Genomic DNA, 144,179 nt, shown 5'->3' on the forward strand with positions numbered 1-144,179 from the left:
CTTATGTCATTATATGTTAACCGGTTATGAGTTACCTATTATTATTAGCAATAGTAGTTAAAGTAATACTAAAAAAAAATTAAGGACCACCAATGGAAGCTGATTTTAAAATAGATAGTTAATGGCTTTATGAGACAAAAGAAGCACAGATTATTTGATGAGCTTGCTAGGGTTTTAATAAGGATTAATGTCGCAAACACATCGGCTCCCTAACAAAACTGCACACATATAATTTGTCGGCTTTAACTCTCATGACAGCGTTTAAGGGATCCTGTGTAGATAATGGCGGTCTGCGGCAGTCTGCTTCTAATCTGTTGTAATGGTTGGGTCTGCTGGGCTAATTAGATAAATGACCACCTGCTCTTTCTGTCATCTATGACATCTGGCTGAACAAAAGAAAATAATTAGCCACATGCCTAATAAACAGCTATGGCCCCGAACAGTTACATCGCGGATGCATGTTTTACCTGTCTGGGATTGGAGTTTCGTGGCTTGGCGTGCTTTACTGCGCTTTTGCCAAGCTTAGACACGGATTAAAGTCTTTGAATTTATTGTTGGATCGCTAGCCATGAGGCACATGATTATTTTTGGATTTCTGTCCATGTTGACTAGAGATCCTGTCCGGCAACAAAATACGCTTTTGCTGTAGTGTCTTTTTCAAGTGAAGATCCTTCTTCCTTCCTTTTAAATGGAGGATATTCTCTCTTTCAAAAGCCAAACATCACCTAAAGATGTAATTTATTCACACGTGGTAGCTACGTTTTCTCCCTGACAAAAGCAAAGACATAATTTGATTCGCCAGACCTCAGCAGGCCCCCTTTGGTGGCAGGTGTCGGGGCCCGGTTTCTCCGTTTTTTTTGCGGCTCCGGATGCTGAACTTCCTGGACGGTCAGGTTATTGATTGGCCTATTGATTTTCAAACACGGCGTCATTGTAGAAAGTGGAAATCCAATTAAAAGTTGAACTTAAAACAGCTAATCCAATCAAGACGATGAAATGTATCGATTTCAACCTCAAAATCAATAAGATGTGCGCTAGCTCTCATGCGGGGGACTCCGTTTAGATGCCTGAAAGAATGAAACACGCACCCTCAGTGAAAGAAAGCACCGAAGTATTTATTTTAAAGCTGAACGAATTCTCTGGGTAACATTTAAGTTCTGCAAACAGATTTGTTTTGTTTTGATCCTGGAGATCAAAACAAGAGAGAACAGCTTAACTTCACCGGTGCAGCTCAGAAGGTTTATTATTGAAATGAAGATGGGTACATTGGAGATGTATCTGTGTGTACGGTTGCATGTGAGTGTGGTTATCTAAAAACAGAATAACAATAAAGGTGCATATTAATAGCTATGCAAACATTGGTTACACGTTGATGAACTACAAAAGAACAGATGCATTTTGGGTAATGTAGTGCTGGACAAACGGACGGACTTTTAACAGAGCAATTATGTCTGCAGAGAGGACCATCAGGACGGACCTTCCCACCATCATCAGGCCCAGGGTCGGGTAAAGGGCAGCTCCCACCTCTGCAGACCTCACGCTTCCTGGACACAAAGCTCAGGGCTACATGCTAGAGTGTAAATACCTAGAGTTTGTAGATTAAAGCAGAAAATTTTAATTAAATATTAAAATACCACACTGGAAAAAGAAACTATTCAAATCAATCACAAAACCCCAACATTGATAGAAAACGTGCGTCCTCAGTGAGGGCCTCTGAACTCCTGACCACAGCTTCATGCCTATAGCCAAGAAATGTTTTTTTTTTTATTATTATTTGGATTCGGCCTTCTTGCCATTCCGTTTCAGCCATTTTTTTTCATTACATATGCTAAGTTACTTTTTCCAAGTCCACCCCCGGTCGCTGTGGGGAAATCCAGCCGCCACCGAACGGCCTGGCAGAGGAGGAGTGGAATGTAGCAGGAGAGAAAAAGTCTTTTCAGATGGCCTTCAGACAACATTTGCATGGACACGCAAAGCTGCCTAATTCATGAGTAAAAAAAAACACAGCTGGTCCTGACATAGACCCCCCCCCCCCCACACACACATACACACAGTCTGAACAAACTGTTCTACAGATTACTTCGTTTCTGCAAGTTCTTTGTTAATGCCGGAAGTTTCTGCTGATATTTCATCACAGAAGACTTTTAATACAACTGTCTCAAAATGGAAAAATTTGTTCATCCTTGTTCTGATGCAGTCTGAGGAGCATTACAGGAACCAAGGCTCTGCATGTGATCAGGTTCATGTCACAACCCTTGCAGAGGCATTCATACTGTTACAGATTTTCATCTTTTATTGTGTTACGCCCAAAGCTTGATCTTATTTTCTTGGAAGGGAAGTGAGAGATAATATCTGAATATATATATATTATTTATATTCAGCTCCCTTTACTCTGATATCCTACAGTAGTCACCTACTAAACAGAATCCAACGACGTGTAAATTAACCTCAGTATAAATCCAGTTCTAGTATGAAGTGGTCAGAGGTTTGTCAGACATTAGTGAACAAACATTATGGTGAAGACCAAGGGTCATAGAAGAAGAGTCAGGGAGAGAGTTGTTGATGAGGGTACTAATCAACATTCAAAGCTTTGAACATCTCATAGAGCTCTTTTCAATCCATCATCTGGTGACAAAAAAGCACAACTTTAAACCTACCAGGAGACGGTCGTTCCATATAAACCAGCGGTGTCCAAACTCTACGGCTATTGGGCCCAAATTCTAAATAACATAACTAAAAACACTAACCCCGCCCAACAAAATAAGATCATTTTAAGAAAAGATATTAAACTGTATTCAGCCTATTTTATTAAATGAATTCCAATCACGTTTTAATGCACCAAAGTCTGCATTTGAGTAAAAGTTGCCCTATTTACTGTGAAATTAAAGCAAATGTAAAATGTGTGCTTATTAAAAGACGAATGTTGTGAGTTATACCAAATATTCAATCAAACATTCAATTGTAAGATTTTTATCTTGTCTTTAATAAATTTACCCTAATTGAAAATAAAAAGTTTCCAAATGCAAAAAGCCACCAGTGCTGGCCTCAAATGGCCGCCGGACCACACTTTGGCTAAACCGACAGGCTGGGCAAGCAGGTAGCCCTGGAGGAGCTGCAGAAGTCCACACCTGAGGTGGGAGAATCTGTCGAAAACAGTTAATCCCGCCCTGTAAAAATCTGGACCTGGTGGCACGGTGGCGAGCAGAAAGCATCGTTGAAAGAATTGCATCAGACGCCGTGTGCAGTTTTCACTATATATAAAGAAAAGGTGTTGGTTAAACACCTAGAGAACCCCAAGACCTATGCCAGAGTGCTTTTGTTGACCGTTAGCTCAGATTGTGACTCTCTCCAACGCCATGTCCTCTTGACTAAATCAAAGGAAATGAGTGCTAACCCATGCATTATCAGATTTGTTCCCTCATTCCTCACCATTCAGAGTCAGTTCGCCTATCATGTCCCCTGTATATACCAATGACTGCATCTCTAATACACCCAACAATTACAGAAGAGTCCGTGTCCTGCAACAGTATGAGCAAATCACCATGCTAGAGAGCCAGTTCGGACATTTGATCTCAAATTTTGCAGACATTTGAGTTTGAGACCACTGATTTGGACTTGCAACATTCAGCCAGAGCTACAATGAAATATGTCAAATCATATTGTTGCGTTAAAACGGCCCAGTCAAAAGTCCAAATATACAGCAAGTGCGACCGAAAATCTGAAATAGTTTTAACCTCACTTTAGCTTTTTTTTACACCTGTCTTCCAAGGCTTCAGACATTATTGTGAGCATTTAAACTTCAAATGGCCGGGCAAAAAAAAAAAGGCTGGAAGGAAAACGACTTGCAAGACCTCTTTAAAAGAATGAACTTTTGTCTTCTGCAATGATTGTATTTTTCCTCACTCGTGCTCTTTGCACAGCAACTGTAACGGAGGGAGAAATAAGGGAGAAGGGGGAGGAAGATTGTGTGTGTGTGTGGGGGTGCGGGTGGGGGGTGGGGTTGTTGTTGAAGGTTACAGGGTCAGGATGCTTGTAATTACCACAGTCAGGTTCATGTCACTGGGGTCAATCTGTTGCTGATCCCTTTTTTTTTTTTATTTCCCATGATGCAGCAGGGTGAAGGACTGGCCTACATGTGGCCCAGCATGCCTCCACCGATGCCCCTTTGATTAGCTGTGTTGTCTCCCACCGGGGGCAAGGAGCGTGCACAGCGATGGCTGGGAAACTGACAGAGAGGTCCATCAAATGGCAGCTTTGTTATGACATATCAGCCAGGACGTGGTGGATGGTGAGTCCAGTTACACTATCTAACAAGCCATGTTTATTTTTGCTCTTATAAGATACCGGCGTGATATATGTGCACCTGACGAGTTTTGCTGTGGCACTCATGGGGAGTCTGTTTTCACGCTTGGCTCAACCAGGCTGGAGCTACATGATTCAATTTAAATCTGGCTTCAGAAATCTGAAGATTGTGAAGTGTTGGACGCAACAAAGAAAAGTGTTTTTTTTTTTTTAAAAACCGAGAGGAATTACTGAAGGACAAACTCAGCCTGCTTTTAGTTTGAGAGCTTTCCTCAAGTGCACCTCTCTTTTCAGCCTCAGCTGTGTTAATTTAAAGCTGGACAAAGAGCCCTTGTCCTGCCCTCGCCTTTCCCAGGCTGAAGAGGCAACGCAAGCTGACATTTCTCTCTGAATATTTATTTACTCGTCTGACTACAGGCGAGCTTTTATCACGCCTCATCTTCAGGGTCTAAGGATTCTTCCCTCTGGATGCTCGGAGGAACTCGGCGACATTCCCGTTTCTGCACGGGTTGTGCTGTCGGTGCGGTTATCTTTAGCCCGACGATGTCCTGTGCTTTTGCTCTGTTGCAGTGAGAGATTCACAACGTTTCCTGAGGCTTTGTGGCTTGCATAGTTTAGTTCACATTTTAAATTATGTTTTGAAACGCTTAGTGGTTCCAAAATGTGGAGTCAAGAGTCTAGATGAGGTTAGACATCAGTAATTGTGGGCTTTAGGCGTGATTTTCAGACATCAGACTAAAATAAGTGATAAGGAATGAATGCATTCACTATTTTAAGAATAAAAAACAACTTTATACAACCATCAAACCCCTGTTTAACTCAATAATTTCACTAATACTAAAGTACTACTAAACAATTAGCAGTACTAAACCAATAGTTGGGATCATGAGTCTCTCCCACTGTTGTTCTGTGGGTTGGAAGCAGAAAGGTTTGACGATCTCTGCCTTGAAGCACTTGCAGCGACAGCGTCTTGCAAAATTATTGAAGTTTCTGGTGTTCTGCCTCTTTAGCGTGCAAGACATGGAGAAATGACTGAATTCAAAATTAATTTGTTCCAACAGGCACCTTGTATCTTGAAAATGTGTATTTTCTGTAAATACAATGGAAATTAAAATAATTTGTTCCAGACCCCACCCTTAAAATCAGTCATTTTCAACATTATCGTTTTTAATAATATTGATATAACAATAAATATATAGTCAATGAAAAGTGTTTTTCTGCGAGACAAACCTCGTACACAAACATTTCGGTTTGATGCATGCCTGGGTTTTATAGACATACTTCAGTCAAGAATTATATAGTATATTTCTATTTTTTTGGACTTCGGTCAACAGTAAACATAGTTTTTTTTTTCAGTTTCAAAAATTTACTTTATTTTATCATGTCCTTTAACTTTTTTTAAAAGCATAAAGCACAGAACGAATAAAGTGTCATAAACTGGCAAAGCCAAATGCCTGAATAGATAGATTATACAACGTTAAAACCACTTCACAATGGTCATTGTTGATGTTTTAACATTCTTATTAACACTGTGTCCATATCTGAGGGGAAAAAAACAGACCTGGATGCAGCAGTTGTTGCATTCATCAACAAGGAGTCCCCTGACTTGCATTTTATAAGCTGTAAGTAAGGAGTTTGGGTTGATTGGATGCTGCAGGTAGACGTTAGGACATTTGCTGGGTTTTCTATCGCATCGGTAATGTTTACTTTCAGCTTGAAGTTGTTTCAGGTGAGTAATTCAGCTCAGCGGAAAGGACCTACGGGCCAGAACCATTGCTGACACATGGTTCTGGTTCAGTCCACGTTTTCTTTTCTCATTGTAGCTGCATGAGAAACATTACTATCTCCAAAACAGCAGAGTTTAGTGATAACTGGCAGTCCTCTCTGTTTTGTTTGGTGTCACTTGTTAAAGTTGCCTTCCAGAACGTTCTGCACATAAACATCCTGCATGAATTTAGGTAGAAAACAAGGCTGTGTCTACTCAACCGACTGGACTGCATGAACACATGTGCCGTTACAGCTGTAGGTTGACATGAGGGAGATAATAAAGAGTCTTTGTTTGTGTTGGTAAGGACAAACTGTTTCCAATATTACTTAAAGGGACAGTGAGTAACTAATTTGACTTATAATTAGGAAAAAAATCTACTATTGCTTTTATAAATACATATTCTGGCAAAGTCTAATAACATCACATGAAAAAATTAAAACGTTCTCCTAACTTAGAATTAGTAGTAGTTTATGAATACATAAGTGTCGGTGCACCCACTGGCAGGCGCCATGTTGCGTCGCTATTTCTGATTTCAGTAGCTGAAAGGGGACAAACTTGTCAGCCATATGCGTTTTCCCTAGCTATCTTGTATATGAGAACCTGATGTTGGTGGAGGAGGACGATAAAGGAGGAAATACAACGGATGCGTCCCAGTGCATAAGTGCAGCAAAGCAGCACACGACCGTCCTACACTTAGGTTAGCTTTTCATTTTAATCAGTCAATAAATGTACACTAGACGCATGATATGTATGTATGTACTCTACGTGTTGCCTAAATTAGACTGTTTAGACGTGTATACGCTCCTGTTTGGCAGGGATTCAAAGAGAAAACAACATCCCGTGTCAAAGTTCCCTTCTGAAAAAATCCCAAAAGTCAAATCTCAGATCGACCATGAAGTGGTAGAAGCCACCTTGTTGACGCTTCTAATTGATGGGATTCACTCATTTTTGTTTGCTTTCCTCTCGCAACTGTTCGTCATCTAGAGGAAAGAAGGCCAAGGCCCGGCTTCTACTTGGTGCTCTTTCCATGTGGTGATAGTTCTTTTCAGAGCAGAAACCCGCAGGTGTGGAGCGTACATTCGAATCGTCTGGTGTTAATTTACGCTTTTAAAAACACGTCCGTCAGCCGAGCTGCTTACGTTACGTACCCGGTGTATTTCTTCCTTAAACAAGCAAAGACGGCCGTAGACTATTCTATTTGCCATTTTCTGTTGAAATTGAGGACCATCTATACTGTTTGCCCAGCGAGAGGGAAGAGAAAGTAACCAAGAAAAGAAAAAGAAGTAATAACCAGGAGAAGATGAGAGGCTATATTGGCGCAGCTATTATTACTAGGTGGAGATAATTCATGAGGGAGCACGGAGTCTAAACTTATGCAGTCGTTGCAGGGTTTCTGCTGGACAGCAGGTAAGTTGATTCAGTGAACAGCAAAGTTTATTTTTGGTGTTATGTTAGAAACAGGACAGTGTAGTCCAGCACTCACTCTGTCCTCCTGGTAGAGATGGCTTGTTTGTTCGTTTCCCTCTCCCTTTCACGGAGTATGTGAGAGGGAGGCGGAGGGGTATCAGCCGGTCAGTTCACTGTCTGTAGTGCAGCAGCGAGTCCTGGTCTCTTTACTCGTATTTATAGTCGCTTTTTTAGAGTCCAAATAAGTGACTGGATGTTCAGACTTTGGAAAAAACAAGCCGCAACGATTTCATACAATGACCGTAGCTATTAGCTATTAGCGGTAGCTAATACAACCAGGACATGTTGACATTGTTACATTTATGATACTCCGCGGATTCCGTAGTAGTTATTACGCTATAAACAGCGAGGTTGTTTGTAATTCATTTAACGCACCAACAGATGTTACACCAATGAGAAAATCTTACACACTATGGCTTTAAGAAAAGTGTGTTCTGCATCCTCGAGGCCCAAAAGACGAACACAATGACAAAAGGTTTTTGTCATCACTGGCATTCCGCACAACTGCCTAGAAGTGCATTTAACATGATCAATATAAATATATGACCTAAGAGTTCATTTTGTTCCTGTTTTCAAATCAAATGCACCAAAAAGTTAATTTTCTACAATTCTTAGAGCATATTTAGAGCATGTAAAACTGTGACACTTTGAAAGATGAAGCCCCGTTCCTGAAAGGGGAACCAAAACTAGACAATATCCTAAAAACTTTTATTTGCAGTTTTTTTTAAAAGATCCACCATCTCTCTGTGCAACTTTAATTAGTTTGTAGGTTTTTCAGCAATTGTGATTTTCAGATATGTTTTGAGTTGCAGTTTTAATTTAAATTTAATCCGTGTCAAACAAAATTGAGGCAAACATGATTGTGTGCGAGAAAATGGGTTAGCATCTAGAGCTCGAGTGTCAAACACGTATTTTAGTTTTGGCCCTGCAGTGGTCCAAAGTTAAAAAGTTGCACAAAGTTAATCACCAGCCTTGTTTTTATGAAACAGCAATTACAGTTAAGGAAGTATTTCCTTTTCTTCAGATATTATGATAAAGTTTTCCATGTGAAAGCTATGAGACACATGTGAAGGCAAATAAAAGATCATTAAAAATGTTAAAATCTTGTGCATCCTTCCCTTTTTTAAGTCTTCTACGTTGAATTTCAATGGTAACCTTTTTTTCACATGCCAACAACTATAATAATAGTTTCCTCCAATGAAAATCCAACCATTTCAAGTTCATTCCTTGGAGTAGCAAGACAAAGTCCAGCTGGTCCAAGCAAGATACCTGGAAAAACTTCAACCTAATGTTGTCAATGAATGTCATCAGAAAAGAGGGATTGTGGTTCCTGATTGTGATGCCAATGCACCAGCAGAGCATTCTGGGATTTGTGGTATTGTTGGTGCACTATCTATCAGCAAGCCAGCTCTAGTAGATATTCAGCCTGCAAATTTGGTCAGATTGGACAGATTTGGCCCACGGACCAGAGCTTATATCTACTATGATCTATATAGTAAGATCTGACAACTCTGCTCTTGTGTTAACGATGGGGAAAAAGAGAAAACAGAGTGAAGACTAATGCTTTATTTATCCTCTTAAGACCTGAGAATTTTTGTCAAAACACTGGCTTTTTGATTCCATGAAAATGTTTCTCTTCAAACATATTGTTTTTCTTTCTCCTGACAGATCTGTAAATAAGGTCAGACATATACATTTACAGCCTTTTTCAGATGTCTATAAGCCTATGTTTGAACAAAACCTTTTGGGGCTTAAGAGGATAATGCATGATAACAATAAGAAATGTAGGTTTATATGTTTTTCATTGTTTGATGTATTTCACAAAGATGGTACGGTTTTATGCAACAAGTTGTTTTTAGTAGTCTGCTGGAGTTGAGCCCCATGCTGGACCCAAAAAACATCAAAGTTTTTAAGCAGAGGCTACAAATTGTATTATATTAAAAGAAAAACAGGCTTCATGTTTAACAGAGATTACTTTTGTTGAACCTGTTATTTTTATAGCAAGAAATAATAAAGCTGCTTTGTTGGTAATTTAATGTGCACAGTTTGTCACCAAAACTGCCTCTTTATACTGGTATCAGACTAAGGTGTTCAAATGTACCAGAATGCAAAGAGAAACCTTGTAATGTGGTTTGTAGCCACATGGTGGCGATAAATCCTTGCTCTGCACAATAACCCTTTCAGCTCAGTCTAGGGGCAGGGGGAATATAAAGTCACCGGAGTTATATGAAAACATTATTACGCATTTTTCGCCTTGATAAAACGATTATGAGATCATTTAAAGTTAAAGCATTGCAAAAACTTCAAAAGTGCTTAAACTCTCCTTGATGTCATACTCCAAAGATAGACGAGTCCATGATAGGCATGGATATAGATCAGAACCGGTCCAAATGGGCTGCTTAAACAAGAACAAACCTGCAAGAAAGGTCCAGACTGAGTTCTTGAACCAGTAGGCTTACTACCACCGTGACAAAAGAACCGGGCCAGGTAATGATCCCACAGGGGCCGCGCTGACATTTTTAGCTACTGTAAACAGTGTGTTGATGTAACAACACTGAATGTGTCCTGACACTTTCATTTAAGACATGTGAATTTGCTTTTTTTTTTTTTTTTTTTTTTTTTGCCTCTTATTGATATATTAAATAGCTAATAAGGGTATCAAGACAAAAGTTTACTATTAACATTCGCGACAGCTGCTTTTTGTTTCTTTTTCATTTTCATTTTAACACAATCTTCAGCAAAAAAAAAAGAAGAAGAGAAAAGGGTACATTTTGTTTCAGAATGACTAGAGACAAGTAGAATTAAAAAAAATCCTCTAGTCTGTATAGCATTGGCTCTTTGTAGGGATAATAATATTTCTTGTGACGTCCACCAGCATCAGGCGTTGACTCGGCTGCCCAGCAGCGGCTCTGTCAAACAGCAAACAGCCCGTCAGACGAGCGGAAGTGTGGGGCCCAGGGTACACGGGGTCCCGGGGCCACACGGCTGCTGGCCAATGAGCAGCAAGAATGTAAACGCTATTACGAAACGACGGAGGCTGAGTGAAGCTGCTTTAGACACAGATAGGAGGCCGACAGGAAGCAGAGCTTTCAAAAATAAGAGCTTGAGACTCACCTAACCCAACCCACCAGATGAACACGTTCATACTTTGTGAGAAAGGGGATTCGTTTTTCTAAAATTAATTGTTTCGCTGAGTTCAAAATGTTAATAAAGAGCTATAAAAATGCAAAACCCACAATTCTACCTTCATCTTGCTCACTTAATGTTAACAAAATACAGGCTAATGTTCCACATGTGACTTTACCACTTCATAAAACGAGTATTAGCCTAGAATAAGATGAGAAAATAATTCCTTTAATGTCCCAAAATGGGAAAATTCGGGTGTGACAGTGGCTAACACGCATACAATTATTAGTGATTCAGAAAGGGGGAAAAAAAGGAAGAATACAATAAAAGCAAACTTTCTAATCTAACGCTAGCTCTTGAGAAAAAAACACCAAGAGTAGAACATAAGGGTAAATATCAGACTAAATATTGACCAAAGGGAAAACAAAGTTCTTTGGTAGTGGAAGAAAAATAAATCCAGCCTATTTACCTAACACACGACAATAGAATATGCAACATTTCCACACATACAATTCAACAACGTATAAGTTTATGCAAAGTGCTCTATGTATCATAGTCCAGCAGCATTACCTTTGCATCTGGGTACAATGTAAACAATTAACGGCTGAGTCAGAGCCTCTGCAACGATATGCATGATGTAAACGGTTGTCTTTGCATCTTAGAACAGTGTCAACAGTTAGTTGTTGAGTCATGACCTGTGCAACAATTTGTATGCTTTAAACAGATGTTATGTTTGTTGGGAGGGGCTAAGATTATAAAGTCTAACAGCATCCGGGAGGAATGACGGACGGAATCGCTCCTTTAGTCTGTCACTAAAGGAGCTCTGCAACAGCTACATGCATGGGGTGGGAGACATAGTCCATCACTGAGGTGATTTTCCTTACAGTCCTTTTGTCCCACACCACCTGCACTGGGTCCAACAGGCATCCCAGGACAGAGCTGGCCCTCCTGATGAGCTTATCCAGCTGTTTCCTCTCAGCTACAGATAAACTGCTGCTCCATCAGACCACAGAAGATGGCTGATGCCACCTTCTGAGAATGAGCTTCGTGTGTAGTCACTATCCTACGTGCACCTTGTACGTGCAAGCATGTTATTGCCCTGACACATACAAAATTATTGTTGAACAGAGACAAAAATGTAATTAACTTATTCATCTAATTTGTTTTTACTCTATGTATAAGAACAAATTACACATATTTTTTGTGTTATTTTTACTTGTAGGTTACACAAAGACTCGCTATAAAAGAGATTTCCACATACTTAGAAACTGAAATGTTCATTTGAAACTGTATAGTGAAAGTCACCAGAATTATTAAATAAATACAGACAATTGTTCCGTATTGGGAGGCTCTGTACCACAGTTTTTCTTTAAACATGTTTTTACTGCTCAGACAGTTAAACACAAAATGTGAAGACTATATATATATATATATATATATATATATATATATATATATATATATATATATATATATATATCCATCCATCCATCCATTTTCCAAACCGCTTATCCCTCATGGGGTCGCGGGGTTGCTGGTGCCTATCTCCAGCGTTTATATATATATATATATAGCTGTTATCCAGTTTACATTGTACCCATATGCTAAGTCCTCACATTATAAATTGACACGTTAATTAAATTTAGTAACTTGGTTCACTAAGTGACGCACATAATATAAGTTTTTTCAGCTTTTATTTCTGATGATTTTCCACTTACAGTTAATGAAAAAAATTACACTTAATATTACAATATTACATTAACGATGAGAAACAAACATTTTTAATACAGAAAGGTGGGCTTGGCTATAAATAGTGCCTAACACCTGGTTACGGGTAACCTGACAACAGCCAGCTGTATGTCTCGCTTCGCCTAGCTCCACTCACATACATCTGGGACATCGCCCATTAAAAGTGATTTACCCAACCAAATTTATGGTCTGGCCAATCAGGACGCAGGGCGGGTGTTTCCTGGATGTGACGTAGCGGAGAAGCGACCGTGAGATTCCAACAACAATGGCGGCTCGCATCGAGGAAGCAAGCGTTAGCATTGATGCTGCTATTTCTTCTGTGTTGTCCAATCTATCTGATATTGTTTCATTAAAAGAACATCAGAGAACGGCTCTGAAGGCTTTTGTTGGTGGAAACGATGTTTTCGCCCTTCTCCCGACCGGATTTGGCAAGCGGTTAGCCGCTAACGAGTGGTTAGCGCTAACCGTTAGCGGTTAGCGCGAACCATATTAGGAGGCCTTTAGTCCTCAACGCGGTCGGCCCGGGATCGACTCCGACCCGCGGCGCTTTGCCGCCTGTCTTCCCCCCTCTTCCTGTCAGCTCACTGTCAATAAAACGCGTGCCACTAGAGCCGCAAACACATTATTATTATTATTATTATTATTTTTTCCTGCGTCGCTATCATCAGCGTCACGGGTTAGCTTCGGTGTGAGTGGTTGAAATAGCACGTCGATAAATATGACAGACAAGTGGCTTATCCAATCATATGCAAGAATTTTTGATAAGGCCCAGCCTTCAGTAAAGGCAATTCCTATGGCGGTGTCCCAGATGTATGTGAGTGGAGCTAGGCGGAGCGAGACATGCATCTGGCTGTTGTCAGGTTAGGTTACGGGCTCTTGTTTAAAAAAGTTACTTTAAATCTGACTAACAAACATCATAGGAAACACATATTCTAATTTATTCATTCATGCACAGATAGACGCCCCAGGGCTGGACCATGTAGAAAAAAATCGATAGATTAGAAATCATAACGATTGATGTTGATAATTATCAAAAAAATAAAAACATAGATTTTAAGTGCAGCCCTGGCTATTTTATGCTGTTGCTTAACGACCTATTTTAATCTAAATTCAAACTCAACTCTTTATTCTACCAACTTTTTACCAAAACTGCAAGTTTTTAAAAAAGAAATACGTGCTTTCTGAACTCTTTGAAGGGGGCGGAGCTTGGTTCCTGGGTCTGCGTTGTGATTGGTTGGGAGGATGTAACGACTGTAATATTAACCTACATGGCTAGAATGTAAAAGGAAGGAAAACTGTTATTCTGTTGAACTTTTTATCTACCTTTTTTTTTCCTATCATCGATATACGTCTATCAATCGACATATATTGTTACTGAATTATCGTCCAGCCCTAAAACGCCCCCAGGCCGGGGTTCGAACCCGTGACATTCTTGCTGCAAGGCAACAGCACTCCCAAGCCTATTTTATCTTCCTCCTCTTATTGTGATTTCTTTAAAACCGAGCTTTTATTTAGAAAAGCTAGCGCCGACGTCTTCCGGTTGAGCAGCCGTGAGACTTGACGGCTGACGGGGCTGAGAGGCGGAGGGGCGGCAGTCGGCCAGGCAGACAGTGAAAGTGAAGGCGGAGACCAGCCCAGAGCCGAAAAACTCAGCCTCCTCTGGATCGCGTTCAACTCCCCCCCCCCCTCCCTCCTTCTCCCCCCCAGAACCCCCGAACACTGAGACCTGGAGAGGAAGGGAAACAGGACAAAAAAAAAAAAAAACAACAACAACAACAAAAAAACACAGGGGGAGAGAGAGAGAGAAAAGGCGAGGTGCTCCTAACTTCTTTTCACCTCCATCTGCCAAGAATTGTCTTCCGGTGTTGACTTTTTTAATTTTTTTTTAATTTTTAAAAATTTTTTGGTGTTGTTGCGAGCACCACAAGAGAGGAGGGAAAAAAAAAGGGTCTCCAAACAAAGTTGAGCGTGAGAAATGTGAAGCTACCGGCTTGTGCGTTTTCCAGCCCCGGCTCCAGGACTCCCCTCATTTTATCCATGCAGTACAGTGCAATGGTACGTGCAACCCTGGCTTATATATTATTCTGTTATTCTTTTAAATGTCATGATGGTGCTCTGTGTTTCTGCATCGGTCGTCTGTTCTTCGTGTGGCTCTGCGTTGCCCCTTCCTGCTGCCCTGTGGCGGTGGAAGCTGCAGAAAGTTGGCGCAGCGGACAGCCCTCCTTCGCTCCCCCGCGTTACAGCAACTTTGTGCGGGCTGCTGACAGCTCCGCGGGAGCCGCGCAGACACGTGTGCCGCCGCCGAGAAACGACGTTTTACACGGACATGTCCTTTCTGGTGCAAGATGCGACGTCATGCATGCATGCAAACAAAAACAAAGCTCGATTTTATTGATTTTTATTGAGAGCAGGGGCGTCTTTCCAAGGGGGGGCGCATGGGGCAGTTCTCAGCCCCCATATTGCAGATCGTGTTTGTAAGCTTTTTAAACCAGGAAGTTAAGAAAGGAGATATGGATAATACAAAATCCATGCATGTGTTTTATTAGAAACCAATGTTAATAATAACAATAACACAAAGCAGGTGGTTGGTGCTTATTTTAAAAGACAAAATGTTACATTTGAACGCTAGATTTACTAACATCAGTTTAAAAATGATAAGGCGTAGGGGGGAAAAAAAATGGCACTTCATTCTGCGGCGACTGCAGGAGGCGCTGTCTCCTCTCTGAAATGGCTTTCTTTTTTTAAAGCGCAAAACCAAAATGAACAAGAAATGTTTCCCAGATCTATATGTTTGATGAGTTTTGCTGTGGTTAAAAGATTACTTTAAAGCCCCATATCAAATATCTACTATACTACTATACAAGCTGTGGGCTGGTTAGGAGGTGGGAGTATGGAAGAATGGGCCAGATTGTCATTGTTGATTTTATGTTGTTTTTTTTTTATTATATGACATAGTGAAAGAGAATGGATAAAATGGTTGCTTTTTTATTTTCTATTTTAAAATGTCATTATTTTTTTTTTGCTGGTTTGTTACTGGTTTCTGCCAAGAAACTCCTAATATTGCAGTGCGCGCAGCATGCAGGTCATTTGCTTGCAGGTCCATTTGGGTACAAATGATACTTCCAATAAATTATGCATTCTGCTGCAGGGGCTTTATTGAATGTGTCCCCTAATTAGGATCACAAAAAAAAAAAAAAAAAAAAAAAAAGCGAGTTAATGTCAACAGGGCTCGTCGTGAAAAGTTGGCTTCAACTTGACAATTATGTAAACTGGAAAAGGAGGTTGGAGACGGGCTTTCATTCCCCCCCATCCTCCTCCTATGTGTGGCCGAAGCTCCGGTCCGAAGTCCCCGAAGCTCATAAAATAATTCAGCCGAAGTGAGGGCAGTAAATGAATTGTGTACCGAAGGAGAAGGGGGGGGGGGGGGACTGAAGGAGGAGGAGAGGGAGGAGGAGGAGGGGTGTGACTGCGTAATTACGCGAGAGAGAGAGAGCGAGAGCGAGCGAGCGAGCGAGAGAGAGAGAGAGAGAGGAGGGGGGTTGGAGAAAAGAGGAGAGAGGGAAAAAGTTGGATCTGATTTGCTGAAATCGCGCAGGACCGACTGAAGGTGGAAGCGGCCGGTTTCACATGAGCTCCGGCTGGAAGCTTTCTGCAGGGGGTGACTCTCCCCAGCACTCTGCGCCCTCAGAAGCGCCGCGAAGCTCCGCGTAAAGACGCACGGAGGAACAGAGAGAGAGAGAGCGAGAGAGAGAGAGCGAGAGAGAGCGAGAGAGAGAGCGTCCTAGCAGCGGAGGACGCGCTGCTCCAAGTTGCTCCTTCTTTTATTTTTTAATATTTTTTTCTTTCTCCGTGCCGGCTCCTGCAAATATATAGCATAAAAAAATACATTTTTTTTTTTATCGGCGGTGGCGACAATCTTTGGATCAAAACTATTCATGGATATTCTTGGATAATTTCCTTTCGGATTGCGGCTCCGCGCGCTCTCACACACACACTCTTCTCGCATGGTGCGCACCGATCGGTCCAGGACGATGGAGTGATCGGAGGATTAAGTCCACCTACAATCACCTTTTTTTTTTCTTCTTCTTCCTCTCTCTCTGTGTGCGCTCAGTCGTCTCGACATGTATTCCCCGATTTGTCTAACTCAGGTACTCGTGTCTGTTTCTCCTCTTCCTATTTTCTATTTTTTGCAAGTAGTTGGGGGGGGTGAGTTTGGCACATGTAGGCATGGCACAGGGTCCTGCGTGCGCGCCCAGAATCTTGCAATGTTGCAAACTCTTTATTGAGTTTATTTAATTTTTTTTTGAAATGCCTGAACATAAAGGAATCCGTGTTGCTAAAAATAACAGTAACTTACTCTAGGGCTTATGTTTTTTTAATTTATATTGGAAAATGAACGTGGAATCAGTGTGCAGCAGGGCGCCAAATCAAACAGTTGTAATTTATTGACTTACTTTGCGTAAAGTGCAGGATAAACGGTAAATTACGTTGCTGCTCTGCTGTGCAAACCTGATGCAACCTGATCTAAGGTCAAATAAACGACAGAATATCCAAGTTACTTAGTTTTCCCTGCTCTTTTAATATCACTGTAAATTAAATTATGGGAACCCACAATCAGAATGCATAATAAAAAGCCACCACAGGGCCCAGAATACAATGCTTTTACTGTAAAAGGTTCCCAAAACTCTCCACAGTGGCATGTCACAGAGCCACTGTGAGAAGAGTCAAATTGGCGTTTAAACAACAACAGTTGCTTTACGGGTGGATGAGTGCACTGTAAATAGTTTATCCTTAAAGTAACCCGGCTGAGGCAAACTGTCGTAAATTCTGCAGAAAAAAAAAAACCTTAAAGGTGCAGCAGGGCACCGGTGCCAGCCAAGCAGGAAAATCCAGCGGCAGGTTGCAGGCTTAAGTAAACTGCGGTTAGTTGGGTAGTATCACTGGAGCTCAGCCGCATTTAGGAATCTGCACGTGATTTTTTTTATTTTTTTCCTGAGCTGGCCTCACAGGGCAGAGCAGGAGAACTGTCAAAAGCAGCATAAAAAATAATGCACATTTTGTATTTTTAAATCACAAATATTAGCATTAGATCTGATATTTCTGTAATTGTCAGCCGTATTTCTTTGAAATTATATTTTTTTTACATTTGAGAACCCGTACCCCTTCGGCGTAATCTCTGTGTGAAGATGATTTTCAAGATAGCTGCTGATAATCCTCCTCACTGGCTTACCTTCAATACAGTGATTTGCTTCCTTTATTTTATTTTTTTACTTTTCTCCCACTTTCCAGCTTTAACCAGAGCTGCGTTTATTATAAATACATACATTCACCCTCCCTGTTCTGCAAAACCAAAAAAAAAACCCAAAAAGTATTTTTTATTTCAATTAAAAGCGGCCACCTCGGCTGCTGTCGGAGGAAGATAAAGCTACTTTCTCTTCAGGAAGATCAGGAGCGCCGATAGCGTTGATTCAGCGCTTGGACAGGGGTAGCTGCAGACTGTTTTGGCTGACTCAGTCCGACTGTTTATATTTTACTTGGCATAAGTTAGTGATTGACTGAGATGTGGTTTAGTTTGTGCTTAAGAGGATTGCGCTTTTATGGCCCCGGCTGAAGTGCGAGCCGCTCGGGCCCTGGCCAACTCATTTATCTTTACAGCTTTAGGCTTCGTTAGCCGGCTTTAAAGCAAATAATAGTCACTGTTATTGGAATATTTTGAGCGTTTTTCTTTTTGTCTCCTTTTAACAGAAAGGGGATTTATTTGTAAAGTCGGCCGCTTCCGAGCACGTTCAGCGGGGGATTCCAAAGTTTACTTTAGCCCTCCTAATTGGAGGTGACGTGAAAAACGAGCCCTGATCATTATTTCGTAGACACCTCCAAAACGGGGGAAAAGCTAAACATTTGGAGGAGCGGCGCGACACCCCGTCTTTTAAAAAGCAGCGAACCTGCAGGGGGTTCCAGTCTAGGAGCGGCTCCGTTCGCTCGGGCAAGGCGAGGGATTCGGTGGTGAGATCTGGACGCCGAGGCAAAAGTTTGACTGCGCAGAGATGTGGCTTCCAGCGGCATGCCGGCACACACACACTCTCACTCAGTGACACACACACACTACTGCACGCTAAGAGAGTGGTTTTCTGCGGTTTCCCCATCGCTCCCGCTTTGCCTGACTGCCTTCAAAAAGAACAATGTGTGGTTTGACTCCTCAAAAGCCTGCTTAAACAAGAGGAGGAGGAGGAGGAGTAGTAGGGGCGGGGGGTGGTGGTGGTGGTGGTGGTGGTGGGGGTGCTTACGCTTATTAAATTTGACATTTTAATGACCTGAAAGCTAAGATAATTCGACGTTTCCGTTTTCTCACCTGGAGGAGCTGCGCGATCCCGACGAGAAAGGACGGAAAAGGGAAATGAGTTAATGGAAATGGTGGCAGGATTACCAAATAAGTGTTACCGCGTTTAACAGGACAAGAAAAAAAAAAAAAAGTCAAAGGGTTATCGAATCATGAAACTGTGGATTTATTTATTTTTTTGGTTTTGCTTTGAAAAAAGAAGCTAAAAAAAAAAAAAACTTTCCAACTATATTTATATATTTAACTCTGTATGTTTTTTTTCCCCAATTAAATGTACAAAAGTGTGCTTAGTGCAGCGGGAAAAACCAAATTCACACTGGACATTTTATTATTATTATTATTGTTTCTAATTTCAGAATAACACAATGCTGCAAACGTCTAAAAATGTTTGCTAAAATCCAACCTTCCAAATAAATCCAATGAGCCTCGGCATGGATTTCTGCTCCTCACTCGGACCAAAAAACAAACTTTATCCAGACGTGACAGTTTTGGTCACCCCCCCCATCACCGTCTATGACGGGGGGGGAATCTCCTTAACGTCTGACTCTGCGGCTCCATCCTGCTCAGACGCTTATGCCGTGGTCTTAGCGGCCGCTGGATAAGTTCACTCTGGAGAACGGGGAGAGTTGGAAGAGAGCAAAGCAGCCGAGAACAGAAAACACAAACTCTGGCATAAATTTAGGAGATTTTGATTCTGTCAGACAGGAAGGAAACGAGGGGAACACAAAAATTAAAATAAATAAGGCGTTATGTGACGAATTAACTCTCTTATTCCTTACGTTGTTCTTATATTAACTCCTCTTTTCTCCTTTTAATGGGGTGATTAACCCCCCCCCCCCACCCACCCCTCTCCCTCTCTCTTACCCTCTCTCCCTCCAGGATGAATTTCATCCCTTCATCGAGGCGCTTCTCCCGCACGTCCGGGCCATCGCCTACACCTGGTTCAACCTGCAGGCCCGCAAGCGCAAGTACTTCAAGAAGCACGAGAAGCGGATGTCCAAGGACGAGGAGCGCGCCGTGAAGGACGAGCTCCTGAGCGAGAAGCCCGAGGTCAAGCAGAAGTGGGCCTCCAGGCTGCTGGCCAAGCTGCGCAAGGACATCCGGCAGGAGTACCGGGAGGACTTCGTCCTCAGCGTGACGGGCAAGAAGCCGCCGTGCTGCGTGCTGTCCAACCCGGACCAGAAGGGCAAGATCCGCCGGATCGACTGCCTGCGGCAGGCCGACAAAGTCTGGCGCCTGGACCTGGTGATGGTCATCCTCTTCAAGGGCATCCCTCTGGAAAGTACGGACGGCGAGCGCCTCGTCAAGTCCCCGCATTGCACCAACCCAGCACTTTGTGTCCAGCCGCACCACATAACAGTGTCGGTCAAGGAGCTGGACTTGTTTCTAGCGTACTATGTCCAGGACCAAGGTATGTGCAAGCTCACACTGTGTGTGTGTGTGTGTGTGTGTGTGTGTGTGTGTGTGTGTGTGTGTGTGTGTGTGTGTGTGTGTGTGTGAGACGGTTTGGCGAGATCAGGGGTCACATGTGTTGGTTTCTGGCAGCATCACACACGTCTGGGCTGCAGTCGCGGCTGCGTGTGCCAGACAAATAAACATCGGCGACGTGAGCAGCAGAACCGCTTAAACACATTTTTGTGTTTTTTTTTTTTTTTTTTTTTTTCTTTTCTGCTTCTTACCTTTTAAGCACGGCTCATTACTGAGCGAGAACTAAATGGGTTTTCAATGTGAAACATGTCTGACCTCGCCTGCGCTGTGCTGCTGCTGCTGTAGCCGCGGCTCATGTGCCGTCATCGCTGGGGTGTGTGTGTGTGTGTGTGTGTGTGTGTGTGTGTGTGTGTGTGTGTGTGTGTGAGAGAGAGACCGGTTAAACGCTGACGTTTATGTAAAGTTGTTCCACCGGTGCAGGAACCCACAGGTGTATTATTTTCTGATATTCTGGGTCAATATTCTTTAATTCTAAAAAAAAAAAAAAAAAATGGATAGTAGGTTTAATAGAAAACGTTCAAACTGCCAAAATCCCGATTTTTATGTTTTTTCTTTAAAAAAACCCTTTTGTTTAAATGTATTTTAATGTGTATATTTGCGGCAGTGTAAACCTGGAACTGCATGAATCCTGATTTAGTTTTTCCTTAAAAAAAAACGATTTTTTAAATTATGTATTTCTCATCTGTATATTTGTTTTTGTAAAAAAAACAGGATTTGGCACAGCATGATTTCTCTATTTTTATTTTATTTTTTGGACCGATTCCCTCGTAAAATCCTGATCGGTTTGTCGGCGGCTTAAATCAGTTCAGCTCAGTTCGGTTTCACCTAAAAAAGAAACGAGTCGATCGAATCCAGTCACACAGACAGATTAAAAGTCATTTACATGGATTTAAATTTCGTCCTGGTTATCAAACGAAGAAGACAGGTTCATTTAGCGCTAAATGCTAAATAAAATATATTTTTTACCACCATTCATTAAATATCTTAAAATAAAGTCCCAACATTTCTCCTCTTTGAAGCATCTACAGCGCTGTGTGCTCTAATGCACACTTCTGGGTTTAAAAAAAAAAATCAGTCTGAGGTCAGGGATGTAGATGATCTTGTAATTTCTTTATTTTTCTGTCCGGACTGAATCCAAAGCAGAAGACTGGAGGTCAGCGTTGGCCGGGGAAAAAAAAGCCCCGTTATTCCATCGCAATTATTTTTAAATTGTCCTGAGTGTCCCGAACGTGGCCGTATTTTTGCTGACGTGGAAACGGTTTATAATATTCGTTAATATCAATCAGCCAGAAATCGGATTTTCCACGATTTTCTCTGTTAGGTCAAATGCTGAGAAAAAAAACAAACAAAAAAACACTATTTGCAACTCATTAAAATGCATTAAAGCTTAGATTCTCCTCCACTTTCAGTCTGTAAATGCATCAACCCACAGATGCAGATTTTATTTATTTTTTTAGTGCACATAAAATCAAATGAAGAGCTGGCATTTAAATGGGAATAATCCTGCTAACTCCCATCGTTTTTCATGAATTTAAATCAAACATCCTCTGTTAAGGAAACTGCAGAAGATTTCATGATCTCCTTCGTTGTCGGACAGAAAAAGTCGGATCAGCGCTTCTCCGTTTTCCAAACACGCCCTGCTTTTTTTAGACGTGCGCTGAACTGCAAACTTGTCGCGTTTTCTTCATTCCTTGAAACCTTTTTGACATGTTGCATGTCGTGCTGGAAGATTTAAATCAAGTTGGCTCGTTAAAGCTTAAGTTTATTAAGTCATTTTCCTAAAAGAAAAAAGAAAATAAAGCATTTTAGTCCAATACACCGACAATCTATAGAGGTTTTCTTTTTCTCCTTGGTTTTTGACAAAAAAAGTCACATTTTGTTTTCTAATATTTACCGGGATTTTGCATCTCTGCACGCCATCTGAGACAAAAAAAAATAAAAAAAGTCTCCCTAATCTGCTAAGACCTCACCGGTGTCCCTCTCCTAAAGTGGACTTTCTCTGCTGACAGCGCAGGAATGCCTCGCCTCCCGGGTCGCTCCAACCATCAAATCCCCTCTCGCTGACTCTGGCGCTGCAGCGTGGAAACGCTCTGCCACCGAGGGGAGCAACGGCGGCTCTAGCTAGCTCATTACCATCGAACCCTCGGCGCCATTTTGTGTTTTGCTAAGTGCCAGGGAAAGCAGAAGGCACAGCACGGAGACAACAATGGTTGCCACTGGCACCGGGGGCTGGCATCAGACCCTCCTTTTGTGTCCTTTGTCGGATGCCACCGCTCCTCTTGTTCTGCATCTGCTGCGTTTTCAGCCGCCCGGTGCCAACAGTTAAAACAACGCCGCTCTTCTGGTCTTTTAAACATCATTTTTTGTTGTTGTTTGTTTTTGTTTTTTTTTTGCAAGAAGATCGAAATTTCAAGGATCGGATTTACAAAAACAGACTCGTAGAGATTTATAAAAATGTATTTTCCCCCTTTCCTTCAAGTCGCCAAGCGGCGCCCGAAGCCCAGACGGTGCGGCCATGTTGTGGAACGGCAAGGCGCGCCGCCGCCATTTTGTTCCACACGGTGCCAGGCGGGGAGGCAGGGCGGTTCGCCGCCCGGCGGTTGTTAGAGGTTCGGAGGTTGGCATCAAACCCCTCTTTTGTCTGCGTGCAGCGTGCCTTTGATTCGTTGGTTGGCATCCGCAATGCGGTGGGCACGACGGAAAGTTGTTGTCCCCCCCCCCTCACCCCTCCACCCGCCTCCGATGGTGGCAGAATGGATGCCGCTGCCGCCTTTTGTTCAGCTGCAACTGCACGAAACAAACAAACATACAATCGAACACAAAGAAACCAGCAGATCGGGGCTGCGGCTGAAAGGGAATCCGCCGTTCAGCCTGTGCTTTTTAATATATTGTTCTTTTGGCGCCCCTGCTCTGCTGAGCTGCGTAATCGAGTGGCAGAAATGATTTAGCTGCCCTTTTTTTAATTTTTAAAGCATCCCGTGTTTTGAAAAACTCCAAAAAAAAAAATAAAAAAGAGAGAATATACATTCGGGGAGCGGGGGCTTGTTGTTAATCCCCGTGGGTTTGTGCCTGAGAAAAGGTCGGCAGGTTGGCAAGCGAGAGTCCCCGGGTGAATTTTGAGAGGGCGCTCACACAAAAAAAAAAATAAAAAAAAAATCGCCAACCCCCCCACCCTACCCTTGTTGTGGGGCGCAGACGCGTTTAGCCAGGCACGGCTGCAGCAGCGCCCATGTGCATGCCCAGATGAATGCCCGCTGGGAAGTAGGCTGAGGGCCTGGAATGAGGGGAGGAGGGGGGGTCGGGATCCGTGGCATCCATTGTGCCAACTGGCTGTTCAGACCGACTCCTAGCTTCTCACACACTCGCTCTGCGGAGGCCCTCCGTTGCTCCGTTTTATCTGGTTGAACTACAAGTGCGATCCTTTTTCTCCTTTCTTTCGATCGTCTCCCCTCCACACCTGCGCTGGTGTTTTGCATATCCAGTTTGACAGCCTGATGGAATAGTTGCAACAAGGCATGCAGATACTGATCGTGTCGGGACACGTTTGAGAGAGAGAGAGCGAGGGGGGGGGGGGGTTCCTGTAAGCTTCGCTTTGTGTTTTCTTCTTTTTTTTTCTGTTCAGCGCACTGCAAAAACGGATCTAAAAATAAGTAAAATGTTCTTAAAGTGAGTGTATTTGTCCTTGATTTGAGCAGGTAAATAAGATCATCTGCCAATGGAATAAGTATTTTGACCCCTAAAATAAGATAATTAGACATCCTGCACTTGAAACAAGATGATTGTTGCTATTTTAAGTGCAAAACTCTCATTCCATTGGCAAATCATCTTATTTACCTGCTCAAATCAGGGACAAATACACTAATTTTAAGAACATTTTACTTATTTTAAGTTCCGTTTTTGCAGTGCGACTGTACGTCTGCAGGACGGGGACGGCGTTCTCTGCCCCCCCCTAAGCCTCGTGGTTTTGGCATTCAGGTGTATTAGAAATCTTCAGGAGGGGATCATGACAGCGGAACGATCCGATACGGAGGCGAGTCCGGATTTGGGAGCCTCAGTCTGGGATTTCTGAACCCAGATCGTGGATTAAAGCAGAATCTGCATCAAATCTAGATCCCAAAGTGAAAATAACCAAAGCGAGTTAAATACTTTCAAGCGGAGCTCAGAGAAGTTGGATCAATAAATTAAAAAACACTCTTAACGGGGTGGACTGGGCCCATTTCCTCCTTCGGAATAAAAAAAATAATGAGTTTTGTAGAAATCCTGCATAAAGGACGTGTTGCAGTCTACCGACTTTTGGTGTTATGGAGCAGGAAGCCCAATATTTTCACTGGCTATCTGAGAATAAAGCAGACGGCGTGTCTGTGCCGGTGCGTAGATGACATGCAACCATAATCCTGGAAATAAAATAAATCCTCTAACAAGCCCTAAAGGTAAAGCTCTACAGTTTTTAGATATGAATGAATATTAATCACGGTAGCCATAACTCTTAAAGTCGGGACGCCTGGAGAGGTCGGGGTCACGCTGCGTTCCCATTACTCCACTGCTGAAAGTTAACACGGCCATAAAACAGCATTACCTTGACTTTGTAACTTCTCCCCTCCCCCCCCTCTCTCTCTTTTCACGCCGTCACGAGAGTTTTAGGAAATGGATAGATTACCTCTGAATGCGAGCTGACGTGTGAATGGAGACCCTGTTTTTACGATCTCCAGACTTAACCTATGACCCCCGCCGGGTCAGGGACTTCTGCAGGGGGGGGGGGGGGGTGTGGCGGCGCGTCCTCTGAAGTGTAATTGAGCAAAACAGATCGGCGAGGACGGCGGGTCTCAGGGCACGTGGAGGAGGAAGGCGTTTTTTTTTTTTTTTTTTGTTTTGTTGTCTGGCGATCCTCTCGTTGACCTCCTCAATCAGGGTCAAACCGCAGCGGTCGGAGGATCACTCACGGTCTTTTGGCTCCGCTCACTCCCCTCCCCTCCCCTCCCTCCCTCTCCTGCCTCCTCTTGTGGTCTGGCTGGTGGTCCCTTGGTTCACTGGCCTAAGTGAGGGGGAGTAATAGGCAGCGCTGGCCTCCTCCCACACACCCTCACCTCCCGCCCTGCCCTCATCCCTCAGGCCGGGTGGCGATCCTCGCCGGCCGGCCGGCCGTCGCCGTTTGCATCTTGTTTTCCGCCCGGCTGCCTCGGAAGCTCGCGCTCAGACGCTCGGTGCCGAGGTCCGACCTTCCGGGTCACGGTGGAGGTCTGTGACTAAGCACAACATCTAAACCCTCCCTCCCCGCTTCCCCCCCTCTTATCCTGCGCAGCCATCAGAAATCACCTCCCCTGCGCGGCACGCTGCCCGGCCAAATGACTATTTCTCGCTCGCTCTGCTTCTTTTTCCAAGTTTTCTTTCTTTCTTTTTTCTTTCTCTCTCCCTGGCTTCCCCTCAAGTCTGAGTCTGCGACCCATGACAGCTGTCCTAGACCCGGGCGTTTGGCCAGAGAAACGGTGGCTGAGATCACGCCAGAAGCGTGTTGTGAGGACCGGGGGCCAAACTCAAGTTAATTTTTAAATTCGTTTGGTGAGATTAGCTATTTTTTTTTTTTTTAAAGGAGCCAAACAGACTTTTACACTTGGAAATGAATTTTAATATCGTAAAAAAAAATAAAAAAAGAACAAAACAAAGACTTTAAAATACAAATCCAAGGGAAAAGCCGCACAGGAAAAGGTCTTGGCGGTGAACTGCGCAACCTTTTCCTTCAGCTTTCCTCCGGTCTTCCTTATTAGTATGCAACGGAGCCCGCGGTGTCTCACTACGTCTCTCTCTCAGAGCCATAACCTATCGAACACTTTCTCTCAATCTAATCCACTTAGAACTCCCTCCCAGCTTCACCGCTTGCCTTATTGATTTCCGCTTCCCACTAAATGTCTTCCCGATCCTTTTTCCCCGGGAGCTATTTATGTTTTGCAATGCACTCTTTCTTTGCTCGGCTTCTAATGCCTCTACCTTCATCTCCTATCTGGGATCTCTGCTCGGCTTCTCACTTCCCCTCTCCTCTCCCTCTCCCCTCTCTCCCTCTCTCCAAACGCAGACCTGGGTGCAGAGCGGCCAGGTTGCCCGGCTCAGTATGAAGCTTGTGTTATTAGCAGCGGGGCTTTGCTCGAGCAAATACCTCAAGGCTTAAACAGGCCGTGTTACCTCCTTAGCCCTCTTTTGTGTTCCCCGTGTACATAAATTTCCATGGAAACAAGGCAGCCTGGAGCAGAGGCCACGGAGAAATGTGGATGCTTTGCCTTTTTTTTTTTTTTTTTCTTTCCCTGGCTAAATTTACAACTCCCTCTCCTGCTTGGCTGCACTGTGTTTAATGTGCCTGGGTCACAGTTTGCTCTGTTGCATCCAAAAATGGGACAAGGACTTTTTTTTTTTTTGGCAATGCAGGCTAAGTATTTTGTTGGAAAGCCCTTTTTGCGTGTAATTCAGGAAGAGGCTGAGTTTTTCTGCGCTCGCGGCCGCTCTTGTTGAAAGGCTGCAGCTCTTGTCATTAGTCCGCGGTTAAGACCTCAGCCTCCCAACACTTTCCCAGGGTTTTCGCGAGGACCCCAAATGCATTTCAAATCCCCCTGAGGCCACTTGACTGGAGGACCAGCACCTCCCACTCCACCCCCCCCCCCACCCCCCCTACACCGGATAAATTTCCCACCCCCACCCCCCTGTCTGCCAGTCCTCCCCAAATGAAGACAAATGGGTACATTCACCCCCCCCCTATCCCAGTCGCCACACCGTACCTCACTGTCCCTCCTCACAAAGCAGACCCTCTCCCCTCTGCCGGAGCTTCTCCATCCAGACACTGCCTTCTCTTCTTCTCCATCAGAGGCGCGTAACTGCTTGGAAAAACTTGGTGTTGTCCCATCTGCCTGCAAGGCTGATCAAGTAAGACAGCAGGATCCGCGGTGAAAGGAGGGATAAGGAGAGGGACACAAAAGTGTCAGATAGAGAACTTGTAAGAGGACCGGGGGGGTGGGAGGTGTTTTTTTTTTGTTTTTTTTTCCTTCCAAGTTGGTCAGGAGAAAAGGGCCCTCGAGTATCAGAATGAGACTTTCATGCAAAAGCCAGTTCCCTGTAGCCGGGACGGAGGCTGCCCGAACGACTAATGAAGGGGAGGAAGAATGGGGAAGGGGTGGTAGGTGAGGTGTTATGGGGGAACTTTTGAGCAGGAACAGACAATCGCTTTGGTTTCCCGGGAGACACTGACTTCTCCGCCGCATCGCCCCCCCGCATGCGCACCCTTCTTTGCGCCATCAAAGCCCCTTTTCAGCCCAGACAGGGCCGATCCGAGGCTCAGAGTGATGGGTGTCTCCTCCTTTGTCCCACGGTACAGTACGCCCCATTGCTGCGGCGGCCCGACTAGACCTGGGCGAGACAGAGGAAGAAAGGCCCGTCGTCGCACTGCTGTGCAGAGTGTACTTTTGGCTGAGCTCGTTGTTGTTGTTGTTTGGCCTTTTAGCGAGGGGGGGTTGTTGGTTTGAATCCCCCAGAGGGTTTCTTTCTAAAGTCGATGCAGCAGGTCATTGAGGGGATGTGGCGTTTTTAAGGTTTTGGGAACGGCCTGCTTGGGGCTGATTAATCAGCGACCCCATTGAGTTGTCAAAAGAGTTACGCTCCTCCCTCACATATGCCAGGTGGACTTCTGGAGATAGTGGCCAAATTTTTGGAAAACAACTGTTACAGCGGAAGATCTTTGGGTTATTCTGGAGGGGTTTGTTATTTATGGCGGCGCCCTTATACGTCCAAACCTGGAGGAGTCTGGGCATCTTTAGTTGTGCACTGCAAAAACTAAACTAAAAATAAGTCACATTTTCTTGAAATTAGTGTATTTGTCCTTGATTTGAGCGGGTAAATAAGATGGTTTGCCAATGGAATGAAATATTTTGCACTTAAAATAGGAACAACTCATCTCTAGCATCTTATTTCAGGTGCAGTATATCTAATTATCTCAGTTTAGGGGTCAAAATACTCACTCCATTGGCAGATAATCTTATTTAGCTGCTCAAATCAAGGATAAATGCACTAATTTCAAGACAATTTGACTTATTTTTAGCTCCGTTTTTTGCAGTGTGCCCCCTAATCTGTGGTCATTGAAACTAGAGCTACGACCATCATCCATCTATCCATCTTTAATCCTTGCAGGGTCATTGAGCCGATATCTCCAGCCGGTGCGTGTCCATGAAAGGGCAACACAGAGACACGTGAAATGTTTTGGACCGTAGGGGCAAATGACTTTAAACCTTTGTTATGGTGCTAAAGTGACCAAAGTTCTCTCTACCTTAGGCAAAGAGGAATGCAGAGTTGCTGGCTATAAAAAAGGGGCTTCTACGTTTTCCTCTGTCTAGGTATAAAAACCAATACTGGTGTTTGCATTTGTTTGCAGATGTATTAGTCCCATAACATCATACAGTCCTAATGCCAGCCCATTTCGTAACCCTGTCAACCATTACCCTGCTTTTATTGATTTGGTTCAGTTGTCCTACTGTAGTTTTTGTTGATTTTTAAACTTTTTGTCCATCTTCAGCAAAATGCACGCCGTAGAAAAGACGACTTTGACTTCTTTTAACATTAAGACGTCACCTAATGTCTGATTGTGGTTGAGAAGGTCTTGTGTGTTGAGTTAATATTTGAATCAAGCCCTGTTTTTAATGTTTTTATTTTTTATTTGGACACATAGGTCCAGTGTGGATACATTTTGCAGGAACGGCTCTGTACCTGCAAAAAGTGCAAAGAAACTACATGAAAATCCTTCACATCGCAGAACAGATGTTACAGATTTTCTACTAAACAAAAGTAAGAAAAAAGTAAAAAAAAAGCACACCCTCCCCTAATGAATCTTGTTGGAAACATTTTCCACAAAACATATTGAGGATTTAATATCGGTGTCGGAGATAAAAAGATTCACAACCAACAACAGCAGTAAAACTGTAAAAAGAGCGAATTTACGGCAAACTACCGTTAAGCTTTCCTTCCACAGCAGTCTCCATTCATCCACTGGACGTGAGTGAATTTTGAGATTTACACACCCAAACTTTTAATCTATGTTTAGGTTTATTTTTTTATTGTTTAAAAAGGTCAGTTCATTTCTGTGTGGACTTTGGACAGAGGCTCTAACTAAGCCCATAATTTCCACTTGAGAAAGAGAGGAGTTTGTTACCGCGTCGTCTTTTGGAAACCTGTGTAACTTTGCTTCTGATTTACTGAAACCCCCTCCGATCCCCCCCCCCCCCCCCCCCTCCTTCTCCACTTCTTTGCTCTGGCTGCTTGAAACTCTGATGATACCTCCTCTTACGTTACATGCAAAAAAACGCACAAGTTAAGGCACGCCGTTGCTTACATACGCCCCTTAATCTTCTGCGTGCGGAAACAAATCGACTTCAAAAAAAAAAAAAAATTTGATTATTACACACTAGCGGCTTAAAACGTGGCGTTTAGAGTCTGTTAGCGGCGGCTCTTTAGTGCGCTGACATCTGTGAGGGGAAAAAAACACTAAAAGCGAGAGTCTTTTTGAAACGCTCGTTCCAGATTTACCATGTGTAGATTGTAATTAGGCCTCCAACATGTGTGCGTACCTACAACCGACAATTATGCTGCGGATTTGTACCAAAAAACAACTCTACCCTCTTATAATGAGTTGTCAGGCTAAAACAGTCTGGTCCGCGTGCGTAAAACACGGATTCCCAGCTAATTTCAGGCTCGTTGTGATGTAAGTGCAGATATTCACCCCTAACTGCGGCGCTGGAACCCGTCCTGACCCCTCAGATGAAGAATGCACAACCTCATCATTTCCCTCCATGGGATCCCAGCCCGGCGTTTCCGAGGAACATCTTCATCTGCTTAAAACAGGCCTGTTCTGCAAACGTTTTAGACTCTCAAAAGACGTTTTTTTTTTTTCCTCCTCCCCTCCCTCGTGTTTTTCTTCCTTTCGTAAAAAAAAACCTCTGGCTGTAACTCGGGGTTTGCCATATGTGTCTTGTTAAAAGCAGTTATGACAAATGGCAGCAGCTGTACAAACTAATCTCTCTGTAGCTTTCACACATGGCGCCCAATTAACAATGGGCCACTGTGGCCCTAATCCACGGTGCAGCCATCCTCTGGTCCGTCTTGCCGAGCCCGACCGCCCCTGGAGACTCTTCCCTCTGCTCTCCGGACCAGCCAGCCTCCCTCTTTTACTACGCTCAGAGGGGAGCTGGTGGCGGACTGGCCCCGGGCCTCTCGAGATGCGGTAGCCATGTTGTTTGTTTCCATCCTGGGAATTCTGGTTGCTGACGCTCTAGAGTCTGGGTTTTAAATGTCACTTTGGGGCTCCTGAGGATTAAGTTGCCTCCCTGCGAAAACACACTGGAGCTCAAGGCTTTAGGTTTGGCACTTTCGAGCGCTTCGACTCCGACATGCGAAGCGATTCGGGGTTGTTTAGGATCGCGGCGCATGCAGGTAGATGGATTTGATAGATTTATGGAAGTAAGTCGGGGCGATTGTTGCTTCGATTGTGCCGGAGTTGACAGCTCAGCCACATTGCTGGGGCAAAATATCAGATCACAACCGCAAAATTTAATAATATTAATAATAATAATTGATACTTTATTCATCTCAAAATGGAGAAATGTGTTTTATGTGAGAGACAAAGACAAAGTGATAAATAATTTTAAAGTGGAGGAAAAAAGGATGGTTTTTATTTTTATTTTATTTTATTTACAAACAAAGGCCTAAAAATATGTATCTTATCCACTATATTCTGACTTCAATGAACATACAGCCAGAGCTACAGCGGAGTGATTTAGGTCAAAGGATGTTACAAAGTCTTAGGCAATACCTGGAAATTGATGCTGACAAACACTATTTACTCAACCCCACCGAGCTTGAGGTGCTTTGCAAAGCAAAATTAGATTATAATAGAAATACGCTTGATTTTAGTGGGGAAATTCAGGTGTACCAGCGGCAAAATGAAAGGCGAATGGAGAGTTTAGATACACACAAAGGTAAAAAAATATATCTAAAAAACAAAAACAACAAGTGAATGGAAGCAAAACGTGGTTGAAACGTGACAAAATATGTAAAGGATCAAAAGGTATGATTACCTTTTGTGAAGCACTGTAGCTCAGTATGTCTGCTGCTCGCTGAACAAACTCTGCTCGACGAGGACAAGTTTCATTTCATGAAACCTGCGTCTCCTTCTGAGAGCATGCCAGCTGTGCATTACGTGACTCCGCCGAAGCAACTTCTGTTCAGAGTTAGATTACAGTTAATAATTCAAGCTATGATGGGGATCAACATGAGTGGGAACCGTTGTTTCTGAATGTTCTTCATCCCCGCTTCAAAACAAAGCCACGAAAAGGACGGGAGGGGGCGGGGGGGTTGAGAGTAGAAAGTCGCGGCGCTGAAAGGTTGACGGCCATCAGGCAAACATCGGAGGACGCTGCCAAAAATCCGTGACATGAATGAAACAAATGGATGGAGGAAAATGAAAATGGTCGGGGTGTGAGCTCTGGCAGCCAGAAGGAAACTAGTGCCAACTGTTATGAATGAGAAAACTGCTGCTGAGCTCGTGTAAAAGAAAGAAAACTCTCTTTTTTTTTTTTTTTTTTTTCTTTCAAAATCCACGATCTAAGAATAATCAAGAGCAGAACAGGCCTTCAGGGTGGTGGTTGGAGAAAGCCACAAGACATTCGACTCAACTCATGCCGCTAAGGCAGAAGACAACAGAAGGAGCAAATAGGGATTCCTTGTTGTATTTATCCGTAAAAAGTGGGACGCATCAATGATGAAAGAGCTGAAAGTGGCATTTCTCTACACCCATTAATTTCGCTAAATAAATGTAATTACAGCAATCTCCACATTTATCAGCACCACTGGCAAAAATGCATAAAAAGTTGTAAAATGAAACAATCCTTTGTTGCAGTTGCATGTCACTTAAACAATTAATGAAAAATCCAACGTTTAATTTAGGGACATTTATTTAGTAGAGTTGTGGGATGGGTTTGATGACAAAACATCACTAAAATCCCTTTAAAAACAGGTGGCAGAGGTATTGTTTTGATTTATACTTATTTTTTAAGTTGATTGGGATGTCTATAAACTTCACGGCATCCTGTTTTCGCCGGGATGTACAAATCTATTCAGCACTGTTGAAAATAGGAAGAATAGGCAAACGTATCATCCAATTGGTTCTGGAAATGGCTACTCACCTAAACCTACCTTATGAAGGTTTATCTTACCAACACACACTGTATGGCTGGTAAGGAAGGTAAAAAAAAAAAAGCAAAGTGGCAGAAGATGTTTCCTGTTAGATAATGTAATAGACTTATACATCTTTACCAGAAGTAGCCGCCTGTTTACTGACATTATCTAGCCACATATCCAAAATCTAATTTTTTCTTTTAAACTCAATGGATCTACGAATTTTAGAATGCAATTCTGGGAGGAAACGACATTGCAGCCAACAAAGTTAGCATGTGCACATGCTAACTTTGTGTTAGCATGTGCACATAAAGGTGCACTACTCTCCTAGACTCTAGAGGGCAGTGTTGCACCCCTACACCAAGCGTACTGCACCCAACAACACATAGAAGTAGAAAACACTAGTTTTCAACATTTAAACCTCTTACCTTTTTCTGTTTCAGGAACTGTTAACGATTTGTTGATCACGGTGATATTTTTGGTGCCGAATCATAAAGATATCTATATTTGCAAACCTCCAACCAGAACGAGCGCTTGCTCGTCCGCCATGTTTTCTGCGCGGGACTGTCTGCGCGTGGGGGGGCGTGGAAGCCAAAATGACGTCATTTGGCTTCACGGATTTTGTGTCGCGTTAGTGATTTGGAATTTGAAAAGTGAGTTTTGCGGTCCTTCTATCGATTTTTGAGTATAGCAATTTATTAGCTTAGCATTCAGTATAATTAGCATTTATTTAGCTTTTATAAGTAGCCCGGCCCTCACCACCGCACGTTTCTTGGTTCACTGGGCATTGCCTCCTATTGGCACATTTTTCAAAGTATGAAATTGTGTAAGGCTCTGGTGCGGAGGTGACTTACAATTCAAACGTTGAAAGAACTTGACGTTAGCCCAAAAAATATCTTTTAGACCCACATAACGTGTTGTTTTTCCCCCTTAAATGCCTGCATACATAGTTAGGAAAGAGGTTAAGAGCAGCTCAAGAGAGATCAAACCTGACCTGGATTGTTCTACACCTGACAGATTTGGTTTTCTGTAAGTCCTTTAAATTAGATGAGATTTACTGCTTTTATATTTTTATATACTAGTTGAACATAGACTGGATTTGTCTAGAATGATTCCAAGTTCTTTAACAAATTGTGAACTGCGAAAACACTTCATGTAAACCAAAACAGAGCTAAAATCTATGGGGTGTACCTGGTATACGGTCTCGTCTTATGAGGTAAATTAATTGTTAAACTCCTAATGGACACAAGGTGTACTTGCTGCCAGGTCAGATTGTTTGGTGATGGCTCTTTAGTGAGTTTTTTTGTTCCATAAAGGTATAAAGATGCATTTAAGAAAATTGCTGGAGTCGTGCACTCAGGGTCTTACAGTAAAACAGACCTGGTCTTTTTTTTTATTACATCTTTAATGTCCTGTTTTGCTTATTGGCACTGATGTGACGGTAGCAGCTTTCACGTCTTTGCAGCACATATGTTGAAGTTGAAGCTCGTTGAGCTGACCATATCTTCTGTGGCTTTAAAATTTATTTTTAAAATACAACCAGACCAAAACGCTCCGCTAGAAAAATAATAATCTGTTTCAGGCGTCCTCCTCCTAAACGTTCTGTTCTGTATGTGTTTCCTCGAGGCCTCCCTGGTGTAGGCAGGATGACATGATGGAAAGTACAGAATGGGGCCCAGATGTAGGTTTATATATATATATATATATATATAGGACCAGACATGAGTACAGCAGGGCATGACACCAGGCAGAGGGGTTGCATATCGCCTGCATGTTATCACGTACGCTGCAGCCTATAGCGATAAGAACCACAGTGTATGTTCTGTATGCAAAGCAAAGAAAAGAACAGCTGCTAATGGAGCGCGATGGGCCCGTCCACTCCTTCATCATGCCGCAGGGATTAAAGCCGGAGGAAGGTGCAGAGGCTAATTACAGACGTTGGAGAATGTGATTAAACAAAAAAAAAATAACGAGCTGTAAAAAAAAAAGTCAGAGTTTTCAGTTGTAGTTTCTGGCCTTCCTTTTGGGATTCTTTGGCGGAAAAAAAAAAAAAAAGCCCCCGCGGGGATCAGCATTTATTTTAAATCCCATTCGCTCAAGCAGCAAAGTTCAGCAATATTCTGTTTGTATTGCCGTTTAAACCAGTTTGATTTGCCCCCCCCTACCCTCCCCTCCTCTCTTTTGCCACAGACTGACAAAACGTGTACTGTTTGGGGGCAAACGTGCGAAACAAAAAGCATTTCCCCCCACTGTCTTTTATTTTGGGCCAATCAAAGCAACCTTATCAGCGATCAACATATTCACACCAACAGACAGGGAGGAGAAGAATGCCCCATTGACTGATGCTGCCCGCCAGGCCGCTCGCGCTGATCTCCTGAAGAAAAGACCTCTGTGGCTGGTGGACCCCCACACTCCACCACTCCCCCCCCCTCTCTCTTTTTGCCTTCTTCCCTCCATATATGTCTCAATACGCTTTAAGAAAGAGACGGAGGGGGGAGGCAGAGGAAAATGCAAGTTGCATTGTTGAACTGCCGGCAGAGGCTCCGTCCCATGCTGGCGGTGTAGTTCGGGTGGCACGGGGAGGGGGGCTGAAAAGACGGAGCCGTCACCTGCCAGACTGCAGGAATGTTAATGCCACGGCTCTGATAATTGGATTTTGTACACACACCGTCTGTGAAGAACGTCCCGCAACTTTTTACCCCCCACCCACCCCACCCAGCTCTTATTGTTTGACGCGGCCCCCGGACCCTTCAGTAGGGCCCGTCTATGTTTATACAAGGACTCACGTCTCAATAAAGACTGTTTACCGTGTGCGCGCCCGTGTGAGCGAGTGTGGTGATGGATTTCAAAATCAAAGCTCAATTGTGTGTGACTGAAAGTGAAAAGACGAAAAGAGTCTGATTGTGAAAAAAGTTTAAGTGTTTGGGACTTAAAAATGGGCTTTCTGTACATTGAGGTTGTTCAGCAGGAATGCATCCCTGCATTTCCTCATGTTGCAGTTCAGATTTTTTTTTTTTTTTTGGGATAGACCAACATAGAGTCTTGCATAATTGTGAAGTGGAAGGAAAATTTGACATGGCTTTATACATTTTGCCAGAATAAAAAGCCTGGAAGTGTAGCATGCATATATATTTAACCCCGTTTACTCTGATAAATAAAACACCGCTTGTCTTAGATAAAGGTCCACCTGTCTCAAATCTATAATTGGTGTAAAACCAGCTGTTCTGTGAAGGCCTCTGAGGTGTGAACAGACAGCATACAGGTCAGGGAGAGTAATGTAGGGAAGTTTAGAGTAGCGCTTGGTTATAAAACAATACTAAGCATCTCACTGAGCACTGATCCGTCTATCATCAGAGAATAGAAGAAGCATTGCACCAGTAGCAAGCCTGCCGAGAAATATCTGCCCACTGGCAAGGCAGTGAAGAAACCCTTGGTAACTCTGGAGGTGCTACAGATATCCACAACTCAGGTTGGAATCTGTCAACAGGACAATTAATTCAATTCAATTCAATTCAATTTTATTTATATAGCGCCAATTCATGAAACATGTCATCTCGAGGCACTTTACAAAGTCAAAATCAGTCAGATTATACAGATTGGTCAAAAATTTTCTATATAAAGGAACCAGTTGATTGCTTTAAAGTCCCGACAAGCAGCATTCACTCCTGGAAAAGCGTAGAGCCACAGGGAGAGCCGTCTGCATTGTACATGGCTTTGCAGTAATCCCTCATACTGAGCAAGCATGAAGCGACAGTGGAAAGACAAACCACCCATTAGCGGGAAGGAAAAACCTCCAGCAGATTAGTGGCGCACTACAGAACTCTGGTACTTAGCGAAGGCGTTTTTCTGTCTAGAGTCCTGAGATTTAAATACCTGGATTTTTTTTTAACCCAGGTAATTTATGTGCTCGCTGTTCCCACTGCTCCGAAAGGCAGCTGTAAATGTATGTTCAACAGCCTGATGACGTATGGGGTTGTGAGGAAAGCTGCACTACACCTCCAGTCCAGTGGGTGGCGGCAGTAAGAATCCAAATCCCAAGAAACAAAGCCCGACAGAGAAGCCGTTGTTCCACCAATTGTTCACAAAACAGGACTGGAGAACGCACGACTAATGTATTTCCTCTTCCTTTGGTCTGTTTTTGATCCCGCAAGGTACGCTGAAGTATGAAGCTCATATAAAGTAGAAAACAACAGCTCAAATATGGTTGGTGAGCGGGACACTGCAAGAAATAGTCAACCAGTCTTTGTTGCTCAGCGTATAACACCGGCTCTCAGCAATAATATGAAAGTCTGACTCCCAGACCAAGTGTGGACCCTAGGGAACCATTGTTTAGAAATGTGGGTTTGAAGACCTCAACTAATGGTTGAAGGTCCCTGCAATGTAAAAGAGTCATAGTTAAGAGATCCAACTGAATGTTTGCAGCGTTATAGGCAGTGGAGACCCAGCAAACATGTTGTATATGCAAAATGTTTATTTACACATGATTTCTGAGCTATTTTAATTCGCTGTTTATTTTGTTTTGTGGAGGACCCTATACAGCTTCTGGTGGCTTTCATCTCACCAAAAGTGTAGCATTAAACTTTGAAGGGCCATAAAAAAACGCATTATACTGGGGAAACCCGCTTATTATGTTGAGAAAGATGTTTTATTTGGGCTGAAGAAAGAAAGTTGCACATGCAAAAAACAGTGTTTGGAGGAAAACCAGCGCCACCAACAGACCACCACCACGTTGAAACTTGTTGCAGGTTTTCTTCAGCCGAGGTGGGGAAAGCTGGTCAGAATTGATGGGAAGATGGTTGGAAAATCTGTTAGAGGCTGCAACAGACTTGAATCTGGGTCTAAGTTTCACCTTCAAGCAGGACAGCAACCCTAAACAGATAGAGACAGAGCATTTAGATTAATTCCAATTGACATGTTTGAATGGCCTAGTCAAAGTTCTGGCATGAATCTATTTGAGAATCACACTTGAAACCAAAAAAGGGTGAAATTCTTTCCTTATCACTTCACATTAATCCACCACGTTGAGTTGGTCTGTCATATACAAAAATCCATAAAATACAGGAAACTTGATGGTTGTAACGCGACATAAGACAGCAAAGCTCAGTGAGGTGTGAATACTTTTGCAAGGCACTACACATGGTTCCCCAAGTAGGCCGTTCCAACCGTGTGTTGTCCACTCTTTAACAAGCCTGGCGGCTCCGAGCCTTTTTTCGCCGCTAGAAAGACGGCACACCCACACCGAGGTCAAAGATGAAGAGGAAGCGTTCCAGTTTGGTGGGACATGCGCGGGGCGAACACTGCACATGATCCCAGATCATTAGGGAAGTTATGGCTCTTGTTTGCGCTGGAGTGGGAGGAGGTGAGAGGGAAAGGAGGGGTGTGGTGGGGGGGGGGGGGATTTCTGGAATCAGGCCGGGTGGCTGTGACGCGCTCGTTTTCCCTCTCCCCCGGCCTCCCGTGCTATTTCCACCCAGGCCAATCTGGTTAAACGTCTCAGCTGCGCTGACCTGAATTCCTCACCGTCACCTCAGAAGACCCTCGCCATAGCCAACCGACCGTTGGCCCCCCGGTCCCTGCAGTCCCTCCATGCAACGGGCATATGCTTTGTTTGTGTTTAAAACCTCCTTCCTGTATTTAAGGAAGCCGCGTTTGAAGCAAAAAAAAAAAAAACAAAAAAAAAACATGATCCTATTTCCAGCTGTAATCCCTCTGAGTGGAGAGCTGCGAGGGACAATGACAGAGGTTTTTCCTTTTGGCGCAGTGACTCGCTGCGATTGGATAAACAGCCTCTAATTACATTTAATCTGTGGTAAAATAATTCATTTCGAACAATTACTTGGGTATGTTTAACAAACAGCTGCTGCTGCGCATCATTTTTCCTTTGGATATTATGGCTTTAGGTTCACCTCATTGGTTGGTGGCGGGGGGTAAATAAAGAAAAGTGCTGCATTAACGTCTGAATGAATCTGCATTCAGGCTTCAGCAGGAAAAAAAAAGATGTTTGCTTTCTGTGGAGATGTTAGAGTTAGATCAAATTGGCTTTTGTATATATTTATTCATTGCCTAGTCTAGAAAACAGATGTTCATTACTAAAATAAAATGGTTATTTTAATATTCCAGCATATTTTAAGCGTCTTGTATTTGGCTCCTGCAAGAGCGCAGATGCTCTGATTACAAATAATTTGGCCCCATTCTGATTTTAGCGCAAAACTAACGGCGTTCTACGGGCTTTATTTGACAGCGGAAAACAGGCATGTTTTCCACTTTCTGGTTTCTTGCACTATTAGACAGAAGAAGCCGGATAACTCAGAGGAAAACCCCATGGTTTCAGGGTAATCACAGACTAAAAACATACATGAACAGCAAGCTCTAATTACTCTGATCAAAACTCCTTTTGAATATTACTGTCATAGTTAAATCCAATTTAGTAGTTGTTCATTTGCTTTTGAGCTTTAAGCAAACAGCAGGGTGATGTTTTAGCAGACTTGTCGCTCATGGCTTGTGGACTGTAGTCTAAAAGCGATGTTGCTGTTAATAAGAGCGATGCTTGAAACTCCTTTTAGTTTTCACACTGTGATTTTAGTGACTGGAAGTATTTCCAAGTCAGATTCGTCTTACTTGCAAGAGAGGGGAAAGAGTAGTAGCTTTCAGAAACAGGTGGAGGAGGGGCAGCATTAAACTTCCCCAAGCTTGGGGGACATGTAAAGCTCCGAAAAGAAACTTTTCCGTAATCCTTGGAAATCTCAAAACTAAAACCTCCGATGAGTTTCAGCCCATAAACGCATCAACCAGCGGCTTAATTGAAACTTTAAGAAACCAGATGAAGGACGGGGACTTATCACTGAATTGAAATAACGTAATTTCTGAATCTGTTGATGGATTCACGACACTTTTCCCCTTTTAAAAAAAACCTGCAACACGTTTTCTCTTTTAATGTGTCACGATCCTTGGAGGAAACAAAAAAATCGGTATCGGCAAAGAAAAGCCCAATCGGTTCCTCTCTACGCACAAAACTGCTAAATTATCGAATGCGTTTGCAGAGCTGCTATTACAGCTGTTTGCATTTACTGCTCAATGACTACTTGTGAAACCTGTTTAGGTGAAACTCGACACAATTAAGAAAACATCGCTCGGGTGTAAAATTAGCGCCACAAAAATTCAATGCGTCATTTTTGAGGCCTGATTTTGGAGCAACTCGCGGCCTGTGATGAATAAAAGTGTACCAAAAAAAAAAACTGGTGTGAAGGAGGTTCAGATTCACGTTCTGAGTAATGCCTGTGTCCTCATCTGAAAGCGCTTTGCCTTTTAGTTTTTTTTTTCTTAAAAGACTAAAATAAATGGTTCAAAAGCGAGAAATAAAAACAAACAAACCAAAAAAAAAAAAAAGGGTTTTTTAGAACACTGCAAAAACAGAACTAGAAATAAGTAAAATGTTCTTAAAATTAGTGTATTTGTCCTTGATTTGAGCAGGTAAATTAGATGATCTGCCAATGGAATAAGATTTTTGCACTTAAAATAGGAATAACTCATCTCCGTCATCTTATTTCAAGTGCAGGATGTCTAATTATCTTATTTTAGGGGTCTAAAATACTCATTTCATTGGCAGATAATCTTATTTACCTGCTCAAATCAAGGATAAATACACTAACTTGAAGAACATTCGACTTATTTTTAGATCCGTTTTTGTAGTGGCAGCAGCAGGTAGGAGCCATTTGTTTTCCCCCTACTGTCTCGCTCTTTTCCCTTTTAACCTGGCAGTAGCGCGCCGTTACATAAACAAGGATCTGGACAACCACCTTCGGGCTATTGTGGCCCTCCGCTCGGCTGAACTCTGGCCAAGTGGATGTTGCGGCAGGAGACCGCCTCGCAGGCGAACGCGCCGGCCAACCAGAGGCGTCCGTTCCTGTAGGCGAGCCCCCCCGGTGGAACGGCGGCGTAGGATATTACACTGTGACGGCCCCTGGATCGTGTGTGTGTGTGTGTGAAGGGAACGTGACTTTGAAATTTAAACAGACCAGGGGCTTGGGGGCGTGGGGGGGTGGAGGGGGGACTTGGCCCCGGCAAGCAAAATAATCCCTTCTCTGCAAATGTCAAACTAAAATTGAAACTCAAGTCACTTTTTTTTTTCTTTTTCGTTCTTTCTTGGACTTGTGTGTGTGTGTGTGTGTGTGTGTGTGTGCAGCCTGAGTGATTTCACATGGCGCTTGTGTTTAGTATTCATAATGAGGTGTTGCAAAATGCACGCTCTCTGCATATCTCGCTCGGCTCACGTACCACCTGTATAAACAACAGTGCCGTTGCGAAACGGTTCCAAGAAAAGGCTCTTCCCGGGCTTGTTGTCATAATGAGGTCAGCGAACACACTACTCTTTTTCTCTCGTTTCCCTCCTTCTCTCTGCGTCTCTCTCTCTCTCTCTCTCTCCGTCCTTTCAGAGCACAGGAGGAACAGGGTCACTGGAGCGTCCTGGAGACACTTCTGCGTCAAAAAAAAATAAAAAATAAAAATTTGCTTTCATTCGCAGAAAGTCAAAGACGTTCTGGATCCCGCCAGGCAAAAGACAATTGTGCAACAACGCAAACTCTGTAGCCCGTCAGAACCTAAAAAAGCGGCACTGGAACGCCTCGTGTGTTTTCTCTGATTAGCCTTGGCGTGAAATCATTTGACACCCCCGCCGATCAGCCGAGTCCGGCCCGGGACACAAAAGCCAGCTTCTGAGACCGTAAAGGAGTTCCCGTGTATCATATGTTCCAGAGCGGAGGGAAGCGGCTGAACTCGCTCCCAGAGGCGCTGGTGGCGGACCGCGTCGTGTCTGGAACACTGTAACAGGATCTCCAGAGAGGAGCACAAAATGGGGGCTTTGTGTCCAAGATTTGTCCAGACAAAGCCAGATAAGGAAATCCAACAAGGGGGCGAGCAGGGAGCTGTCTCTTTGTGACTCGGAGAGAAAAAAAATAAAAAAAAAACTTTAATCTAGGTCATCCAGCCAGATAGGAGCAACAGCAGTGCTAGTATAACCGTCAGTAATCATATTAGCGCTGCTAAATAAAATAAAGAAAACATAACATTTTTTTTTTGTTTTGTTTTACAGTAGAAAACATGTTTGGGAGCGCTTGGCTTTACTGGAAGGCCAAATTTCCTTAATAATGCCAACAAATGTTAGCTTTCACATGGAGACTAGCCACTTTTTAATGCGTGAAACATCAGAGATGTTTGGGAGAATTGACAGAAGGTTTCGTTTTAGTACCTGGGTCAGCAACTTTTACAAGCCTCCCCTCTGGGTGAATAAGATTTATCTACAAAACCCACCAAACTAGTCAGAAGAAAGCGTATGGAGTTTAACTAGTGGAGGGAATGTACAGATAGATTGGGCTTTCATCTGCACAAATGAGGCCTATTCTCTTACATTTAACCTTTGATGCCCAGCTATGCTCATGAGCTGTGGGTCATAACTGGAAGAAATTAGACGCTGGATAGAAGAGGGTGACCTTGCAAATCTTCCACATAGGGTGGCTATTTTCTAAGGTGAGGAGCTCTGTCATCTGGAGTGAGCAAATAGTACAGCCCCCGCTCCTGTGCATCGAAAGAAGTTAAAAAGGACCAAATTACATAAGATTTTTGGCTAACCAGCTTCTTCTCTACAGTGGCTGGACTCTAAGGTGAGGAACTCCTTCCTCCTGCACTGCAAAAACGGAACTTAAAATAATTAAAATCTCCTTAAAATGAGTGTATTTGCCCTTGATTTGAGCAGGTAAATAAGATGATTTGCCAATGGAATAAGATTTCTGCACTTAAAATGGGAACAATTCATCTCAATCGTCTTATTTCAAGTGCAGGATGTCTAATTATCTTATTTTAGGGGTCAAAATACTCATTCCATTGGCAAATAATCTTATTTACCTGCTCAAATCAAGGATAAATACACTAACTTTAAGAACATTTTACTTATTTTTAGATCCGTTTTTGCAGTGTGGGGGAGGCTCCTCATAGAGCCTCCGCTCTTCCTCAGCGAAAGGGCTCTAAAATGATCAAAAACAAGATCTGGATATCAGCGGCTGAAATAGAGCCCCTGCTCATCTGCATTGAAAGGTTTCTGCTGATTGTTTGAGCATCAGCTCTGGCCCGTCTCAGAGTTAGTAGTTATATTACTAGCAGTGGTTATATTAGTTAAATTACCGCTAGCCTAGAGAGAACTTGAGATCCTACCGAATGAGCTAGAAATGTTGCTGGAGATGGAGGAATGTCCTGGTGAACTAGTTAAAGCTCCCCCATCACTTAGTCTTGGATAATTAAAGAAAGCTGAGTGGATGCATGGTCAAGTTTTAAAAATATGTATTTAGTTTATGTAGAAATATAGAAAACTGGTTTGATTTTAGAGGTTTTAGAACAAAGAAAAGGCATAAAACAGTCAAAAATAATTAAACATTTTCTTATTGACGCCTTATTTACAGCAAAAAGAGCACAAAAAAAAAGCTGTTTAGGATAAATGTGACAAAAAAAAGTTTGTTTGCCCCCTTTGTGTCATTCCGATGTGGTAATTTGATGCAGACATTGCATGAAAGCGCAGAAAAACTGCTAAAGCTAACGTTTTCACACATGGCCCCCGGCTCGCAGAGGGGCCAAGCCTAAAACATTTTTCCAAAGTTTCTGTTTGCAGACGCTCCTCTGGGCTAATGGTTTTCTGCTGCCGATGAGCTCTCACAGCTGGAAACAAACGTCTGTCTGCATCCAAGAGGAGGCAAGGCTTGTTATATTTCAACATGTTTTTACAGTAGCAACTAGCGATCCTGGGCGGAAATAGCATCTAGACTATACAGCAACTCTTACCAACTCTCTCTCTCTCTCTTTCTCTCTCTCCCTCTCTCTCCCTCGTTTGCAGTACGCTTTCCCACAATATCTCCCTTGCTGGTCTCTCGTAAAAGCCTAACAAGAGACGGGGATAAATGTGGGAAAATCGTGGAAAATATCCTCAAAAAGCCCAGTGCAGATGCTTTCGGAACATTTCTGCTCTCAAATGCCACTCCTCCGGAGCATTCCTGAAACATTTTATCACTGCAGCACATGTGTGAAAATGGTCGTGTAGTCCCCCCCAACCCCCCCCCCCCCCCTCCCTATCCCCTCCTTTATGCGACTGAGGTTAAGGGTTAAGCAGTAATTATCCAGATTTATCACATCAGTGGATTTATTTGTTCTTTAAGGGGCTATACCTTGTTTTGTTTTGCTCTGCTTTTCTTGTCCAAATATGGTCACTTCTGGCTCCCAAAACAAACAAAAAAAAAATTTGACGATGGCTACCAGCTGATCTTCGAGGCATAAAAAGCTGTTGTTTTGATCCTAAAATACTTGTTCATCATTGCTTATAGCATAGGCCACATAGTCATGAGCTCATTGAATATGATCGGCATTTATCCTCCTGCTTCTGCGTGATTGGTCAGGTTGTAACGGCACGGCAAGATTAGAGCCATCGAGCTCCTGCTGTCGATACCGACATATCTGCATAGAAATAAATCCATTTATAAGAAGCAAAACGCACGCATAAACCTTTTTTTTTTTGTTTTTTTTCACGCCTTTGATGGTAAAAAAGAAGGTGTTTGAACAATTACCTTTCATTTCAACACGTGGCTTGCCCATATATGAAGCGAGCGGTTAAGTGAAACACCCTGATTACAGCTGTGGCCTGACAGAGCCTAATTCTCTTAACGGTAATAATAAGTCCCATATATGTCCGCTCATAACTGTGACGGGGCCCCGAGGCTGCAGTCGTCTGCCTGGCAGTCTCTGCAGAGAGGGTTTGCTGCACGGGACCACATGTGTCTGCACACCAGAAAAACGCTGAAGCCATTACTTGTCAAATTGAAAGCAGGAACCAGTAACAGCAGCAGCAGCAGCGAAAGACGGTTTTTGGCCGAGGGTTTTGGAGGAGAGGAGTGTGTGGTGGTAGTGGGGGGGGGGGGGGGGGGGGGGGGTGGAGGTATGGAAGAAGAGCCACCCGTCAGATGGTACCGCTCAGGCTGACTTGTTGACTGCAGCGGGCTGCAGACGGTTTGAGGTCTAGTCGTCGTTTCGGCAACTCCTCCCCGTCACGATCCGTCGGTGACGGCGCTCGGCTCCTTTCCATCGTTTCAGATTTGCTGTTGTGTCTGCATGTGTATCTGGTTATGGGCTAATAGAGCTCAACGTTATCTTCCTTTTGGGATGCCGGGATAATAAAGGAGAGTACTCTGCAAATATGCTAGGTTTAGAGAGTGTAAAATAACAAAAAAATGAAGGATTTGTTGTGTGTTTTTGCCTGCTGTGAGAGTGTATTCTAGCAGCACTGTCAATAGGCTGCATGGTTCTGACAGTCTACAAAGGGAAGAGAACTATCAATAAGTACAATTTTGTTGAAATTTGTATATATGTTCTTGATCTGAGCAGGTAGTTATGATTATGTCCCTATGGATTGAGTGTTTTGACCCCTAAAATAAGATTATTAGATAAACTGCACTCTAAATAAGATGATGGAGATGAGTTATTCCTATTCTAGGTGTGAAAAATCTTATTCCATTAGCAGATGATTTAAACTTGCCTGCTCAAATAAAGGCCTAATACATATAATTTCAAGAAAAATGTACTTACTTTTAGTTTCCTTTTTTTTTTGTTTTGCAGTGTGAAATTTGGTTCAAGCTGTTTCCATATATGGATAAAAATGGATAGATACAAAAATCTGGTGTGGAAGAAAGTTTGCATTTGAAGACATAGAGCGCCGTCTGTTTCGGCTCAACCAAAAGGGTGTTGCAGATTTATTTATTGAACGGCTTTGTCAGAGTGTTTTCCTCCCTGACCAGGAAAAACATCCCAGTCTCTGAGAGTTACCTTCAAGTGAGAGGAACTCTGGGCAAGAGCGTGGTGAGAAACATAATCCGCAAGAACATCCTAAAGAGTGAATTATCTATGGATCGCATACAAGATACTGGAAGCTGCTTTAGTCGAAGGACTTCTTCGTTGGTTTTTACACTAAAGGTGACTAAAAACAGCCATCCATCCGTTTATCCATCCATCCATCCATCCGTCCGTCCATCCATCCATCCATCCATACACCTACCCATCATCCATCCATCCATCCATCCATCCATCCATCCATCCATCCATCCATTTATCCATCCATCCATCCATCCATTTATCCATCCATCCATCCATCCATCCATTTATCCATCCATCCATCCATTTATCCATCCATCCATCCATCCATTTATCCATCCATCCATCCATTTATCCATCCATCCATCCATCCATCCATTTATCCATCCATCCATCCATCCATCCAATCATCTACCCATCATCCATCCATCCACCTACCGATCATCCATCCATCCATCCATCCATCCATCCATCCATACACCTATCCCTCCATCCATCCATCCATCCATACACCTACCCATCATCCATCCATCCATCCATCCATCCATCCATCCATCCATCCATCCATTTATCCATCCATCCATACACCTATCCCTCCATCCATCCATCCATCCATACACCTACCCATCATCCATCCATCCATCCATCCATCCATCCATCCATCCATCCATCCATCCATCCATCCATTTATCCATCCATCCATACACCTATCCCTCCATCCATCCATCCATACACCTACCCATCATCCATCCATCCATACATCCATCCATACATCCATCCATCCATACATCCATCCATCCATCCATCCATCCATACATCCATCCATACATCCATCCATCCATCCATCCATCCATCCATCCATACATACATCCATCCATCCATCCATCCATCCATCCATCCATCTATACATCCATCCATCCATCCATCCATCCATCCTTACATCATCCATCCATCCATCCATACATGAAAACTGTTAAGCTTCCCAGGTTTTAAGACCACTTGTCTTGCTGCGCTCTGTTAAACTAAAACAAGCGTTCTTTCACTGCCGGTGTGCTGCCGCCCCTCTTCACTTTGCAGATTTCCTTTAGCCCTCCGTGTCGCTGTTAGCAGGGACCAGATGCATCCACTGCATTGGTTCGGGTTATTGTTTTATATGACGCCTCAGACATGATGCATCGTGATTGTTGGTAATTTATGTGCGGCATACAATGATTTATGGGCAATACGTTTTTTTTTCTTTTCAGACATTCTCATACTTCAGACAGCTGGCGGGGTTTAATAGTGATCTGTTGCCTGTTTCTATACATATATACATATGTGTGCAGGTTTTACTGTATTTTTGTCATCTGTTCTGAATTTTCTTCCGCGGGAGCTCAGTTGCTCTCCTTCGGCTAAGCTATTGCCTCTAGTTTTAAAACACGATCTCAGCGCAGTTCGTGTGAAAAAAGGGGGTCGCTTTCTCACATCGCCGCCTGTAAGGTGGGGTTCAGTGCTGTTGTTGGGTGTTTATTTCTTTATTTGGTTGGACGGCGGGTGTTTCCCGGGATAAGGGCCCGTGGAGAAGACTTATCTTCAAGCGCGCGTCTGTCATCTGCTGCTGCAGACAGAGCGCTCTTTCATTCGCTCTGGTGAAAGAGGGTTCACAGAGATTTAAGGGCCAGCATTGTTTGTGCTCTGCGATGCTTAATCACTTTTGCTTGGGCACCATATTAAAAACTTGGGCTCTGGATGGGTAGAGAGGCTCTTCCGCTAAAACAATTGGGTGTTCTCCATTAAAAAAAAGAGCGAAAAAAGAAGCGCCGCTGCCCCACTGGGTGGATGACGAGGACAAAGGCTCGCCGTCAGAGTAAAGCCAAGAGACGGATCAGATCAGATAAGATCCTGAAAGTGAGAGTCGCTGATAGTACTGCCTGATTTTCTACTTTCAAAATGTTCCTGCTTTAAACCCTCTAAGAAGTCCCGCAGCCTTGTCTCGAGTTTCTTATGTTTTATTTACTTTAAAGAGTAAGATGGTGGCTTATTCCTACTTAAGTTTCCCACACCGCCTCCCTTCCCCATGCACTCCATTTTTTGCTGCAGCCGCTGATTACACATAGTGTTTACATATTCCATAGAGCCCTGCGACAGAGATAAACCCCCTCCTGATGCTTATCCCTCGGCCACAATGTGGAAACCACTAAGATATAATGTAAACCAAACGTCGCAGCTGCCCTTTCATGTCTCAAGTGCTAAGCTCGACTTGCTGAGCGAGACTTTCTCGAGGACTTGGCGGCTCTAAGTGGCATTGGTTACCGCGACGCTGAAGCCATCAAATTTTCTCCGGGTAACCTTGGGAAGCCGCTTTCGAGTCGACCCTTTCACGTGGAGTAACTGCGTAAGTGAGATGCATTGTTGGTTGTCGTTTGAGAAGCGCACGTTGAGCTGAGGGAGTGACTATTTCTGATATGAAATGTGATTAACGAACCCCGCACCGGCGCTCGCCATAAAGTCGGTTGTAGGATTAAACCGAGGGATGCGCTCGGAGGACTTCTTGGCATTAATTGGCCCGACTCTCCCGTGGCTCGGAGTATTGCTCTCGCTCTACTCAGCAGACTGCGGGTTTGTGTGTGTGTGTGTGTGTGTTATCACTCTCGAGGTCCTTGCGCAGTAAATGTGTCACAGGCAAATTGCGTGGGCCTAAAAATACCCCGACGTCGTCTCATGTTGCCGAGCTTCTCGGGCACCGGGCTCCCAGGACCACTGCTGGCAAAGTCCCTGCAGTCAGCAGTAAAGTTCAACTCTTGAAACTAAAAATGCTCTTCAGTTTTTTTTTCCACTGCGGTACCGGAGACTTAGGAAAACCTCTGGTCAGGCTAATGCTAGTTTCCCCATCACCCTTAATGTCAGATTTCGGCTGAATTCACTTTTACCCCTTTCCTCTGTTCTGTACCTTTTTACGAAGGTTATAAAGGTACAGAACATTTCTTTTGGTGTAGGAGGAGGGCAGAATTAGAGTGCCACCTGGCTCTCAAACACAGATTTTTCAGGGTTGGCCTTTAAATCTAGCAGGAGCTGCATCGGTAAGTATATTTTCTTACACTAGGTTTTACTTGTTCCATTGTTACATACCTTACTTGTTATTTAATAAAGCAAAATTACTGTCTTAATCGGGATGTTTTACTGTTACATTTGGTTTTATGTAGGGCTGAACGATTTTGGAAAATAATCTAATCGTGATTTTTTTTCTTAATATTGTGATTTAATGCGATTTTTTTTCCCAGTTTAATTTATCATGTCTTTTTAAACATATACAAACAATAAATCATTTTGTTTCCTCGCTGTGCAAATTAGTTGCTAAAAGACACAGCATCTAAACTCAGTGCAGTAATGATTGTGTTCTGCCTACAATATATTTCAACCAAAATTGCAATTTTTACTTTTCTCTGCATTAACCACAAGCAACAAAAATGGCCTCTAAATAAAGATGTTTGTAAACAAGGACTATTTTAAACAAGAATTTTTAATGTTTCTATTAATCAGAATATTATTCAAGAGAACAGCTTTTAGTTGATTTGGACATCAATCCTTGTTGAACATAAAGTGCAACCAACAAGTCTATGTATTAAACTGATTGACCTGTACTTAATGCTATGTATGATTACATAAACTCTAAAACAAGTAATAAAATTATATTATCTCATTGCTGCAACTGTCTTACCTTCCACTTTACTCACACCTAAAGGACATGTCTGATTCCCTAATTGTTACATAGCCAAAAATCGCAGACTCTGCGATTTGGAAATTGCGTTTTTTTTAAATCGCGATTATATTGAAAATGCGATTAATTGTTCAGCCCTAGTTTTATGTATGACGTTTGGCGATAGTTGTCCTTAAAAAGAACGTCTACTGCAGACTGAAACGATTTGCGTTATGTACAGACATCATGTCTGTTTATACACGAGTAATGGATGACAACTGGTGACACAGTTGCTTCTCAAGAGTATTTCATATTTTAATCTCTACTTACTGTGGCGTGTAAAGGAAGTGCTAAGAGGTGACACCCAGTAGGGGATGTTCAGATCTTAAAGGGTCTCCAGGGACCTTCATTTGAGGCCATAAAGGATATTGGTTAAAACATGCCTGTAGGAAATAGGATGCTCTCTAAGCATATCTATATGGCAACGATTGTTCATTGCGATTTGCTCCTTTTGTCAAAACATAATCCCATTTAGGTCTGACCTACTTTCATTTCGTACCCATAAACAAGTCAGTTTCACAGTAAATTTGTCTGAGTAAAATTTATTTAAATCGAATAACTTTTTTTTTTTTGAGTGGGACCAAATGTCGAATGTTTCTGAGTAAAGTTCTTCATCTTTGCCTGTCATTTTATTTCCCTTGGTTGTAAAGTATAGAGAAGCCGATACAAATTTAATATTATAACACAGACTTCAGCTAAATTGTGCATCATTTTAGTGAAGACAAATGATTTTTGTTTCCAAACCCCATTTTGTGCTGGCAAACTCTCATGAAATATGGAATGCGATGAGCGGTTATCAAACCAAAACAACTCTTACCAACCAGCTGTTTGTAGATATTTTCTATTCAAGTCATATCATTAAATTTCCCTGTAGAGTATGCTTAGACTATAATAAATGACTTTAATCTGTAGTTGTCAAAGCTGGTAGGAAACTAGCCCAAAGTGAGTACAAATTAGTGCATGATTGGTCTTTTTTGTACTCAAAAGCATCTAATATGAAATTACCAAAACGGCAAAAGTACAAAGTGGTGAAGGGTTGGCATGACCTGCACTACCTACTAATACCTTTTTAATTAAACTACCGCATTGTGTTTTCATCAGAGATCCAATAAGCTCCGTGAATAGATAGTCATCATCGGTTAGGCATCAGCATACAATGCTATTTTTGTGCTTCTTACAAAACATGAATACTAAAAGTACTTAATTGGAGTACAGCAAACTAAAAAACGTAATAGTTGTTGATAGGGTAAAAGATTTAAACTAAAAACTTGAAGGATTTTTTATATATTCTCCTTAAAGATATCACACCTCTGATACATTTTCAGTAAAGAAGCGCAAAATACGGCCTGTCAGCTTCAGAGTTTCTTTTCTATAGACTACGACTGATTAAGGGCTAACATTTATGCAAACATTGTTTTTAGATGAATAACTAAACAACTTTTGTAGTTTTATTTTAATCCAACAGAAAATTAAGAGATGAGAAGATTATCCAACTTCCCAAATCAAAGCATAGGTCCCTAACCTGCATCTGATTTTCACTAAACTCACCTGAACCTGAAAATAAAGTGTTGTGGAATTGATGAAATCTTTGCAATTATATGCCCTTCACAGGTTATAACACTTTAAAATCTGGTGGTGAAAATGTTTATATTTAAGGTGGGTAGTGCTAAGTTTTTCGACAAGGTGTAGAAATAGGACAAACTGGTTGAGCAATGGGCTGAAATCTGTATATTTACAGCTAGAAAAACATGTGCAGCACTGCAGAGCGCTGACTGGAAGGAGGTTCATGTTTGGAACGCATAACCTGCTAACAATGCTTGAACACGTCATTACTGAGTAAACATAAAAGACCAGTGGCGGGTTCAAAGAATCAGTACGGGAACTGATGTTCCCTTTTAATGAGATGTGCTCTGTCAGGTTGAGCTGGTTTGTTTTGACCTCAAACCTCAGCTTTAAATGTCTGCCGTTTTTTTTTTTTTTTTTTTTTTACTTCGCATTCGAAGCTACTGAGATCCACAAAAAGCTTTGACAGACTCGCGGTGTCTTATTGAGCTCCAAGAAGCTGAAAAGTAATCCACCAGGCTGAAGCTCATCCCTCTTAATTTGTTTGCCCGCTTTACATCCTCAGAGATGTTCTCCAGCTCCATCTAAGCCATCACGTTGACAACCCCGAGTGGCGCCTAATACTCTGATTTATTCCCTTCTATAGCCGCTTTGATGCTGCTGTTCATTATGCTGGATGCCGCGATATTATTTCCCTCCTCTTGTTTATAAATGGGGCTCTGACAGCGTAAAGCTGAAGTTGTAGTCTGTTGCTCGGCCGCTTAGGGCAATGACGAGACCGCCTTCCTGTTCTTGGGGAAATTAACCGAGACGTTTTAACGACACCAAACTCTGGAACCCGTGTTTCTCCGAATCTACCGTCGTAGATTTGGCTATTTGTCTAAAAGCAGGTCCATGTTGTTGTAAAGCAGAGAAGTTGTTGTGTTTTACAAGGTGCTAATGACCTGCCAATTCAAGAGTGAAGGCAGAGTGACCACTTCATTATGTCTAGTGTTTACTACCTGTTGACCTTTCACCCTTATTAGAAGTGAAAATCCTAGTTGCCGTGTTTACATTTTTCTCTGCAATCTTGGCTATGAAGATGAGTTTTACGATGACACCCGCGGGATCTGACGAGACACAAGGTGCACTCGTCCAAAATGTCTAGTTTATGTAACTCGACACCTCTGGCACAGGCCCAACAACAGACACACTTTGTGTTTGCTAGCGGTGAATCCTGCGGAAGTATGCCTAGCTTAAGTGCTTTTCCCACTTTGTCACTTTGGCAAACTTCAGTGTAATCTGTTGGAGTTTTATCTGGTACCAAGACTTTGCGTAAACTGGTCAGATTAGACCAAGAGGTTTTGGGTTCCATGCGAAAGACTATGTGTGGTGGAAAAAACACACTGCACGTCACCCTGAGCACACCGGCCCCCACCTTAAAGCAGGGCGGTGGCAGCGTCATGCTGTGGGGATGCTTTTCTCCGGCAGGGACAGAGATTCACTGCTTAAGGGAGGTTTACCTTGAAGCAGGACAAAGACGCTGAAGATATAGTATGAGCCGACTTTAGACCTACGCACGATGGTCGAGTCACAGACCACACATGAATCCAACTAAGCCACTGTGGTAAAACTTGAAAATAAATGTTGAGAGTCCTCTCCATCAGGTCTGACTTAACTTTAGCCATTTTACAGAGATGTGCCAAAATGTTCACTCTATAGATGCGGCAAGCTGCACTGCAAAAAAATAACTAAAAATAAGTAAAATTTTCTTGAAATGAATGCATTTGCCCATGATTTGAGCAGGTAAATAAGATGATCTGCCAATGGAATGAGTATTTTTACCCCTAAAATAAGATAATTAGACATCCTGCACTTGAAATAAGATGAGGAAGATGTTTGTCCTGTTTTAAGTGCAGAAATCTTATTCCATTGGCAAATCGTCTTATTTACCTGCTCAAATCAAGGTCAAATAGTTTCATTTCAACAAAAAATGTCTTACTTTTAGGTCTATTTTTGCAGTGTGTTAGAGACATGCTGCTTAAGGCCTGCAGTTGCAGGGAAAGGTTGCTCTACAAAGTGTTTACTCCAGGTGGACAGAATACATTTAATTTGCAAAGAAATTTTGAGATAATTTTTCTAAGGTCTGTCAAATAAATGGGAATATTTTCACAGGCTGCTGTATTTGCAGGTGTAGTCGGGATCTTCCTTCTCGATCCGTATCGTTCAATTAGCTAACAGCCTCCCCTCCTCCCCCCCATCTGATGTGTTTACAGGGGGCCTTGTTGTCTTTATCATTTCCTCTGGTGATATGGGTGTAAGTAGCGACGGCTAAACCGAGAGGTGATTTAGTGTCCTGCTCTCAATGCGACGGGCTCAGGCGGCCTGCTTCCTACCTTTGTGTAGTGGAGGGCTCCGGGGGAAGGGGGTGCGGGGGGGTGTGGGGGGGGGGCGCGGCAGCGGATATGTGGCCTGATCGCCTCCGAGGAGGGAAGGAAACCGGGAGTCAAAGGTGACCGCATGCTGCTCCTGTTATTTGAGCCGGCTGAAGCAGGCTTAATGGATTAGATATAAAACGTTCTGCTGCGTGTTATTAATTATTGCTCACAGCAGCACGGGAGCAGCATCCAGTGGATACCCTGTTGCACGTGGGCTGTTGCTGCTGCTGCTGCTGCAGCTGCATGCCTTCGTCCTCCTCTCCTGTGCTCCTCTCTTCACACAGGCCTCTCCTGTAACCTTGAGAGAAGCCTGCGCAGGCCCCCTGAGTTCAACGAGTGCATGAGGCATATTTTTGCTGAGCGTGCTCGGACCGCCCTCTCTAAACCCCCCCCCCCCCCCCCCCCCCCTGCTCCCTCCCTCCCTCCCTCCTCGCCATACATACAGCGTTTTCCCTCCTAAAGTGGACTCCCTGTAGGCCTCGCCTTTCACAGCGCCTGCAAAGGAAATACATTATGTGTAAAAAGAAGTCCATATGGTGTGATACGACATGCGTAATTCCCCGTCGATTGATAAAAAAACAAGAAGAAGTTAGCTTGTGTGCACAATCGGGCCTTTTGTGCAGCTCCTGGGTTGTGCGTGCTGACCTGAAACGCTAAAGACACGGTAAACTGCATCGTACTTTACGCTTTAGCGGTGATGTCTTTTTCCTTTTTTTTTTTTTCTTTTTTTTTTTTATTAAGAAGCGCCAACTGAGCATAGGCAAGCCAAACCAGCTAAGCCAGAACACGCAGATATAAATATATCACTTCCTTCTTCCTCGGTAAATACCTGAGAGTCAGATGCAGCCAGTTTCTGAGGAGGAGTGGCTGACATCAGCTGCTGGAGTTTACAGGAAAGCCTGCCTGCATGCATGCCTGTGTTGGCTGACGAGTTGGATTGTGTGGGGTGGGGGGGTAAGAGAGGCTGAAACTCTGCAGCAGTTCTACAGGCAGGTTGTTCCAGGTGAGCCCTGCCAAGTTCAAGTGGCTTGGACCTAGCCCTGCGCCACAAAACGGGAAGTGCTTCTGCAGGCGCTGCCAACCTCCTTGCGAGAGCCGCGACTGTCGGTGTCAGCGAGGAGATAGTGTTTTCTACAAGCTCACGCACGTTCGAGCCCCGAGGAGGAAAAGGAAAGTTTGGCAAGGACGCATGTATATATGTAGACGCTTGCCAGGAGGGGGATTACTGGAGTTTGCTCCAGTGGTGGCCCTTTGATGTTCCTTCCAGTTCCCATGATGCAACACTCTGGCGAGGACGAGGAGATTATTTTTATGACCTTTAAACAGATTGTGCATCTAATTCTGTGCAATTACAATTTGAAGTCTCAGAGAACCTTTAAGTTTAGGTCAGATTTTTCTTTTTTTAGGGGTTTGTGCCTCCACCCCCTCCCTCTCTGAAAGCAAACACTTGTTCACACTTTTTCACATTACAGCCAAGCACATGAATGCGTTTTAGTGGGATGTTGTATAATAGATAAACACAAACTACTGTAAAGTGTTGATTACTAATAAAAGTGCTAAGCACCCTTTACTCTAATACCCCTAAATAAAATCCAGCGCACTTCTGTAGTCACATAATAAATAAATAGTGCTGATGTGTCGACATTTAATCTTTGCTGTTCTTAGAAGCTCCCGCAGGTTTTTATTAGAGAACATTAGTGAACAAAAATAGCATCATGAAGACTTAAGGAACACAGCGGACAGGTCAGGGAGAAAGATGGGGAAAAGTTTAACACAGAACTAGGATCGTATCACAAGATTAAACAAGAGGTCCGTTTAATCAATCGAGTGGCAAAAATAAAAGCCCTTCTCATGCTCTGTGGATCATTTTCTTTAGCAGAGTTGATGAGTCGATAGATGGAGTTCAAATACATGACAAGATGGGAGAAAATCTGCTGGGAGGCTGCAAAGGAGTTGAGATTGGAGCAAAGGTTCACCTTCCAGCCAGACAACGACCCTAAACACAGAGCCAAAGCTGCGATGGATGGCTTTGAGCCTTAGAGCAAATTATATTTGAGTTTGAATGGCCCAGTCAAAGTCCGGACCTCAATCAGACGAAGAACCTGTGGCAAAACTTTCGATCCAATCCGACTGAGCCTGAGCTACTCTTTCCGAATAAGAAAGGGCTAAAATATTAGCATCTACACGTGCAAAGCTGGCAGAAAGACTTGCCTAAAAACTTGGAGCAGCGTTTGCTGTTACCAGGGCTTTGGGTGCGGGGTGGTGGTGGTGGTGGTGGTGGGTGTTCTAGGAAGTACTGACATACACTGATGCTTGTGCAGACACTCGGCGAGATATTTTTATGCAGCTCGAACCAGGATCCCTGGGGGAGAATTCAGACGGAGGCAACTTTTCCACGAATTTGTTCCTTTCAGCTCACAGATGATCCTCCCAGAAACATGAAACATAAACAGAACGTTCCTGCCGGCTCTGCTCGCCTCCCTGAGCTGAACCAAGGCAGTACAGGATCTGCCTCAGCTTCCCCCCCACCCTAATGCCCCCCCACCCCTGATCTCCATGAGTGAACTCCCGGCATCTCAGATAAAGTGAAAGCAACTTGCTCTGATTGTTGGAGGGTGGCTGCAGGGCGGGTGCAAAATCCTCCACCGTGTGTCTCTTGAGTGGAGAAATCTTAGCTGGCCAAGGAAGTGGAGGAAGGCTCGTTGGGGGAGGGGGGGTGGTGGTATAGGGAAAAGCGGCAAGAGGGGAATTCCTGTTCCCGAACTGATGGAAAAAGTGACTGCTGGGTCCCACTTATGCCGCTCCGTGTCAAAACAGCGGAGCGCTGCCGTCATCTGTGCAAATATTTCGAGAGATTATAGTTCGGGAGCTGCGTGGGAAAAAAGCTGCAGCAGCAACGGGACAGCAGGATTTAGGACAGAGAGCCCCTTCTCCTCTCTGGATTGTAAAAAAACAAAACAAAAAAAAAAAGCATAATGCAAGGTACCTGGAGACAAACAAAAGGCTGTCATTCTAGAGTTGATCAGCATCCTAAAGTCTAAAGTCTTTGGCAGCCACCCAGAAATAATCAAAGCAAAACCCGTTTAGATCGTTTGCTTGAAAAGCAACAAATGCAGAAGGCATTTCTTACAGTTTCTCTTTTAAACATAATGACATGTCAGACGTTCTTTTGAGTGGTTTATTTTTTTTCTTATCAAAGCCGAATATACTGTATATATTCTTTCTGCATAATCTCCTTTAATGAAAAATTTATATCACCCATTTTTTTTTCCTAATTGCTTTGCACCGCCCCGCGAGTGCAAACCCCCTTGACGGCGGCATCAAATGGGCCGCAGTAAGCCGCTGATGTAATGTTTTCAAACCTTGCAAGCAAACCATGCAGTGGCCCGCTCTGTGGACGCCATTGTTTACGACTCCCAAACAACAGAATCTGAAATTAATTTAGCGCCTCTCGTCTTCCCACTGCATGCTGGCTCTGTGAAGCCAAAACCACATGTTGTTACTTCCCCAGCAGGCCCTGGTAGCAGAGAAAGGATTTGTTGATTTGTTTTCTGCTTTTTTTTTTTCTTCCTTTTTTCTTTTTTTTTTTTTGCCAGGAATGAGGGAGAGAGTTTTCTCTGTTTAGCTGTGAACATCTTGAGCCAGGTGCTGCTGACCAAATATTGCTTGCAAGGCGTAGAGCGTGCTGGTGTGAGTTAGTACTGCTCCAAGGACGAAAGACACCAACGCTGACCTTTATAGAAGGATTGGTTTCCAAATCACTGGAACTACATCAATCTATAGACTGGAAGTAGAAAACATTTAGGACGGTTTTGAATCTTCAGATATGTCTTAAGGTGAGACCAAGCACTGTTTAGAGAAATGGCAAAAACCCAAGAGCTCCATTTCAGACCGAAAGCCTCAGTCGGCATCTTAAATCTTTACGTTGATGCACTTTGCCATAAGAAAGCCTCTTCTCTCTAAAAGGAGAATCAGGCAGCTCCAGTTATGCAAAGTTGCACCTGAATGAAGCACCAGACGTTTAGAACAATTTTCTTTGGATGGACGAGACCAAAGTCAGAACGTTTTTGCCGTAACGAGCTACAGTTGAACTAAAACAACAACGCAGAGTATCAGCGGAGACACTTTGTGGCAGCTGTCAGGTACAGTGGGGCAAGGGCGATGATTAGGGCACCTAGCAGCTATTAAGAGCATAAAGCTTGGCCCAGGCTGGGTCATGCAAGTAATGAACCAATGTTATAAACACAAAAATTATATACTAAATTATCATAACAACATTTTCTAAAGTTTCGGTTTAGGGAAGGATAGGACCACTTGTATGGCAATCCTGTATCTCACTGAAAAAAAATATAATGACACTATTGATAAAGGTGAGTGTGGAATTGCCATTTTCCTTGACTTATCAAAAGTTTTTGATACCATTGATTTTCATATTTTACTTGGCAAATTGGACCACTATGGCGTCAGGGGCTCAACACTCAGTTGGTTCAGAAGCTCTTTGAATGAAAGGGAGCAATATGTGCACATAAATGATAACCTCTCAAATCATAAACCCATACAATGTGGGGTACCTCAGGGTCAGTTTTTGGGCCCACTTCTTTTTTATAATCTATACAAATGATTTCTCAAGTTATATTCGCAGATGACACCAACTTATTCCTATCTCACAGAAACCTGCAACACCGTCAAAACCTAGTCAATCATGAATTGGCAAGAGTTGAAACCTGGCTCAAATGTAATAAATTGTCGTTAAATGCTAACAAAACAGTAATTTATCGTTTTCCGCTCATGCAGAAGTCAGAAAAGTCTGGAGAATGTTCAAATCAATATACTAAACAACAGCGTGATTGAACAAGTCGAATCAATCAAATTTCTTGGTATCCATATTCATGCATTTTCAAATGTTAGCAAACAATTTATTTACCTGATAAAGAAACTATCCAAATATGTCGGCATTTCCTCCCCCTTGAGGCTCTTCTGACCTTATACAGATCCTTATTTATACCTAATCTAAGCTATTGTTGGTGTAATACCTAAAAAGTTACCTTCTAAAACAAGTAATTCTACAAAAGACTGCTATAAGAGCCAGTATCGGCTTCTGAAACTCATTGAGTGCAATTTATTTCACAACGCCTGCACTATGTACAACATAATGTATAGGCTCAATGTAAGACTCTTGTCAGCTAATCCCCATTTCTACCTTTTCTCATAATTACAGTACTAGCGGAAAATCACACCTAAAGGGCAAACATGGCAAGTTAAAGTGTAGTAGTTTTTAGTGTGTCATGTAAGGGTCTACAAATTTGGAATTAACTTAGCGAATACATTAAAACGTCCCTGTCCTTGCACCTTTTTCAAAAAGAAATTAAAATCGGAGTTGCTTAAAAAGTACAACGAAATCCCGTCCAGCTGACGGCTTATTTATGTCTATTACAAAGCCCATATAGGTCTCCATGTAATAATATATTGATGTGTCCTTACATTTCTTACTAATTAGAAATGTGAACATTGTTGTCTTCCAGTCTCATGTAGGAATAGAAACAGGTTAGGTTAGATACGGTAGGTAGTGGTAGGTTTGGATTTGTAATTATTGACTGCTTCAAGGGTTAGAGGGTGTATTCTCTCTAGACTTTACAGAATATTTTAATGTCCTTTTATCATTTTGTAATAAATTAAACTAAAGATTAACGAGCCAACCCTTTTACAGTGATGAACGCTGTTGAATCATGGGGCACACTTAGTGTTTTTTTTTTTTGTATGCTTCCCCATTTTCTCTTTCTTTTGATGCCTTGGATTCTGTCGTGTGTGCTTATATGCCGATATACTAAAATCTCAGGGTTTAAAAAGGGTGCACACTCTCATTTTTGCAACGAGCGCATGTCGGGCTGTTTTGTTGCCCAGATATCTCCAGTCAGTCAGAGGATCCAGAGGGAAAGAAGGAGCTCTGCTGTCTCTGGAGGACTGCCAATGCCATGACCTTGTGACAGGCACAGAGCCATCACCCCTCCTTAAGTTACATTAGAATCTTCTTTTTTGGCATTGACTTTATTACTAGGCGGCATCAAACTCGCCAAATAGCCGTGTACCTGGAGCACTGACTCCAGATGTTTTGCGAGTTTGCTTCTTTAGTTCACCTAAAAAAAAAAAAAAAAAAGCTTAATTCAGGAGGTCTTGTGCCAGTGGAGACACCAGCAGGCCCCGCTCTCCCCCCGAATGAACCCTCCTGCCCCGGAGCCTCTCTCCCTCAAATGCTTTGATTTGGGCCAGCTCCGACGGGGGCCTCTGAAAGCCCTGTCTCCAGGCTCATTAACAGGAAAGGAGGGGTTTTACTGGCCATGCGGCACGCAGCCGGCTTTTAAACCAGCCGACCAGCTCCTCGGCGGGCCCTGCCGCCTCTGAGCAGCCTACAGCCTCCGGAGTTAGCACAGCTTTCCATCATTACTGAACCGTTCCAGGTAAGCGGCGAGGGGAAGATGTGGACATTATTAGGCACATGGTTCTTTTACCTCCAAGAAAATCGATTGGGAGTTTAAATCTAAACAATCTTATCAAAAGTTCATACCCCGTCATCCGGTTCTTGACCAAATACAGCGAGCAGTAAAAGCATTGGGGTTCGATACCCGGCTTGATGGATGCTTGTGTACTAAATGAGAAGAAATGATGATACAGCAGCTCAGTAGCGTGGATAGTAAAGAAGAAAACACCATTTGCACCTGCTGCTTCATTCCCTACTGGAGTTGTAATGGCAAAAATAAACTGGCTCGACATCTGTTGGCAACGTCAGTAGTCTGTTTTTATGCTTGTAATGACACATTAAACTCTGTGGTTGATTCCCCCCCGCCCCCCCTTCCACCTCCCTCTTCAGCCTATATCCCATTCCAGAGGAGCAGTGCCAGCAAAATTGTCCGAATGAGTACACGCTTTGTTTTTCTTTGTCTGTCTCGGGCCAAGATTTGGTCTTGGATGTGGTGGCATTCTGCGATCGCATAATTCCCCCCGTGTTGCCAAGTTTAAAGGTGTGCGTGGGCGTTTGTGTGCATTTCACTGTTTCCGCTCGCTTGGCACGGCCGGGGGGAGTGCAAACATGCGGCGACGGGGTAGCAGGGATCCTCGGTGGCCTCTCTCCCAGCTGGAGAGGAGCCATTTTTTTTCTGCCCTGAGTGGGAGCGCCCAGTCGTGGCCAGTGGGAAGTACTCTTGGCTGAGGCATGACATGACACAGCCGTAAGCTTTGACAATCAGTGACAACACCACAGGCAGAGACTGATCAGACCCAATGTTACGCAAGCTCAAGTCATGTGTCTTTGTCTCTGAATTTGGCCTAAAAACTGTACCTGTATGAGTGAAAGCTACTAACAACCTACTGTCTTTTAGGTCATTTAGTTATTTTAGGTCCTTAGTTCAGTAATTGTTCAATAAGTTGCGTGCAGCAAGAAGGCCCTGGGGTTGATTCCTGGCCGTTACCTTTCTGCATGGACATTTGCATGTCCTACCTCCAGTGTTGTAGTCAAGTCACTATGCCTCGAGTCCGAGTCCAGGTTCGAGTCTCCAGTGTTCAAGTCCGAGTCAAGTCCAAGTCATTAAAAAAAAATCTGAGTCGAGTCCGAGTCAAGTCTAAGTCGAGTCACTATTGATCCAATTGATCAAGTCGAGTCCAAGTTCCGCAGTGAAAATTAACGTTTGTTGTAGGAACATGCCGTGACGTGTGATGTATGACATGAAGCAGTAACATTCCATTGCACTAATAATTTAGACATTAAAATCATACACCAAATAATATTCTAATGACATATTACAATTATAGCCGAATGATATAAAAAAAAGTTGAGTCTTTTTCTCAATTTCCGAGTCAGAATGATCTGAATGTAGGAGTCCGAGTCCAAGTTCGAGTCATCAGTGCTCAAGTCCAAGTCAAGTCACGAGTCTCTAAATTTAGCTAATGACTCGGACTCGAGTCTCGGACTCAAGTACTACAACACCGCCTACCTCCCACCATCCAAAAACATGCATTTCTGATACCCTGTAAGGTATTACCAACCTTTTTTGTTGGATCAGAGGTTTGCACCAGTCACTCTTTGTGACCCTACAGGGTATGGGCGGTGAAATAGTTACACACGATCCCCCTTTTGATTGTTGCTCTAATTTCAAATCATCTACAGTTGGATTTTGCGGGGATCCGTGTTCAAAGCAACCAGCGCTCATGACTGCTGTGAGATAAAGCTGCAGGTAAATGCAGCCCTGGCTCAACTGTTCCTTCTTATCAGTGCCGACCAAAACCCGAAAAATAATTTCTGCGGCTAGTTCATTCCAAGGTAAATAGTTAGAAATCTGGTGTTTGTTATAGTAAAGATACAGTACCACACAGCAGTCTTATGGGATCTTCTAGATATTGACATTTAGCTTTCAAAGGTCTATTATGTCTTGTTATCTTTTGAAGTGGTTTAGAGCCACAGTTCCTCTGGATTTCTGAAGGTCCTTGAAATCTAGACTTTGGCTTCTTTTTCCACTCATTTGCATTTTATAGGAGGTATTTTGTGCAATATATCATTGAACTTTGACTTGGAAGTCATTCAGGCTCAAAACAGCTCCTAAAATAAATGGATGAACCAAGACATCCCTTTAACCAGACAACTAAGCAACAAGCTCTTAAACTGGGGATCTTTAGGCCCTATGGCATTGATATCTCCTATAAATATGCACTTTGCTCCATATTATTTGGTTGAATCTGTGACCACCACCAAGTGCAACCCAGCTTAATAGACCTAAATGGTATTTTAGTCCTAACAAGGTAAATCCCAAAGAGCTGTTAACTTTGCATACAGTAGATAATTAACTTAACGATAATGCATCAGTCAGATCCTGTGTTGGGGCTTTACTTTGATTTTCAGATACTATTCATCTACTGTAAGTATGTCTTGTTTTATTTACAACCGACTCTTCTTTTGTTGTCCCTTTTTTTATTATTATTCAAGCACAAACTGGACAGCATTTCTGTCAAGGATTTTAAAAGACCTTCAAAAATATTGCTTTACCACTGAATGAGACCAATTTAAAACATTCAAAGAAAGTCCATCTGCTTTAATACATTAAAGAAAAAGTTAGGGGTGATTTTATACTTTTGTACAGAACTGTATCCATTTATGTGCAAAGAGGCTGGAGGAAAGTATGCTGTGACCGTCTTGTTAGGCCTTGTTAGTATTACCCGTCGGTCTGTCCCTGATCTATGATCTATGGACCAACTTGTCTCTCTCTGGGGAGACCGAGGAAATTCCCAGACCCCCAAACACTCCCCCACACCCTACCCCACCCCGCCGTCCCTCCTCCCTCTGGAGTCGTCGAGACATACAGGTTTGAACCCTCTCCCTGTGTTCCTGGCCTCCAATGCCCGTTGCCACTCAAGCAGCGGGGGTCCGGTGCATTTGTCTCATAATTATCCGACTGGACAGGGGGGTTTTTCTGAAGATGAAAGAGGCGAATCACAGAGCTCCTCTGTCAAAGGTCTGTCTAGCTGACTGGGGAAGGGGGGACGGGGGGGGGGGGGACAAGGGGCTGGGTTTGGCTCTATCTCCGCCGTCCTCTCTCATTTGTTGTTACCCCTCCACCTTTTTGGGGATATTGCGCACACACAGACGCAAACACACGCACACACCTCCTCGGAGCCTAATCGCCAGCAGTGAACGCTCGTGCACGGCCCCCTTCCTTCTTTCAGCCACCCCACTGATTCATTCACAACTACATAACTGCAGGAATACCCCCCACTCTCACATCCTGAGACTTCAACACCCCCCCCCCCCCCCTTCACTCCCATAAACTCCTCCCACCATCATCTAGCCACCTACCTCACCCATTTGCCCGGTCCCTCATCTGCCTCCTCTTGTCCCCTCCCCTCCTCCACCTTTCTCCTTCTTCTCCTCTTAACTACTGGCTAGGAGTTAATGGACTGTTTTGGCTGGTCTCCAGACGGTGAGTGTCACCTCATTAGCCTATAGCGGCTCGCTCCCAGACTCGCTCCCTGTATGTGTGTGTTTGTGTGTAGGAGGAGGACTACAACGACGGAATGTCATTGGTCTGCCCCCCCCCCACCCACCCCCACCCCACACACACCCCTTCAACAACCCCACGTTACACCCCTCGTCGTCTCTCCTTCCCACCGCTACAATGAATGGGAAAACACGCATGCATAATTAAATCCATAGTCTCGTCCTCACTCCACCCGCCTTTCCCTCCTTCCTTTAAAAAACAAAAAAAAAAGAATTGCTCCTGCTTGGAAGTTTGCCACCAGAGGAGAAAAAAAAAAGTAAAAGTAAGAGAGATGTGGCCCACCTCGCACCCTCGTATGGACCCTATTCCCTTTCATCCGGGCCCGCCGAATGGCAGGGTGGCAACAGCGGGCGAATGTAAATGCCAGCCGGTCCTGCCAGTCAATTACACTGCAACAAAGCTAATTGTTTGTTTGGTGCGTACCGAAAAGAAGGGAGAGGGAAAAAAAAAAAGATGCAAGTCTGGCTGTTGATGGGGCTTTTGTTTCAACACAGATGCAAAGTTCCTTTTCTTTTCTCACGGGTCAGACAAGACGCCGACTGATCGTGTGAATGATGAGACCACACTTTGGTTGCTTGCTCCCATAGAGATGGATTAAAGAGCGCACATGCAATTATCAGCTTCAGAACCAGAGAGGTGCTGAAGGATGTAGATTTTACCATAAAATTAAATTTAAAGTAAAAATTCTCACTGCAAGCTCTTTGTGTGTTTTTTTTCAGACTTGAAAAACATTATTTAGAGTTAAAAGCGTATGATCAACCTATAAAATGTAAATTGGGAGTACCACAAGGTGCCATATTAGGACCACTGCTTCTCTATTTCTATGTAAAAAAAAAAAAGTTTTTTCTTTGAATCGCATCAAAATGTCTTTTTTTTTTTTGTTTTTTACTATCAAATCATAGAAATCCAAAACTTAGGTAAATATCAGGGTGTTGTGTTGAATTCCCAAGTTTAAACTTAGGGTCACGTTTGAAGCGTGTCAAACTGTAAAACGTAACTGTGCTGCTTTTCTCAGATAAAATATGTCAGGCTGCCAAACTAAATGTGCAACAACAGCTTGTCTAACAGTTTTTGTCGAAATTATTTTAAAAAATCTTAATTTGTTTCACAATGAGTTGCAAAGTCAGTGATTCCTAGAAAGAGAAATCAAAAATCAAATAATTCAAGAAGATGGCTTAAGGAGAAAAAAACAACAACTTTGAACACTGATTCACGTCAGTTAAAAATAAAACTTACCCTTGTCTGTGCATTTGTCCTTTTGATTTGCTTGTATTTATTGCGTAGTAGCATATTTATCGTTGTGCGTTCCTCTTATTGTTGTTTAAAAAAAGCTTAACTTGGGACAGAGCCTGCACATTAGGTCTATACACATAACAAGGGTTGCTGTTTTCTAAATGCAAGACTGTTTCATGTTCTGCTTCAGATTAAAAGCATTAAAAAAAGTTCAAAGTTGCCTAAACTTCAAATTAACCTAGTTAGGCCTGAAAATTAGTTGCAACCATATCATTATAGTTTATTGATGGAAATATAAACTATGTATGTTTTAGTATATGCATTAAAATATATGTATGACTGTGCTGTGTGGCTTTAAGTGTCCTGGTAAAGAAATTACTATAAACTGTAGTTGTAAAAATGTCAAATAAGCTCAAAGTTAAGCTTTTAAAATGTCTTATTTGGAGTCATACGCTGCTGGGAATCAACCTCAGTGAGAAAAACAATAACTGTAAGGAGCTCGAACAATAAACCTTTAGAATTGAAGGCATAATATTAATAAAAGAAAGCCCTCTTTAATATGGCGGTCAGGTTTTTTGTGAATGATTGCCCAGCCGGGGCAACAAGCTGAGAACAAAGTGACAGGAACAGAAAAGGAAAAAAAGAAAGGAGTGTAATAAATAAGCGAAAGGAAAGACCACATTGTGAGAAAAGGGCAAACATAGCGGGAGCGGGAGGAGGTGGAAGCATTAAGCGGGGGGGGGGGGGGGGGGGGGGGGGGGGGCGCAGTGCGCTGACTGCAGACCAGCCTGCTCATTTTTCATCGGACAGATGAGCCACTGTGTCGCGTTGTGTTGTTGCAGTTTGTCTGCAGCCGGCTTCGCTGACTGCCCCGTGCGGCGGCTCTCTGCGGGACGCCCCGTGCGTGCCCCGGTGCGTGCACACGTGTTCTGCATGTAACCGCGTGTACGTTTAACGTGCAAAATGTAGCATGAGCTGCATGAATGGACGCTGCTTTAGAGGGCCAGTGCATACAGTGTGTGTGTGTGCATCTGCTCAGAGGTGGGTAAACTTTACATCGCAAATTAAAAAGGTGGGGAAGTTGAATTTGGATGGATTAACCCTCATCTGCATCCTTAGTTTGGCCGGCTTTGTGCTCGCCGGGTTTTTTTTTGCCCAAGTCCTCGTCCCCGGGTCGGCGTGGCTAATGATCCGCCGGGCCATTCAGCGCGTTTGTTTCGGGGCCCACTCGCCGCAGAATGAGCTCCCTCCCCGTCCGTGCTGCTCGCTGACCTCAATGAGGAGCCCGTTGTCCTCCTGGCTCAGTTGAAGGAAGCTCGCCTCCTTTCACTGCCGTGAGAGTTTACCGAGGAGAAGGCACGGCGACCCGGCGGGGGGAAAAAGAAGAAAGAGGGCGCCGCCGCTCCTCGTCCCGCATTAGTATGCGGCGATTGGAAACAAACACGCAGACACATTGTGACGGCAGAAGGCCCGAGCGTGCTCTTGTCAGGGGGACGGGAGGTGGATGCAGAGAGATACGGGCGAGTCGGACGTTCTCATTGTTCCCGTCCGGGCTGGGATCCCACTTGATTGCATACTTCTCCAAACCCTGACCGACCTGCAGGGTCTGTGGTGTCTGTCTTTGAGAAAAGAAGGCAACGTTTCATTGTTTGCGCAGACGTCTCAACTTTTGGCCCTCTCACTTTCTCCCCATCTCCTCTCACATTTGCGTCTCCCTGTGAGTGTTTGCGGTTCTCCCGTACCTGCATTCCCCATCATTCGATAAGGGGGAGGCTTCGGGGTGCTCCTATAAGAAATAGCTCCCTTGTTCCAATTATGAGATGATCATTACGGTGTCACAAAGTGTAAAGCATGCCTCCGGAGCGAAGTAGTCAGCGGTGACTAATAGATCCGTCGCTATTTATTTCTGCCTGCGCAGAGAATCTTGTTATGAGCCCCGAATGAGCTTAGAAGATGGTTTCTGTCTTTGTCGCCGAACAAACGCCTAACTGCGCGATTTAAAAAAAGAAGGCCGAGGAGCAGTTTCCCCCCTGCAGCTTCAGAGTCGCCACATTCCCAAGTCATCACGGTCTGCTGTATTCTGGATTTCTGCAGAGGATCGTGCAGCAAATCTGTCACAAAACCATGAGTAGAGCTTACCAACTCCGTGAGTTGGTAAGGTCTACCAAGGACAAGGTATTGTCCAGTAACCACATTTCCAGGGGCTACTGGAAGCAGGACTTACACAAACCTTGTGTAAGTCAGGATTTGTATGAACACCTGCTGCTCTGTGACCTACATTCCTGCCACACGATTGATATTTAAACACGATATTCGGATGTTCTCAGTCATTGGTGTGGTTCTAAACGTGTCTTTGAATGACCTTTAGAATAGACTTTAAAATACTTCTGTTCGTCTATAAATCCCTGAATGGCTTAGCACCTAAATACATCACAGACTTGTTATCAGTGTATCAACCCTCCAGACCACTAAGGTCTTCTGGCTCCAGCCTACTCTGCAGAACCAGAACCAGAACTAAACACCGAGAAGCAGTATTTAGTTCCTATGCTCCACTTATCTGGAACAAACTGTCCAGAAAACTGTAAAAGTGCTGAAAGCCTGAGTTCTTTTAAATCAAGATTAAAAACACGTTTGTTTAAAATTGCCTTTGAATGTTTTAGTTAAACTGTTTTACTGTTTTTAAATGTTCATTTTTGTTTCTACATTCTATCCCTACTTGCTTTTATTCCTATATTTTAATCATGTAAAGCACTTTGCATTGTCTCTGTACTGAATTGTGCTATATAAATAAATTTGCCTTGCCTTGCCTTTACGCTTCCCAGCTAAAGACGGTGAACATAAGCAAAGTTACAAGTGACTTTTCACTTTATATGCTGCAAATTGTCCCACATTTGCTACATAAGTGGAGAAAATTGTCTTTTTGAACCGTTCAGCCGTTGTTTAAACGTCCTCTTGTTGCCAATTAGGATTTCCAAAGGGCCTTTATGAACAGGACAATCTGGATCAAGCAGGAGTTATAAACTCAGGCCGGAGATGTAGATGAGACGGTGTTTATAAACAGAGCTGCAGATGACCTAATTCAACCTCAAAAGACGCGGTTGTGGACGGAGGAGCGCCGTGCGGCGTGGCGTCCTGCTTTCAGTTTTATTAACACGGCATCAGATTACGACCAAATGTCAAGACGAGACGTTTACTAGACAGGCGGCTCAAATTCTCCCAGAGTTCAGCTCAGATCAGTCCGGTTCTTTCTGATACGATCTATTCACTCGGTCACGTTCAGATTTTACCTACCTAGTCTTTGACCCTAAGCGTGATATGATGCAGTCAAACTGCAGATGGTCACAACATGCCAGCTTGTAGGATGTTAGCTATCAGAAGAAGCCAGGCTACATGACTTGAACCGTTGTCTTTGCAACATTTTCCTCCTATCGAGGAACCCGCGGCATCATCTCCTCCTTTAAAGTCAATAAAACTGTCAGCTCAGCTCGTTTGCTCTCCATTTGACCAGCGAGCGATACGTTTGAGGCGCGCGTCTTCTGCTCTGATAGGGAAACGATGGCATCCGTCCCACTTTTTGGATCGAGAGGCGAACCCTGGAACGGCGGAGTGCGTTTGGATGAAAGCGAAAAGATAAAGCATAGCTGAGGTGCACCCACCCCGCGCCTCGGCTCTTGACTTATGGCCTGTCAGAGGACGCCGTCTCAAAGATGGCGCTCCCCTTTCGTCGAGCGCTCCGTCTTCCCGTCACACCCCCCCCGCGCTTTCCTGTTTCGGCCAGGTCAGTTGCCAGCTCGTTGCGCCGGTGCCAAAATGTGGCATATTAATGTGTGAGTGTGTGTGTGTGTGAGATTGGGGAGGGGTTGGCGGCGGCAGCGAAGGGGGGCGGAGGGTGCAGGGGGGGGGGGGGGCATCGCCAGTTGGCAGGCTGGCACACAAAGGCTGGCACGATAAGATCCTCCCTCTTCTGCGGGCAGATTTTCTCGCCCATATCTTTTGTTTGGCTTGTTTGGGTTGCAGCTCATCCTGATAAAGGCCACTTTGTTTAGACAACAAAGCGCTAGGGAGGGAGAAAAGACAGAGATAGAGAGACAAAGAGATAGAATGAGAGAGGGACGGGGGGTCGTTTAATAAAGGCGGCAAATGAAGGAGGGGTGGGGGGGGGGGGGGTTTGCACCAAAACAGATGGAAACCTTGAAGGAAAATAAAGAGTAGATGGTGGGAGAAAATTTTTTTCTGTCCGCCGCCGGGATAAAGATACGGCGAATAGTAGACGACGCACACGTGAAAAAAGATACAATGGAGCAGGGATACGGTTGCAGGCGCGGGGGAAACGGCGACGGGGCAGATAGCGAGGAGAAGAAAGACGGAGGAGCCGGGAGAAGGGGAGCAGGTTCTGCGGGCTGGTTTGGACGCCAGCCCGGGCCGAGCCGAGCGGCGTGAGGTCATCCTGGGAGCTGTGAAGGATAGAAACCAGGAGGAGGGCGAGACAAAGCCAATGGCGAACGAACGCGCGTTTACATACCGGCACACACGTGTGCAGGGGGGGGAGAGAGAGAGGGCGGCGCGGCCCTCTCTCTCTCTCTCCCCCCTGCACGGAAGAAGAAACTTTCCGGAAGAGGAGAAAGTCTGTTTGGCCGCCTCAAATATTTACTCAGGAGCAGATGTATTGTCGAAACATTACGCGTCAGAGCTGCTCTGTAATTAGGTGGATATTTTTCTCCCTGCTCCTCGGGTAGTCCACCCGCACGCCGCCCTCCCTCCCCCCCCCCCACTTCTTCGCCTCCCCGGGGCTGCTGAAATGCATCTTGGCTCGGGACCCGCGCCTCTGGCAGCCAGAGCGCTATACATGTGCACAGAACCCTGCTCGGCATATAAAATGGCTGCCAGACAGGCTTCTCCTCCTGAAATGTCGACAGCGGTATGCATCTGCAGGGCGTGCGTGGGGCCCGAGCGAGCGAGCGTGCGCGTGCGTCGCTGTTTTCTGAACGCAAGTGTTTTTTGCGGGCTGCAAAAACTTGCACCGCCGCTGTCGGAGAAGAAGAAGAAGAAGAAGAAGAAGAAGGAGGAGAAAAAAAATAACAAGAAGGAAAGGAGGAGAGAAAGTTTCCCAAACTATGTGGCTAATTTAACCCACTCTCTCTTCACATGAGTGTGTGTTTGCATATGTGTTCCACAACTTAGTGGGAACAGAATGGGTACGGAGCCAGAAATCGAAGGAGGAGGGTGGGTTGGAGCCAGAGTGTGAGTGTGTGTGTGTGTGTGTGTGTGTGTGTGTTTTAGCGATTATAAAATCCAGGCGAGTAACACACTTGGGTGTGGAGAAAACCTCATAAGCACTCAAAAACTTTCTTGCCGAGCCAGATTTCTGTTGCCATTACCGCTAATTGCCCTAATCGTTACCGTGGTATGATAAGTATCCCACCGGACAAGAAGGTGTAAGAACTCATGGACACGTCCAAAAATACCCACAAGCCCCTTCTGCTGCCTCCGTCCACCCCCTTCTTCTTCTTCTTGTTTTTTTTTTTTTTTTTTTTTTTTGCTGAGTAACAGCAGATTATCTGATTCAAACGCGGTGCTGTTTGCCCCCCCCCCCCCCTTCCTTCGTGAACCGGTTTGTTTATTTAAACAAGTGGCGGGGGATGGAGGGTGCCAAGAAATGTTGTTTTTGGAAAAGAGCAAACGTGTGTGTTTATCTGTGTGTGTGTGTGTGTGTGTGTGTGTGTGTGTGTGTGTGTGTGTGTGTGTGTGTGTGTGTGTGGCGTCTGGCCCTGCCAAGCTCCCGGGGCAAAGCCGAGGCTTCTCGACCGCAACTGTTTATTTACAGGTTACACTACTGTTTATTTGAAGACTATCAGACTATCAGATCGGCTGGACTTCTGCACAGGACACCTTTTAGATGCCGATAGCAGAGGGGGGGGGGGACTGGCTGCATAATGCGGCTCTCCACCGCACTATGTTTGAGCAACCTTACAAGAAAATCGAATCCAACGTTCAAGTGCATCTAAATGATTCGAAAAGTTCATTTTCTTCACCAATTCAGAAACTTCTGGGTAAAAATAGTCATTTTTTTTGTTCTTTTTTTGTTGTTTTTTTCCTGCGCTTCAATGGTTCAGATCATCAGACAGATTTTAATATCAAAGATAACCTAAGTAAATACAAAAAAAAGCAGCTTTGAAATGATGATGATTATTATTAAATAAGGGGAAAAAAGTTATGCAAACCTATCAGATTTCAAGCCACTTAAATAGAACCGTTCTGACAACATGAAGTAGGCCCAAAAAGAAACACGTCACGCTCCGATCTAAAGAGATTAAGATAAGATAACTTAAGATAAGATAAGATGGACTTTATTGATCTCACAGTGGAGAAATTCACTTGTCACTTTGGCTCAATAATCAAAACCAGGTGCCAAAAGGAGGAAAAAGTGTATGAGGTATATACAGTGTGTCCATATATGTATAGTGGATCAAGAAAAAAAAGACATAAAGAAGAGATTTAAGATGACTTATGTACATTTAATGTGACTTACATATGGATTTGACGTTGTACATTAAAGTGGTACAAGGTAAAGAACAAAGGTGAGGTAGTGAGATAGCGATAACAGCTGAAGTCTCTTATTTAACAGGACTCATAACAGATGAGAAACAAAATGATTCACATAAGCATTGATATATATATATATATATCTATATATCTATATATATATATATATATATACATATATATATATATATATATATATATATATAGATATAGATATATAGGCAAGAACAAAACAATCCTCTGTGAATATTATGATCACCTGGTGGGAAAAAAAAAAAAAAAGCAGAGATAGTAAGTCGTTTCACCTGTGACTCCTCCTGAGTCAAAGGTAAAGTGTAATGCAATAGGGGAGGTGTTCCCAGCTCCGGTGCAGGCCTGGCAGATGTGCCATATGCTTGCATCCCACCTTGAGTCATCCAGGTGGTCTCTCCTGGTGCTACAGCGGGGGCCTCATGCTGGAAGATGCTGCCTGCGATCTCTAATTGCCGCGACCATCTGCTCTTTTTTTTTTTTTTTTTTTGTCATGCTTGCCTGTTCGGCTCACAGAGAAGTCGGAGAAGATGAAAAAAAAAAAAAACAACAAACCAAAAGCAGAAAACTCTGATCTGATCCAACTGAGCCGACGCGTCCCCGTCTCCCACCTTCTGCTCCACCTCCCTTTACCTCGCCGCTGCGCTTTTCCCTCCGCCTGCCCGTGTCGCTCCCTCTCAGCGCTTCCCGGGGAGCAGGCAGAGAGTTGGCAGTCGTAACTAGACTGATGGATGACTCTGAAAGTGGAATAGAGAAGGGTGTGTGTGTGTGTGTGTGTGTGTATGTGGGGGGGTATATCACTATATGTGCTACAGTAAGTCCACACAAACCTCCACTTGCCCACAGAAGCTTCTTTACACAGTACGTGGTTCACGATTTATTTACGCAAAACAAAAGGGAAACTATTTGGCTGACAACCACTTGAGCGTGAAGTGTACGAGTCGCGATGCTGTGCAGATTCTGGTGCCCAAGACGCCTAAGCTTTCGTCAAATTTGACCAAGTAGTTCTCTTTTACGGGGATTTACGATGGAGGCCTGCCAATAAATTTCTGGTTACAGCTTCTCGGCTTAGTCACGTTGCTATTTTTATTTTATTTTTTTTCTTTAATGTATTTTGTAAAAAAAAAAAAAAAACAACAACAATAAACTCATTGAAATAAATCATTAATTAAAAGCCTCGAGATTTGTCATTCACCGCAGGACATTAAACTCACGCGGACAAATTTTAAGAAAAGTCCAACCTTTTGGGTACATTTATTCATACAGCATAAGATAAGATAAGAGATAAGATAAGATAGGCTTTATTGATCTCACAATGGAGAAATTCACTTGCCACATCGGCTCATACAAGAAAGTGCAGAGTAGGAAAGGTGCATTCAGTATTTCATACTGTGAATCTTCATATATACAATGGATCAAAAAGGATACAAAAGAAAAATACAAAAAGAAATAGGAATGGGCATATGATGTCTTATATACATACATAGTGATCTATATATATATAACATATATACATACTTATATATCTATCTATCTGTCTATCTATCTATCTATATATATATATATATATATATATATTTATATATATATGTATATATGCCTACATACATACATGTGTATTGACATATGTTCAGGTGGTAATAGCAGCAGAAGTCACTACTTCATATCAAGAATTTAAGAGTTTAAGCAAAAATCCCATTAATTTCACTTTGTGGTTTACTTTTCAAAGTCTGTCTACAAACATTTAGTTGGCAATCGGTGATTAAAATAAGATTTCATTAACACACAGAAGTGACAAACGTTAAAAATCGTATCTAACGTTGTAAAACTGACCGTAATGTGTGGTTCAGACCCACCGCATTGCCCATTTCTTCAGATTTCTTTCGCACTTTTTTAGCCTCCAACTTGTACATTAGCCTTTTTTTTTTTTTTTTGTGGCTAAACATACTGAAAATAGAGGATTTCTGTTTATTTTCTTCCTGCTCAATGTATGGTCCGTCTCCCCTCCCCACTGTGTCATTGTTGAGCTCCAGCCAAGAACATTCTGTTTTTGCAGCGCTGTTTAATAGTCAAATTTAGGAGCAGGGGAACAAGACAGAGCAGGAGAGAGCGACACGAAGAGAGAACAAGAAAGGAATAAATCTTTTTGCCTTCTTTTTCCCCTCCTTCTCCGTCCTCCCCCTCTTTTTTTTCTTTACCTCTCTATAACACAGCTCATAGGAGCTGCGACAGGAAAACGGCTGTTTTTGCAAGGCGAGGGTATCTGAGTTCACCGTCTCTCTCTCTCTCTCTCTCTGCGGCCTCCTCGCCTCTCATGTTAAATCCGTCACATGTTGAAGGTGTAGATGATAATCTCCCTTCTGGTTCTCATTCTGTCTCGGGGCCATGTGTGGGCTCGGGCCAGTTTGAATCATTGCGAGGAGGGTGAGGGGGGTGTGGGGGTTGTCCGCTCAGACGCTGCCATTAACCGTTTGGCACGACTCGGTCCGAGTTCAAGGCCTCGTTTCGGGGCTCCGCCGCCGTCACTGTAGATGGAAATCCGAGAGAGATTTATGCCGCTAATTTTGATGCTTTACAACTTTCGTGCCGCATCACGTAAAAAGAAAAAAAAAAGAAGGCCCCGGTACTTGTCAGAGACTGACCGGGAACTGTAGAGGAATGATATATTTCCTCCTCCTCCCTCCTCCCTCTCTTCCCTGTTTCCCCGCTTCCCACTGAGGCTCCTGAGGTAAAAGACGTCAGTCGTACCAAATCCTGCGCACTGTAGCCGGTGGAAAGAATTCAACTCATGTTTCCTTGTGTTTCCCCACCCCCTCGCTGTCCTCTCTCCCCCCCACCCTCTCCTAACGCTTGTACCTTGCACAGCGTGGCCGAACACATTCTGAAGCCCCTCAGACGCTCTCCTCCGGTGGCTGTGAAAAACGACGCAGAGAGAAAAGAAAACCCCGTTTAGGTTATCCTGCGTCAGACACCGAGCTCCCTCCTTAGTTTGCGCTGCCATCAATAACACTGTTCAAACAAAGCTGTCTTCTCTAACCCACTCTTTCTGACTGGTACAGTAGATAAGGGAGAAAAACCTCCTCGTCTGACTTGACTCTTACTCTTCGTTTAAGGTTTTTTTTTTTTTTTTGTCTCATGGCAGCTTCTGTGTTCATTATGTGCGAGACAAAGTAGCGTATAATTGTGAAAGGTTGGACGAAAATCCAACCTTATCTGAAAAGTGTTGCGTGCGACGGCATTCGGCCTCCTTTACTCTGACACCCTCAAACGAGATGAAATGAAGAAGTGGCTTAATTAGCCAGTGGAGTCCAACCTGTGAGTAATTACATCACAGGCGGCCAGCGCCAGTCCGATTATTCCACCTGATTGTTGACCCGACATGATCGGACTTCCTCTGACTATCTGTCAACAATGGCTTTTTTTCTTTGCTTGCCACGCTTGTTAAACGGCCGGATTCAGGGGGGCAGCTCAGTGGGAAACGTAGTCCGCAACACGAAAAGCCTGAGAGTTGGACTCCAGCTTTCTCCAGGCCGTGAAATCCAAAGTGCCGCAAGTCGCCTCATTTATTCGTGTCATTCATTCATTACAGACAGATGTTATGTAAATAATTGCGTTGTGCCATGACTGAGGAACAGTTTTGTAACAGGGGGGGCCACCATTGAAGCTATAAATACAGCTTATGACCAGGGAGCCATGCACTGACGTCACTTAGCCAGCTAAAAAATCAAACTTAGAATATCCACACCCCATAAACCATCCAACAACTCAAACTCCCATCCAACAGATAAAGAATGCTATTCATTTTTTTTAGCCATCAGCACACATCATTACTCATCGGAATAATTTAAAACCGCTGTTTATCAGAAACATTATTAGAACTTAATGTGAGCCATTGTAAGTGGTGGTGATGAATGGAAAGGTACTATTGTGTATATATACAGTACATTTTACTTTCGCCGAGTATACATCTAATAGTTATCCCATCAACAGAATCACACCTGAGCTGTGGGTTTGTGCAGCTCCTCCAGAGTTACCCTGAGCTTATTGGCTGCTTCTCTAGGTTAGTGCTCTCCTTGCGGGGCCAACGTCTGGTTCTCCACGCCGGTCTGCTGCGTTCCTCCCCGATCGTTCCCTAACGAACCTCCGAGGACGTTAAAGTACACGCAGATGGACCGTGCTTATTAGGTTGTTAGGTTATTTTGGATCTCATTCGGCTGCGTCCGAAGCAAAACGCGGCCGAACGCATATATTTCAGATTTCGCGTTTGTCGAAAGAAAGCTGAAAAATCTTTGAAAAACAAAACAAAACTTGATGGTTGTGATGGGACTGAATGCAATCTGTGTGTTTTTTTACAGGATCCAAACCTCTAGATCACAATGAAGGCTTTCTGTGTTTTCCAACGCTGACCCTCCACCCTTCTCTCTCTCGCTCTCTTTCTCTCTCTGCAGACTCGCAGCAGTCAGGAAGTCCAAGCAACAATGAGCCAGGCAAAACCCCTCTTCCAGGTATGTGGAGCGCCGCTCGTCCTCCCGCCCTCCTGTCATCGCCCGCATTGTTCCCTCCGCCGGGGGCCGCAGACGCTTTATGTACGCCGTAACCCCGTCTAAATCCTGCTCGGGGAGCGCCTCTTTTTTTTTTCTGGGGCTGCAGGCCTACGTGCAGAGGCTTGAGCCGCTGTCAGGTCTGCAGGAACACGTCATTTGCAGCGGAGGCTTTTGTGTCGACACGCTCGTCGTTTACAGTTGACGTACTCAACGTCAAACATGACAGTCCCGACTGCAGATGCGCAATCTGGCCGTCGTCGTCGCTCCAAAATGCGCACGACCGGACGCTTTTGAGGTGTTATGCCAAGACTCTCGACGGCGTAAATTCCCTTCCCCTTCTCCCCTGGTCTGACCTGTGCCGTGTCGTCACGGCGCAGGAATGCAAACAGCCTCACAAGCATAATTAGTTTTCTACCTCAAGAGCGGGTTCTGCCGACGCCGGTGCCAAGGAAAACATGCGAGGCGAGCCAGTGACTCAGGCTTGGGAGGCCGTCGGCGGGTGGCACAGTTCCTCGCAAGAAGAAGAAGAAGAAGAAAAAAAAAAAAAAAAAGTTGGCTCACGAGAGGCGTTGAGCTCGGTAGGTGCCAGCGGAGATATTCCTCCAGTGTTTCTGGCACGGCCCGAGCCTCAAAGCAGAGATCGAGTCGCGTTTGGCTGTTTTTTTTTTTTTTGGGCGAGCGGCAGGACTCTCGTTACTGTTGCTAAGTGGCTGTAGGTGCGACAGGTGTCAGCGAGTGCAGCAGAGATACATATGTGTATCAGGACATTTGTTCAGCCGTAAAGAGTACTCAGAGAAAAAAAAAGAAAAATGCTTGACTTACGTGGAGCAAGTCACATCATGCGAAGTAGAGCGAGAGTTCCCACTGTCATCTCTGCACTGTTAAAATTGACATTTCCTGGCGTAGGGCTTAAATAAACATATTATTGACAGATTTTCATCTTTATGTTTGTGTTTCAGTAAACCTCACCTCGCCTCCGCAAACCCCCGTCCTGTCAGTCTCTACTGGTCTGTGCTCTGTTTTGCTCAAACGAAGGCAGCTTCTTCTTTTTTTTTTTTTCTTTTTTTTTCTGTCAATTTCTTCACACAAACATCCTTGGGAGTTCTCTCTCTCTTTTCTAGATTTGTAGATCTCTGTTGGTTTTAAATGTTTTGTACGTGTTCCCGAACAAAATACAAGAATGAATGAATGAAAACAAAAACACACTGCAAAAACGGAACTAAAAATAAGTAAAATTTTCTTAAAATTAGTGTATTTGTCCTTGATTTGAGCAGGTAAATAAGATGATCTACCAATGGGATAAGAGTTTTGCACTTAAAATTGGAACAACTCATCTCCGTCATCTTATTTCAAGTGCAGGATGTCTAATTATCTTGTTTTTAGGGGTCAAAATACTCGTTCCATTGGCAGATAATATTATATACCTGCTCAAATCTAGGACAAAAACACAAATGTTAAGAACATTTTACTTATTTATAGATCCGTTTTCGCAGTGCATATTTTTGTGCACTGAAAAATGGTTGGTAATATTAGTAATGATGCAGATAATATTAATAATTGTCACTTAGATCAAATTCACGTTGTCTTTTTTAATATCATAAGCATCCAATTTGTCATAATACCACCATAAGCTTCAATGTATGTTTTGGAGTCTTGGACCAACACAAAGCGGAGCAGAACTGTGAATTAAAATTGCAAAATTAAACAAAATGTGCCATGCATTTGTATTTGGTGCCCACAAATCACATTTTGCTGCATTTACAACCTTTTTTAGGGGGTCAGTCTGCAACAGCTTTACACGTCCTGAGACTAAAAATGTCGCCTATTCTTCTTAGAAGTACAGCTCAAGCTCAGTCAGGGTAGACGGAGGGCATCTGTGATCAGCGATTTTCAAGCCTTGCCTTAAAAAATTTAATTGTATTTAGTGCTGGGCTTTGATTGGGCCAATCTAATGAAGGAATATATTACAAACCAAGACATTTTATTGATCTACTGGAAAGAAAACCCGCAATCTCAAGTCTTTTGCATCTGTTGAGGGCCTGATGGCGCCGGTGTTTGACCGCCTCGCCTCTGTCAGTCCGCCCCAGGGCAGCTGTGGCTGCTAACGTAGCTCACCGCCGTCAGGGTGTGAACGTGTGAATGACTGCAGTGTAAAGCGCTTTGGGGTAGTCGGACTAGTTAAAGCGCTATACAAGTACGAGGCATTTACCGTTATGCAGCCTCCGACGGGTTTTCTTCCCAGATCACCCAGCATTTAGCTCCTTCCCCTGTGCCTGCATCCCCCACAGCATCATGCCGCCACCGCCGTGTTTTAACACCTGGGCCGGTCTGTCCAGGGCGGTCCGTGTTGTTGGAGGTGTTTCACACGTCTGTGGCCCACATGGCTCGCAGCAAACTGCAAACACAGTTTTAATACGACGTTCTATCAACAATGGCTAATGTTCTCTGACAACCTCTGAGGCCTTGACACGAGACCTGTAATTATACTGAGATTTAATTACACACAGGCGAACTGTTATTGGGTAATTATGTCACTTCTGGAGGCTGTTGTAATTGTGGGCCACACTTTTCACGTTCTTATTAGTAAAATAAATAAATAAAATTAAAACATTATCACAGGCTCTGCAAAAAGGGAACTCAAAGTGAGTGAAATCTTCTTGAAACTTTTGTATTTTTCCTTGATTTGAGCTGGTAAATAAGACTATTTGCACAATGGAATAAGATTTATGCACTTAAAATAAGAACAGTTCATCTCCATCATCTTATTTAAAGTGCAGGATATCTAATTATCTTATTTTAGGGGTAAAAATACTAATTCCATTGGCAAATAGTCCTATTTAGCTGTTCAAATTAAGGAAAAATACACTAATTTCAAGACAATTTTACTTACTTTTATTCCCTTTTTTTGCAGTGGGTATGCTCTGCTTTGTGGCCGTCTGTCATAAAAACCCCAGCAAACATACACCAAAGGTGGAGCTTGTGAAAAAACTGTGTGAAAGAAATGAAAGACTTATAGCTTTCAGGATCCTTTCAGGTTCTTTTTTTTAGTTTTGCTCCAGTTATGTTGCAAGATTATTTTTTTTCTAACAGGCTCAACTAGCGATCACTGCGGCGGTAACGTGTGTTTGTCACCTCTGTTTCTGCAGTGTATTTGGAGGACAGCTTCATCAAATCAGGAGTTTTCAGCGTTGCGGAGCTGGTGCGAGTGTCCAGAAGTAAGTGCATGCCTCCATGATTCGTTCGTTTTGCGACACGCGCTGCACACCTCCAGCATTTATGTGGCTTTTTTTTTTTTTTTGTGTTTTTGTGGAGTTTAACCCACGTAGTTGAGCCGTCTGCCTGCAGAAGGTGCAACAGGTGCACCGGCGTTGACGCAGGAGTCGGGAGGGAGGCTGTCGGCCTGCACAAACTAAACACAGCCATTACTCAAGCGCAATCGGGTAGATGAACACAACTGCGTGTTTGTGCTGAAGCTCGTGGCTTTTATGTTTTCCCATAAAAGCGGCGAGGGCTGGCCCAGAAAAAGCCCTCGCCTTCGAACCGTGGCACAAAACCCCGTCTTCCTCTGCGAGTCTCTGTACCGACTGAAGTCCTCTCCGCACAGCTGTGGCGGCGCGGCGAATCCGGTTCAGCCGGTCTCCCTTTCGCTTTAGGCTTTAAGGATAACTCTCGAGCGCGCAGCTGTCTACAGGGCTTCATCTGCACAGACATGTCTCCCCCCCCCCCCCCCCCCCCACCCCGTCTGCAAAACCGTTGACGGTTGCTCTCCAAAGAGCTCCCTCTGACAGCCGGGGGCACGTCAAGGCACCGTTTACCTGTGCAGCCTCAGAGCCGAGGCAGCGACTGTGGCCAGCTTTGCCTGCGGAGCACAAAGACTCCAGTCACCCCCCCCCCCTCCCTTCCCTTCCCCTTCTCCTCCTGCTCCTCTCTAACCTGTGTTTAAAGGAAACATACCGATGCTGTGTGGCCTGTGTGTTGCAGCATGCAGCAGCAGCAGCAGCAGCTTCCAGTGGATCCTTCCCGCTCCGTAGTCAGGAATGTCGGCGCTTTTTTTCAGGACAATCACAGGCTGCAGCCAGGGTCAGATCGTATGACTAGGTTAAGAAATCACTTCCACTTGAAGGGCGTTCTTCACACGTTCTCAAAGTGAAAGGGTGCGATGGAAAACTGAATTGTTTAGAAGGCCAGGGGGGGGGGGGGGGTTCAGATGAACATTTATGCTTTGTACTTTTAAGATCATGAGTGACAAGGTACTTTATGTTCGTAATCCCCAATTTCCGCCTTCCATTGTGCGTAAATATGATGTGACGTTCTTTGCCACTCTTCAAAATGGGAAAGAAAAGAGAACCCGGCAGGTGATAACAGGTTCCTACAGTAAAATGTTGACATTTTTTCCGGTCCTTTAAGTTATTCTTGCCATTTTTAGTGAGTGTTTCCACTGGGGTGTCCAAAACAGGGCCACTCATGCTGAGCGGCGACTCCTCCCTCTGATTTTATTTTTAAACACCCCACATAGATGTAACTAAAAGCTCCCTTTGAGTTTTTTTTTTTTTTTTTTACCTATGAGGAACTTCCACATTGAAGACATGCTGTTCCCGGCTTCAGGTATCCGCTTACAGTAAAGATGCAGATTATTCACAGACCACGGCAGATTTTGATTCAGTGTTATTATCATTCAGCCAAGAGGTTTGCTGCTGATTAGAAACAAAAGTGGCATCTCTCAGAGGGAAATAATACAACGTAAAAAGGGGTGTAAATTTGAAAAACTGGTTTTTATTTCTATTCTGTGAAAGTTTGTCGTGTTGACATTTATTTCTACCCTTCTCATTAATCAATTAAAAAAAAAGCTATTTATTGACATTACAGCAATTGAACCCCTGATATAATTGCTTTTTTGCATGTTTAAGGTTGGAATGCCTCTTTGCCATGATCTTTAAACCTAAATTTGCCAAGGGGTGGGTGGGGGCGGGGGGGGGGGGGGTATTTGTGGGTTTAAAATATCAGATATCTTGTCATCAGATTGGTCTTTCACTGGTAATGGCAAATATTTACCATTTCTGAGTTTTGCTAGTTGGTGAGCAAAGATATACACTGCAAAAAGAGAACTAAAAATAAGTAAAATCTTCTTGAAATGAATGTATTTGCCCTTGATTTGAGGAGCTAAATAAGACTATTTGCCAAAGGAGTGAGTATTTTTACCCCTAAAATAAGATAATTAGATATACTGCACTTGAAATAAGACGATGGAGATGAATTGTTCCTATTTTAAGTGCAAAAATCTTATTCCATTGGCAAATAGTCCTATTTACCTGCTCAAATCAAGGAAAAATACTTTCATTTCAAGAAAAAATGTTTTATTTTTAGGTCTATTTTTGCAGTGTACTAATTGGATTCCCTCATCCCTAACTATTTATTTGCCAAATATTAGTCATAGATTAAATGATTTGATTTGAGTCATATTAGAACTTATCAAAATTCAAAATGGCAAGAAAGCTTATAAATCTACTGTTTAGCTAAAGATTTTCTTTACATTTGCATGCAGAAAAGTTACATTAATTCACACTAGAGATCAGCAAAGTTTCTAAAGCTTTTAAAGCTAATCTTTTTATGTATCCACTACAATAAAGGCTTCCGCAGTAGGAGCATGAGCCACATTGTCTCGTTTTGTGCTCCAAAAGGCACTAACCACTCGTTTCGGTGCTCAGACACAGAATATCCCCTGGAAGGCCGTGTTTTTGTGTAGTGTTTAATTTGCCCTCTGACCAGATGGCCTCTGAGCCGCCACATTTGCTCTCATGTGACAGAGGCCGGCTTCGCCAAAGCCGGGCTGGAATTTTAAAAAGGTCGCCGGACACACAGGAATTGTCACTCACTCAGCCGGTCGCTCCCTGGGAAGATATCTAAGCAGCCGCTCGTCCGTCATCGCGCCCCTCTCCCGACTCTCTGAGCTGTCGAGACATTCTTTGAAGTCCATCAAAGGGGGGGGGGGGGAGCTGCGGAGTTCAAGGCTGAATTGCAGCCCAGCGTTTCGACTCATTAATGCAACGCGAGCCTCAAGTTCAAGTGTAAAAGTGTATTTTTTTTTTCAACACAACACTGCCGGACGTGCCCCGGGCGAAAGGGAGGCGGCTGGTGTTAGCGCACGGCACTGTACGGCAAACGGCTGCAGGTTTTTACTAATTAAAGCCAAAGCTGTTGAATAATTGATTGACAGGGTGGCAGACTGGCATTGCAAAAACTGCGCCAAGCCAAAAAAGGGACGGCTGGGGGGTGGGGATGGTTGGACGGGCGGGTGGGTGGGGGGGGAGTGTATCCCAACCAGCGAGTCGAGAAACAAAACAACAGAGACAATGATCTGGTATTCAGTGTCCTCGGGCCGGATGCATTCCTCCACAGACGGCCCGGCGTGGGTAGCAGCGGGTGGGGGGGGGGGCCTTTGCCAAAGCTGCAGTGGACTGCCAGGGCGGAGGCTGGCGGATTGGACCGTGCCAGTGGTGAACCTCAGACCACAACAGACGGCGCCGCACACTTCATCTTTCTCATCCACTCCAAACCGACCGAGCACTCGAGCTGCAGGCGGCCTCGCGGGCCACACACTGATGCGAGTGAAAGCATGAGACCTGCGTGGTGGTGGCGATGGGGGGGGTGGTGGTGGTGGGGGTGCGAGGATGGGTGGTGAACCCCTTTTGTTCTGTAAACACTCGCTGTAACCATATCCTTCACCTTAACCGCAGCCCTATTCACCGTAATTCATTATCAGAGGAAACAACACGCTGGTTCTTTCTCTGGTGATGGTAACGCAGCTGATTCTGATTCAAATTCACAAAGCAAACAGAACTTAAAGATGTAGCATAGCGTTCAGCGGTTCTGTGCAAATGTTTGAATTTCTTTATGGTTTTGCATTCGAGGAGCCAGAGTTTCTTGCAGCCGTTCAAAGAGGCATTGATCAAAGACTTTCTCAAAGTCCATGTTTTCTTTTGGACTTTGGATTTCTTTGACACTCATTTTTGGAGCAGATCTTGTACCTGTGCATGACAGCATGTTGTCAATGTATTGTTTTAAGGCAGGGGTTCCCAAACATTTCAGCCTGCGACCTACAAAATAACGATGCCGGAGACCGGTGACCCGCTTTTTGCTGCCGGGACTTTTTAAAGTCATAATATTCTGAAAATAAATTCATGAAATTACGAGAAAAAGTTAGTATTTTTTTTTTTACAAAAAACAACGCAGCCTTAAATTAACATGACGAATGTTGAGCATCTTGTAAAGTTATACATTGGTTTCCGTTTCGCAAATAAGGAAATACTAAATCTTTTTAGCACATCAGCAGCGATATCTTGTCTCCTCCACTATGGGAACCCGTGTTTTAAGGAATATTAAAGAATCAAGCAAAGAATGAACTACTCATCCTCAAATTTTTAAATTGAAGCTCTGAGAAACATCTTGTTGGTGGTAAAATACTATTTTCAGTTTGTAAAACAGAGTTATATCTAGAATTTGTCATAGATTTCGTCAAATAAATGGGATTAAACCGCGTCTTTGCGACAAGATAAGATAAGATAGGCTTTATTGATCTCACATTGGAGAAAGCTGTTGGTAGCAAATCTACGAGCATAAAATGTATATTATTTAATGAGGTCTTTTAGGTGTAGACATCACACTTGTCCATGACCTTGAGTTTACGAGGCCTTTTATGCCTGAATAATTTATAGGTCAGAGTAAAGCGGCTTAAAACAACAAACAAACAAAAACATTCTTTTGGAAATGGTCAGAAAATAAGCGGAAAGACAGCAAGAGAAATACTTCAGCAAACCTACAGAAGTCTTGGTCAGAAAAATCTTTAAAAAATGAACACATGAAAATGACTCAAAGCACTTGCTCCGTACTCTACGTTGACTTAAGAAACACTTTTAGTTTCTTGAACAAGTTTCCCCCCCTGCAGTAACGTTCCAAACACTCAGACCTGTAAATATGAACCAGCTCAGTGGACCAAAAAGGCCTCGGCACCCCGCTGGTCATGATGTGTGTAATAAATCACCTGCTTCTAGATGCTGTGGTTGAGATGCAGCTCATCAACTAGATAGCAGAGTGACCTTGAGTTTTTTTTTTTCTGTGTCCTGCTTTAGTGCCGATCACCCACGGCGCAGCGGTACCCTTCTCCATGGCTGACATGCCCAGCCAACCCTACTACCATGACCTGAACTCCAGCGTGGCACTACAACGCTCCCTGTCCTCCCCACCTGGCAGGTTAGTGTGCGTTATTAAAATGAAGCACAATTATCAGATGGAGTTACTTTTTAAAAAAAATCTTCCTGCTGTAATCTGTTTTTTTTTTGCTACATTCTTAGAAATAGATCAAATTCTCTATCTAATCTGGAGAGTGTTAAATTATCCGTAGCTTAGTTTAATTTATCTTCGTTTAGCATACGCTATTTTGGCTGAACTTATTTTGGTTGGTTTAGTATTGCTCAATTTAGTTTAGATATTTTATCCTCAGTTAGCCTAGTTTTGTCTCTAATCTAGTCTGCTATGTTTAACGTACCTGATTTTAGCTTAGTTTAGCTCATGCTACTTTAGTTTATATCAACTTCCCCTAATCTTATACACAGTCATATTAAATATATTAAAATTTTATCGAAAAGTTAATTTACTTCAGTAACTCAATTCCCTCAGTGAAACGCATTATATAGATTAACAAGCCTCATCAGAACACATCTTCTATTTTACTGAATATGATTGTTGTTGTTGTTTTAGCTTAGTATAGCATAGTTAGCTTTGCTAAATTAAGACAGGTTTTTCTTAGCTCATTTTATCTTAGGCTAATTTAATTTATCCTACCTTAAATCAGTCTAAGCATATATAGTTCCTGATTTAAGCCTAGTTCAGCATAGTTTATCTCATCTATTTGTTGTAAATTAGCTCAGCCAAGTATGACTTTTTTTCTAAACTGGTTTCTATTCAGTCTAGCATACCTTATTTTGGCATAGCTTAACTTAATTTTATGTTAACCTAGCTAAGTTTAGTCCACCTTTGTTTATCTTATCTTAGTCTTGCATGCCTTATTTTATTTCAATTTAACATAGATTATTTTATTTTAAATTAGAACATGGTAAATTGACCTAGTTAGCTCAAGTTATCCTATGTTAGCTTAAAATTACTCTATATTATTATAATTATTATTATTATTAATATTAATTATTTATAGCTTGGTTTAGTTTATTATAACCTATCTTAACTTAATTCATGATACCTTACTGTAATTCAGCCTCTTTTGTTTTAGCCTAGTCTTCCTTAGCTTAGTTTATTTTAGCTTGTTGATGGGAAACACAATAATGCAAATTCAGTATGTTTTCTGATTTTAAAACTGCGCCAACAGTGAGTCTGAATCTTTATAGTGAGCCGCCTGTCTTATTATTTTAGTCAATGCAAAATATGTAAACCCATCAGGTCAAATGTGTTTAGATTAGGTGTTTTATTTAAGCTAACGTAAGCTAATGCTCTCCATCTTCTAGCCTATCAAGGAGTTGTTTTATTTGACCTTTTCTGCACTGAAGTTTCACTTTTTAATAGTTTTATTGACTTTTATGATAGACTTTTATTTGTTTAGTGCATTATTTGTGTTTTTGAGACATTCTTTTTGTTGATTTTCTTGGTTTCCTGTTGTAATTTGGATGCCAATCTGGTCCCATTTGCATTGTGTTTCACAAATACATTGATGTAGCTGTGTTGTTTTTTTCAAGGTAGAAAATGAATATTATTACCTTCTAAAAAATGATGGGACAAATTATTTCATTATGCCATTGTGGTATCCTTGTGAGCAGCAAAAGGCCCAAAACCAACATGGAGGAGAACATGGATACCAGCCCAACGGGACCCGACTTCTACTCATCACCCAGCTCACCAGCCAGCAGTCGGGCGAACTGGCACGACAGAGACGGAGGTGATTTTCCAGTTTTATCACTTTTGGCAGGCTTATCTGACCAACACCTTTATCACATTCATACAGTTATATAAACTCTCAGACTGCAACCTTAGATGACTCTATTCACACAAGAGATTGTTGAGAGAATGTGCTAAAAGAACAACATTTTCATTACATGCAAAAAGATTTTTAATAACGTGACTCAATGTGTGTTTTTGGCGGCTAACGGGGTTCAATAAGTAGGTTGCAAGCTGTTCTTCATTACTTTTGGAATGTCTTTTCCACTGTGCACTGTAATGCTGATAAATACTAATGTTTAAGAGGGTACTAGGTAAATGTTAAATGTAAAAAATAATAGCAATCGCAACAAATAAGGAAGCAAATACAGTAAGTAAGTAAGAGACAACTGCTTGGCATTAACAGCTGTGCAAATTTAAAGTAATCTGAGTACTTCTTTGAACGTAATCTCTATAAAACAGGACCTACATCCTTATGGTTTAATGACAGAAAACGATGTTCACGCTATTGATAGCCTTCGTGAGCCTCAGTTGTTATAGTTTGCTGTGAGTTCACTTGAAGGTCCTTTTAAATCTCTCATCCCGATGCTTAGTTTTAACTCCGGCAAGTCGTCTTCAAAACGTCTAGCTCCCTAAATGCCGTGTGATTGGCTGAGTGGCCATTTGTGTTAACAAGCAACTAAAGAGGTGTAGCTAATTAACGTGGACGGTGAGCGTATTGCACGCCTGTACTATTAGCTTTATGTGAGGACTTATGGGATCAGAGGAATCATGCAGATGTGTAGAACTCATATGTTTGATTCTGCTGCAGATAAAAAAATCAACATATTTGAATCTTTTTTTATCTTTTTACCCATAAGAGCAGGTCAGAAACATTTGGTCCAACCAGGACCTTCACAAAATCATTGGAAATCCAGCCCGTTTTTTTTTTTTCCACCCTGCAAGGCACACAGTGGTTTTTAGCTCCAGTTTGAACCCAGACCACCTCCTTTTTTCAATTTAATATAATCAGTGGGGAGGCTGCAAGAGGAAAACACCAGATGACACACAGGAGACGCAGCCGTGGTGGGATTCAGCCGCAGCCACAATGTGGGCACATGAAATTCTAGCGTGTCCCTCTGCACAAGGCCCGAGAGCATTGCACTGCGTAAACTTAGACACTTGGGGTGAGGAGGAAGGGAATGAAGTGGGTAGGAAACTCTCCAAAGACAGCCATTACCCTGTCAAGAGAGAATAAATGAGAAGTGGGCCGATATTAAACCCATATGAGTCCTCCGAAGTGCCAAGGATTTCATTTCTTTCACGTGGTTGTCGTTCGGGCTCTGGTAGCGCTCTGGTCTGGGAAAGCACTGAAACGTTGGGGGTTTATTACACGCCATCACACATTTACCCAGCCAGTGCAAAACAAAACAGTCCATTAAACATGACTAATGAAGTCTAAATGCAAGGACACTTCTTAAACTATTCAGATTATTAATGAATTGCTGTAATTTTAGTGCAACGGTTTCCCCCGGCCTTGAAAGTCTCCTCTAAGGTATTTCTTTTCTTGACAGCTACGTGAAGCGCTGCTAGGGGTGTATCTCCTTTCCAAAGGCTGGGAAATCCCCCTAAATTCCCGCCACCTCTCCTCCTAGCAGATAACAAAGTTCTTCCTGTCGCTTTTCTGGATCCTTCCCCCACCTCTAGTCAATTCAGGGAAGGAAGTTTGACAGATATAAACCCAAAATGATAAAAATCCAGGTTTTTTTTAAAACTTCTTTTAAAAAGAGGAGGCGGACGATGCGAAAGTTATACACCCAAAGAACACATGCGACAGACAAGAAAAGCACTTGATGAATGTTCACCGTGGAAGAGGCGCGAGAAGACATAGGCCGCTGCGTCTCGGATCTGTTTGTTATCACGTTCCCTTCAGACTCAGCGTCTCAGCACGGAAAATTGAAAACCGTGCAGCCGTGACTGCGGAGCATCGCTCGTAAAGAATAAAAAAAAAAAAAGAAACAACAACTGGAGAGCCGCGGTAATGAGCAGCTTGCATGTTTTTCGGTACAGTTTGTGCACAGTCTCCAGCACCGAGCGAACTTTCCCAGATAATTTTCCACGTCTTCAGCGGAGCTTTTCAGGATTATTCTCAGGGAATTACAGCCGCTTGTCGCAGACGGTTTGTAAAGCAAGCGTTGCTTTCTACTTAAGATTACGTGAAGGTCTTAAAAGTTTCAAATCCCATTTGGGTCACTTTAATCGTCTGGTCTGACACGATAAAAGACTTGTTTTTAAGTGATGGAGGAGTTCTGCCGATTTATTATGATTCCAGGAATTGTGTGTGATTTTTTTCCCCTCAGGGAGGAGATTATTTTCCAGTTGCATTTTTCATTGTGTTCTGCATCTCCTTTTTATTGCGCGACACCCATAGGATCAGGTTATAGCGCACTTTAAACATCTTTCCCTCTTATTTATGATTAATGGAGGCATTAGAAAACACCTTATCGGAATTATTTTAGTAACTTTCAACAATATTTCTGGAATCTTGTGCATCATTTTATGTCAAAAAGAAAAAAATGTTACAACCAGATTGGCACTGTTCAGGGTTTTCCTCACCAATACCGATTATTGGATTTTCCTTGAGGGCTCAAATGTCAAATTTTATTCTATAATACTTTAAAAAACAACAAAAGTATTCCAATATTTAGCAAAATAAACAAAGTCTGACCCACCAATTCCAACTTTGACCTATACTGATTTTTTTTTTCATGCTGACTAGAGAACATGAGAGAGGAGTGCTTCTGGCTCTTTGATAAAGTCAATAGTTTTGAATTCAACTAAAATGTCTTTCAGCGGAAAAATTGGAGCGAGTTCTTGTTATTATGCACTTAATGAAAAGGATGAAAAAGAAAAAGATTTTTCGGCATTTGACCTGCCGATCACCCATCAGCGCTGATTGGCCGATTGAATGCAGCATTTCTTCTGCAAATTTAAAAAAAAACATGATTCATAATATTCCAAATGCCATTTCCTTAATCAAAGTTTTTTTTTTTTTTAAGGAATTAGTAAAATGTAAAGCAAAAATATATATGGGTATATGTAGATTGATACATTAAAGAATATTTGTTAAATATATATAAACATTTGAGAAGATACACAGGTCAGGCTTTTCCCGGCCAACACTGATACTGCGTTCCAGTTGAAGTCCAAAGTTAAAGTCGGACTTCCCAAAGTCGGAGAAATATTTTAAGACCGGTTGTCGGATCCGAAATGGCAGCTCCTCGCATCTACAACAGTAATCTGTGACGAAAACATTTATTTTACAAGACGCAGTTGCAGGAGTGCGTCTAAAATCAGTCCGATACGTAGCGGCTGCAACTATGAACTGAACTTTTAAACGCTTATATTAGGTACTACGAACAAAACAACAGGTTTTTAGAAACCTGTTTTTTTTTTTATTCGTACTTCTCCAAGTGTGCTTACTGGAAAGCTGTAGACTCGGGTGTTACGTCATTCCCAGCCTGCGAGGTAACTGGAACGCAGCATGTTCTGATTCTTTTTTTTAAGAGCTCAAACACATAAAAGAGGAAAAAAAAGTCCTTCTTTCCAGTTCTAGGATAGTGGTAGTAGTTTTATATCTAACAGAAAATGTAAACTCTTGTTTATTTCCATCAAAGCAAATGTCCCCAACCTCTCTCTTTGTCTGTTTTCTATACGCATTTTTCCAGGTAAACCCTGGACAGGTGGCCAGTCTTCCACAACCTTTATTTAATTTCTATTATACTCAAAATAGATGCATAAAATGACATGCTGTTGGTTAATGTGTTTATAGAGTTATAGAAAATGGTGGGATTTGTTAGTTTTGTTGTACTTAATTAAATCTGGTTTAAAAAAAATCAAAAATTTTCAGTATCTGACCTGCTGAAGAAATAAGTAGAAATCTGCCAGCTCCAGTCTCTGACCGATTGATTGATGCATCTCAAGCTCCAACTGGGCTTTGAACTATTAGGAAGTATTCAACGCTGGGGTTTTTTTCTTCTTCTTCTTCTTCTTTTTTTTTTTACATATATGTTTTTGGTTTGTTCTGTTCTGCTGACAGAGATGTCCTCTCCCACAATGAAGAAGCCGGAAAAGCCGCTGTTCAGCCCCACCTCACCGCAGGACTCTTCGCCGCGACTCAGCACTTTCTCTCAGTCTCATCACCCGGGCCTATCAGGCGTGGGACACAGTGGTGAGTGAAAGCACGGCTTGTCTTCAGGAGGTAAACAATAAATAAATAAATAAATCAGTGTGCATTTAGGCTAGGAAGGTACTAGGACCTTAACCAGGTTCTAAGATTATCGAAATCTAAGCTTCAGAGAACTAAAACAGTTTTAGTCATTTCTTAATAACCCAGCCATAATGAAATTAAATTTCAAAGTGAAACCGCCTGCTAGTTGAAGGGTTTGATTATTGATCTTCTCCGAGTTTGACCGCTTCTATAAAAGCAGATATTTTTGTATCTGTGCCGGTCCAGAGCGGAAAGGCCAACCCAAGAAGCCGAGGCAGCTGCAATTATTCTAGAGGAGCAATGGTTGCCGCCTATCTATCAGCGACAGGTTGCATGGCCATTTCCCGGCTACTGGAAGGACATGTTTCGCCAAAATAACCCAAGGGCAGACTCTGCAATGCAAACAGCCCAAAAGCTACATTTTGCTCTGTGTGCCTCTGTTGGCAGGGTTGAATCTTAAATTTACTGACAGGACAATTAGAAACAAGACCCCAGATACAGATAAAAGTTGTTTGGAAGGGGTACCATGAGGAAATCTTCCCGAGGAGAAGAAAACATGATGGCAGGACGGAGGTTGCATCTGATTGGCCGACAACCCCTCTGGGAATCTCTCTTTGGACAAATTACACCACATTAGAGATCTCTGGGGGAAATTAAAGACGGCATTTCAAGAGGAACACCTCATGCCAACTTTCAGACCTGGTGGTAGCACTGAGCTATATAATACACTGGAGTGCTAATTATGCCGAAAAACTGAAGTCACTTGCCGCCATCTTGCTACTCCCTACTCTCTCAGAATCCCATAGGATTTGGTTGTAACAACAAGCAGTTTTCTGGCTGTGTGAAAACATTTCATAGGTAATTCTACAGTCAGTGGATGTACTAACACTATCAACTACTAGAAAATTAGGTGCTGAAATATTTTACATGTTATTCATATTAAATATATATATATATATATATATGTATATATAAGTATGTGTATATGTATATATGTATATATATATGAATACACATATGTAAATATATGCGTTTGTATATTGTTATTTATATATTTATAAATGTTAAACATATATATTTAAATGAATAAAATGCAAAATATTTCAGCACATGACTTTCTCAGTACTTGATAGTTTTAGAACATAACATAAAAGTATATGACATTTGACATTTTAAAAGTCTTAAGCCCCCGCTGAACATGAGAAAATCCTCGTTATTCGATGCTGTAGCGCACATATTCCCTAGTTACTGGGGGAAAATAGGGAGTACCAATATGGCGGCTGGTGGCTTCAAAGCGACTCGTTCTAACAGACGGTGATTAGCACTCCAGTGTATTATATAACTCAGTGGGTGGTAGGGGTTGATGATGACCTGTTGCACCTAGTGGTGATTGAGTCAATCTCCAGATGAAAACACCCGTGTGGGACATAGAGAGTTGTGCAGAATCAGACGTCCAAATAAACTGAAGGAAAGTTGTAAATAAGCGTGAGACAAAGAATCCTCCACAAAGACGTGAGAGACTAATACAGAAAACAACTTCGTCACGTCCTAAATGAGGTGAAAACTACACTGTTTGACTAAAAATGACATTTTATCCACACTCCCTCCCTGACGTACTCGGTCTTCTTGTGTTTCTCCCCACAGTTATATCGTCGAGGAGCCCCCCCTCACACTCGCCCCTGCAGTTCTCGGCGTCGGCCATCCTGCCCCCGGCGCCGTCGTCCTACTTCTCGCACCCCACCATACGGTATCCCCCCCACCTCAACCCCGCCGACCCCCTCAAGAGCTACGTGCCGTCGTACGACCCGTCCAGCCCACAGAGCAGCCAGGTTGGTCTTTTTCCGTGTGTGTGTGTTAGTTTGGACTCACTTACAGAGCCTCCAGTCTTTGTTCTTTATCTTGTTGGGCTCTGACCTTTTAGAGATTAAAGATAAGATAAATTACAGCACGCAGCATTTTACTAATGCCTTCAAGGTGCACTTGGAAGTTAGGAATATGTTCTTCGTTTGCTGAGTTAAAAGACATTCCTGTGGTTTATGGCAAAAGTATTCACACCCCTCAGAAGCTTTTTTTTTTTTTTCAACTTCAGTGTATTTTACTGGGATCTTCTGTGAAATCATTTAAGAGAAAGAAAAAATTATGCATGGGGCAAATAAAATCTGAAAAGTGTGGCACGCACATGTTTTCCACCCCCTTTATGGCGATGCTGTGACTAAGCAGAGCAGCCAAAGGAGCCCGCGGTAACTCTGGAGGAGCAGCAAGAGATTCACTGCTCAGGTGTTAGAATGTGTTACAGAAGGTGCTCTGGTCGGATGAGGGCAAAATCAACATACAAAAGGTGGCGGAAGAGCTTTTCCTCAACAGGGACAGGGAGATTGGTCAGAGATGATTGGAATATGGACGCAGCTGAACTCAGAACAAGGTTCACCTGCCAGCTGGATAACAACCCTAAACATATAACGAGGCAATTGAGATTAAATTTGAACTATTTTGCAAAGAAGAATGGTCAAAAATGTATTCCTCTAGATGTGGAAAGCTTGTAGAGACCCCCCTCCCAGAAATAAATTGCATCAAAAGGTGCTCAACATCACCGAACAAGAAGATTTTCAGAAATAAATGTGTGAAATTATGAATAATTTGCTTCCACTTCACTATTATTCTGTTTGTGTTGGTCTGTCGAAGAGAATCCAAAGATAATACAATGAAGTTTGTTCTTAAAACGTGACAAATTGGTAAAAAGTTCAAGGGTTATAAATACTATTGCAATGCACTGTCAATATAATTGGTTAAAGACAAACACATAAATCCCCGCGTTGCTGAGGCTATTAATCTGCTGTAACTTTCGCAGAGTTATGATAATAAGACGATTATAAAGCCTCGAATGTTTGACTTCTCTGTCCATATATTTCCAGCATGACATAACGCTCAGGGCAAAAGGTTACGATACACTCGGAGCCTTATGGCTGCAGTTAATTTAAAGGGGGGAAACAACAACCGCATGACTCCATCAAAAAAACAAACAAAACAATCAACCAAACTCTTGCGACTGCAGTCACATGTGTGACTGTAAATCAAACATCGTCTCCGCGCTTTTTTTGTGCGTTCGGCGAATGCAGCGCGCGCAGAGCGAGGCCCGGCGCCTCTGTAGATGAGAGAGCCGTGTGATATTTTATGTGAGCTTTATTTCCCCGCTGTTCTCACTGTAAACAAAAGCCTTGTGGACCGCTCCATCTCCAGAACGCTGGGGCGGCGGCGGTGGCGGCGGCGTTGTGCTGGGGGTGTTGCTCCCGAGGAGTGAGAAAGAAGAAGAAAAACCACGGGGAATGATAAAGGTTGTAAATATTTGCCGTTGCCGGGGCCCCTCCTGCTCTTATGCAGAATGAACTGGCCCTCTGCTGGGGTTCTGGAGAGGCGAGGGGGCGAGGAAGGAAGAGCGGCTGCAGGAGAACTGGGGATGAAAACGAGGCTGGGGTGTGGTGGGGGCGGGGGGCGGGTGGGGGGTTCTGCAAATAACACAGCGCTTATAATCCCATGGACGAGTGCCAGAATGTTTTATGCTTGCTTTAACGCAGATTATATTACACTCTAATTAAACATTCTATTCACAAGCGAGGGAACCCCCCGCGGACTCGATTCTTCTGCGAAAAGGCCTGTTTGAGTTTTGAACTCGGGGCGGCCTCGGAGCGAGCGGCCCAGACAGTCTCCAGCCGTCTCAAAGAGCAGCTCCCACTTGCTTCCTTTATTCGGTCGTGGCCGCCCCACCCCCCACGCCCCCCCCCCCCTCATATATATATAGTCCCTCTATAGCGGCGCATTCACGCCATTGTGGTGGGTCACTCCACAGTCCTCTCTGGCTTTTCATGCCCCCCCCCCCCGTCCCCCTAAACTCCATTTATGAGCGCCATTAAAATCATTGTGAGGAATCGTGTAGGAAATCCATTGTCGGCAACCCCCCCCCCTCTGGGTGTTAGTAATAACTGTGACAAGACAGCGGCTGAAAGGGCTAAAATCTTTAAGAGTGATTGTTTCAGCTGCCTTTACTTGGTCGTTTTTAATTATGATGGGTCAGTTAAAAAAAAAAAATTTAAATCAGGGTTGACCGTTTTGGTAAAGTGCAATGGCACGCCCGTCAAAGGCTACGTTCACACTGCAGGTCTTAATGCTCAATTCAGATTTTTTTGTGAAATTGGATTTTTTTTTTGCGTGGTCGTTCACATTTCTAAATATATGCGACTTGTATGTGATCTCCTGTGTGAACTGAGTGCGTTCAACCTAAGTGTCCCGCATGCGCACTGGAGGACGCAATGACGTCACACGTAGCAAGCGTCCTCAGTGTTTGCGGAAGTAAACATGGATTATAATGCTGGCGCGCATTTTGCAGTCATTAATTTATTTTCTAACTGGAGCTTTCCGTCCATTGACTGCTCTTCTCATTGTAGTCCGCTATGGGTGTCGTCTTTTTTCCCACTTCTGCATAGCAGGACGCAGAATAGTGACGTTTGTCGAGTATCGGTGACGTACAGGTCGGATAAATGCGACCCAGCCGTACAGACACAGGTCGCATTTTAAAAGATCAGATACGTATCGGATTCAGGACCACATATCCAAGTGGCCTGGGTCGCATTTTTAAAAAATCCGATCTGTGTTGTTCAGACTGTCATAAAAAGATCAGATCCAGGTCGCATATGGGCAAAAAAATGGGAATTGGGTCACTTCAGGCTGCAGTGTGAATGTAGCCTTAATTTAGTCGGATCTGGCCAACTGTGACCATAAGTCACCGCGCAGAGGACGTCCCCTTGTAACGTCATGGGTCGTTGTGGTTTACGGTTACGACACAACTTTCTAATAACTTTGACATGATTACCCATCGGCGCATTGTCGGCTAAATGAACCAACAACAAGTCCTGGTGTTGTTCTGCTCTCGTATCACTAAGCTAATTTTCAAACCTAAGATAACCCGAGGTAAATGCAAAATGCGGTTTGAACCGGTTGTGGCATCCCTGGTGGCAATAGCTGCCATCAAACGTTTACAATCACTGGTGATGAGTCTTTTACACCCCTGTAAAGGAATGTGGGCCCACTCTTCTTTCCAGAACTGTTTTAATTCAGCAATATTGGAGGATTTTCATCCATCAACCGGGAGCTTTATGGTCACGCCGCAGCATCCCAATTGGTTCTCGTTTTTGCCAGAGAGCTCCAGTAATAAGTCGTCCAGGTCCTGAAAGCTGCAAAGCCCTCACTCTACCCTACCACCAGATTTATCTCTTTGTTTCACTGTTTGTTTCTGAAACGCTGTGGTAGCTTTACAACACATGTAACAAGTCAGAATATTTCCAAAAACTTCCACTTTTGTCTCATCAGTCAGCAGAATATTTTTGCCCCCAAAAGAGATGTTGTGTGGGAAGTGTGATGCCGGTTTCTGCCTTCAGCTCGGTCAGCGGTGGCTTTAGACTTGCTCAGCCTCTTTCTTCTGTATATTCGGGCAGGATATGTTGCTTTTTGAGACCTTTTAGCCTTTTTTATTTAAGTAAATTTTTGATTCTATAAGTCTGGCTTAGGGTGCGTGATACAGATTTGAAATTATATCATGATGTTTGTGGTACTGTGGTTATAACGATAAAATTGAACTATTTACAGCGTCCTGCGGTCTTTTTGCACGTCACATTAATTATAGCCCCATCATCAATGTGGGGCGACTGTGGCTTGATAGGTTGAGTAGTCATCTTGCAATTGGAAGGTTGTGGGTTCGATTCCAGCTTCCCCCTGTAACGTGTTGATGTGCCCCTGGGCAAGGCACTTAATTCCAAGTTGCCTACCTACGGTGTATGAATGTGAGTGCGACTGGGTGAATGTGGCTCTAGTCTAAAGCGCCTTGAGTGGTCAGCATGACTGGAAAAGGGCTATATAAGTTCAGTTAATTTACCATAAACACAAATGCTGTGCTTAAAAATATATGTTTAATAATATAACACATTAAAAGAGAATTTAAAATAGGATTCATCAGGACACTAGCTACATAAAATAGCTTGATTTTTTTTCACTAAACCCCACATAGAAACTGCAATTAATTAGATTTTTGGATTTATTGATATTTTTTTACTGCCCTCAAGTAACCAAAAGTGCAAAAAATTGTAAAAAAAAAAATTACAATACTGAAAGTTTTGGGGGTTTTTCACACACCGCTAATTGGATTTTATCGTTGTCACGATAAAGCCAAAGTCTTATCCCAATAAGAACATTTTCACAATAACCATGAAAGAATATGATAAATGTCCAACCCTAACTCTGGCAGCAATCTGGTAAAACTTAACTAAGCTGGCCAAAAAATGTAAATGCCTTGTTGAAGAAGGAATGATTATTTTTTCACACCAGACCAAGTTGGTTTGGGTTACTTTTTTCTCTTAATATCAAAAAATATAATTTGAAAACTGCTTTTTATATTTACTTAGCTTGTCTTTGGCTAATATTAATACTTGTTTAAAGATGTGAAACCTTTTAGTGTGGTAAAAAAAAATAATAATCCAGAAACAAGACAGAGGGTTGGAGGGTGAATACTGTATGTATTTGCTTAACCCCTTGCTCATGGTGGTGTTTTCTGTTCATCTCTACCCAACGTGCAGCCTAACAGCAGTGGTCAGGGGGTTGGAAAGGTCCCAGGCCACTTCACCCCCGTGTTGGCTCCATCCCCGCACCACGGCCCTGTGCGACCCGTCACGCTGTCCATGCCTGACACCAAGCCCATCACCACATCAACAGAAGGTAAGCCGACGCCGCTTCCAATCGCCTTTTACATGCCAAACGCAAGACATGCAGCAGTGCTTGTTTATGTTGTACATGTTTGCTTTTTTTTTAATCAAAATCCAACAATTTAATGTTTTTGTTCGTTTTTCAGTGCCATCTACTGCAAAATGAAACAAAAAAACATGCATGCATTCATTTTGGGAAAACATTAAATACATAGTAGAAGCATGAAGATGGTATTTTTTTTTTATTTTTTTTACAAGTTTACATAGTTTTGTTGAAACAACTGGAAAATCAGTGTGGTCCAAATAAAATGCCTCGTTTGACACCCATAGCATATTACTTTCCTTTGAAATGTTTTAAATATGTTGTTCTCACTTACAGGTACTATGCTCAGTCAGCTAATTATGTTGAAATCCTCTCTAAATGACTTTTATCACAATCTAGGGATAAAAAAAATGTGTGCATGTTCTCATAGAAAACATCTCATTAGTAAATAGATGTATAAAAAGTAGCATTTGTGTAAAATTTTGTTACTTTTGTAAAAATACCAACAGAAGGTAAGCTGGCGCCTCTTCCAATCGCCTTTTACATGCCAAACACAAGGCATGCAGCAGCAAAATCCAACAATTTAATGTTTTTGTTCGTTTTTCAGTGCCATCTAAAACAAAAAACATGTATGCATTAATTTAGGGAAAGCATTAAATACATAGTAGAAGCATGAGGGTGCACTTTAAATAATTTTTTGTTGAAATAACAGAAAAATCAGTGTGGGCCAAATAAAATGCCTTGTTTTACACCCTTAACATTTTCTTACATATAACTTTGCTGATTATGTTGAATTCCTCTATAAATGACTTTTATCACAATCTAGGGATAAAAAATGTGTGCATATTCTCATAGAAAACATCTCATTAGTAAATAGCTGTATAAAAAGTAGCATTTGTGTAAAATTTTGTTACTTTTGTAAAAATACCAAAATAATTACAGTGGTCCAACAACTGAGCCCTGTGGGACTCCTCCAGCCCTATTTCAGTATATAACTAATGGTGGCCTGATTCTGATACCAGTCCCAATACCAGTATCAAGTACTCCTATTCGTACTTGTAAAACCAAAACCGATACTCTGGACCGATACAATCTTATGCTTAATTTTCCTCCTACGCTGCAACTCAAAGGCTAGACGCCACTCCATACCAGGTAGTGGGGCTAATACACCAAGAGGTTGTTTGCTGACCCTCAGAAAATAAAATAAAGAAGAGATAAATTAGCTAGCAGTAGAGGGAAAAAAGTATCTGTGGTTTGGAGATATTTCAAGGTAAACATGGAGAATACTAAAAAGGGAGACTGTGCTCAGCCAAGCTGTGAAGAGGGTGCAACAAGGTCCCTTTTAACACAAAAATTAGATAAAGCTTTTCAAGACTCAACATGACGCAGAATTCAAAGAGTTTGCTGCAGCACAACAAACCAAGTACTCCAGACGCATACCTGAAGCTCTTACCGAGTTCATTGCCCTTGAAGTCAAGTTATGTGTGATCTATAAGTCCCAATTTATTAAGTACTCAGTATTGTAACTTGGAGTTGGCAAGTGCTCAAACTAAAGTACTCTTAATTGTACTCGGTCTGGAAAAAAACTGGTATGGAGACATTTCCCATTTATGGTGGCAGATTTTTAAATGAAGTCGCATTCTTCTACATTTACGTTGCTTTCAGAGCTAACTGGAATGATGTCACGTATAATTTTTGTTTTTTGTTTTTGTTTTTGTGGTGACTCGTTTCACAGGCTACTCAACTCCTGGCACCCCAACGTCTAATCGTTTTGTAGGCCTGAGCCCTAGAGATCCTGCCTTTCTCCACCAGCAACAGGTGAGTTCTTTGTCCTCTGCTACAGCATTTAATTAAACCGTTCCTCTTATTCGTACTATTTTCATTTTTTTTCTATCCCTCAATTCTGAAAGATTGACAAAAAAAGAAAAAAAAAAGAGAGCAGATTTGAACAGACAAACTGGCAGAACAAATGAGGAATATTCTTTCTATTCTTTCACACTTCCCAAGTGTTGATGTGTGAGGAAACTTAAAAACAAACAAGCTCATCTTCCGTCAAACTCTTTTTTTTTAAATTATTATTATGTAACCCAGAGCGCAGGTTTTAGTGTTAGGATTCATATTTAAAGACAGAGTGTGGCTGAGATTTAATACAAGAGTTTGGGGAAGAAGAAAAAAAATCCTATTTTTTTGCTCCAGTTGGAGAAAGAGACACCAAAGGTGGAGGGTCACAATCTTTTTTTTGTTTTCTCTTTTCTGTTTCCTTCACATATTACTTTAGACACTTCTTTAAATAACACACTCCTTTATCTACAAGCTGATTTATAACAAGGTGCCGTCGTGTTGCTGTAGGATGTCCTCGGACAGAAGTGGTTTGTGTGTTAGAAGCGTTGCAGTTTTTTTTTTTGTTTTTCCCCTCCTTTTTTTTTTCGGCTCGGTAAAGAGAGGCTGCTCTCCTCCACCGCGTCTTATTGAAAGAGCTGGTCCGAGGCCAAGGCTTTTCCAACCACAACTAATTGAATGCATCTGCACGCAGCTACATAATGATCGCCGGGTTTCCTCCTTGCTCATATCCTTACGTTTAGCAGGAATCACAAAACCGGCCACTGTTTATTCTTTTTTCTTTTTTTCTTCTCCGCTGTCTGTCTCTTTCCATCTTCCTTTGTTTCTCACGAGTTTTTAAAAATATTTGTTTTAAAAAAAAAATATATATATATATATATATATATATACCAAAAAGATGAGGGGAGTTGTTAGTTTTGTCTGGTTCTGGTTGAGGAGGAGGAGGAGGAAAGGGAGGAATCACTTGGCCGAAGTCGTACGGTGTGTCTTCCACATTTTCTGGTAGCCGTGTGTTTTTTGGGGCATGAAGCGAACACGGAGCCCAGCAGTGATCTGAGGGCAGCTGCCGAATTTCCACCAATCATGTGCTCCCACACTCGATTGAAGCCCATTTTTGCTCCAGATCTCAATGCGCGAATCGGCTATGAGATATATAAATCTCCCCCCCCCCCCCCCCCACCCTGAAGAAATACAGCAGCTTAACAGAAACTATCGCAAAAAACCCCGACATATTCTCAAACACAATCAGGAAAGTAATGGCTGTGGCTTAAAAAAGAAAAAGTAACAATTACAACTTTTGTGAAGGTTATTAGATAGCGTTCCCTGAGTTTTTTTTTTTTTCTTCCCAGTGACTCATCTTGAGTCTGCTTGTCTCTGTTGCTGTTTTGGCCTGATTTAAAGGCCTGGACTTTAGCCTCTCGGAGCAGAAAAAAAAAAAAAAAAGGAGACTCGGTCAGAGCCAAGTCTCTCAAGACTAAACAGTTTCTCAAAATACTCCGTCATTGTCCTCATCTGGCGAGGGTGTGTTTATTGTGTCGAGTCCAGGCGGTTGTTGCACTTCCACATGATAAGTGGTGAGCGTTTGTTGCAAAGTTTGGTAGCACTGGGCCTCGTCTCTTCTTTATTTGCGTTTTTGTTTTTTTGGAATTTCAAGTAAAGGGTTCACGCAAAGGGTTTTTTTTTTTTTCACAATAAAATAAGGAGGATGAAGTGATATTTTTGGAATGCTGCTATCATTTTAATGATCTGCAGCCTCCAGATCCTAGCAAAGTTATTCACACCCCTCAGGCTTTGCTGTACGTCTTTTCAAACACAAACTTTAAATGTGTTTGATTTGGATTTTTCATGATCGACCAACACAAAGTGGTGCGTAGAGGAGGTGGGATTGGAAACTTTCTGCACTTACAAAAGTCTAAAAGGTGTTTAGGCTTTTTCATCTTTGGAGAAAAAGCGACCCCACAGCATGATGCTGCCACCGCCATCTTCCATGTTGGCCGGTGTCAGGTTTCTGGATTAAAATGTTCAGAGCTTAGGATGTTGTCTTAAATTTATCCACGACAGGATTGCTGAGATGCTGGGGGTGCTTTTTGGTCTTCACGAGGCCATTTGTTCACTGATGTTCTCTGACAAACCTCCGAGGGCCTTCCTAGAACCGCTGGGTTCAGACCACTGAGCTATATAATACACTGGAGTGCTGATTTTGCGGAAAAACTGAAGTCACTGGCCGCCATCTTGCTACTCCCTACTCTCACAGAATCCCATAGGATTTGGTTGCAACAACAAGCAGTTTTCTGGCTGAGTGAAAACGTTTCACAGGTAATTCTACAGTCAGTGGATGTACTAACACTATCAACTACTAGGAAATTAGGTGCTGAAATATTTTACATGTTATTCATATTAAATATACATATATGTATATATAAATATGTGTATATGTATATATATATATATGTAAATATATGTTTTTTATATTGTTATTTATATATTTATAAATGTTATATATGTATATTTAAATGAATAAAATGCAAAATATTTCAGCACATGACTTTCTCAGTACTTGATAGTTTTAGAACATAACATAAAAGTATATGGCATTTGACATTTGAAAAGTTTTAAGCCCCCCCTGAACATGAGAAAATCCTCGTTATTCGATGCTGTAGCGCACATATTCCTTAGTTACTGGGGGAAAATAGGGAGTACCAATATGGCGGCTGGTGGCTTCAAAGCGACTCGTTCTAACAGCGGGCGATTAGCACTCCAGTGTATAATATAGTTCAGTGATTCAGACTGAGATTAAATTATACTCAGGTGGACTCCATTTACTGTCTAGGACAAGACAATCGGTTGCTTTTGGATTTTACTACTACTTATTGTTATTATTATTATTATTATTGTCCTTCCAATTCCCAATTGTGTGTTACTTTGAGATACGTTGAAGTTCGTGGATGCAGGGAGACAAAATGGCACTGAATGTAAAGATCTTCTGATATTCGTTCAGACTGTTTTTCATTTGGGCTAAATTTGCTAATTTATGACGTGATTAACTGATTAAAAAGGTTTTACATTTAAAGGAAGGCCTTTTTTTTTAATAAAAAAAAAAGAAATTGGGATTATAATAAATTACAAACGCGGCACATTTGGCCTTAAAACAGAAAAGAAACCCCCCCCCGCGACAAAAACACCACAACAACGCCACACGCTGCCACACCTGCTCTGCGAGTCCCAGGCAGCGAGCGTGTGAAAACCCCTCCATTCATCTCCCGCCTTGGTTAACCCCCTCCAGGGAAACGCCGCCGCGGAGCATTCCACAGGGAGAGATCTGTGATCAGATGTCATTTGGTATTATCTAAGGAAGGATCCTAATCCACAATCTGCCCGCATCTGTTTGCTAACGTTCCCCGGCACCGTCTCTCCTTTTTTTTTTTTCTCTTCTTCATCTTCTCCTCCCCTGCTGCCCTGCGCCGCCGCTCTGATGTGTCGGTGCCAGCGGACAGATGGCGAGCCCCTCGAGGAGCGGTGGGCACGGAGCGTCTGGCTCAGCCCGCATGTCCTCTCCGTGCTATTGTCAAGGCTGCGGAGTGCGTGAACGGCAATGGGCGGGTGTTTTTGTCAGAGGGGGGGGGTTCACCATCCCGGCCTCCAATAAACAAAAACACTCTTAAAGGAGCAAGTTTCATTGTTTCCTGGTTTAGTTTTCCTCAGCAGCTGTTGATTAAATGGCCAAATTTAATCGTCCGCTGCTGCTCTCTCACGTTTACTTCACTGAAACACGGAGGATGTGGAGAAACCGCTCCCTGAATAAAACAAGGAAGCCATCCAGGTGCTGCGAGGAGAAAAAAAAAATAAAAAAAAGAAAAATCCCAAGAGCACATTTCTTGACCGCTGCAAATGGGTCTGAATATTCAGCGTCTTTCTGATTAAATCTCTCTTAAGAGCCTCTGCAGAGCGCCCGGCCCGCTGCACGCAGAGTGCTAACGGTGCACTTTTTTTTTTTTTTTTTTTTTTTTATCCCGATGCATTACTAAATGAATGCGTTGACCACAGGGCAAGGTTAGCTCGGCGTTTGGCAGGGATAGCTCTCAGCTGGATTGCAGACACGTGCGCCCGCATAATGCATGCGGAGGAGACGACGAGGCCCCGCGCGCGCGTGTGGCTTTTATGTTGCAGTAATTTGTAATCTGTATGTAAGGTTGCCGTGTTTTCAAACGCAGGATGAAGAAAGAGTGGGAAAGGGAGGGTTAGTGTGAGTGTGTGTGTGTGCGAGTGTGTGTGTGGTTTAACTTCATTGCACTGTGACCCTAAATCAATAAAAACAGTTAGCTAATGAAAAAATAAAGTCTGCATGCTGGAGGGCATGCGCAGTGCGTCCTGAATCGGGGGGGGGGGAGCACTTTACAGCGAGGCCGGGGTTGTAGGCAGGGTGCATGCATCGAACGCGTTGCACGGCTTTCAGATGCTCACAGACGCCCTGCGCCACTTTTTTAGGCACCTGGACATCTTCTGCATTTTCTCACTGAAACGGCCACAAGTTGCCGTTTTCATCTCATTGGGACCTTGTCTGATGGACCAACACAAAGCGGTGCATACGATAAAAACAGTTCGATGTTTTTTAAAATGTCTTCCAAGGATAGGTGCGTTCAGACCCCCCGTTAGCGCCAATAGTCCGAGGCGCTCTCTGAACGCCTCAGAGGTTTAACGGAGGACATTGGTGAGCAAAAACAGCGTTGTGCAGATCATGTAACACAGCCGACAAGCTAGGGATGAAGTTGTGGAGAAGTTTTAAGCTAGCCCAACCGGAAACCCACCAAGAGATGGGAGTCTAAACGAAAACATAGGCTCAGACAAAAAGAACATTAGCCACAGAGAAGAGGCCCATGTTAATTGTGGAGGAGCTGCAGCGGGCCGCAGCTCAGGTAGGAGAATCCCTTGACTGGAAGATTATGAGTGGTGCACTCTACAGCTCTGACCTTTTTATAAAAGAGTGACAAGATGAAAGCTGTTGGTGAGGGAGGGTCATAAAGTTAGCCAAACGTAATTCTGAAGACACATCAGACATCTTGGACACATCGTACCTATTGTGAGGCAGTGGAGATGCAGCAGGGACGGGTTAGGAGAAGGTTGAGCTCAAAGCAGGACGGTCCTGGAAGAAAAACTGAAGCTTTCCAGCGGGACGAGCATCTTTAATGTACGACCAGAACAACCATGGATTGGTTTAGACCAGGGGTCAGCAACCTTTACGACCCGCAGAGCCATTTCTGCCCTCGGTCCAGCTGAACAAATTTTGTTTAAAGCCTCAAAAGTTACACCTCTCTTTCAAACAAGAGCTTGTTTTTGTAGTATACTATAGGACACTTGTTTACAGATCAACAATTATTATTTAACAAACAGTTAATTGGACATTTGATTTTTATAGCAAATGGCATCAAAATTATGAAAAAGCAACTCGTTTGCAGCCTATTGACAAAAAGATACTTCATTTATCTATAGTAAAATACTTATACACCATTAGCTTCTTTCTTTCTGGAAATGTTATGCATATATTCCAGAACGAAATACATCTAAATGCAATTCCAAATAACCTTTACATTCAGACCCCTGTATTTTTGGTCTAAGTTTTTAAGAGCCAAAGCTGCAGGTGTAAAGGTTGCACAGGTTGCAGAGCCCTGGTTTAGATCGAAACAGATTCATGTGTTGGAGCGGCCTAGTCAAAGCCCAGACCTAAATCCAATCAAGAATGTATTGCAACACTTCATATTGACTGTTCGCAGTAGCTCTCCCATCAAATCTGACTGAGCTTGAAATGCTTTCCACAGCTGAATGGGAAACAGTTTCAGCGCCTAAACGTGTGAAGATGATAGAGACACGCCACCAAAGAGTCAGACGAAACACTTACAGCTGTAACGTTTTGAAGTAGCATTGCACACTACTTTGTGTTGGTCAGTCATATAAAAACAGCATTAAAGTGCAGCGAGGTTTTTGTGTTTGTAACGCGAGAAAATGCGGAAAACTTTTAAATTGTGTGAATACTTTAAGGCACTGATTACACATTCTCTAACCAACTAACCCCATTTAGTTACTTATACTGAAATTTGTTTAACCTCCAGGTTAGCTGCTGCCACTAACTCTAACTGCATGCTTTGATTTTTCTTCATGTCTGCTCTGAATTGACTACTCTCTACCACACTAATTAATAGAAAAAAATAAAAAAAAATAAATAAAACAGTTCATCAAGTATAAATGTTTTAGATTTGTGGATCCACTGTGAAGTCCTGCCCTAGATTGTCCTGCATGTATTTTGTGTATACAGTGTTGAGTTGTAGTGTGATCTGAAGTGGACGTTGTCTTGGCCCAGTGATCTGACCGCTAGGTTTTAATTGACAGCTGAGGAAGTGTGACTGGAGCGTGACTCAAAACGGCAGGCATTATGGCCCCAGTGCCACTGACGACACTTTGGGGATTACTTGGCAAAGGTAACCTTTTCGTTCTTTTCATCTTGCCATCTCTCTTATATCTCACATATCACTTGTATTTACACTTTTGCCCTTTGGATTTAATGTCTGCTCTTTATTTTTTTGACATTCACATATATATAAAAAAAAAAGTTATTTAACCAGAACGAGATGTTCTGGTCAGGAGTTGTGGCTCCTATTAGTGCTGCAGCTAATTCATGCGTTTCTTTGGTTATTGTCTCTTTGATGTCTTCCATTCCCTCCTTTTTATCCCCCCCTCTCTGCCTCCCTCTATTCTGATTTAAACTCTTCCCTGCAATTATTAAACATTTCTCCTCATTAAATCCTGTTTGGAAACACACGACTCTGGCTTTTACCGGTGCTAAAGAGCTCCGGTTTCCTATGAGCTCTCAGCTGTTCATCTCAACCACAACACATCCAAAGTCACCTGCATAAACTTTGCTTTAGTTGTGCAAGCAAGCGAATGCGATCGTCGACCATATAAACCAAAAGGTACTTCATGTTCCTCGCTTGAAAGTACCAGCATTAAGGAAAAGCCAGTACCTTTGCTTTGAATCCAACAGAAAATGAACGCATTGCAAGATGATCCCCTTTTATGCATCAAAGCGTACACTTATTAATCATTTATTGCAGTAACTTAGTAAAAAAAGCAACCTTAAATGTTATTGCGTGTGTTTAATTAGGGGGGAAATGTCTTTAGTTTCATATTAGCTTAATTAAAATACTGAATGCTTAAAGTATTTTGTTAATGCTCAGTTTAATGTTTTGGGGTTTTTTGGGCTCACAAGCAGTTTTGGCTTGAGGATTTTGGCCCACGTGACAAAATGTTTGGACACGTCTGATCTGGAGTGGCTGAAGGGTCAAAGATCCCTCTCTATGTGTGCTCTCACCTTGTGAAATGTTGCAGGAGAAGATTAAGTGCGGTCCTTTTTGGCACAGGAGGGCTGTAGCAGGCATTCACAGCAGGGATTCCAATAATTCTGCCACTGGTGATTTGGTGAAAAATGATTAAAACTTTGGATATTTCTCCACAGTGACTAAATGTACCTTCTTTTTTTGTCAGAGTGAGACTATGCTGCTGCAGGAAAAGGTTCATTTATTCACCAACCTTTAATTGTTTTTTAATGAACTTATAATTTACTCCAGAACGTGTTGTCTGTTGATGTGTTTAAAGACCAAAAATTATTTTCATGAAGTGAGGGGGAAAAAAAAGACCTATATTTTAGTACTTGATTGGTGAACCATTAGACTTGTTATAGTACAGGTTTATCTACGTCTTAGTCTACGTTTAATGTCGGGAAAGCGAGAACAAGACGATGTAAGAGCTGCAACATATTTGCAGAGGAACCTTGCAAAGATTTTCCTGCTTTTAAACAAAAAAAAATAAAAAATGCCTCCCTTGACGTAGTTTTAGGCCATAATTGTTGCCATGCGGGAATCATCTTTGCTTAATCTTGACCCGGGCTTTGCTTGTATTTAACTTAAAGGTACAGGTCACCTCGTCCATCTTGTTTCCACGCTGCGTCTCTCTCTCTCCTCTCTTGGGGCGGGAGAAATCCTGAATCGTTTTCAGCATGGCAGAACAGGCAAGCTGAGCTGAGCCTTTTCCTGTTTCCCTGCACCTCTTGTTCTCCTGGATTCGCAGACATATCCATGTGTGTGTGTGCGTGTGTGTGAGTGTGTCAGAGCGTGTGTGCAGGTCAGCTTGCATTTGGTGAAGTCATAAACACAAATGCGTGCAGCACGGACCCCCTCCACAGGCCTCCTAATAGGCGGGTAGAGGTAGCAGAGAGAGAAATGCCTCCTCTCTTCTTTCTCCATGTGACTGTACAGTACAGTAATGAGGACAAATTTAAAGAACTGGATTTATCTTATTTTATTACAAGAACTGAACCATAATTGAATTACGTCCCTCTCTCCCCGTCGGTGGATTATTTACGGCTAGCCGTTCAACTTATATAGCTGCGATCCGCTGGTTCCCTCTTTTTATCCCCGTTGCCCTTACAGCCGAGCGCGTCTCCTCAGCACCGGAGCATCCAAAATTAAAAAACCTGCGAGACTAGCGTGTAGCCATTGTGCAGGAAATGGGTCAGCAATCCATTAAGATGCCATTAGATAATCTAATTTAGTGAGCTAAGCCTTAAACGAAGCGCGCCGTACGGCCTGGCCACGCTTTGCAGGAAGCCGATTCGGGGAAGGTTTTGGGAAGCCGGACGGACCTGGGGTAGTCAGGCCGTCTTAAAGGTTACCTGAGGAAATGCCAACACGGAGGTCGGGTTACTAGAGGGCAGGAATATCTTGTGTAGAGCATAAATAGTTATAGTGTGGGACTTTTGATGTTGTGAGGGGGAAGAATTGCTATAAAAAGCCACTGAGACAATGCAATTTAATCAATTTCTGACTCTCTTTTTCTTAATTCTTACACAGAATTTTAAGAAAGTCTAGTCAAACCAACATAGTTCTTGAACTTTTCAACATTTTATCACATTTGCAACCACAAACATTCGTTTTCTGTGACAGACCAACACAGAGAAAAGGCACACGGGTAAATCTAGTGTAGCGTTGGCCTTTATAACCATATTGGTAATTAGTGCACCGTCGTCAGAGGGGGTTTGTTGGAGAACATCAGTGCAGACTGGCGAGAAAAAAAAGGCTTTTGTTGGGAAGAAAACGTGAGAAGTTGCCAGACGTCATGTAGGGGACACAACCCAACAATGTTGAAAGTCAAAAAGAGACTAAAATTCAACTTTCTAGCATGCAAACTGGAATAAAACGACACTTCACGTCACCCTGAAGTCAGCATCTGCACCACAGCGAAGCACGGTGGTGCCAGCATCATGCTGTGTGTGTTTTTTTTTTTTATTCAGCAGGGTTAATACTGGCAGAAGAGGAGATTTTCATTTGGAAAACCGTTCATCATGAATTAAACACACAGACGTTTGTGGGTCGTAAGCTGACAGAATCAGATAAAGTTTAAGCGGTATACGGATACTTTTTGCGAGGCGCCGTACGAGCCTCCGAATAGAAGCGGCGCAGCTTTGGTTCATGGGATCCAGATACAGCCTGACAGCCGTCGATTTTAATGAGATTAAAAACGATTTGCACACAAAGACCCGCAAGTGCCCTTTTGTAGCTGTGTGGTCTTCCCACCCCCACCCCCTTTTTTAATGTTAGCCATTACACTAAAGAAGTTTCATAAGGAAAGAGAAACAGAGAGAGAGAGAGAGAGAGAGAGCTGCAGCCCTCTGGCCCGCTCTGTGCGCTCTTTGTTTGGCAAGGTAGGAAAAATATAATCCCTCGTTTCCTGTCCGATGATTTTTGGCAGGGCTGGAGGAGGAGGGAGGGAAGAAGGCAGGAGTAGAAGGCTTGGTCGGACAGGAAAGGAAAAAAAAAAAAAAACGGTTTGAGGATTAGCCTTCTAGTCTTTTTTTATTTAACCCTCTGTGAGCTGGAATGTAACACAACTCTTTTTTTTTTCTGCTTTTGTTTTGAACACATCTCCCCGGCTTTCTCGTTTTTTTTTCTTCCATCTTTTCACTTCTCGTTCGGGGGGCCAGCTGGAGTTTTCACGCCCTGAGGTGAATTAAATTTGCACTTTCTTTGTTTTAAGCGCAAGAGCCGCGACTGGCGGGTTCATGTGAAACCCAGACTGGCTGAAGAGCGGCTTTCACTGGGACGCTCTCTCTCTCTCTCTCTCTCCTCCCTCCGTAAACATTTCCACTCTCCTTACTTGAAATCTGCATCGCAGGTATTCTCATCCCAGGCACGGGCAGCGCGTTTGGTACACACTGGAGGGCTGGCGAGGAAGAAAAGGAGGGTAAAGAGGACGAGGAGGAGAAGGCGGGGGCTAATTATCTGACATCTACGCAGCGCAGCACCCCTCGGGAACAACATGCCACTTGTTCCCGGTCGCGTTTTCAGTTAGCACCGTTGCTCCCCAGGAACAATCACCGTGTTGTTTTGCCATTAGCGTGAGATGAATAGGGATAGGACAGCTTGTAGGGACCCCCACTCTTTTTCTTCTTCTTCTTTTTTTTTTTTTTACACGCTCTTCATCTATGCAGAGAAGGGGGCCCTCCGTCACGACCCTCTCACATGATCTGGAATCACCTCAGCTTAGATCAAACCGGTTGTGTCATCTCTAGGCACGTACCGGCATGGGAGTCTCCACAGTATCATCTGAAGTAACGAGAGGAGAGGAGAGGAGATTTTTGGCAATGTTTTTTTTACAAAACTTTAAAAAAAAAAACTGTTGGTTCAAAAATAGTTGTTATTGTTTAAGAGATTTCAGACTGGGTTTTAAAGAGAATATCCCAGTTCACCTATTATGCTTGTCCTAGAACTAAGCTAGTGCCGAAAAGTACTAAAAGTTTAGCTTTTTTATGTCCTGACAAGCTAAATAAAGGTGTTTCTAACTCTCTAACTGGTTTGATCAGCACAACTATTTTAGATTTCAAAGTACAGGTAATAAAAAGGTAATCCAGATTCATTAATACTACTGAAACAGACCTTTAGCATAGCAAGCTAGGAAGCAAATCTTAGCATTGCTAGCGGCTAATGGTTAGCCTGCCGCGGTATTCTCTCACAGTGCCTAAAAACACAGAACGCCCCCCCCATCCCCACTGTGAAACATGATGGTTGCAGCATTGTACCTGATCTTACTAACACCAGTTAGTTATACTCGTTATAGACTAACAAGTATAACTAACTCATATTAGCAATGGTTAATTATGAAGATAAAGCTACTTAACAGACATACCGCTCGTTGTTTGCTACATTCATGGCGCTCCTTTAGTTTCCATCTCTGTTTTTGTTTTGTTTAACAATTTACTTCAGCTATTGATGCTGAAGTCATTATCAATCTTAGCAACATAGGAAATGAATTGGGAAAATCTTCATTAAAAAAAAAATTCTAAAGCGAGCAGTTTTTCCCGCTCTCGTGGTAAATATTTGAATAGCCACTATGCCTCTATCGCCTTTGCAACATTGTTGTTCACCCCATTATTATTGTAAAGGATCTTTTTGAATGCAAATGGTGTTGGCTACTACCTTTAAGGGTGTCAAGTGTTCACATTTTTCCTACATATGTAATATTCAACTTGCAGGATAGAGTCTTCTTGCAGTAAATACCCAAACCTCACACACATTACAGTGTCCATAAGATGAGAAATAAATGTTTATTTATCTCTTTTAGCAATAATATTTCCATGGCATGATTTTCTAATAACATACAGCCCTGTAGCAATGTAAACGGTAACTGGCCTGTACTTGAATAGCGCTTTATCACGTCCAGGGCGACTCCAAAGCGCTTCACACTACATTCAGTCATTTAGCCATTCACACGCTGACGAGCTGCGTTGGTAGCCACAGCTGTCTTAGGGGAGACTGACAGAAACAAGGCTGCCATACATTGACGCCACCGGGCCCTCTGACCGCCATCAGCAGCCAATGCGGGTGGTCAGAGATGAAGCGTCTTGCCCAAGGACACAACAACTGAGACGGTCAGAGCGCAGGGTAACAGGACAAACTCCCTAGCTCTTACGCCACTGCCGCCTCAAGCTCACGGCCTCCTTTTTTTCTCCCCAGAATCTTCCAATGCGTTTGAAATTTAATTTTTTTTATGCACGCCATAGTGTGAGTCCAGTCAGCCGAATGTGTGTTTCTAGTAATTGAGGGGCAAACATAGCAGCTTGTAGAAAACTTTACTTACTCCAGCATTTCCTCTGGCAAATCATCAAAAGGACTTTAAAGTTGTTGGAAGGGTATGACGGAAGATTTTATGGGATTTGAAGCCATAGCTTCACTGCAAAAAGGGAACTCAAAGTAGGGTAGATACTCTTGAAATGAGTGTAGTTTTCATTGATTGAGCTGGTAAATCAGACTATTTGCCAATGGGAATAAGATTTTTGCACTTAAAATAAGAACAACTCAGCTCCATCATCTTATTTCAAGTGCAGGATGTCCAATTATCTTATTTTAGGGGTAGAAATTCTCATTCCATTGGTAAATAGTCTCATTTAGCTGGTCAAATCAAGGAAAAATATACAAATTTTAAGAAAATTTTACTTACCTTTAGTTCCCTTTTTGCAGTGTTTTTAAGATCCTAAATCTGGCCCATTTCTTGTCATCTTGTGTTTTTACACTGCAAAAACAGAGCTAAAAATAAGTCAAATTTTCTTGAAAAAAGTGCATTTATCATTGATTTGAGCAGCTAAATAAGATTATCTGCCAATGGAGTGAGTATTTTGACCCCTAAACTAAGATAATTAGATATACTGCACATGAAATAAGATGATAAAGATGAGTTGTTCCTGTTTTAAGTGCAAAAAATCTCATTCCATTGGCAAAACATCTTATTTACCTGCTCAAATCAAGGACAAATGCACTAATTTCAAGAAAATTTGACTTATTTTTAGTTTAGTTTTTGCAGTGTAACCATTCTTGTTCACAGTAACTTGACAGGTCTGCCAACAGAAGCTCTTGATATATCTCGTTAACCTTTATCTCCGTACATCTTTCTGTGTGTTTCTCTTTTTTTCTCCAGTCCTGGTACCTGGGCGAGCTTAGTTCCATTTCAAGTGTCGAACGGGACTCCGATTCTGCCAACAAATGTCCACCAGAACTACAGCATAAACATCATTGGTGAACCGCTGGTCCCCGCCGAGACCGGGAACTGAGCACGCAGAGGCTTGACCCACCCCCTTCCCTCCCTCCCCCCCCCCACGTCCACCCAGGGTGGAAGCGAGGTGCAGAGCTGGAAGTGCAGGTGTCTGCAGCCAGGGATGAAACCAGCAAAGCAGCAGGTGCTGCACAAACCCCCCCCTCCTCATCCCCCCACCCCCTTCCCTCAAAACCTCCTAATCCCAGTTTCACCTTGTCCATCTTCCTGCTCCCACTCATCTTCCTCCTGATGATGATGGACGATGGCCCTGAAGTGAAGATGATGAGTGGAGAGCTCAGAGGAAGGAAGGAAGGAAAAAGACAGAAGAAAAGCTTCAGGTCTGATGTCTCCTCGCACACACCCACCAACCCACCCACCAGTCAGTTGTTGCGTTTGCAGGACTTTTTTTCAATCCATCTGAATACTGTGATGTATAGATGCCTTAATGTTTAATTGCATGACACTCTAGACTCTAATTCCTACTTATTGTTCTACGTCAGAGGAAGGTGACAACCATTTCGAAACGCCCCGCACCACACACACGCTCTACCGAGAGGGGGGGGGGGTCTGCAGATAAATAACCTGCCTGGTGGATGGCTCAGAGACTCTGAACGAATGAACGATTCACTGTGTACACCCGTAGGAACAAAACGAAAAAAAAAAATTGTGAATTCAGAGTGTTTTTTTTTTTCTTCCGTTTGATTTCAGTTTACTGTGATACGACTATATTTGTTTTTAAGGAGAAAAAAAATGTGTTGACTTTTTCTTTACTGCTACTTATTTCAAGAACTAATGTAAACATTTATTGAGAGAGTTAAGAACTCTCAATGCAGTTTTTTTTTGTTAAAAAAAAACACTAAATGCTAACAGCTTGAGATTTGACCCCTCCTAAAAAAAAGAATAATACGACTCGCGAGTCCTTTTCAAAAGGAATGTAATAATAAAATAGGAAGAAAAAAGAAGAAATTTGCGACAGAGGCAAGTGCAATTGAATGTTTTTGAAGGGAAGCTATCAGTCTGACTGCCCTAAGACTCTAAAGGAAGGGGGATAGTTATTAAATGTTTAAGAATTTGATTTCAGTCACATATCCATCTCTTCGCATGAGTAAAAAGCGTGAAAGGCAGTTTGAAGGCAAGCATAAAGCTACCTGTGCAACAGAAAAAAAAGAAAAAAAAACAGCACTTAATCTGATCTGAGCACTTCCCATGATGATGGGCAATTTTATTTTTTCTCAATCTAAAATAAGTCGAGAAATTACACACACAAAGTGTGCGTGAAAGAGGCATTTTGTTTCAATTTAAAAAAAAAAAAGAAAGCATTTGGCCATCAGCTTATAAAGCTTATGTGTACAGTTATTATCCATGCAAATGTACTGTAATGTTCATGGGTAAAGCTACAGCTTGTGCAAGGTGAACTCTAAAGTGGAAGAGGCTGAAAACTGAATTTATAAATCCAGGTGGTGGCATATCCCCGAAATCAAGATCTCTGCATGGCAATCCCACAGCTGTTGCCCCTCCAGTCCAGACATGAAAAACATGCATATACACACACACACACACACACACACACACACACACACACACACACACACACAAGAAAAAAAATCTCTCCGATACTCCTAATTTTGCACGACGACATATAGTCCACATTACGTGCCTTGCCTTTAAATATAGAGACATCACTACAGTTGTTTTTGCTGCATTTATCATTATAGAGAGAGAGAGAAAACAAATTAACATTTTTATGATAAGAATTGTTTTGTACTTTGAATGAAATTGTTGATTTTTAACTTCATGTACTACTCTATCTCACAGTTACATTGCATATCAAGGCTGTGTATAGTTGCTGTTTTAAAGTTTGTAATCTACCAGCATTTGGTTATTTTTTTTATTTTTTTTCAGTATTTTGGTGGTTTTTCTAATAACCTTTCATCTTTTGTTTTCTCTCTTATTTCAATGCTCATTTTGTTCATCTTCCCGTTACTATTGTGGGGGGTGGAATTCAGAAAAATGAAAATTATGCAATACCAAGTTTTGCCTATGTAGGTAGTGCTTATAGATGTGTCAATTATTAGAGGCTAGTTTGGAGATAGAAAATATAGTAATGCATTTATTTTGTTGATATTGTTGTCCGTCGCTGTTGTTGTTGTTGATGATGTTGTTGTTGTTGTGGGTGTTTTCCTTTTTCTTTTCTTTTCTTTTTTTTTTATTGACCAAAGTGGGGACTGCTTTCTATGCAGTGTAAGGAAAGGTCGGATTTGTTTTTCTTTTCCTCCAGCATTTACTGAATGACAGTGAAACATTTTCTGTGTATTATATTTTATTTTTTATTTTTGGAAAAGGGTGAGGTTTTTCTAGAAGTCTGTATAAAAATAATAATGCACCCTTTTTAGGTCCATCCACGGCTGCAAAGTCACTAATTAGTCAACTGTGACTAGGCATGGGTCGGTTACCCGTACCAGGGGTTATCAAGTTTTTTTTAAAAGGTTTAAAAATTTCCCGTCATACTGTTTTGAAGATTTAAAGCGCTTTTAATAAGATGAAGCTCAGAATGAGCAGTTTTTCTCCTGCTGTAAGAAGCGGAGCGAACCACGTCACTGTCCCTATCAATGCACCACCAGTTAGCTAGCTAAATAAAAGCTACTATGATGCTAACCAGGTTACAAGAAAGACAAATTGGACTGGACAAATATTTCCAGATGTGAAAACACAACTGCTCCTTTAGTTACCATTTCATGAGTAGTAACTAAAGGAGCGGCACCCTTCATTGTTATTAAATACAGTTCAGGCAAGGCCCATCCGCATGTAGCTCAACAAGCTAATATACGCTTGTAATGCTCCCAGTGTGATTTTAAAAAGAGCAGATTGGCAAAAAGGTTTTATATTCTGTGAATTAGACACTTGATGATGAACAACCCTACTGCTAAAATCAGGTTTTTGCTCTATATTTTAATTTGGATATACCATTCTAAATAGAATAGTAGCTAAAATAGTAGCTAGCTTAATAAAGGCTTCTACATTTTCTCTTCGCTTACAAGGAAGAAAGGAAAATTAAACTTTTTCCTTAAAAAGTATTTCCAGATGCAAAACAACATGGTCCAGTCATTTAATAAACATAAAGGAGAGCTCCCATCAATCTTAAAGTAATGCTAAGAGCAGAAAGTCCGACTAATTTTCCAGCTGGTGTTAGCTAGCTATACGATTAGCCTTCCAGCAAAAAAGTTGTTTACTTGTAAACTAAAATTTTTGGTGTTTTGTTTTCTAGATGTTTGGTTAAGTTGACATCAAGGTCAAAACTAAATTTTATAGATAACTTTATAGCAGTGATAGTTCATATTTTAAATAGTTTTGCTAGCAGTAGTAATAATTGTCGCTTTCGTTTTATATAAAAGCAATTAGATAGTTTGTTTTAAATGTTTTCGTAAATGCCGCAAGCGTGTTATGTTTATTCAAAGTCATACCGACCCATGCCTAACCGTTACTCTTTCTTTCAACTTTCCACCTTGGGTGCTAGCATGCGACCTTTCGAAAAGGAGCTCATATATTTTACAGGAGAGACGGCTTGACTTGAGCACGACAATCATTTTAGGAGATCATTTTTATCCCGTAGAATCCTGGTCGGTCTCAGATCCCAGAGGGCTTCAGCCACGCCCTTTTGTTTGTTATTTTATTTCTTATTTTTTCGGGAGACGTCAGCAGAATGCAAGTCCCGAATAGATGCCTTAACGAATACATCAGTGAAGTGGCCTGTGACCTGCGCAACAATCACACACCAACTAATGCTAGTGAGACCTGTCAAAATCAGTTCCAGACAGGCTCGGGCAAGCCTTTAGAGAGTATTTTATACCTAGCAGATTTGTATAAATGTATATAAACCATGTGCACACATACTCCCCTTGCAGAACCAGTAAAAAGTGTGTTAAAGAAATTATTGGACTAGAGAAGAATGTTGTTTTAATGGCCGACTAGAAGCTTAAATAGATTCCATTAGATCAAATATATATAGCACTTAAATACAGCACATAGGCAATCATCTTCTCCCCCCCGTGCAGTGTTCAGAAGTCTCAATCTAAATCTCTCAGGCATAATACAGGGCATTATGTATATCAATCATACCGCTGTTAATGTAGAAATCAGAGTTTTCTCTTTTAGAGAAACAGCAGCTCTTTTGCACTCTTTCCCTACAATCGCGAAAGAAGCGTCTCCTTTTTTCGGAGGGTTTGTAAATTCTCTCTCCGGTGTGGGCAGTTACAAAATGATCCTCAAGTCAAGCTCAAGCTCTTCGTCTTCACCCGGATTTATTATGCAGATTGGAAGAAGCAATGTCATTTTCAAAGTGTGGCCCCCATTCTGTTTGTGCACTGTTCCGTCTTTTTTGGTTTTTACTTTGGAAAAGAAAAAGTGCTTTGCAGCCATCGGCCATCAGAGACCCACTGAAGTGCATTGTCCCCCAAGTGTGTTTGTACGTGTGTGTGTGTGTGTGTGTGTGAGAGAGAGAGAGCTGAAAACATGTCAGGGTCACTGTGCTGTCAGTGTTCGGTAAAACTGGGAGACTGTACATAAAGGTAAACATCCTGATCGTGTTGCTAGCTGTAGTCTGGCGAGGGTTAAACTCTCTATTGCAGCTGAAACGTGCATGCAAGGCGAGAGCCTGTGTTTGAGTTTGCGAGCTGGACGTCGTGCGATCGAGTGCCTCTGACGTTACACGAAAAGAGAAGATGAGGGTCTTTATGTTTAAAAAAAAAAAAGAAAAAGAGAAAAAAAAAAGCATTTTATTTCTTTTAAAATCCTGCCGTAGGACAGGAGTTTGTACACTGTAAAACTTTCTGGGGAGCTTTTCTCTGAAGGTTGTATTTGTAAATCTTCATTTGTTGGGGAAAAAAAAACAAGTCAATTCCATTTTAGGAAAAGAAATTGATTAGAGTTTTAGCGTATTTTTTATTTTTTTTATTTTAGATGCTGGATTTGAGTTAGAACTCTCCAGGTTACCCCGAATAGCAAGCTGAAGTGTTTTCATCACGTTTGTATTACTGTATGTAAAGACAAAAATTAGAATGTGGTGGGTTGGAGAGATGGCAGATCGTTAAGAATAAAGAACAATGAAGGTTTTTTTTATTATTACTATTATTAATGTTATTATTTCTCATTATTCCTAGCGCTTAGATCTTACTCTTTTTGGGGGGTAAAAAAAATCTCCATGAATATTTGAATTGTACTTTAATTAGTGTGGCCATAGTAAGTGTGATGTGATGTTTCTCAGAAATTGTTATTTCTTTCATTCTTCCTTCCTTTCTTTTTTTTTTTTTTTTATATTTGTTAATTTTGTTAGCTTTTTGTTTTCAAAGAAGTGTAAATTCTTGTCCAACAAGCGAGTGGTGTGAATGTGTTTGTTGTAGCAGCTGGGAGGTGATGTCAACCAGTAAAAAGCAAACAAAAAAATATAAAAATATATTTAAAAAAAAATACATAAAAAATTAAAGACCCCAGATTGCATCTGACGTTAAATGGATGAGAAGCAGGGTAAAATCTCCAGTGACAAACGTCCTAAACATTAAAACGTTCCCTTTCCTTTTGGATCTGTGTCAACCTGTGCTAGCTGCTGGTCGCTTTATCCCTTCACTGCTTCGTACCTTAACAGATTTGGTTGTTTTCTACCTGACATTTTGGTTCAATTCGTACCCCTTCATACCCGTATTAATCATATCAAAAGGCTTTCTTCTGCCTGCACTACTATTTAAAATAAAAATACATGATTTAAATTTTGTTTTTTAGATTTCGCAGGTCAGAGATGAGGACATGCAGTAAAGACTATAGCCTCCGGTTTTGATTTCAAGCTAAAAAAAAAAAAGTGAATTAGTCTTCATTTATGCGTCGATAATCATGTACAATTGATGTTATGTCAGTCAGAATAAGTGCACAAAGCTTTGTTACAAATTAACAAAACAGAGCATCTTGTGGCAGTCGGGCACAGAAACAACCAAATCTGCAAAAGTACAAAATGATGAAGGAGCGAAGCAGCCGGCATGCTAGCTGATTTAGCCGGCCAATTTGTTTTTTGATAAATCATTAATCGTCTTGTCAAGAACCTCCAAAAAAAAAAAAAAAAAAAATATCAGTATCTACACATCAGTCATTTTGCACTTTTCACATGCTTGATGTACTATAGAAAACCCCCTCGTTTTACACTTACAACCTTTGTATAAATTTAAGGTGCTTCACATTAGGGTACTTTACTTTTCCAGCTGAGGTATTTTATTTTATTTTTTTTATTATTTCCAGCTTGAATGTCAGAAACTTACTGAAACCTTATAAAACTGTAAACAGTGTTCGGTGTATCTGCAGCAACGTGTCAGATCATTGTTATTTCTGTTTGTTTCTTTTTTAAAGTATTAATACGCTAAAATCATCACAGAGGAAAAGGGGCAACCGTGCGCAAGGAGGACCTGTGGCACTCATGCAATACGCGTGGTCTTATTTTGTGTAACGTCGGGCGCTCTGAAGGGACCGAGAGGCGTTCAGGCGTAAGGGAAACTTCACGTTCAACCCACTCGAGCAATACACCTCTTCCATATTTTTGGCTAGCTGCTAGTCACTCAACGTCAGGTTTTAAAAGCAAACGTGAAAACCAGCATTTTTACACGATGCAAGAGGATAGCGATGCAGTGCCTGCCTTAGCTGTCCAGGCGTCTGTTGTATATAACACTAGAATGTGATAGACTTAACTTTGCATCACTCCGAGGAGAGTGCGGCTAACTCATCTGGAAATGCGTTTTTCATTACATGCTCATGGATTTTTATTTTTGTTTTTTTTGTGATCTATTCATACTCTTCTTGTGTCAGCACACATGTCCAAGTCGAACTTGTTTAAGGTTTAAAAAACGATTGTTCTTTTTCTGGGGAGTGGAGCAAAAAAAAAAGGGTCAGTGCTACATGATGTGCAGTGAAAAGATGAAGTAATGTATTTTCTTTCCTCTGCCGAGCTAAATTTGTTGTTTGTTGTTTTTATCTTATTGTTTTTAATGGGAGTTGGGGGTAGTTGGGGGGGTCTTGTGGCACTTTCTCTTCACTCTGCACACGCGTTTCGCTCTTAGGAACTACAGCGGAAATGTACGTAACGAACAACAACAACACCAACAACAAAAACAGTATGTAAGCAGTCTCCAGTAGTGATCGTAGTTACACTGCAAGTGTGTTCAAGGTCTATGTATGTATCTGAATGTATGTTTTAGAGGATTTTTTGGAAACCTGTATTTTTTATTTTATCTTTTTAATTTACAGTTTAGGAGCCGCAGGTGTCCATTGTGAACTGTATAGCGAAGGCCTTGATATCCCTTCTTTTTATTGATTTTTAGTAATGCGAAGCATTTAGGCAACGCCTTCAAGCTGGTTACATTTGATGCAGGGGCTAAAATTGCCACAAGATTAAAATCAGTGTAAATAAAGGCTCAACTTTTTGTGATTGTTACTGTTATATCCAGCCTATACTGCTAGCAGCTGTTTTTACTGCAGTCAATTACTGGAAGTGGATATATTTCCTATGCAAAACTGTTTAAACAATAAAATGAGCTATGCTACAAAAAACGACTTCCTAATTATGACTCTTTCCTGTGTTTATTTTTAACATTTGACTGATGAATGAAAATCTTAGTAATTTTTTACATTTGTACCTTTAAAGGAGAGTGAAGATATGCAGCTAATGGTGCTCCTCAGGGATCAGTCCAGGGCCCACTTATATTAGTTATGTTGAGTAATTAATGAAGATTTTCACTTTTTTAAATGCAAATGACATGATGAAGTACTATGTTACATCCCTTCGTTTGACAAGATTTAATACATTAAAAAATATTTTTATATTGCTCAATGCACCCCACACAACTACAACCATGTTCCTTCATTTGGTTAGTGTGTAAGAGATTTAATTATTTAACAGTGCATCAGACAGCAACAGCAACAAATTCAGAGTCCCTTCATCTTAAATGGTGTTAAGTTTGATTTCATAAAATTGTGATAATAAAGTATTAATTTTATGAAACCTCTTCACCCTGTGTTAAAATGAGGAATGTTGAGCATCCTGTAAAGTGGTTTCAGAATTAAGTTAACACTAAATCTTTTTAGCACATCAGCATCAAATTATTATTAGCGTCTGGACTTTGAAACGATTGTGCAAATGACTGCGTGACTTTATTCTCGTAACATTATGACTTTATTCTCATACATAACTTAATTCTCATAGTGTTCTTTATTCTTATAGGCCTAATATTATGACATTATTCTTGTAATTTCCAAATAATTCATTGATCCATGAGGAAAACTTTTGACATCACCACATCAAAATTCAAATGAAGAGAATCCAGAGTATGGCTAAAGCAATGCTAGGCTAAAGATTCTTCTAAAATGACATTAGTGTGTTTTTTGCTTTTCTCTCAGTCATAAACTTCTTCTGCTCATATCCAAAGTTTGATAGAAACAGAGCGACCATCAAATGAGGCCGATGAGGGACAACATTGTTCTGAATTATTCTGCGATATCCTGTTGAAATCACCATAAACTGAGCGTTTAAAAATCTGCACCTTGGACAATGTTTAAAAATATACATTTTTCTCAGCTAAAGCCCTGATAGGTGCACACAGACCAGAGAAATACCTTTTAAAATATAAACATGTGTATTAGTTTCAGTATATTAGTTCATGGAGCGAGACTGTGGCGTTGTCCATAACATGGCAGCTTCAAAATCCCTGAAGAGGGAATAAAAGATGTTATACCTTTAGGGAGCAACTAATTGCCTATTGGCACAGCTAAAAAAATAAAATTAGGGTTCTTTCTACACTTATTATGCTTTCACCATATTCTTTAGCACGTAGCTTGAGGTCAATCTGATTGCACAAACTGTTGCCCTCCCCTTAATGCTTATTCTCACAAAGATGTGGAGCACTGAATGTTTTACAAGGCCTAAAAAGGTTTAAAAAGAACAACCTTAAAGAGGATTTGTGCTAGGAAGGGAATAAGGACAGTATGAGATCAGACGGGGTGGGGGTGGGGGGTGGGGGGGGGAGCATCTTAATACACTAATTGGATTTCCCTTGACTCTCAGAAGTATCCGTCACAGTGAGGCCTGAACGGAAACATTGGTTTGTGTCCTCCAACAATGCTACATGTTCCATTGTGGCATTACTCCAGCTAATCTGCTGCAACGTCCCAAATCCCTGGAAGAAAGGAACCACGGTGTTTGGACCTCAGAATTAAGTCCACCAAAAAAAAAAAAAAAACCCTAGAGGGTCACACCAGGTAACATCCATGTGGGTCAGTGGGTTAAGATTGAGAAGCTCTGATTGACTTAATCCTTCTGACGGGATTGAGGTCATTAGACAAGGGGGCAAACGTCAGGTTAAAGCACCAATTAAATCTCATTATGGAGCTGTGCGATGTGCTTTTCTGGACAGTTGACGACGACAACAGGATCCGTCGGTGGTGCCCGGGAGGCCAGGTGCCTCATCTGCAGCATGAGCCCCCGTCCCCCTCCTTCGACGGGTGATTAAGGAGCTACACGTAGCACGCCAACGCCAGAAAAGGCCCACCTGGCCTCGGGCGCAAATCAAAGTTTATTTGGCTACCATTAAAGGGGACCAACAATGTGGCACGCAGATATAAAATTACTCAATCTATAATGGTAATCATTATGCCATTTATCAAAATTGGCCGGTTGAATCAACATCTGGCTTCAATAGGAAGCTCTTGTCGGTGAGGGTCTTGGCAGCGTCTTGTACCCTACATATTTTCCATTCTCTTTTATCAAGGCCTGCTGTCAGTGATTTTGACGAAGCTAAATAGATGATGATTTGGTCTTATTATGTTTCACAGAGCTCCAGAGACAAAAAAAAATAAATAAAATAAAAGGAGATTTGTTGATTGCTTTTGTGTTTGTCCATTTTTTTTTATCCCTCCTTGTCCAAATACGGCTCCGGGAAAAAACAACGGCGCCTCTTGCCTGTCCGGCGTGCAGCTTGACTGTGTACCAAAGAGAGGATGGAGACGTGGGGGGGGGGGGGTGAAGCACACCGAGTTCTCTCTCACAAACCTGTGAGCGCTGAGGCTGGACTGCACTGTTGGACACCAGCCAATGCCAGCACAAAGAGCTCTGTCACATCTTTAGGTTTAAACGGAGAAATATACCGTCCGCCTCGCGTGCCTCGCGTAGAATCCAGATAGGAACGAGTTTAACTATTTCCTCCTTTTGGCACAGAATTACCACTTCAATGCACTTTTTCTAACAGGAAGCAGCTAGGGCACAATTTGTCCGGATTTATGTCGTTAGCGTTTACGTTAACAAAGACGAAAAATGACGTGACGTTTTCTTCTATGATTACCTAGCATTGCTCTGGAGGCATAGCGTTACAGTAAACACATTTATGCGAGGATTGTAGGAGAAATATAAGATGAATCTTTTTGCGTCGCTAGAATTTATCCCACTCGTTCCTTCTTGGCATTGACGTATAAGTTTAATTTACGTTATCTGACAGGAAGCAGCCGAGGCAGAGTTTGCCCAGATTTATTTTTGCAAGTGTTTCGTGATCAAGAACACGTGTTTTCAATATAGACTGAAAAAGGGACATGAAAGTATTTGTGTGATTACGGCCAATGAAGAAACAAGACACAACAACAACAAAGATCTCGGAGTAATTTTTGGTCGATTCACCACTGTTTCACGTTTTCTACATGTGCAGGAAAAAAAAAGGGTTCTCACCGAGGTTCACTCCAGTCCTTAGAAATTGGTTGTGTAACTCTTATCAGATGGAAATATTTCAGGGACTTTGTTAGGTTTCTGCCCACTTCTTACTTAAGGCCCCACTCACTTCATCCAGATGTTGGTGCTGTGACTTTATACGATCTGGACCAGAGGCCAATTTGGATTTGGTGTGTCGCGGCCTTCAGGACTTTTCCCGCATTTTCTACAGTTTTAGGCTGCTACCTTCACTATTATGTAAATGATCAAGTGATTTTTCTTTGCATCGTTGTCCTGACTGATACCTTTGTACAATTAGATCTTTTTAATAATTTCTAACCCATCTGCAACGTCTTCTGACTGGTTCTCCAGCTTGACTAGAAGTGATGGCAGGTATGAACCCAAAAAAGACTGAATGCTGAAACTTAACCACGGGATAATCAAATAAAGTTTCAGTTTAAGCATTTGCACCCTTAAGCAACAAGATTATAGCAGCTTTTTACTTTTTTGAAAAATTTTCTGCTCTAATAAATTTGTTTCTTTACTGAGATTGTACAAGATACATGCTATATTAGCCGGTTTTGAAAGGATTTATCATGTTTTAATATGCCACAGAAACATTTGGACTCTTTCAAATCCAACAAATATAACCAGCAGTTACCTTCATCTCCATGTTGGGTGGTTCATTTCATTTAAACCCGAGTCAAATGTTTAAATTTCTCTTGTTTTTCTAGACTTATTGTGATCAATAAAGTCCTGTATCTGTTCTCCGGAAATTCTGAGCAGATTGTATTAGATTAATCACATTCATCAGTTTTGTTTTTTTACTTGAGTTTTGTGATAAGCAAGAAAACTTTTAAAGGAAAAAGTTCAATAAAGAGCCACTCAGGATCTCACGTGTGTTTGTAAAAAATGTGGCGAAAGAGAGCTCGGCGAATAAAAGAGGGTCGTCTTAAAACAAAAAGAAAACGCACTGGCCCTAAATAGCACTCTAAGCTCCAGTATTCCCACACACATTAGCATAAATTTCATCGTCTAAGTCATGGACCGTGGCTGGAGCGTGTTATTAGTCCATCTTTAGGTGTTAGTACAGGCCGATCATGCTGGGGCTTGTTGTTGCCTCATTGAAAGCACCCTGGTATTACACCCGGCCGAGTGACAGTGGGTCTTAAGATCGTGGGATTTGTTCACATATTAATTCATGTCTGTTTAGATGCGCAGAAAAGAAACAGGTGTTCGGTGTTTATGTGCGTCAGAGTGGGAAAGGACGTGTGTGTCTTTGTGTTTTTTTTTTTTGCTGTGATGTTTGTCTGAAGGCGCACACGGGATGTTTGTGTGTGCGTGTATGTGTGTGTGTGTGTGTGTATGTACGTCTCCATGTGTTTGTTTGTGTGTGTATGAATTGACAGAAGGGTGGGGGTGCTTTATTGAAAAGTACTCCTCTCCTCCCCTGTTCAACATGCTGGATTAGCACCAGCAGTTTCCCATGGAGCCGTCCCTCCCAGCCCCCTACCCATTTGCATAAGGCGCAGACAGGCGGAGATGTGACAAACAAACCTGGCACGCACAGCGCCGGCTGCCTTCTTTACATGAACTCTTTCACTCACCCCCCACTCACACCCCCCCCCCCCCCCCCCACACACACACACACACACACCGTGACAAGAAAGACGCACAAGACAGCGACCACAGAAACCCACCTGTGCAACTTTTCAACTTAAATGTTTAAGACCATCAAGCTAATTTTAACATCAGACCAAGATAATTATAATACAGTTTTCAAATAACTATTTGTTTTTTTTAATGGGGGAAAAGCTATCCAAACCAAACTGGCTCTATTGGGAGAAAGCCCCCCCTTAGCCTAATAACTTACTTTAAGATAAGAAATAGGATACAATAAGAAATATCGTCACTGTCCACTATGGGGAAATTCTGGATTTTTGCTGTTGTTTTGGGCAACGACTGCCATGAATTGTGTTTTTATAATTCATTATGAGTCTTTTACAGCACTGGAAAGGAATGTTGGAGGGGTTTTCTAACACAAGGTCACATGTCGCCCAGATCCTGGAGCAGCAAAGCAGTCCCAGACCATCACACTACCACCACCATGTTTGGCTGTACGTATGCTGAGTTTGTTTTACGCCAGATGTACAAGGTTTCTCAATAGTCTCAGGGGTAGTGATAAGATTTTTTGGCAAATACGAGATTTTGATCTTTGAGTTCGTTTTGGTCAGCAGTGGTGTTGATCTTGGGTCTCTCCGGTGGAAGCTATCTTTGCCTACTCTCTTTCCTATTGTTGAAACACTAACCCTTGACTGAGCCCAGTAAGGCCTGCAAATGCTTTACATGCTGTTCTCGGTTCTTTTATGACCTCCTAGATGAGTTGTCGATGTGCTCTTTGAGTAATTTTGGTATTTGGGTCAGTCTTGGGAAGGTGATCATGGTTCATTGGAGTCTAAAGGCGTTGTAACCCTTCCCAGGCTGATAGATTAACAATAACTGTTTCTATTGACCATCAAATGGCGCAAACTGTAATTATGAAAATGTATTTACTTAATGGAAATGCGGCATTTTTGTAAAAACTCGCCTATGTTGATAAAAGGTTTTTGTGCTACGATGAAATGGTTTTTCGTCCGTATCGAAATCTGTGTATTTCGCAAAGCTGCAATGGAAACACTTTTTTTCACTTCACACGGGTCACTTGAATGCCACCACTGGCGAAAAAGACAAAGAAGACAACAGGAAGTAGTAGGAGTATGATAAGTGTTTACGTCTGTCGCCGCCATGTTTTTTAACGAGGGATCATGTGAACAAGCTGTGATTCTAAATGCATTCAACGGAAACTCTGCAGTTGTAAAATTGCAGAATATCGACCAGGTTTTGCACACCTTTGTAATGAAACTTTGTTCCATTAGTGACTTTGTTTCTTATCTATTCTTGAATTTGTTTAGATCAGGGCACAGTGTGTTTCTTTTTGAGATCTCTTAACTATCTTTGTGTTTGACTGGCAGGTTCTGTTCCAGTTATCTCTTGATTCTACAAACCATGTATCAACCAGGCCTGGGTGCTACTACTGAAATTAAACCAGAAAAATGAAGTCAATCAGGGTTAATTCCTGATTTAACGAGGGGTAGGTGAATTTTTACTCGGGGCCAGTTGTCACGCGGCTGGTTTTTTGATCAGGACCCAAAAGACAAAAGTTTTGAAACAAAGAACTGAATTATGGAAACCCTATCATACACGCAGGAGAACGAACTTTGAAGCTTTTCTTTATCGGGTTTCTCTTTTTTTTCCCCGTCTTCTTTTTCTTATTCTGGTTTTCTCATATTTTAAATCAGCGCCATTCCTGTTAATCATGGTTTCTCCTCCTGTTTGCCACACTCTGCCACTTTCTAATCCAGCTCATTCAGCTCACCTGTTTTGCTACTAGCTAAACCATTGTTGTCTATTCAGTCAATTCACTGCCTTTCTGCTCTTTGGTCCTGTTACACCCTCTCAGGTCATGAAAGTAGAATCCAATGGAAAAAAGGACAAGGACCGAGTGACTTAAACACTGTGGAGATGCAGCGAGTAGCATGGAAACCAGGTGAGTACAATCAACAGATTGCAGAGCAAATGGGGGAGAATCTACACAGGGACCTGAGGAAAAGCAGGATAATGGGCTCCGGAGAATCATGAGAGATCAAAACATGAGGCAAGAAAGAGCTAAGAAACTCAGTACAAAGGAAGGAGCTAATATAGAAAGACACTAATGACACTAAAATTATGTAAATACAAACAGAAGTGAGAACCGAAACACAAGCAGCTGTGGATCTTGACACCAGCTTGGTTTAGGCAACTCGTTTTACTTCATAAACAACCTTAATATTTAAAAAACTGCTTTCTGTATTAACTAAGGGGCCACATTTGTCTGGAATAAAGTTAATTTGTTGATTAGAAACATTGAGGTTTGATTAAAAAAAAAAAAAAAAACCCTGAACAAAACCTGTAACTGCCAATGTGTGTGTATATATAGCCTGTAGCCTTCACAGCAATCATAATGATTCACAAGTAGAGGAATGCAAGAGGCCAAAGGAGGTGAGACAGGCTTTCATAGCGCTGTCATTTACTCAAAAACTCCCTTGGAATCAAAGTATCCTCCCCCTCGTCTTTCTCTCTCCCCCCCCCCCCCGCCCTCCACCAAGATGGTAATGTTCACCTTAAAACATCTTTACTGTACCGTGGCTACATAACACCGCTCTCTGCACTGCTGTCTGGCCGCCAAGTTCCCATCAAGCGGCTGATTTATGGTGCCTGATGCATTCCTTGGCCCTGCCGAGGAGGCAGTTTAGCTGAAATATGAGAGGGGATGCAGAGCACATACTCCAAAGTGAATTTCACTTTGTGCCCGGCCTGCAAAAAACTGCAAAGCCGGTGCAAAAGTTTCGGCGCTGCAGGAGCCAGAAGGACAACCAGAGATTCGAACCATTTGGCTATGGGGCACGTTGTGTTTGCCGATGACAAAAAAGACTCTTTTTATAGGTTGTGGAGTGCAGCTTTGGCCCTGTAAAATTACACCGGCATTAAAAAGTACACCTCCTTCCTCTTTCCTGTCATTTACATACACTAAATTGCATACAGGTGTGCACGGGATAAGAGCCCGACACCTTTTCCGTCGGATTTTCGGCAAATGGCTCTCTCGCTTGCACTCCGAAGGCCTGTAATCAATCATTAGAACTTCACAAAGCACTTTGTCTTCATTTGGGTCTTAAAGCGAAATTGCTGATAAACTAACAGCGGATAAACAGAAACAGGCATCGGTGTGCGAAGGGGTAGAGAGCGGCCTTATGGAGCGGTTTTCTGCGAGCCCTTCGCTGCTTTGTCTGCTCCCGAGTTACAGCGGCGTGATTACATGCTTTATTAAGTGCTGAAGTGCTCTCTCTGAGTAAAAGCAGATGTCACCACAAGGTCTGTCACTGACTCGGGATTTCTGGGTGCCTGTGGTCAGCGCCTCACACCCGCCTGCGACTCGCTGCGGTTTCCCTCCGGTTTCAGCGCACAAGACCGTCCCCAAACGGAGTGGGTGAAGAAAGTTCAGACCTGCAAAAGTCGCTGTGTGTTTCAATTTCCTCAGACAAATGCGCTGCAACCGTACTGAATAACTTTTTAAAAAAAATAAAAATTCAGAAGAAGCAGCAGACTGAAGCCCTCAAATGAATCTCAAACATTCAACCGGGAAAAACCTACTTAATAGTTTTTTATTTTGATGTGAAATACCTACAGGGTGCTATTAAATCCTTTACCAACATGCTGCATCAGCCAGGCTTTGGTACAGACTGCTGGTCCCACTAGGACTTTGACCTTTGAATCCTTTTAGAGGGAAAGAAAATGATTCCCATAATGTGCTGCTTTTAAAGCACCTATAGCACCTTTGCCTTTTTTCACTTCAATGGGATGACTTATTGGGATCTTCTGTAGATTTTGTTCACGTCTGGGAATGGCCTAGTCAAAGTCCAGACTTAGATCAGACTCAAATACTGTTGTTCACAGATGCTGATCAATCTAACTGAGCTTTGGCTGTTTTGTGACATTAACCCCATTTACACTACCCTTGTTAAACCGATCCATGCCGAGCTCGGTCCGAGCTTGGATCAGTTCACTGCAAAAACGTAACTAAAAATAAGTAAAATGTTCTTAAAGTTAGTGTATTTGTCCTTGATTTGAGCTGGTAAATAAGATGATCTGCCAATGAAATATGATTTTTGTACTTAAAATAGGAACAACTAATCTCCATCATCTTATTTCAAGTGCAGGGTGTCTAATTATCTTATTTTAGGGGTCAAAATACTCATTCCATTGGCAGATAATTTCATTTACCTGCTCAAATCAAAGATAAATACACTAACTTTAAGAACATTTTACTTATTTTTAGTTCCGTTGTTGCAGTGTTAACCAAACCGAGCTTGGTTCTGAAGACCGTTTACACATCACGCTAGCACGGTTCCTCGCCTCCTAGTGACGATCTGCGGTACTACTGCTCTCTAGGATTGAAGGAGGGACTCAAGCAAATCAAAATGGCGGCGCCCGTAACATTCAGGAAGTTATGCTTGGTTATAATTGTGATATTTCGTTGTTTGCGGAGAGTCAGGCGAAGAAGGCAACCTTTGGTGGATTTACTTGACAGAGTCGGCTTTTGGGAAGTGGAAAAGACAAACGAACGTCTAATCAGGATTTACAGACGCAGGAAACAACGACAGACGTTGAGGTTCATCACACTGCTAAGCAGAATCATCACTGGAAACCGTGTGGCACGTTAAGGAAGCTAGTATTATTATGAAGGTCTGACAAGATGACGCGGTCTGCTCATGTACTCTTTGTTATCTGAGAACTGAGCCACTGAAAAACTGGGCCGAGCCCACTCATGGAACTGGTCTAGATTTAGCGCGGTCCTGTTGTGTCTGGCTCGGTTCAGTTCAGTTTGTGATCCATTTACACTCGATAGTTATCTCAGTTACCGAGCTCAAACTGTTCTCGGCACGGTTAAAAGAGGGTAGTGTAAACGGGGTAAAAGAAGGGACAGAAATGTCCGTGTACAGATGTGCAGATGATACTCAGAGATGTTGTTTTAGCAAAATGTTGGTTTACAAAGGTTTGACTCGGGGGGGGTGCTTAGTTGAAATGTACACGTAATAATTTTTAAGAACAATTGAAAAACATTAATAATTTCCCTTCCACAGTCATGCTCTCTTTCATCGGTTCCAGTAAAATACAATGAAGTTTGTTGTTGTATTGTGACAAATTTAACCTGGGGAGAGGGACGGGTATTTTATTTCTTTAAAAATCCTTTACAAGCACAAAGTCTATTCTCATATCAGTGTCTTACTTTAACTGGATTTGGAAAATGTGTCTTTTTGTTTGGTTTCTAACTAGCATTTTGTTGACAATGTGGGGATATGTTGATCTTTTTAACTTAATTGACGACTTTTTATTTATTTGATTTGATTTGATAAACCAAGCAAGTAACCTTCCTGGATATTTTTTTTTCAGGGGATAGTAACTATTTCTGGAGATACTGCATCTGCATTTCTTGTGTTTAAGGCCAGTGTGAGTCTGCACATCTTTTAATATACATAAAAATGTCGGCAAACATCAAGCCTAAGTACAATGCATTTGAAAAATATTCATATACACGGGGTATATTTGTCATGTCTACCAAATACTACGGTATTTGTTTTATGTGGTGAAGCGACACATTCTATTATTGTGAAGAACTACAATAACTTGTGGTTTTCTTATTACAAATTTAAAATCTTGAAAGTGTTGAAGTCTCAAATATTTTTTTATTTTCAGCCTCTAACAGGTTTTCTGTCTGTCCTCCATCCATCTTTCCATTGATGCCGTGATCCACAGGCGTCTGTTGCTCTCCTGTCATTATTTAGTATTCTCTTCATCATGGACTTAGTTTCTTCTTGTTTCTGGTCGAGCTTTGTTTTCAGTTAGTGAGTTTATTTTGTGATAGTTCATCGTTAGGTTCTGTTTTCTCTCCCTCTCCTTCAGCTCACGGCCGTCATGACATTCACCTGCATGAACGACGGCAGGACGATCTCGCTGCCCCTGTTCTGCTTTGTTTCTTGTTGCATTCCTGGTCCGTGTCTCGCTTGCCCTGTTTTGTTTATAATATCATTCATTTCACCACGTGGCTCACAAGTTCTTGGCTGCACTTTGGTCCCGTTACAAACAAGACACTTTCTCCTTACCACTCTTCCTATAAATGCTGGAAAGGTGGAGTCAAAGTCGTCTTGTCATTAGATTCTTCCACCTGAGCGCGGTCCAGAGTCACCATTAGCCTGTTGGTTATTGCTTCTCTCATCAATGTGTTCCCTGCCCAGCCTTTAAGTTCTGATATTGAAAGTTTGGCAAATGTTTTATACCTGCACAGGGTATTTTTCCTATGTTGGGAATTTTGCTCTGTGGTGCTTGTGCACTTGAATGTAAGTATTAAACAGTAAAGGATACTATTCTGTAACCCAACCCTTCTTAAAGCGTCTTGACAACTTTATCTCTTGCCTGTCTGCTGCGCTCCTTGGCCTTTGTTTTTTTTTTTTTTTGTTTTTTTAAAGTGTCCTGTCTGGCAATGTGGCAATAAGAATTTCACTGCAAAAACGGATCTAAAAATAAGTAAAATGTTCTTAAAATTTGTGTTTTTGTCCTAGATTTGAGCAGGTAAATAATATTATCTGCCAATGGAATGAATATTTTGACCCCTAAATAAGGTAATTAGACAACCTGCACTTGAAATAAGATGATGAAGATGAGTTGTTCCCATTTTAAGTGAAAAAAATCTTATTCCATTGGCAGATCATCTTATTTACCTGCTCAAATCAAGGACAGATGCACTAATTTTTAGTTCTGTTTTTGCAGTGTGTTGTCTTAATGCCAAAGAGAGCCCAACAGATTTTACTTTCCCAAGCGGAGCCGTACCGCTTTCGCCATAGCGCTCCTCTTGATTTATACATGCAAGTAGCTTTATTATAATTTATGCAGGGAGTATTTCATGTTAAATGGACACTGAAACAAGAAGGTAGGATAAAAAAAAAAGAAAAATGAAAAGGTCCTTTGCCTTTGATGCTGAATATTCAGCAATGTTCTCAAGCAAATTGCCGAAGCTTTCACAGAACAGCTGGATTTATGCTTGGATTACTTCAGCAGTCAGGAGGACTCTCTAAACAGGTTACTTCTGGAGCCAGCTGGTTGCACTTGATTTTATTGAAGGGTATAAAAGGGGGCCAAATACACATCCGTGCCACAATTTTCAGATTTATATTATAGGAGAATCAACTACTTTATTTTGGTCTATAACACAAAATTAATTTAGAGTTCATACTTTCATTGCAACATCTGAAAAGGCTCGAAAAATTGCAACACGCTGCAAATGGAAATGCATCAAACATGTTTACTTACATGCTTATGCACTGATGAAACGACACAGGGAGATTTCACAAGTGTTATTTTTATTTTTATTTTGCTGCTGTCATATGAAGAGGTTTGGGGCCAGAGCTGCGAGAATGTGACTGAGATTCAAACTGATACTTAATGAAGGAGGATTCCCTAAAGCTTCACGCTCTCTTTTCTAAAATCCATTTAATCCATCATTAATAAAAAAACAACAACGACATCCTGCCAATGTAAGACGGGGTAAAGGGTTATTTGTTTCCGAAAAGCCAAGATAAAACGAAAAGCGAAGAACCTGAGAAATATGAACCAACAGGTGCGATGATGAGAAACCAGGTGGATGGATGTTAGATTGTGGTAAGAGATGCTGCATGTCTTCTCATCGTGTCCAAATGTACTCTGTGTAGCAGTGTGGGGATTCCAAAAAGAGTAAAAAACAAAGCAACTGGACTTGTTTTTCGTAGTTGAAGACGTTTCGCTTCCTCTCCAGGAAGCTTTCGACCCTTCCTGTGATGCTCGCCCTATTCAGAGCATAAAACAACAAGTGTGATATAAAATATTTAATGTAGATGGTTTGGACTGCTTGTCGCCATTTTAAATAATATTTTTTAACTCTTACTTTCTTGTGTTTTTTTTAAATATCATTGGATAAGTTACACAAATATGTTATTGTAATGTTCATTAATTGCAAAGTTTAAGTGACATAATGTGCATGATTTTCAACAAAGTGTGTGACTTTAGACTAAAATTAAAATTCCCCAGAGTGATATTATACAGGTGCTGCTTTACTATTAAAAAAGATGAAACCATTATAACGAGGCGCTGCGTTTAAGCAGGTCACTGAATGCAGGTTTTTTACTAATGATGATTGTCTTGGAGTAATTTTCATCTCTATAGTTTTATTGTTTGTCTCTTTCTGCACTCCAAGTTCTGTTTTTTTTTTAGTTATTTAATTTTTTTTGCAAATAAAGCTGCTTTATTTGTTAAGGCATTAAAAGCAAAGAAGTTAAATAAAGTAACATTTCCCAAAACATTTGAGCGCTCATTAAATACGGTCACAGATTAACGCAGTTTAGAGTCCATGACAAATATTTGTTGACAAAAACAAAAAAAATTCTCTTGCATGTCAATATAAATGCATTTTATTTCATATGAGTAGCTTTTTGCTGGCAGTTTTTGGATCTTTGACTTTATGTTTCAATCAGATTTGAACCTAAAGTTTCAGAACCACCAGTGTAGATTAAACACGTTAAAGGTCCATCCCAAGTACATTAGTTAACCCTGCTGCAAATGTGCAGCATCAGATTGTGAAATCCTTTCATTTCTCAAAGAGAGAAGGATTTAATGTTGGGTCTTTTTCAACATTTTCCTTTTTTAAAATCACCTTTCTGCTTTTGGTTTGTGCTAAATATCCTCTTGTCTATGTGCAAACTTTCTCACAAGTTGCTGGAAGATCTGCTCCTCAGGGAGACTGATATTTAAGGTTTCCGCAACCTTAAATATAGTTTCAGCCTTAATGAGCGCGTCGCCTACAGTACACACTGAAAAAAAAAAGAAAGAAAAATTAAGTTTTAAGGGAAAGAATCAACATTTATTTAAAAATCTCCCCTGTCTGCCATATGTGCTGCTTGTGGGAAAAAAACAATGCATTGCATTTACGTCTCATTATATCAATTAATCGTTGCACATCTGTAAGCGTGTATGCCCATTTCGGGGGGGCTATGTTTGTTGGTGCGCCTGTTCGTGGTACAATGGTGTGTTGGCACTTTGGCACCTGCACCGCATTACAAAGCTAAAGCCTTGGATAATATGCTGCAGGTGCAGCCCTGGCAAACGGGGAGATGGCAGAATGTGAGTGTTTGTTTGGAGGCAGGAGGAGGAGGAGGAGGAGGAGGAGGAGGTCACCTGCTGTTGATGGCTGGCACTCCAACATTAAAGCAAAAGGATGACGTCAACCTGGACCCTCTGCCTCCTGCGGACTCCGCGTTTCGGAGGACCTTTCATCTCCGCAAACGACACCTCTTCCACAAAGCTGGCCTCGCGGAGCCCCGGTGCGAGGGGAACCGGAGGGCTCTTTTTTTTTTTTTTTTTTTGTCCACCCTGCCTCCCCCATCTGCAGCGCTGTCAATGATTATTGAAGGTAATTACGACGCCGATTAGCAGCGTTCTTTTATGGCCGCGCTGGCAGAACTGCAAAGTAAAGATGGGCCGATGGAGGCGACCGCGGGAGAGGCTCCTCGATATGACATCCAATGAGGACTCGTCCGGGTTTGCAGAAATGTAATTATGTGATGGATGGCGCAATCTATAGTCGCTGGCACCGTGGTGTTGTTCCACTCTGGCACACCCTGTACAGCTAGAGTCACATCCAGTGATATAGTCATAAATTGCATATGGAGATTGTGTTTCAGGAGACGGGCTTGTTGCTGTGGGGATTTGTATCACAAATGTGGCTTACAACTGAGAAGGACAACATAACTTCCTAAAGAACAAAACTAATTAAACCTCCAGAACACACCAACTAAAGCAATAATCTACCCAACTCTGATATCCCTGAAGTGAAGTCAGGTAATTAGTCAAAAAGTCACATCATGGAGACCAAGGAACACAGCAGGTAAGACCGGGAGATGGTTGTGTTGAAATGTACACTGCAAAAACGGATCTAAAAATAAGTAAAATGTTCCTAAAATTTGTGTTTTTGTCCTAGATTTGAGCATGTATATACAATTATCTGCCAATGGAATGAGTATTTTGACCCCTAAAATAAGATAATTAGACATTCTGCACTTGAAATAAGATGATGAAGATGAGTTGTTCCTATTTTAAGTGCAAAAATCTTATTCCATTGGCAGATCATCTTATTTACCTGCTCAAATCAAGGACATATACACTCATTTTAAGAAAATATTACTTATTTTTAGTTCTGTTTTTGCAGTGTAAAGCAGGTTTAGGTTAAACAAAAAACAATATCCCGGCCTTTAAAGAACTAGTGGAGTACTATTCAATCCGTTATCTGACAATAGGCGGATCATGCCACAACTCCAAAGACATGTAAGTCCGCCTAAACTGATAGAGCGGGTAAGGAGGTTTGCAGAGACTAGTCTGAGGAAGAAGAACATTTCCAGTGAGCCGGCAAAATCCCTTGTTGGGGTCCAAGGTCGGAGTAGAATGGGTACACTGGTTAGAGGTGCTAGCTGAGGACCACAATGGGTGTGACTCCTGCCAGCCAAGAAGAAGAAACAGTCCGCTCACGATCTCTGGTCTAAAGAGTCTCAGCTCCACCTCTGACATTCACATGATGGCACAAACTCAAATGCACGCAGCTGTGACGCTGACGCTAAAGATGTCCAAACACTCCTGTACTCTTAGCCGGTAGCGACCCACCTAATGGCTACTTTCTTTCTTATGGCCACGCATTCATTGTTTTTAAGAGGAAGCTAAACGTTCAGATATCCTGAAGTTCTGCAACCGATGCAGTAAAAATCTCACCACTACACTGCAAAAACAGAACTAAAAATAACTCAGATATTCTTGAAATGAGTGCATTTATCCTTGATTTGAGCAAGTAAATAAGTTGATCTGCCAATGGGATAAGATTTCTGCACTTAAAATAGGAACAACTCATCTCCATCATCGTATTTCAAGTGCAGTATATCTAATTATCTTATTTTAGGGGTCAAAATACTCATTCCATTGGCAGACAATCTTATTTACCTGCTCAAATCAAGGACAAACGCACTCATTTGAAGAAATTTTTACTTATTTTTAGTTCTGTTTTTGCAGTGTGGGAGGTCTGACCGATGGTCTGCTGCGATTAAACTGGCCACCGGACAACGATCTGAAACACGCTGGACTTACTGTGTCCATTTTAAACTATGTCAAGCTAGCAATAGGTACCATTGGCCTACTCTCAAACGTGGTCTAGCTGGTACCCTGCGGTTTGATACCGCTCTATGGCTTCCTGCACGCTCCTGTACCTATCCAGAGTGCTTCGTTTTGCCACCTGCAGCCTTTTCTGGGTCTCTTCTTTGACTCAGACCAACCCACAGACTGAACAGCAGGGCTGCATGATATAGGAAATAAAGCATATCGATAAAAATAGAAATCGTATTGATCGAGATCGCTTATTATCATCTAATTCAAAACATATGTTTTAAGTGCAGCCTTGGCCATTTTATGCTGTTGCTTAATTACCTATTGTTAGATAAAGACACACACACTGAATTGAAACTCAACCCTTTATTCAACAAACTTTTTTACCAAAAGTGTAAGTTTTTAAAGAGAGAAAAAGGAATGCATGCTGTCTGAACTCTTTGAAGGGGGTGGAGCTTGGGGGCGGGGCTTTCCTGGGTCTGCGTTTGTGATTGGTTGGGAGCAGGGACGGTTCCAGACTGGGGCCAACAGGGGCCCATGCCCCTGTAGAAATGGTCCCGGCCCCTGTACTAAAGACATAACATTAAATACACTTCTAATAATTACTTGCAATGGCAAAGAAACCATAACTGATTGGTTACTTTGACCAATTTTATTTTTTACCTATACAGTTTTACTCTTAGAAGGATTTAAAAATTAAGATGTTTCACGTTTTAGCTTTAGCCGTATTGAGCTGGGGGCAAAGTTTTCAACTGCTAGATCAGGGGGTCCGAAACCTGCAGTTCCAAAACCACAAGTGGCTCACTTAATATTATTACACAGTTAAATATTGCCATTTTATTGTTTCATTTTTTTTGTTCTGTGCCCCTGTAAAAAAAAAAACAAACACTGGCCCCACCTTGGCCCCACCTTGGCCCCCCCTGGTAAATTTGGTCTAGAACCGCCACTGGTTGGGAGGATGTAATGATTGTAATACCAACCTACATGGTTAAAATGCATTATGAAGGAAAACTGTTCTATTATCGATATATATTGTTATTAAATTACCGTCCAGCCCTACTGAACAGCATATTTTAGACCTTACATTGTTTGTGTTACTTTTCGGACTCTGGGCCTATGACGCCCAGATTGAGATGGGACTGGATTGTAATGGAAAACAACTCAAACAGTGCAGAGATGAGCAGAAACGGGAATCCAAGGACCTTAAACTGTTGAGCTGCTGAAATGATGTAGTCAGCAAAGACGAACACTTGGTCCTCTGTACCCGTCAGAGCTTCTGAATTATTAAAAAGATGTGCCTCTCCCCAGTAGACGAGGGCCTGTTTTAGATTTGTATAAATGCTTACAGCGTATACACAATGAAGCTGCTCAGTGCGGGGAATATCAATAACTTTTCTTCAGGAACGTTTAGACTTTGCAGAAACCATTTTTTTTTTCTTTTCCCGGTTAATGACTGAGTAACATTAAAATCATTAAATCTCCTGGACGTCTCACCTGCTTAACATTTTCTGTACTTTCTGCTCCGCTATAGTTTTCTGGTAATGACTTCCAGACTTCGTCTTGGCAGAGGAGAGAAAGTCAATCGCAGCGGAGACTCAGTAAATGTTTCCACTGTATGTTCGAGGTAAATCCGACACGATACGGGCGTTCTCGGGTTCTCAACACGTTTGTAAAAACTTGCAGATCAAACCCTGTGTTCTGCTTTTTAACGTGCACGCCGATCCGCAGGCGTCTGCGTTGGACCATCATCCCACCTCAAACATGCTTTCTGGTAATGACATGCAACAAAATGACAAATTTGAAATCCTTGATTTAGAGGAAAGACGGTGTAGGCAGCGTTCAGCATATGGCGCTGCTTCTTCAAACTTGGCAAGAGGCTTAATAATGAAAATTTGCTCTAAATTAAACAAAATCCCCAAAGAAAACAAAAGGAGAGCCATTAGATGCGCTGGAAGGGGTAACCTTCACTTTTAAGTGCACAAGGGAGTTAGCAATACGACAGAGGGAGACCTTATTTTTATATTAAATACGTTTTCTAAGGTTTTTAGCTGCAACCCGACGCTCGTTGATCTCTTGGACTGAACGCCTTTCCGCATGGCATATGGACCCGGGAACAGATCGAAGGATGAAATGAGGAAAAAAAGAGGAGTCCCATATGGGGGTCTTTTTCTCTTCATTAGATCCCAGAAAAACAAGAAGCGCTGCAGCAGCTTGATTGAAATTAGAGTTTGTTAAAGATGTCAAAACAGCCGCGGCTCATTTGGAGGAGCACCTGACGCGCGGATGTTTATCTATCTATCTATCTATCTATCTATCTATCTATCTATCTATCTATCTATCTATCTATCTATCTATCTATCTATCTATCTATCTATCTATCTATCTATCTATCTATCTATCTATCTATCTATCTATCTATCTATCTATCTATCTATCTATCTATCTATCTATCTATCTATCTATCTATCTATCTATCTATCCATTCTTCCCATATTTTCAGTCCAATATCTTACTTTTCTGTGAAATCTTTCTTGCTAGTTACTAAGCCACTTGAATTCAAAGGATAAACCTGTTTCTTGTTTAGCACACAAGTCTTTAAAGTGGATCTTAAGGACTTTTTTTTTTTTTTTTTTTTTTACCAGCATCTGTTGGGCTCCATTTGTTCCTGATTTTTTTTTATTTTTTTTTTTTATGAGGAATCAACTATAGTACCAAAGTTAAAACAGTTTGTCAGGCAGAAATGTGTATCTTAGCACCGGCAGAGTGATTTCCAATGAGATTTGAAGGAAAGCATATGTCTCATGGTAAATGATCAACTCTCCGATAAACGGGTCTTTGCTGGGTTTTTGACTTCACTCTTCTAATTTCCTCTTTAACCTTTTCATGAAGTAAATTCTCCATCAACCATGGCAATAATTTCATCATCTGTTAGATTACATTCTTTTTACAAAATGTGTATTTCAGTAACTTTTTTTTTTTTACACGTCAACTCAGGAGGACAACAGGGGTTTAGGCGTTTAAAATATGCATGTGACAAATCAATAGGGCCGTATTTTGAGTGGAGCTCCCAAAGTGGACGGGTATTTTACATTTTTCTAAAATAGCGCAACCTAATGGAAAAGAGTTTTTGTTTCTGATTCCTCTCTCCACATGTTCCTGTCTCATCAATTAATATTTCTACAAAAAAGATATACTTCATGGCTGTAAACACTAAAGGAAATAACTCAATGAAACGTCAAACCTACCAACAACAACCTCTAAGGGTCAAAAAGCAAAACTCAAACACTGAAACTGTTTTTTTTAGCTTCAAAATATCTAATATCTTTCTTTCTTGTGTCTCCAAGTACATTTCAGCATCCTCAGCCTCTGGTGTTACATCCGCTGTATCCCACTCAGTCCTTCTGACATTGATAGATCAGTGATGATCCTTATTTGACTTAGATACAACATCCTACCTGTAGGATATTATGCAATGTGCTTTATTTCAGCCTTAAAAAATGTACTGTAAACTGTAACTGTGCCATTTAAACTAATCTTTTTTTAATTGCTCAAACATTCACTGTGATTCAAGTTCTTTTCCCCCCAAAAAATTAAATCAATGATCAAAGTTTGAGTTAAAAATATAGCCAGTGATGCATGCCGCCCTGTTTAAGGGACCAATGATGAAATGTAATTTGCCAGTAACATAATCAATGCTTTGAAGATAGAACCATTATATTACTTCTTGTTGATGATCCAACCATCTGTCATCTTTCGCTCATCCGAGACAGGGTTCTGGGTGTAACGGGTCCAGAAGGGACACACCGAACAAGGGTGGCTTGTCAATAGGAGGCGCTAGGAGGCATCACCGTCAAAATTGCAGGAAAGAAGTGTAGAGACGACGGTAAATCTTAATTACAAAATAAAAAGTCATTTCACATTCTCAAAGCGTGTCTGATTTTTTCCATTCTGGTGTCTTTTAGGGTTATTTTTTGCATATCATACACATTTAATATATTTGGGCGCTGGCCAGATGAGTGTGAATGTATGTTTGAAGCTTTTGGCTCCATGTGACTTCATGCTCGTCTCTAATTGGTCACTTTAAAGGAGCACAGTGCAAGTTCTGGAGGTTTTGCAGACGTCTGCCCCCCTCTGGCGACAAGTTGAAATTACACCAGTGTTGCGCACGAGCATGGGAGAAGAAGAAAAGCATCTGTCGCTGTGACAGCACAGGTCTTTTTGTTTAGAGGCGTGATGTCTTTTGAGAGAAGAAAGTTATAATTATTGAAGTTAGCCCGTGTTCGCTCGCTAATGCATCAATTACAAAGTAGCCAGGTCAACCACGCCCAGAGGACTCGGCCTGAATCACTCTCTCATGAACTGACTAATCCAGCCTATAGAGGCAACTGGAACGTGGATTTTACACGTTACACAATTGCAAGGGGCCTGTATGGGAAAGAAAATAAATAATATTTAACTTCAAAACTTGCACTATGCACCTTTTTAAATGTCCTAAGAGCTGTGCAGGCAGGAATGTCACTCAAACATAGTCGTAATTGTGCAGTGTCACTTAAAGACAGCTGAAGTTACAGATAAGTGACGTCACAAGTATGCTTTACTGCCTTCTGTCGAGATTTATGGGGGAAGCCTGCTTGCCGATGGACTCATGGTCTTTTAGATGGACTTTATATTTACACCTCCCTACCTTGGTGTGGTTGTGAGTTTTTGACAGTCCTACTAAATATTACTCCCACCTCCTCTCAACCACAAGTTACAAATCCCACTCACATTACACCCTCTCTACTGCACGGTCTCTTTCTGGGCTACTTAGGTTCAATCCATTAATGTCGGAGGTCTACTTCCACCGCTAAGACCCCCCCCCCCCCCTCCTTTCTGTTGGTCTAAACAAAGTACCCATTGTGCCTGTGTCCTCATTCTTTCTGCTTCTCCTCTTCAAGACTTCCTCCAACTTTAAACTAATTTCTTACAGTAATCCTATAGACATTTATGTTAGACATCATCACATGGTGACTTGACTCCACTTTTCTGAGTCATAAACTTGTGTGTGACCTCATTATTCAGATGGATTTTTGTCTCCATAGTTTTTTTTTTGGGTTACTGTTGTTTTGTTTTTTTAAAGCAGAGACTTGGAGTCGGTCTGTGCAATGAATTGGATGTTAAAAGGGGACATATCATGCAAAATCCACTTCTTTTTAGCCCTTAAATACATTTTGTTCTGTGCATGTAGTCTCTGGGAATGCAGAAAATGTGAATGTAGACGTTCCAGGAGCTGCGTAGAAATGTTGTGTTTGTGTCATATTTTTCAAGCCATTCAGTTTTCTCTATTCTCCATTACATTTTTTTAACTATTACATCAAAGTATTTGCTGGGGAGCTGCTAAAGAAGGTCATGGACTTCCAGTTTACCGGTCTTGCGGATCCGCCATTTTTATTTCTTGGTGCCATTTTTATTTCTTTATCCAAGCTGAAGGATGCAGAAGCTACAAGTGGATAAGCTATTGGTTGTTCATTACACCATCTGAATGGGTCATCACATGACCCATTCAGCGACGGATCCAACCCTCGCAATCAATGCACGCCAAGTGCTGTATATTGACCTGAAAAACCATCGATTATATCTCAAATGAAGCAAATATATGGGTCAGAATTTAAATGGTGCTTCTTTAAGTAAAAATGTTACCTAGTGCTGCTTTAATCCATGGGTATTTCATAAAATGGACCGACATGAAGTAGTGAATATCTATGAAGCAGAAAGAAAAGCAAAAGCTTTTTGATTTAATTATTTTTTTTTTTTTTACAAATAAACATTTCCTCTCTGTGGTGTGCATTTATCTTCTGTCCCTTTTTTAATATGATGCTACTAAACAAAATAACTTGCAGCTGATTGGCTTCATATACCACCTAGGTAGTGAATGGAGTCCATCTCTGTGTGATTTAACCTCAGTATAAATCCAGCTGTTCTGTGAAGGCCTCAGAAGCTTTCATAGAGAACGCTAGTGAACAAACGGCATCATGAAGACCAAGAAACCCAGCAGACACGTTAGGCAGAAGGTTGAGAAGTCTAAAGTAGAGTTAGACTACTAAAAAAGTCCATGTTTTGAGGTTTTCTGAGACCTTAATAGAAAGGGTATGACACAACAGCAAACCTACCAGGACATGGTTGTCCAGACCCAACCGACCGGCTGTGCAAGGAGGACATTCATCAGAAAAGAAGACCAGAAGCTCATCCTAACTCTAGAGGAGCTGCTACAGCGAACGTGGAGAGAATCTGCTGACAAGAAAACTATTGGTCATGCAACCAACAAATATGACATTTTACCAAAAAAACTGGAAAAAAGAAAGTTCTTGTTAGAAGATACAGTATCAGAAGTCCTGAAGAGACACAGCAAACATTCAGAAGAAGGCGCTCCTCTCTGATGAGTGCAAAATCCAACTTTTTGTCCAACATGTGAAATTTGCGAGGAAAAGGAGCACCACTCATCAACATGAACACGCCCTCCCCACATGGTGTCGTCAGCATCGTGCTATGGAGATGCTGTCCTACGGCAGAGACGTTGAAGCTGGTTGAAGACATGTTTCCATAGTTTCAAACTCTAATGCGAATTTTGAGCGAACTTTTAAAATGTTTCAAAAAAGAAAATGCAAATCAGACACGTTTCCATCTGCTGGTTCGTAGCGACTTAACCAGGCAACCTAAAGCGTAATGTCGTCATAAGTTGATGTTGGCTGTAATAAACAGGAAGTAGAAGGTTGCTTACAAACACGGACTACAGAATAATGGGGCGAGGTTTTAATGAATGTTGATTTTATTTTGTTCTTCCCTCGAAAAAGTCAAAACACACCTTTTAAGCGAGCGCAAAGAATGTTTTTGCTAAATTTTGGGAGTTAATTCAAATTCTAATCAACCTTTTCTAATGCGATAATTTAAAATGCGCATCAGAAAATGTTGATGGAAACACGACTACCGAGCTATGTTGCAAAGAATGACCAATGGCTGAATCTGGGTGAGACACATCCCATAAAGGTGCTTCTATTAAGCATAAGCTCAGAGGGGCTGATTACAAATGCATGCCGCACTTTTCAGATTCTCATTTGATCACACGAATAGATTCTGTTGGTTTATGGCATAAAATCTTCAGTAAAATGCAAAAAGCTGTGTTCCTGTAGAGTAACAAAATCAGAAAAAGCTCTGGGGACATGAATACTTTAACGTGGCGTTGTAAACTGCCATGCGGACATCTTTATCCACAGATTTCTCTCTGGTTTTAGGCCCGTCTGACAGCTCTCAGGGCAAGCAGGAAATTCCAGCATCCTAACACCATTTAGGTCTGCCGACCCCCCCCCCCCTTTTTTTTCTCCCCCCCCTCCACTGAAAAGCACATTAGCGATATTTCTTATCATAGCGACAGCATCAATTTGCGCACGGCCTCCCCTTTGACACATTTGCCTTTGCCCCCATGAGAGGAGCAGCCATAAATTCACCGCAAGTGTCGACACCAGTGAAATACACTGTTGCCTCAATTAGCCGCTCAGATCTTGTGTCAGAGCCACGGAGGACAAGAGAGAGAGAGAGAGAGGGGGGGGGGGTGATAGGCCGCAGCTGAGCTTCCGTCATTTACCTGTGGGGCCCTGCACTGTCTCACCATATCAAGGGCCTTTACACAAACACGCCTCTGGCTCTTTTAACACAAATCCGACTGAAATGTAAGCCCGGGGAGGAATGAACCTCTCTAACCCGGGTCAAAGCTGACATGCAGCAAAGAGGGGGTGGAGTTACACCTGATCTGGTGTTAGATATTCTCCAAAAAAAAGTTGGCAGGAGGAGGAAGGAAGAAAAAAAAAAAAAAAAAAAAGGGGTTAAGGAGCATCCTGGTGCTGTATCTGCGCTCAGGGGCGTCTTGCTGCCCGGAGGAAGTCGGCGTGGGCAGAGAGAAGGGGGCAAGCGGTTCTCCCTGCTACCCCCCCCCCCCCCTAGCCAGCCTCCTCCAACCGCCATCTGATGTGAGGTAACATGTGAGGGCGAGCCTCCATCTGTCTGCGGTGTACGGCAGCAGAAGGTGCAGCTAATGAGGCTTGATTTGCTGCTGCACCTGCCTCCAATCTTAGGAGGGGGATGATGGTGGTGGTGGTAGCTGAGAGAGAGCGAGGTTGTGTGTGTGTGTGTGTGCATGGGATGCTCCATCTCCCCCTTCAAGGTGTAATCATTGGTTAGAGTGAATGGGAGAGCCTGCAGGTTGATGGATCCTGGGAATTCATTAGGAAGAAGGTGAGGCCTTTGGGCTGGAAGGACCTTTTGACCCGCCTGCAAAAAAACGCGCTGGAGAGCCGAGGACGATTCAAAGGGAGAGGCGAGTCGTCTCAGCTGTAGCCGCCCTTTTGTTAAAGCCGAATATTTCGCTGCTTAAAATTGCTGATACTCGGTCGACTCTCTATAGTTGGAAATAAAACTTCAGAGTGTGCAAAAAAAAGTGCTGATTTTTAACCCAAAAAATAAATAAATAAATAAAAAGCTAAATCTTTGATTAGTATTTGTGTCAGTTTTTCTCCCAGATGGTGTCGGGACGGAGGAGCGGTGTGCCCACATGTTAAATGTGGCATGTTTATCCCCCCTCACTGTTCCCTGTCACAGATACCATTTGACACAAGAGCTCTTCAGAGGCCAGTTATTCCAGGCCATTGAATCCAGACCAAAAGCAGCCTCCGTGTGTTTTTTTTTTGTTTTTGTTTTTTTTTTCTTCCACTCTGCTCTTCTCCTCGATTCTCCTGAATCTGATGCTGGAGGAAACATCTCAGATCTCCAGTAAAAGCTGCATGTTTAGGGTTGTCGTCCCCCTGGAGGGAAAACCTCCACCTCAGTCTCACATCTGTTGCAGCATCTGTATTTTTGCTCCAGCCGGTTTCACAGCTTCCTGGTCGCTACAGAGGAAAAGCCTCCCCACAGCATGATGTTACCTCCATTTTTTATTTTTATTTTTTCCTTTTTTAAAAGGGCCGATGCATGTTTGGGTCACTCTGCCAGATTTAGCCATAGAGGCTAACTTTCATCAGCAGTACCAGGCAGCTTGAGTTTAGATAAGTCGGTTTAAGACGTTAAATTATTTGATTGTCAAGTTACTAAAGACTGATAAAATTGTGCAACAGTCACTAATCTATTAACAGATAGCAAACTGATCTGTGTGTTCAGAGGACTGCTTATCAGATGTAATGTTCCTCAGATCTGTTGGTGAAATGTTTATGGAAAATATAAAGTGCACTAAAAGAAAAAAGTCAC

At 42.3% G+C, this 144,179-nt stretch overlaps 1 protein-coding gene across 7 annotated transcripts; it reads left to right on the plus strand.

The window, feature by feature from the left end:
* The first annotated feature begins 4,178 nt into the window (after positions 1 to 4,178).
* Positions 4,179 to 118,969, plus strand: LOC105936132 (nuclear factor 1 B-type). Of its 7 annotated transcripts, none has more exons than XM_036146570.1 (13): positions 4,179 to 4,288; positions 19,629 to 20,160; positions 75,343 to 75,399; positions 76,398 to 76,445; positions 78,585 to 78,653; positions 83,565 to 83,685; positions 85,260 to 85,378; positions 89,456 to 89,587; positions 91,271 to 91,455; positions 96,247 to 96,385; positions 98,151 to 98,233; positions 104,636 to 104,724; positions 111,269 to 118,969. In XM_036146570.1, exons 1-13 carry the CDS (start codon positions 4,214 to 4,216, stop codon positions 111,399 to 111,401), a joined length of 1,782 nt encoding a protein of 593 aa, XP_036002463.1. In that variant the 5' UTR covers positions 4,179 to 4,213; the 3' UTR covers positions 111,402 to 118,969. The 7 variants fall into 7 exon arrangements, with proteins under 7 accessions (XP_036002463.1, XP_036002467.1, XP_036002465.1 ...); XM_012876795.3 differs by lacking the exon at positions 4,179 to 4,288 and adding an exon at positions 14,012 to 14,467; XM_012876793.3 differs by lacking the exon at positions 4,179 to 4,288 and adding an exon at positions 15,939 to 16,560.
* Positions 118,970 to 144,179: the final 25,210 nt, after the last annotated feature.

Source organism: Fundulus heteroclitus, chromosome 14 (genome assembly GCF_011125445.2).
Source record: "Fundulus heteroclitus isolate FHET01 chromosome 14, MU-UCD_Fhet_4.1, whole genome shotgun sequence".
NCBI classification, from domain to species: domain Eukaryota; kingdom Metazoa; phylum Chordata; class Actinopteri; order Cyprinodontiformes; family Fundulidae; genus Fundulus; species Fundulus heteroclitus.

Excerpts from the sequence above, each read along its gene's own strand:
- LOC105936132 (XM_036146570.1), top strand. The coding sequence starts at position 4,214 with ATGGCTGGGAAACTGACAGAGAGGTCCATCAAATGGCAGCTTTGTTAT. Across the intron at positions 20,161-75,342 it reads GTACTATGTCCAGGACCAAG|ACTCGCAGCAGTCAGGAAGT; the intron begins GTATGTGCAAGC and ends CTCTCTCTGCAG. Across the intron at positions 85,379-89,455 it reads CTGGCACGACAGAGACGGAG|AGATGTCCTCTCCCACAATG; the intron begins GTGATTTTCCAG and ends TTCTGCTGACAG.